Here is a 144,179-nt window from a genome sequence, read left to right on the forward strand (position 1 = left end):
ATTGGAAGGAATAATTATTTGAAAGGATAAAGTAAAATTGACATAATTTGGAAAGGAGTTTATTGCATGAGTTGAAGATCTGGAAGATTTTATAAACTCAGTTTAGTGGTCTGAATACAAGGGTAATATAAAAGCTTCTTATATATGCAACTCATAGGGCTTTATAAAATGAAACTTCCAAACATGATATTTAAAATATCTTGAAAGTATTAAATGCCTAAAAATAATATTTAGGAAAGTTTGGAAAGACTTCTGTATAATAAAGGTATCAAGAAAAATTTAAAGAAAACTAAATAAATGGAGGGATGAACCAAGTTCATAATTGAAAGGACTCAATATTGTAAAGATATCATTATTCTCCAGATTGATTGGCTGAGTCAATGCAATTGTTATCACAATCACAACTTTGTGGGGCAATTACAACTTATTAAATCATTCCTATGAGATCATTTTCAAAAAGCTTTGCTAAGACAAACTTTAAAACAAAGAGTGAAATGGGAATGTATATTCTACCTGTTTCTTTTTTAAGTCACTATAATGTTGTTTCATCATAAGGATAAAAAGGAAATAAAATGAACCAAATGACATATCTAGAAACAAATTGGTCACATGCAGATTCATCAATATCAGGAAAATTGTAATTCTAAATGTAAAACTAAAAACCTTAAAGAAACAAAAAGGAGAAGAATGTTTTCATTTTCAAAGGAGAAAATTTGTTTAGTAAGACAGGTATCATCATATATCATCAAACTTAAAGGAAAAGTTTAATGAATGTTAATTACATTAATACTGATATTTTCTGTTTGGCAATGAATGGTCAAGCCACAAGTGGAATAAATTATTTAACATAGATCTAGTCAATAGTGAATTACATCAAAATTATACAGGGACCATCTACAGAAACAAGCAGAAAATCCACTAGAAAAAGTATGATGTGTGGACAAGAAAAGAATGGAAGCTCAACAGTAAATAAATTACACTGTTATCAAATTGATGGACTGAATGTTTAAAAGAAAGCCAGAGGTCTAAGAGAAAGTTTAGGGAAGGAACAACAAGCACATTAAAGCACAGGGTTATTTAAAATCATCACAAGCTGGACAAATTTGGCTGAAATTGTCCAATGTTATTCTTTTGGGTCAAGTGAATAAGTGAGAATTACTGAACATGGGCTGATGACACTTTGCATTTCTCACCAGATGTAGAACACTGTGTGAAGTGTCCAGATCATCAGAATGCAAACAATGAGAGAACTCATTCTCTCCAAAAGACCCATTGGGGTTGACTCTGGTCTGCACAGCTCTTTGCCTCTCTTTCCTCACTACTGTTATTCTTGGGGTCTTTGTGAAGCACCAAGACACTCCCACCATCAAGGCCAATAAATGGATCCTCAGCTACATCCCGCTCATCTCCCTTACCCTGTGTTTCCTATGCTCCTTGCTCTTCATCATTTATCCCAACACAGCCATCTGCATCCTCTGACAAATCACATTTAGAATTTTTTTTGCAGTGGCTGTGCCCACTGTTTTGGCCAAAACAATCACTGTGGTTCTGGAATTCAAGGTCCCTGCTCTAGGGAGAAGGATGAGGCTGTGTTTGGAATCAGGGCCACCTAACTTTGCTATTTCCATTTGCTCCCTAATCCAGATGATACTCTCTGGAATCTGGTTCAGAACCTCTCCCCCATTCATTGATAAAGATGCACACAATGAGCCTGGTTATATTACCATTGAGTGTCTTAAGGGCTCAGCTACTGCCTTCTACTGTGTCCTGGGATACCTGGGCTGCTTGGCCCTCTGGAGCTTCAATGTAGCTTTCATGGCCAGGAACCTGCTTGACACCTTGCTGGTGTTCTGCAGGGTTTGGGTCAGTTTCCTCTCTGTCTACCACAGCACCAAGGGGAAGGTAATGGCAGCCATTGAAATCTTCTCCAGCTTGGCTTCTAGTGCTGGATTACTAGGCTACATCTTTGCTCCTAGGTGCTATATTATTTTATTAAGACCAGATAGGAACACTCACCATGGATTATGGTATAGAACATATTCTGTGGACAATAAGACTTCTTAAGTTGTAACTGAATATTGTCCTGCAATAAATAGAATGCCTGAAGAAAATCAACACCATGCTTGCATTTACCTTCACCAATTAAGAAGTGAATCACATTTTTTCTCTAATAATGTCAGGAGAATGACAGTCACATCATCCAACTTTTCAACATTAAATTACATTATTTTGTCCTTTTTCATTACATTAAATCTAATATTGAATACTCATATTCTAGTTAGTTTTGTATGTTTGGAATACATTTGAATAGACTTCCACTTTGGTTTTCAGTTTTTTGTTTATAAATTTCCTTTTTTCCTAATAATCCTGGAATGCATGATAAAGGTTTCCCTCCTTTCTTCTGTCTGTGGTTATTTTAAAGATCCAACAACATTTTGGGAATATTCCTTATTTTTCCACATATTTGAATTGCTATATATTGAGGATAATAAATACCTACATATAAGTTCTGTTTCTGGACACACTCTGTAGCAGTTTGATATTGATTATGAATTCCAAAAATAGATGTTAGATTTTGATTGTGAACTGGTCAGCTCCTCTGGGCATATTAGATTAAATTGATTCAGAGGTTTCACTTTTACTTGATTGAATAATAAGCAAAGCTTTGATCGGGCCACATCTGTAGCACACTGGGTGTCCATAACTTTGGTTTCTGAGATTCCAGCTTTTGGACTCAGAAACCAATAATTCCCCAACATCAGAATAGTTTGCAGTGCAAACAGTGCACAGATGAATACCCTGTTGCCCCTAGCCCTAGAGGTGCTCGCAGTCAAGACATGGAGACCAAGCTGATACGTAAACTTTAACTGACTTCTGTACCAAGAAACACAGCATTTTTCCATTACTAGAGGCTGCAGAAACAATGGCAGGCACAGACAAGTAGTTTATTGAGGAAATAGCATGGACCAGGTGTGAAAACCATGTGGTGTATGAATGGTGGAATGGACCATTGTATAGCTCTTGCCCAGTCATTTTAGGTATCATATTAAAACAATTTTTGTACCCCTCTTTCACATGAATGCATTAAAAATGAATATACTTGCTTACTGGAAGTACTAAAGTGGAAGATGGGATCAGATTTTTAATCACTCTACTTCTGAATCACATTCAACCTGGTATAATTTATAGTCACTAGTACTGAATTACTGGACCTGAATTTACCCTGACATTGAAATGACATTATGCGTTTTACTCTTTAAGCCTTCAGAGGAAATGTTTCCTGTGCACAACACCTTGTGCACACTAGACATCAATATGTTAATTGAATAAATTTTGTGAATGTATAAAAGTGTGATACTATGTGTGCATTTCATTTGTGTGTGTATGTTCATTCATTCAACATGTCTGCATTAATACACCTTAAGTATTTATTCCATGAAGATACAAAATTGAATACCATAGAGCCAGAAACTGTCCTCATTAGTCTAACTGAAAAGTTCAATTGTTGGCATTGGCCTTTGAAGGGCGATTCAGGATGCAATGAGAAAATAGAATGGGATGCCCTAATCTGGATATGGCAATAAGAAAAACCCTTCCATGGTAAGGAAATTAGAGAAGATACCTTGAGGAGGAGTAGGAATTGAGACTAGGTAGGGAAAGGGGACATAGATGTAGAAAATGATATTACAAGCATGGGGACAAGCTGAGCATAGATCCCAAGTTTGACAGGTGCATTGAAGAAGACAGAGGCTCTGGAATCCAATGAGGAGGGAGAAGTGAGAATAGATAGGCATGAGTCAGACTGTATGGTTTTTGTAGTTCATTTTAGGGGGAGTATGAACAATTTTATGCTACTTTTATGCTAAAAAAACTAGACAATGTAGATAAAATAGAAAACTTCCTAAGAATGTACAAACAACCTACACTGACGCTCAAAGAAATAGAAGACTCAACAAACCAATCACAAGTAAAGAGATTGAAACAGTCATTTAACAGTTCCCCAAAATGAAAAGCCCTTGACCAGACAGTTTCACAGGTGAGTACTACCAAGCATTCAAAGAAGATTTAATACCAATGTGACTCAAGTTCTTCCAAAAAATCGAACAAGAAGGAATGCTACAAAACTCATTCTATGAAACCAATATCACCCTAACACTAAAGCCAAATAAAGCTATTACAAAAAAATAAAGTTATAGGCCCATTTCTCTAATGAATATAGATGCAAAAATCCTCAATAAAATACTTGTTAATCAAATTGAACAACACATTAAAAGAATTATCCTTCTTTATCAAGTGGAGTATATACAAGGCACGTAAGGCTGGTTCAACACAAGAAAATCAATCAGTGTAATACACCACATTAATAAGTCAAAGAAGAAAAATCACATGATCTTATCAATTGACACAGAAAAGGCATCTGACAAAATACAGTATCCTTTCTTGAGAAAAATACGCAAAGAAATAGGAATTGAAGGAAACTTCTCAACATGATAAAAGCCAATTAAGAAAAACCCACAGCTAACATTGTATTCAATGGTGAAAGACTGAAAACTTTCTGATTGACATCAGGGAAAGGACAAGGATGCTCACTAACCACATTGTTCTTCAATGTAGTGGTAGAGTTTCTAGCTAAAGCAATTAGACAAGAAAAAGAAATAAAATGCATGCAAATTGGAAAAGAAGAATTAAAATTTTCACTATTCGCAGATGATGATTATATTACTAGAAAGTCCTGAAAAATCTACAACAAAGCTGCTAGAGCTAATAAATTATTTCAGTAGAGTGTCAGTATTCAAGATCAATAAGCAAAATTCAGTAGTGTTACTTTACATGAAAAATGCACAATCTGAGGAGGAAGTCAAGAAAAACACTTCATGTACAATAGCAACAAAAGAATCAAATATTTAGGAATAAACTTAACCTAGGATGCAAAACACTTGTATTCAGAAAACTATAATGCATTGCAAAAAGGAATTTAAAACACCTAAATAATTGGAATAACATTTCTTGCTCATGGATTGGAAGACTAAATATCATTAAGAAGTCAATTCTACCCAAATTGATATACAGATTCAATGCAATACAAATAAAAATTCCACCAGTATTTTTTTTTAGCAAATGGAAAACACAGTTATCAAGTCTATATGGAAGTGTAAGAGACCCTAAAAGGCCAAAAACATTTTCAAAAGGAAAAGTGAAGTTGGAGGACTCTCACTTACAGACTTTAAATCATATAATTAGCTACAGTGGTAAAAACAACATGGTATTGTCATAAACATAGACACATAGACCAATGGAACCAAATTGATGGTTCAGAAACAGACACTCACATCTATGGCCAAGTGATTTTTGACAATCCTGTCAAGCCCTCCCAGTTGGGGAAGAAAAGCTTATTCAAAAAATTTTGTTGGGAGAACTGGATATCCATAGCCAAAAGAAAGAAAGAAGACCCCTATCTCACATATTATACAAAAATAAACTCAAAGTCGACCAAAGACCTGAATATAAAAGGAAGTACAATAAAGCCTCTAGAGGAATATGTAGGAAAACATCTTCAAGACCTGGTGGTAGGTGAAGGATTCATAAACCTTACACCAAAAGCACAAGCAAAAAAAGAAAACATGGATAAATGGGACCTCCTCAAACTTAAACATTTCTATGATTCAAAGGGCTTCATCAAGAAGGTGAAAAGGCATCAAGACAATGGGAGAAAATATTTGGAAACCAATTATCTGATAAGGGTTTGATTTCCATGCTATATAAAGAGATCATACAACACAACAATAAAAAAGCAAGCAATAAATTTAAAAATGGACCAAAGATTTAAATAGACATTTCTCCAAAGAGGAAATACAAATGGCCAAAAAGCACATGAATAAATGTTTCATATCACTAGCTATTAGGGAAACGCAAATTAAAACAACAATAAGATATCATTTAACACCACATAGAACGGCCATTATGAAAAAAAAATAAACAGACAACAATATGTGCTGGAGAGGATGTGGAGAAACAGGAACACTCCTTCACTGTTGGTGGGAGTGTAAAATGGTGCAGCCTTCATGGAATACAGTTTGGAGGTTCCTGAGGAAGCTAAATATAGAACTGTCACATGATCCAGCAATTCCTCTACAAGGAATATATCCAGATGAACTAAAAACGAGGCCATAAACAGACATCTGCACACCAATGTTCATAACGAAGTTGTTCACAATTGTCAAAGATGGAAACAACTCAAGTGTCCCTTCATGATTGAATGTATAAACAAATTGGTCTATACAAAGGAATATTATGCTGCAGTAAGAAGAAATGAAATTGGGACATATGTGATAACATGGATGAGTCTTGAAGACATTATACTAAGTGAAGTAAGCCAGACACAAAAGGACAAATATTGCATGGTCTCATTAATATAAACTAAAAACAAATAATAAACACATGGAATTGTATATGTTATTAGGAGATAAAAGGATTTTTGAGAATAAAGATGCTTAATGTATGTAGAAGTTTTTTTCTTTATTTTCTTTTAAATGTTACATTAAAAAAATAACAGGCCCCTTTATACCTCCCACCACCCTCACCCCACTCCTCCCACAACAACAACCTCTTGCATCATCATGGCACATTCACTGTACCTGGTGAATACATTTTGGAGCACTGCAGTCCCGCATGTACAGTGGTCTATATAGTAATCTACACTCTTCTCCAGTCCACCCAGTGGGTCATGGCAGGAAACACAATGTCCGGCAGCTGTCCTGCATCATCACCCAGGACAACTCCAAATCCTGAAAATGCACCCACATCATATCTTTTCTCCCTTCTCCCTAACATCAGCAGCTACCGTGACCACTTTCTTCACATCACTACTACAATTTCTTCCCTTACTAATCACAATAGTTCCCCAGCAGAACACCAGTAAGTCAACTCTAATCTATATCCTATTCCTCCATCCTGTAGACCCTGGGATGGTTCTGACCAGTCCACCTCTACATCAAGAAGGGACTAACATTCCACATGGATGATGGATGCAATTCTCCTGCTTGCAGTTGTAGGCACTCTTGGCTCCCTGGTGTGGTGGTTGACCTTCTTCACCTCCCTGTTAGCTGGCCAGGATAAAAGCAATAAACCAGAGGGTAGGAGTTGCAAGCCTGCTGAGGCTCAGGGCCTGGCTGTCACATGGACAGTCCAGAGATTCAGGACTCCTGAGTATACCTGAAACTCAAAGCCAACTACAGGTCTGGTAAAAGTAACAGAAGAGGCATGTGTAGAAAGATCACATCTGAGTCTAACTCCATCTCACTCAGGAATGCAAACTCAAAGCAGGGCCAACTGACATGGCACTGAACTGCAGAGCTATCTGCCATGAATATAGGGTCTCTGCAGCCCTCAGGAGAACCAGTACCTGGGTTTCTATCTACTTTGGCTGTCTCTGGGACCCTGCTGAGATGTGCATAAATGTTACTCCATTGATGACCTCCCAACTGTTTTTGGAGAATCATAGCCAGACAAACTCATTTGTCCTTTCCATTTCCCCCTTTTGTCCAAGACAAAAAGCAGTTTTAAACACTTGATATTACATGTAGGCTGAGATATTCTGCTGGTCTGAGTTGGCCCTTTTATTCAAGGTCTTTTTCTAATTACATCATCAAATGGTGCTTGGTAGTAATGCCTTGGCACCAGGGAGGTTCATCCCCAGAAGTCATGTTCCATGCTGGGGGGAAGGTAATGCATTTACATGCTAAGTTTGGCTTAGTGACCACATTTGAGCAACATGGAGGTCCTCAGGAGGTAACTCTTCAGCACCTTGCAGCTCTACGCCTAGTTCATATTTCAGGCACACAAGCCCATAATCGTAGCCATCAGTATCAAGGGCTCATTGCTGGGCCGCCCATCTTTATTGGTTTTTGACATTGCACTTGGGGTATTGTTGCTGTTCATTTGGGAATGTGATAGAGCTCCCCTGGATTGGAACTCAGCACTCCCTCAGTTGTCATTTTTAACTGAAACCACTATGAAAATACCCAAACATTTTCATGTACCCTGTGTACACAACGTGGAGAACTCCCTCCCTATCACGTGCCCCCTTTCAATAACACACCACACCAGTATTCCTCCCCTGCCATAGTTGAACCCTTCTGTACTCCAAAACTTCTTTAGAAAGGAAGCCTAATATATTGCCAGATTCCATAAATAGCAAAATGGTGTATAATGATGGGTTTAAAGGTTAGATACAGAATATATACTAATTTAGAAAAATTTTAAAAAGGAAAAATAAATTGGAGTATCAAAAAGTGAAAAACTGAAAGTTTTGTTTTAACATTTTGCCTTTCATCACTGCTGTAGGTGTTGCCCTGCATATACCGTGGCAAGGCAATTTCTTCCATTTCTTCCTCAGTGTCTACATACTTTCTTTTTTTTTTTCTCTTCCAACTATTAACTTTATCTTCACATAAGTTTTAGATCACAATAATTCACATATACAATATATGGTACTCCCACATATCCAACATCAAACCCTTTGTCTGTTCACAAACATTGATCTTTCTACATGTTCGTATTCTATTTGCTGCAGTTCATGTACAGATATTGAAACAATAGCTTTCAAACATGATTCCATTTGAGTTTCCATTATGGTTTATATTTTAGACTATACAATTTTCTAAATTTTTAGTTATCTTATGTTTTACATTATCATTTATATTTTAGCCTATAGACTTTAATACATTTTTGGTGTAATTTAACATGTCCTATATCCATCATTGCATGATCTTATGGAATACTTCCATTGACCCACAGTTACACTGATTCCATCTATTCAACACATTTTTCCCCATCCTCTCAGGGCCCACTGTGACATTCAATCTTCATTACATGAAGGACCATATTCAGAGATACTTGCAACAATGTTGAGAGCTTGATGTACTCGACTGCCCTAACCCACTGGGAGCCACCAATTCTCTCAAGATGTAAAATTCCCTCTATTTGAGAACATCAGTTCTCCCCAGGATGTGGGTATACTTTCACCCTCATTGTATGGGTCTCCACCCAATACTATAACCCATTATGACACTCTCCCTAGAAGCTTTCCATGTGTCAGACCCCCCCCCCTTAAGCATCTTAAAACAGGTAACCTTCCATACTATATTTTCTAGAGTTTTCTCTAATTTATAATTTCAACCACATACCTGACAGTTTCCTATGTTCAAATATTCTGCCCACCGTCCCCCCAAAAATTGGGCCATCTGATCCATCCTTTCATCTCCAGCCCCCCTCATGCTCACAAAGCCCTGCCTCGAGGTATCTTTATGCCCCCATTTTATCCCTCCTCTGTACAAATACTTATATTCAGCTTATCATAGCTTTCACCCATGCAGGTGTCAGCTTGCACCCTTTCTCTACTCCCCAACTTCCTTTAAGCATATCATCCAGTCACTCTGAAGCTGTTTCTATCTCTCTGAAACAGCTTGGTTTACTTATTTCTTATCAGAGAGGTCATGTAGTATTTGTCCTTCAATGCCTGGGTTACTTCACTCAATATAAAGTTCTCAAGATTCATCCATGTTATCAAATGTGTTTGTAGTGTATTTGTTCTTATAGCTGAGTAGTATTCCATTGTATGTATACACATTTTATTTATCCATTCGTCTCTTGATGGCATTTGGATTGATTCCAACTTTTGCCAACAGTGTATAGTGCTGCTATGAACATTGGTGTGTGTATATCAGCTTGTGTCCTTGTTTTCAGATCTTCTGGGTATATACCCAGCAGTGGAATTGCTGGTTCATATGGTAAATCTGCACCTAGTTTTTTGAGAAACTACCAAACGGTCCTCCAGAATGACTGGGTCCTTCTGCATTCCAACCAGCAGTGGATGAGAGTTCTCATTCCTCCACATTCTCTCCAGCACCTGTAGATCTCTGATTTTTTGATAGCTGCCAGAATTATGGGAGTAATATGGTATCTCATTGTGTTTTGACTTGCATTTCCCTAGTAGCTAGTGATTTTGAGCTTTTTTTCATGTGCCTTTTAGCTATTTGTAAAATTTCTTTTGAGAAGCATCTGTTCAAATCTTTTTCCCATTTTTTAAATGGGTTGCTTGTCTTTTTATTTTCAAGATATAGGAATTCTTTATAAATGCAGGATATTTCTCCCATAAGATATATGGTTACCAAATATTTTCTCCCAATGTGTAGACTCTCTTTTCACTTTCTTGACAAAATCCTTTGAGGTGCAGAAGGCTTTAATTTTGAGGAAGCCCATTTATCTATTTGTTCTTTGGCTGTTCATGCTTTGGGTGTGAAGTTCATGAAGCCGTTTCCTATTACAAGGTCCTGTAGATGCTTCCCTACATTGCTTTCCAAAGTCTTTATGGTCTTGGCTCTTATATTTAGGTCTTTCATCCATCTTGAGTTGATTTTTGTAAAAGGTGTGAATTGGTAATCCTCTTTCATTCTTTTAAATATGGATATCCAGTTCTCCAGGCACCATTGGTTGAAGAGGCCATTCTCTCACAGTTGAGAGGTTTGGTGGCCTTGTTGAATACCATATGGCTGTTTATTTGAGGATCTATATCAGAACTCTCATTTCAAGTCCATTGGTCAGTATGTCTATCCTTCTGTCAATACGATGCCATTTTCACAACTGTAGCTTTGTAGTACGTTTTGGAGTCAGGTAGTGTGATTCCTCCAATTTCATTTTTCTTTTTCAATATGTCTTTGGCTATTTGGGACCACTTTCCTTTCCAAATAAATATCATAGTAAGTTTATCTAGTTCATTAAAGAATGCTGAGTGGATTTTTATTGGGATTGCATTGAATCCATAGATCAGTTTTGGTAGGATAGACATTTTAATGATATTTCGTCTTCCTATCCATGGGCAGGGAATATTCTTCCATTTATTTAGGTCTTCTTTGATTTCCTTGAGCAGTGTTTGTAGTTTTCTGTGTATAAGTCCTTTACATCATTATTTAAATTTTTCCTAGGTATTTTATTTTTTTTATTTACTGTTGGAAATGGTATTTGATTTCTGATTTCATCCTCAGATTGATCATTATTGGTATACAGAAATGGTATTGATTATTGCATATTGATTTTGTAACCTGTGACTTTACAGAACACATTTATGAGTTCTAGAAGATTTCTTGTAGACTTCCCAGGGTTTTCTATGAATAGGATCATATCATCTTCAAATAGTGAACTTTTCACTTCTTCCTTTCCAATTTGAATGGCTCTTATGTCTGGTTCTTCCCTCAGCGTTTGAGCAGGTATTTCTAAGACAAATAGAAGGGCTGATAGTGGGCATCCTTCTTTTTTTCTTCATCTTAGAGAGAAAGATTTTAGATTTTTAACATTGTAAATGATGTTAGCTGTGGGTTTTTCATACATGCTCTTTATCATGTTGAGAAAATTTCCCTCTATTCTGATCTTTTGCATTGTTTTTATTAGGAAAGTGTGCTGTATTTTGTCAAATGCTTTTTCTGCATCTATAGATATGATCATGTGATTCTTTTTCCTTCAGTCTGTTTATATGGTGTATTACATTAATTGATTTTCCTATGTTGACCCATCCTTGCATACCTGGAATGAATCTCACTTGGGCATGGTGTATAATTTATTTAGTGTATTGTTGAATATGATTAGCAAGTATTTCTTTGAGGATTTTCATGTCTAAGTTCATTAGAGGGATTGGTCTGTAATTTTCCCTTCTTGTGGTGTTTTTGTCTTTGGTATTAGAGTAATGTTGGCATCATAGAATGAGTTAGGCAATATTCCTTGTATTTTTATATTTTGGAAGAGTTTAAGCATGATTGGTGTTAGTTTTTTCTGGAATGCTTGGTAGAATTCACCTGTGAAGCTGTCTGGCCCAGGGCTCTACTTAGTTGAGAGGTTTTAATGACTGATTCTATCTCTTTACTTGTGATTGGTTTGTTGAGATCATCAGTTTCTTCTTTCATCAATGTAAGCTGCTTATGTGTTTCTAGGAATTTGTCCATTTCCTCTAAATTGTCCTTCTTCTTGGAATATAGTTTTTCAAAGTATCCTTTTATAATAGTCTTTATTTCTGTGGGGTCAATGTTGATATCTCCTTTCTCATTTCTTATTTTGCATATTTGCATCATATTCCTTCTTTTTTTCTTTGTTAGTCTAGGTAAAGGTTTGTCAATTTTATTGATCTCAAAAAACCAGCTCTTGGTTTTGCTCATTTTTTCAAGTGCTTTCTTTTTTTCTATTTCATTTAGTTCTTTGCTGATCTTTGTTATTTCTTTCTTTCTTCTTCCTTTGTATTTAGTTTGTTGTTTTTTTCACTAATTCCTCCAATTGTACAATTAGTTATTCAATTTTAGCTCTTTCTTCTTTTTTGATGTATGAATTTATGGCTATAAATTTCCCTATCGGTATTGCTTTTGCTGCATCCCATAAGTTTGAATATGTTGTGTTATAATTTTCATTAGTTTTAAGGTAGTTATTAATTTCTTTTGTCATTTCCTCCGTGACCCACTGTTTTTCTAAGAGTGCTGTTTAACTTCCAAATCTTGGTACCAAATCTTGGTCTCTGTCCCTTGAAGATTTCCAGCTTCATTCCACTGTGGTCAGAGAAATTATTTTGTATGATTTCAGTCTTTCTGAATTCATTGAGACTTTTTCTGTGGCCTAGCATGTAATTGTACAAGTATATGTCTTGGGTAGGCCTGTTGGAATTTATGCTGTTTGGAGTGCATTGTGCTTCCTGGACATGTACATCCATCTCCCTCAGTAGATTTGGGAAGTTTTCAGCCATTATTTCCTCCAACACCCCTTCTGTCCCTTTTCCCTTCTCTTCTCCTTCTGGGATGCCTGTAATGTATATGTTTGTGTGTTTTCCATTGTCATTCAGATCCCTAAATCCATGCTGGAATTTTTCTTTCTTTTTTATCGATCACTTCTACTATCTGTTTGATTTCAGATATACTGTCTTCCACACCACTAATTCTTTTCTGTGCCTCTTTGAGTCTGCTGTTATTTGCTGAGAGTGTATTTTTGATTTCTAGAATTGTGCTGTTCATCACCATCACATCTTTTATCTTTTTGTGTATGATTGCAATTTCTTCTGTATTCTCTCTAAGTGTTTTCTTCATATTCTTAATCTCTTCCTCCACCTCATCAAATTTGTCCCTAATATATGTTTTGAGAGCTTTAATTACTTGTTTGATGTTCTGTTACTCTTCCTGATTTTAGTTTGTTCATTGGATTGGAGCATGTTTTCCTGATTATTATTTTGGTTTGTAATTTTTGGTTGCTGTCTTGTCATCATTTTATATTGATGGTTTTAATCAGTTGCTTATCTTCTTTGTCTAGTTTGGTGTTTAATTAGTTGTTTTTGCATGTGTGTTAATTCTTCTCTTTGTCACTTTGTTCTTCTTATTCTATTTCCTTGTTGTTGGCTAAGTTCACTTGAAGGAAAATATTAAGGTCAGGGAAAGCCAAAAGAGTAAGAGAAGAAAAATGAACAATAGTAGCATTGATAATAAATATTAAGAGGAACCATGTGTGATCTAGGAGAATGGATATTTGGCTCATGTAAGGTATGTATACTTATAACAGTATGAAAAGTAGTGTATGTATAATGAGACAGTAAACTAAATATGGGGAGGAATATAGTGTGAATTAAAAGGCCAGTGTGTTCAGGAGAGAGGGAAAGAGTAAAAAAAGGACAATAATATAAAAAGTAAATATAAGACAGAAAACAGAGCAAAGGTATTAGAAATAAATTCAGAAAAATAGGGGGGCAAACAGAGATGTGTAATGTAAGAGAAACAATAAATGATGGAGGATAGAAAGATGTAGAGGAAAGGGGATAGTGTTGGTGACCAAAATCAATATACACACAAAAGTGGAATGGAGAATGAGGAAATACAGCAAATGTGAAGCACTCCATGCAGCACCTAATATTTTAAAAAATTTAAAAAAGGAGATGAAAGAAATAAAAGGAAAAAAGGGACAAAAAGGAGGGGGTAAGTAAGCAAGAAAAAGAAAAAGAGAAAAAAGAAAAAGAAAGAGAAAAAGGACCTTGGGGGATTAAGAGAAAGAAAACAAGAAGACAACCCAATAAAATGCCAGACAAAGTTTCAAGCAAGGTATCTCTTTGCAGTTAAATAAAATGCTTAGGGATCTGACATTCTCCCCTTTTCCCCTCCTTACTTCCCTGTCACCCAGGGCAGCAGGAAAGCTGCCTGAGAGGTCCAGTAGGAGATTCAAGTGGGTCCTTGTTGAACCAGCTCTGCACAGAAAACAGTGACTTTTGTTTTCCAGAGAGAGAGCACCCACAGCTCACCATGAACCCCAAGTATGCTATTGGAAGCTTGGAAAGCACCTCCTACAGTCCCTCTCCATTAGTTGTGCTATGAGAGGGCTAGTTGATTTTCTGATTCCACCTTCTCCCAGACCAAGTTTCATATCATAGGGTATTTAGGTGAATTGGGTTTTGTCAGCAGATTCACTACTCCTTTCTTACCAGGCTCTCCCCAAGCCAGCTGGTATGCTCCTCGAAGCACAGATACACAGAAAAAGGAGGGAGGGAGAACCAGAAAATTGAACCTTCACTCGCTTGGCCCCTTTGCTGCACCTTCTACTGAATCCCTCCCACTCATGGAGTCAGTCCAAAACTGGAGGGCTTGGGCAATCCCGGACCTCCAGAAGTTGCTGGACTTGGGAAACGGAAGCCCAGGACACTGCAGACTCAGAGTATGTAGGTGTGTGGAATGCAGGCTATGGAGCTTAGCGGACACAGACCTGGGGACCACGTATCTGGGGATCATGGTGCCCAGGGACACCACCACACAACTGACAGTTCTCAGGGAACATTGTGGCCACCAGCCATAAGTGGAAGGGTCCCGCCTCCCCACAGCTTTCAACCTCTGTGCTTTAACCTGCAATTCTTCCTTCAGCAAGCACTACTTCTGTCACTGTCTCTAAAAAACAGACGTCCATACACCACCTGCCTTGCAAGGTCCTGAAACAGCCTGCTCCTGCAAGACTCCAACACCACTTTGCTGCTTCTTTGCAGTTGCACTCACTCAGACACCACCTTGCCCTGCCTCCTCCTGTAGAAGTTTTAATTAACTGGACTTAAAAGTGTAGTGATGGATAGAGTTGATAATAACACATTATAGTGAGTAGTAACTGGATTATAAATGGGATTGTGGCTGAAAAAGTTAGTCTGGGGAAGTAAATGTCAATAGAAAGAAAGCTAAAGAATAACTGAGAGGGAAGCAGACTTGGCCCAGTGGATAGGGCATCCATCTACCACATATGAGGTCCGCAGTTCAAACCCCAGGCCTCCTTCACCCATGTGGAGCTGGCCCATGTGCAGTGCTGATGCACACAAGGAGTGCCCTGCCACGCAGGGGTGTCCCCGCATAAGGGAGCTCCATGCGCAAGGAGTGAGCCCCATAAGGAGAGCCGTCCAGTGCAAAAGAAATTTCAGCCTGCCCAGGAATGGCAGGCAGCACACAGCAAGATGACGCAACAAAAAGAAACACAGATTCCCGTGCCACTAACAACAACAGAAGCGGACAAAGAAGAGCACACAGGAGATAGACACAGAGAACAGACAACTGGGGCAGGGTGGGGGGGAGAAATAAATAAATCTTTAAAAAAAATAAAAGAATACCTGAAGGACTGAAATACACAGTAAACCCAGAGGCAGTTGAGAATTGTGGTTAAGGGTGCAAATACAAGCAAGTTCTTCTGTGAACTAGAGCAGATGTATATCACTATTGTATATACATGGAAAACTACAATTAGTGTGACCTGTAGACTGTGGTTAACAGCAATACTATAATATTCTTGCATAAATGTCAAGCTGTACTGTGTTGATAAAGGAGGTGTATGGAAAAAGTGTGCTAAATGTATGCTATGGGCAGAGGACGTGGCCCAGTGGTTAGGGCATCCATCTACCACATGGGAGGTCCGCAGTGCAAACCCTGGGCCTCGTTGACCCATGTGCAGCTGGCCCATGTGCAGTCCTGATGCACACAAGGAGTGCCCTGCCATGCAGGGGTGTCTCCTACATAGGGGAGCCCCATGCACAAGGAGAGCACCCCAGAAGGAGAGCTGCCCAGCGTGAAAGAAAGTGCAGCCTGCCCAGGAATAGTGCCACACACACAGAGAGCTGACACAATAAGATGACACAACAAAAAGAAACACAGATTTCTGTGCTGCTGACAATAACAGAAGCGGACAAAGAAGACACAGCAAATAGACACAGAGAACAGACAAATGGGGTCGGGCTGGGGAAGGGTAGAGAAATAAATAAATAAATAAATCTTAAAAAAAAAGAAAGATAAAGGTTTGCATGACTCTAAAAAAAAAGGATGCTAATCGACCATGATTGGTAGTAATAGTCTGGTCATATTGTCTCATAATCTGTAACAAATGTTCAACAAGGGTGTCTAATTGTATGGGAAATTTACACATCTGTATGATTGTTTTGCAAGTTCGCAATATTTGTAATAAAAATATATTTAAAAAATAATATGGGTTGGGGAAAAAATACACCAAATGTAAGATAGGAACTATTGTTGGTAGTAATATTGTGATGATGTTCATGCACAGTTTGTAACAAATGTTTCACAATGCAAAGAGTTGGTGAAAGGGTGATGTATGAGACACCTGTGTGATGTTATGTATGTATATTTTGTAAGATCACAATCTTTAGTGTGCATGTTAATGTATGAATGATATACTTCCATAAAATATAAAAAGTTTTTTAAGTATAGAGTGTTCAGAGATGATGAAGAAAGAGTTGGCCTTGCTGATTCTGAAACTTCAAGATTCAGAGAGCCACTTACGCACACATTGTTGTGACTGGCAATGGAAGAAATTGAGCACTGATGTGGAATAAGTGGCCACAGTAGTTGCTGAGGGCAGGGAGAGGGAAGAAAAGAGGTGATGTGGGGACAATTTTGGGACTTGGAGTTGTCCTAAATGATATTGCAAAGACAGATGCTGGACATTATATATCCTGCCATAACCTACTGAATGGACTGGGGGAGAGTATAAACTAAAATGTAAACTACAATCCACGTGGTGTAGCAGCGCTCCAAAATGTATTCACCAAATGCAACAAATGAACCACAATGATGAATGAGGTTGTTGATGTGGGAAGAGTGGGGTAGGGGTTTATGGGAACCTCTTATTTTTTTGATGTAATTTGTGATCTATGTATCAATACAATTAAAAATGATGCAATTGGGGGTGGGGAGTGGGGTGTAAAGGAACTTCTTATATTTTTTCAGTGTAACATTTTGGAAAAAAATCTACTCATTCCCTATAAATGTGTATTATTTTCATAATTAATTATCTTTAAAGACATTTTCAATGATATGTTTTAAACTTTAAAAAAAGAAGTAATATTGGATATGAATGGACTCTGTAAAATAAAGCCAAAAGAAACTATGAAAGTACAGTTCTATAATTAACAATGTACCAACCCACCATGTATGGATTAACAATTCTAATACTTCTATGCATTTGCACTGGAATCAAGTTTCATAGATAGTTGACAGATGAGGGAATATTTTTCACACTGTGAAATAGGTGATTATAGAGAAGCAAGGGAGGAGACTAGAATGTTCTATATGTTAATAGTTTAGATTTATTAACTCATGTATCAGTAAATATAGAGTGTTGTATGTAGGCATATTTATAAACATGTATATGCACACATATGTTTCCTCACACTCTCTTCAGAGAGGCATTAGAAGGCACAGTACCATGGCACTCAGAACATGAAATTTATCACCATTATCCAATAAGTGTCTTCTTGGAGAAATTGTTGACTCTAGGAGAGAAACATGCAAGACATGACTGGCACAATTTATAGTACCATAGAGTAAATATGTGCTAAAATAAAACTCTCAATGATGGGGTTATACTACAGATAAAGAGTACAGCTGACATTTTACCCCCATGGCCAAAAGTGGAACAAATTAAACAAGAAAAGTAATATTGTATCACTACTAAAAGTATCATATAAATTTCATGAGTTCATCCTGATATTAATAAATAATTGATTAAATAAATAAGAAGAGACAAATCTCTCTTGCAGGAAAAAAATCAATAATTTATGTAGATATTACTTTTTCAAGGCCATGGAGAAAAATCCCACTCTTGAAGTATGGGTTTCACTTAGTGACTTCTTCCCAAAGGTGATATAAGGAAGGTTAGAGAAATGAGGAACTTTATGCTGGGGAACCACAAAACACTGCTGAAAGAAGTCAATATCAACAATGATAAGTCATGTTGATAGGATGCACTCTGGTTATGATGGTATGAAAATGATACTTTATTTCTGGTGCATTCTTCCAAAAACCCATAAGCTCAGTCTAATCATGAGAAGAACATCAGAAAATTCAAACTGAGGGAAACTTTACAATATATCTTACCTACACTCCTCGAAAGTATCCAGGTTATCAAAACCAAGAAGAGTCTGAGAAGCTGCCACAATCACAAAGTGACTAAGAAGTTATGACAAATAAATAAAAGGTGTTATTTTGGATGGCAGATGGTACAAACAGGGGAAAGGGGGTAAGAGGTTCTTGGAAACTATCTATAACATCCTTACAGGATTTCTGCAACTCTAAAACTGTTCTAAATATTAAGTTTATTAAGAAGTAAAATTTTTAGTGAAATGCAAATTCCTGGGATCATAAAACTCCAAGGTTCAATACCGACACAATTATATGCATTGGAAAATTACTCCGATTTCACAGAGTAATTGGAATAACTAAATAAAATGATAAACATGAAATGACTGACATTATGCCAAGCATTAATAGTGAAAACTTTATGATTCAACCCCACATATGCTAACTCATCACACCTCCTTCCATGCATCCACTCTTCTATTTTCATCCCTCATCATCTTTCCAAAGTTTTTACAACAGATAGAGTCATATTAACCCAGAGAAATCTTTCTACTTGGCAAGGGTTTTCATGAACATCACTGTCTCTAAACCCTACACAGACTCCAATAACCTCAAACATAAAGATCCAATTTGTGGACAGAATACAAGACTCTCTTTTACAAGGCTCATTTTCAACTTTTCATGAATGCCCATCATTTTTCATCAGATATTCTGAATTATTTCTAAAACTGCACCACATCCTATGGTTATACTGAACTCACATTTGTGTCCCTCTTATCTCTTTTTGTTGTGCTTCTACCTCCACATCCTCATGGAATTATTCCAGTTCCTCCTTCAAGGCTCAGTTCAATCATGAGGTCCCATATGATGCCTTCATTAACTCGCACAACACAGGATGAGTCCAAAGTTCTAGACCCTCTTCACTAGGAATTCAGAGCCAGCTCAGGATATTGCATGTACTCATTTCTATGTCTCTTAAATTGTTTAGATATAATCTTTTATAAAAGAAACAATGTGTCGCTCAATTCTTCATTCCCAAATTCATATTTAGTTCTTCATATTGTTTGATGACTAAATGTCATGTGTTGAACCGGATTCTTCCCAAAATTTTAGAAAAAGAAAAAGCAGTGAAACAAAAATCTCTATCTATGAAATTATGTTCCACTGTGTGTCTTCTCCAGTGTATCTTCATGAGTGAGTGTTCATTTATATAGGACACCAAGGGGGCAGGGACTCAACCATGAGTACCGCCAGTGATATGATCAAATCAAAGCTCTAATCTTGATTTAATTAAGTAAATGTAAAAAAAATGAATTTAAATCAATCAAAGTGTATCATGTACAGAGGAACAGACCAGTTTACAAACATAATTGAAATCTCTTCTTGGAATTCATAAATAGTATCAACCTGCCACAGAGCCCTTTAGGGATTTCATTCCCATGAAACTCATGAATGAATTATTCTTTTGTCTCTCTTCTTGATAAGATACATACTTCTCTGGAGGTAAGAAAGAAAACCACAAAGCAAACTCATGCCAGTTTTGAACCTCAGAAGACAGATAAGGAGAATCATGTCCATCTCTTATCCCACTGAACACCTTCCTTCCCTGTAGGAAGTCACCTTTCTTTAGATGTGAACTCTAATATTACAAGGTTTCCCAAAATGGTTTCTCTATCACTGATAGTAAAAAAGATTCTGGGTACACTAAAATATCTTGTTTCCAATCTGTCTCCTTTGGAGTCACGGGACTTCCCTCTCTCAACAAGATTTCCTTTTCTCTCACTTCTTCTCCATTCTCCCCAAAACTTAGCAATATATGTGCAAATCACTCAATCATTTATTTCTTAATCATTTGAAAAATATTTATTCAACAATACTGTATGGTAAATAGTAAGGTATATTCTGGGAATGAATAGAAGAGTGAGATATTTTGCTTCTGCTCAAACAGCTCACAGACTTTAGAAGGCATGAGATAAGCAAATAAGTAAATGCAACATAATAAGATGGTACTGGAATCCTCCTGGAGTATATTTCCATATATCAGGATCAGCTTTTCCATTTCTGGTAAAAAGGCTCTTAGGACTTAGATGGGAATTACATCGAAGCTGTAGATAACTTTGGGTAGTACTGACATCTTAACAATATTAATTCTCCCTATTCATGAACACAGAATACCTTGCCATTTACTTAGTTCTTTTATTATTTCATTCAACTTTTTTTTTGAAGTTTTCATTGTGCGTCCTTTTTAGTTAAAGTTATTCCTATGCATTTTCTTCTTTTAGATGGTATGGTGAGTGGATTTTTTTATTGTCCATTTAAGAATGTTCTTTCTGTTGTATAATATAAAACTTTTTTTTTTCATGTAAACCTGATAGGTTTCATTTGGTTGAATTCATTTATGATCTCTAGTGTTTTCTTGGGGCAGCTTGTCATGATATAGATAAGGATCACCACATTTCTTAAAACAGATGATTTTACATTTTCTTTCTAAATTGGGTAGACTTTATTTAGTTTTATGGCCTAATTTCTTAACTTCCAGTATAATACTGAATAGCAATATTGAAAGCAGTCATCCTTGTTTTGTTCCAGATCTCAAAGCGATAACTTCCACTCTTTCAGGATTGAGGATAAGATTACCTGTGTTTTCTTACATATTTTGTTTATTCTGTTTAGGGAGTTATTTATATTCTTATTTTTCTAAGTATTTTTATCATGAAAAGGTGTTGGAATTTATCATTCACATTTTCTGCATCAATTTAGATTTTCATGTGATTTCCTTTTCATTAGGTTAATGGGTATATTACATTGATTTTCTTAAGTTGAACATTCATTTTGAATCCCATTTTGTCTTAGTGGGTAATTCTTGTAATATTCTCTTGGATTTGACATGCTAGTATTTGTTAAGTGCTTTGCATCTATATTTATGAGAGAAATTGCTCCTTGCTTTACTTTCTTTGATATGCTTTATGTAGTTTTGGCATCAAAATAACTTTAGTCTCATAGAATGAGTTTGGAAGCTCTATGTATCTTGACTTCAAGTTGGAAGGTTATGAAAAATATTGTCATTAATTCTTCTTTGAATATTTCATAGATTTCATTTTGGAAGATGTCTGATCCTAGACTTCTAGTTTTGAGAAGTTTTTGATAACTAATTGAATTTCTTTACTCATTATGTTTTTGTTGAGATCTATTTCTTTTCAGTCAATTTAGATAAATTGCATGTTTTTAGGAATTGATCCATTTCTTCTGTTTTCTAGATTTCGGTAGACAATTATTCATAGATTTAATTCATAATCCCTTTAATGTCAGCAATATTTAGCAACATCCCTGATTACATTTTTTATTTTGGTAATTTACATCCTCTTTCTTGTTTCCTTTTCAATCTAAATAAACCTTTTCTATTTTATTGATCTTTTCCAAGAAACAATTTCATTGGTTCACACAATTGTTTTTTCTATTTCTCTTCACTGAAATCTATATTGTTTTTCTCCTTCTTCTAGATTTAGGTACAGTTTGCCCTTCTTTTTCTATTTCCCACAAATCTGTAGTTAGGCTTTTTTAAAAAAATTTTCTCTCCCCTTCCTTCCTGCCCCCACCCCCCAGTTGTCTGTTCTCTGTGTCTATTTGCAGCATGTTCTTTGTCCGCTTCTGTTGTTGTCAGCAGCATGGGAATCTGTGTTTCTTTTTTGTTGTGTCATCTTGCTGCGTGAGCTCTCCGTGTGTGTGGTGCCATTCCTGGGCGGGCTGAACTTTCTTTCACACTGGGTGGCTCTCTTTATGGGGTGCACTCCTTGCGCATGGGGCTCCCCTATGCAGGGACACCCCTGCGTGGAATGGAACTCCTTGCATGCAATAGCACTGTGCGTGGCCAACTGGACACAGGTCAAGGAGGCCCTGATTTGAACCGCAGACCTCCCATGGGGACCTCCCATGTGGTAGACAGATGCCCTATCCACTGGGCCAAGTCTGCTTCCCTGTAGATAGGTTTTTGATGTGTTATTTTTTAAAATATGAGGATTCACACCTACAAATTTCCCTGAATATTTCAAATTCATCCCAAATCTGGCCTAACAGAATGAATTAGTTTAGCCACAAAATAAATAATAAAATGGACTGTGATGTGTAGTGGATTTCAAATGTCAGCTGCAGTTTTGAGAGACTGTCCACATTAAGGAATTTGAGATTCCATATTACTAAATAAGTTCTATATGAAAATGAATTAGAAAATTATCCTAAGTGGGAACTCTGGTAAGAGATTCCTGTATAAAAGATGGATCCTTAGAATTATAGTTGCAATGTAAAGGTTAAAAAGTATAAATACATTAATCTAGTATGTGTATGAAGAGACACACTTCTCCTGACCATGGTGCTACAAGTGCCAAAGCTCTCTGAATGAAGATCCAGCATGCAGTCTGAAATCACAGAAGCTTTGTGACCTTAAAGGCTCAAGGTGCACAACTTAACATTAAATTGTTTTAGCTTGCTAATTTCCAAATAATGTAAAACGTGAATCCTCTCTTTTTTACTGAGACCTCCAAGAATTCACACAAATATGTCCTCAAATTAAACAGCAGAATTTTAAAACTCAGTATATCAATGGATAAATTCTTACATTGCTAGAATCACAATAAGTCCATAGTAAGATACCTATAAGTCTACTTTAGTCCAAATTTCATTCCCCAAACCAGAGGATTCTGGGATGGTGATGTCTACTCCACATCTAATAGAGAGGGGCTGTGATCCTTTAGAGCTGATGGACGGGACTATGTTGCTTGTAGTTTTAGGCTTTCTCTGTTACTTGGTATGTAGTTGTCCATCATCACCCCCTTGCCTGTTGTCTTGGGTGAAAGCAATGAACAGGAGAGTAAGTGTTGCAAATCTATTGAGGTTCAGGGCCCAGCTGGCACATGGGCAGCCCCCAAACTTAAGTCACTTGTACATAAACCTACAAACTCTAGTACTAATTACAAGTACAAATGAAAGGACAGAAAAGCCACATGTAGGGAATCTGAAGGTAGTGGTCACTGGAGGTTCTGAGGGTAGGAAACAGTAAAAAGTGTTATAGGACAGGGGCATTTTTTGGAATTGGGAATTGTTCTAAAAGACATTGCAATAACAGATGCAAACCATTATATATCTTGCCATAACCTATGGAATTATGTCGAAGAGAGTGTAAACTACAATATAAACATTTGTCCATGCTTAGTGGCAATGCTCCACAGTTTGTTCATCAATTGCAATGAATGTACCTCACTAATGAAAGATGTTGTTCATGTGGGAAAATGTGGGAAGTGTGGGGAGTGGGGGATATTAGAATCCCCTATCTTTTTCATATGATATTTGTGTAATCTAAGTATCTTTTCAAAAATTAAAAATATCTATACAGACCCTAAGAAAGCAAGTTATCATGACTAAAAGACAGAAAAAAAGACAGACAATAGGAATAAAAGCTTTTAAGTTTTTCAGATTTTGAAAATATTCAGAGAATATGAAACAACACTTTTTAATGAGTTTTAGAAGATTAAAAAGAATATTGCAATTATATTAAATGGTATATTTCAATAATTAAATAAATAGAAACTCTGAAGCTAAAATGTACAATGATGAAAATGTAAAATTTCCAAGTAGGAATGGGAGACATTTATCTACCATGGGAATCAAAGACCCACTAATCATGAAACAGAAATGGAAAATAAACCAAATTTATATCTGTGGACCTACTACACTTGACATTTTATCCATGTCCCTCCATTTACTGCCAGTAAAACATTCCCTTTCATATTTTCTTTGCACAGTGAAACAGATCTACAGGTTGATTTCAGTGATTTATTGTTCCACTGATGTTTTCCTTCTTGGATAATAAATAAATACAAAATATTTTCATTCAGGAAATGAAAAAAATATATATATATAACCACACTTAGGATGATGTATCTCAGAGCTATTAAAATGCAGGTGCTTCCAATTCTTCTGAGAGGGATGATCTGGAAATGAGGAGAAATGGGAAGTGTGACATTGGAGAAAGATATTAGAATGTGAAATCCAGGACCTTCTCATTCAATACTGTTACTCTAGAATTTGCTTCTCTTGCAAACTCAGTTCTTGGCAGTGGAGGGAGGAGTAATTGCTCCTATGTTTGAAATATACTCACTTAGGCATGGGCTACCTTATTACAATGCATTATAATAGGTAAGCGTTCTGTTACAGTTTTCTACTTTCTCTTGGTTTAAATGATGTTCCTTGGACCTGGGTGTGTTTATTCTCACTTCCCCACTCTGGACAGTAAATCTTCAATTTGCAGTATTCATCTTTTCTAAATTTCTCATGTTAGGGTCCCAAAGTATTTATTCTACTCATAAAACATTCAATTAAACAGAACACAGATCACTCAAAATATATCTTGCCCTCCTTCTATGTAACATATATTTCATGGTTTTCAGACAGCAAATAAATCCCCCACTTATCCAGGAAAAAAAACAGTTTTTCCCTCTGTAACTTGGTGTTTATCTCTCACTGAAATTATGGAAGTGTCTTTCGATGAAATCTATATTTTAGTAACTCTCTGCAAGGTTTCCCTTTTTAAAAAAACCTAACTGTACTTAAGTTTCACTGATAAAGACAATATGATGCTTTTTTTCCTTTACAGCCATTTATAGACTCTTAAGGAATAAACTTTCTTTTACATGAGAACAAATTTTACCCTCAGTTTAGAGTGAATCATTGTTTTCACATATTTTAGGATCCTGGAGAAGAATAAAATTCTACTGACAAAACCAGGAATACTTTTTTATTTTAAAGGAAAAGAGAAGATGCAGGAATGGGGAAATAAGAAAAGATCTTTGTAATAACATAAGTTCGAGGAGAATATAATAGAGTTGAAAAGGTCTCCATCACTCACATATGATATTTGCTTAATAAAAATGTTACCTTATGAATCAGTGTACCAGCTAAATATTTAGAAAGGAAACAGGAAGTTTCTTAGGGGATTTTGAGAGATACCAATCACCCTCTCTTCATAAATACAATCAAAGTGTAAGTAAGTTTGGCATCCACAACTGAGTCTTCTTAGGGTGTGACTTCAGTAGGGTAGGTGATTCTTAGCAGTCTTTTCTCCCTCTTTCTGGCTTGTATTCCTGTCCTCCAGATGGGGAAACTGCAGGTGGTGGTGCCTATTTAATCAATACTGAAGACATGAGCCTCCTTCTCCCTGACTGCAGAAAGGGGGCATATTTGTGTGGTCAATAATTCCAGTGGAGTCTTCTTGATTATACAGTGTTCCTGATTATAACAGAAGTATCACCTTTCTTAGCTGGTCTGTTTTTCACTCTTTTCCATACTTCCAAATATTGAAAGACATAACTCTAGTTTCTTCAGTAACATGAGTGTTCATGACTACCACGTTTTTTCTCAAGATTCTTTTTCAAAATTTTCTTAATGTTTTTATTTTTAAAGAAGCTTTAGATTACATAAATGTTACATTAAAAACACAGGAGATTCCCATATGCTCCAGCCCCTCAAGATCCCACACTTTACCACATTAACAACTTGTTTCATTAGAGTTGTACATTTGTTAACATTGAAGGACACATATTGAAGCATTGCTACTAACCATGAACTACACTGTAGATTATAGTTTACCCTCAGTCTCAGACAATTTTATAGGCTGTGACAAAATGTATAATGGCCTTGTTTCCATCATTGAAAGGTCATGTAGGAGAATTCTTATGTCTCCAAAATGTCTCCATATTACTCCTTATTCTTCCCTTTCCTCCCCTCAGAACCTCTGGTGGCCAATGCCTTTATTTCAATGATAAAATTCTTTAATTACTATAATAACACCTCTATAATAGAATAATAATATCTAGTTATTATAATGTACAATGGACTAAAGTAAAAATTCTTAAAAGCTTTTATTTGGAAAGAGATTTCTGCTCAAAAATAAGCCTTTCATGTAAACTATTTTGTACCAGAACTGATTACAAAATAGCAGTCTTGCAGGGTAGCAATTGGGAACTGATACATCAAATTGTTGGGAGTGAGAAGACCACTGACACTATTTCCATGTGGTAAATGTACATAATTGCTCTTGTATAGCTTGGAAAAAATGATTCACAATATATTGTTTGCAGTAACATTTAAAGAAAGCACGTAGGAAAGGTATTGACAAACTGGTTTATGTGAAAAATGATTTTACTGAGAATCCTAATTCAAGTTAAAGTGGAATAAGGTGGGGCTCTTACTTGCACTGGAGAGAATTCCAGAAAAAAGTGACAAGGTGAGGATTTTTAATTTTCAGATTAAGGTGTAATCAAAACATAGACATTTTATAAAAATGCATGAATGAAATATCTTTTCCTGAAAATTTCAGTTCTGATAAGTGTATGACTCACATCAGAGACTGAACCTGTGTGTCAATAAATTACAAGTGAAAATGAATTCACAGCTTTGCCGAAGAATTTGAAGTGAATACAAATATGTAAGCAATTATTAACATCTTCAAATATGACCATTAGCTCAGAGAAATCATTACCTCCAAAATGCCACTCTGGTTTGCCATTTGTAGTGATGGCAAGGAAATCAGTTGATGAATGAAGCATTCACCTTAGTCTACCCAGAAGAAAAGAGTAAGCCTACATAAATGTCTGAAATTATGTCCTAATATCTGGGTTTAATATTAGAATAAGATATAGTAGGAAATGCAGAAAAACACATATTAGCTTTTTATGACCCATAAATGAGGACTATTGTCATATGGAGTGCTGAAAGAAATTTCCAGATAATATCCTTCAATATGGAAATATTTTTTAAAGGGCAAATTTATGTCCCTGAAGAATGATAGAAATTATTGGAACCAGCATTGTTTGAAGAATCAGGGATTGTGTTGTTGATTACAACCTCACTTGAATTATGATTTTGAAGGTGCAGGAGAAAGGCACATTTTGGAGATGGAATGTGGATTACTATAAAGCAGTCAGATGACATCGCCAGTTCAGGATGTGACCTTTCAGGAACTAATGAACAAGCTTTGGTAGCTGGTACAGAGCCTTTGCTAGGAGAGCTTATTTTTCACTAACACCATAAAACACAAGCAGTTTCTTTCATCTGGGAGTGACTGCAATACGCTTTCATCCCTCCAGCACCTGCTCTAATTTTATATATACAGAATAAACTGAATGAAATATTTTACTGCTGAAAATCCAGGCAGCAGTTTCGATCTTCAATCCTGATTTCAGGAATACAATGAGAGAACACATGATGTAAAATAATACAAAAGAAATAGGAATCCATGATATACAAATATGAAAAAAATATGTTTTTATTAGGCAAATGCTGGATTATCTCTCTATACACTTAAAAATACCTAGATTAAGATCTTCTCTAATCCATATTTTATTCCTCTACCTTGTGTACCCTGGGATGGTGATGTCCACTCCACCTCTAAATTGAGAGTTGGCTTAGATCTCACATGGCTGATGGGTGGAATTCTCCTGCTTGCACTTGTAGACTTTCTCGGTTCCCTGGTATGGTGGTTGACCATCCTCACCTCTCTGTTAGCTGACACTGGCAAATACAATGAATTGGAGAGCAGGTGTTGCAATTCTGCTGAGGCTCATTCAAGTCTCCTGACCATACAACAACCCCAGCACCAACAACAGGTCAAGTAAAAGTGACAGAGAGGTATGTGTAGAAAGATCACATCTGAGTCCAACTCCATCACACTTCAGAGTACAAATTCCAAAATAGGGCCTACTGGCAAGGCACAGAACTCCAGAGCCATCTGCCATGACCATAGGAATGAGGTGTCTCTGTAGTCCTCAGGAGAACCACTACCTGGGGTAGTATCTACTTAGGCTGTCTCTGAGATTCTGCTGAAAGATGCATAAGCCCAATTCATCTGATGACCTCCTGACTCATTTTGAAGTCTCTTAGCCATATGAACTCATTTGTCTTTCCCATTTCCCCTTTTTATTCAAGGTATTTTTCTAATTGTATCACCAGCTCGTGCTTGGTAGTAATTCCTCAGCATCAGGGATTCTCAACCCAGGGGATATGTCCCATGCTGGAGGGACGGTAATGTTGAGTTGACCTAAGGAGTGGTCACATTTGAGCAACATGGAGGCTCTCAGGAGGTTACTCTTAGGCACCTTGCAGCTCTAGATCTATTTGAAATTTCAAGCATACAGGCTCATAAGCATAGTCATCAGTATCAAGGGCCCATCATTGGACCATCCTTCTTCACTGGTCTTTGTTCTTGCACTTGGGGAATAGTTGCTCCTCAATTGGGGAGTGCAACAGTTTCCCAGAATAGGAACTCAGCACTTCCTCAGTTTTCATGTCATTCTCTACCTACTATGACAATTAATATCCAAAATATATTTATATACGCTGTATGAATGTCCTGAGGAAATACCTCCTACTCATGCATCCCCCATCAATGACATCCCACACCAGTGCTCCTGCCCTGCAATTGTTGAACCACTCTCTGATCCAAAACTTCTTCAAAACTGTATGCTAATATATTTCTTTTTTTAAAAAGATTTATTTATTTATTTAATTCCACCCTTCTGCCCCCATTGTCTGTTCTCTGTGTCTATTTGCTGCATCTTGTTTCTTTGTCCACTTCCGTTGTCATCAGTGGCACGGGAAGTGTAGGCGGCGCCATTCTTGGGCAGGCTGCACTTTCTTTTGTGCTGGGCGGCTCTCCTTATGAGGCACACTCCTTGCGTGTGGGGTTCCCCTATGTGGGGGACACCCCTGCATGGCAGGGCACTCCTTGCATGCATCAGCACTGCATGTGGGCCAGCTCCACACGGGTATATTTCTAATCAATTAATAGGAAAATGAAATAGTAGTGATAGGTTTAAAGATTAAAAATAGAATATTTTTATTCTATATATATTTAAGAAAAACTAAAATAAAGTAAAAAATAAATCAGGGTATTAAAATGCAAAATATCATAAAATATATTTGACATTTTGCTTTCCTTTTATCACTGTAATAGGTGTTGCTATGTATGTACAATAGAAAAGCTATCTCTCCCATTCTTTTCTCAGGGTCTTCATCCTTTGTTTAAAAAAATTATTATGTCTTCAAAAAAGTTTTAGATCACAATAAAGTCACATATACAATATAGGGGAATCTGATATGCCAACATCAAACACTTTTCTCTCTTCCCATGCAATTATCTTTTTAATGTGCATATATTTGCTATAGCTGATGCACAGATATTGAAACATAGATACAAACCATGGTTTCACTATGGTTTACATTATGGTTTATAATTTAGATTGTACAATTTTATAAAAATTTGGTTGTATTATGGTTTACATTATGGTTTACATTTAATTTTTTGGTGAAATTTAACAAGGCCTATATCCATCACTGCATGATCTTGTGCAACACTCCCACTGCCCCCAGTTGTCCCCTCTTCCATCTATTCTACTCCTCTCTCCCCCACCCCTTGGGACCCACAGTGACAACCAAGCTTCACTGCTTGGAGCATAAGATTCACAGATACTTGCAACAATGCTGAGGATTTGACACACTAGTCTGTCTGGAGACAGTGGCCATGGGAGTTGCTGAGTGCTGGGAGAGGGAAGATGTGTGATATGGAGGCATTTTCAGGACTTGAAGTTGCCCTGAATGATATAGTAGGGATAGATGAAGGACATTACATATCATGCCATAAGCCATTGAATGGACTGTGGGAAAGTGTAAACTACAATGCAAATGATAATCCACACAACCAGAAGTTGTTGGTGTAAGAGGAGTGGGGGTGGGGTGGGGAGTGGTATATATGGGAACCTCATATTTTTAATGTTACATTTTGCATTATCTATGTATCTTCAAAAAAAGACAACAAAATATTTCATTTTCAAAAAAAGAATCTTCTAGTGTTTGATCTCTGTTAATCATGAGCACTTTTGTAAACTTGAGACAAAGTATCCTTTTATAGACAGAATGTTTCCCAGCTTTTTAAAGGCCTGCTTTATGTCCTTGTTTCTAAGACTGTATATAAAGGGGTTCAACATGGGAGTGACTGCCGTGTACATCACTGAGGCTATTGCATTTGCCCTTGAGTTTTGGGTAGCAGCAGAGCTAAGATACACTCCAAGACCTATACCATAAAACAAGGTCACTACTGAGAGGTGAGACCCACAAGTAGAAAATGCTTTATATTTACCACGAGCTGTTGAGATTCTCAAAATTGAGGATATAATTTTATAGTAAGAGAAAAAGATCCCAGTGAGTGGTATAACCCCCAGAAGTCCACCTGCAAAATACACCACAAGCTCATTGAGGAAGGTGTCAGAACAAGCATATCTGACTACCTGATTAAGTTCACAGAAAAAGTGGGGCATTTCCATCTCTGTACAAAAAGACAATTGCAAAACCATTAAGTTATGCAAAAGAGAGTCCAAAACACTCAATAACCAGAATGCCAGCAGTAGGAGGCCACAGAGCTAGGGGTTCATGATGACTGTGTAGTGCAGGGGGTGACAGATGGCCACGAAACGGTCATAGGCCATTGCAGTCAAGAAGGAGTTATCTAATTGTCCAAAAAGCATGAAAAAATACATCTGGGTGAGACAGTTTTCAAAAGTTATGATCTTGTTGCCTGTGTGGATGTTCAGCAGCATCTTTGGTACTGTTGTGGAGGTGAAACAGATATCAGTAAAAGACAGGTTGGAGAGGAAGAAGTACATGGGTGTGTGGAGATGGGAGTCCAAGATGACAGCCAGGATGATGAGCAGGTTGCCAGTGAAGGTGACCAGGTACATGGACAGGAACATCCCAAAGAGGAGGGACTGCACCTCTGTATCTTCTGAGAGTCCCAGGAGGATGAATTTTAAAACATATGTTTGGTTTTCTGTTTCCATGTGGATGATAAATTTCCTGGAGGAGATATTCAAAACAATGCAATTTAGCCTCAAGCCGTAATCAGAAAAATATAATAAATGGTACTGTTTGTATTGTAATTACATTAAGTTAATATTTTTATGGATTTTATAGAGATCTAGTACCCTTTTCTGAAAATGTCAGGGAAAACATATGTTCCTGCTTCTCTTTGATAGTTGTGATGCCTAGAAACTCTTGGCCATAATGGAATACAGTTTGCTAAGGCAATAATTTCTATGATAAATTCTCTCAGACTTTATTTTAAGCAGCAAACATTATGACCAGTTTTCTTTGTACCCTGTGACAAAACAGAAAAGAAGAACAAAGTTGTAGGAACCATGTTATTTGGTTGTAACAGTTATTATAAAAACACAATAATTTAAAAAATTCCTTTTGGTGAAATGGACAAATGATCCCACACAAATGGGTTCCACTGATGTTTCAGAGAGGACTAGGGTAATTCAGTGTAGAAAGTACGATATTTTCAAGAAGTGGTGTTGGAACAGTAGTGAAGCAGGCTAGTAAGATAGGGAATAGATGGATCTGGAACCTGACAGAGGCCACATGGACATCAAAACCCCCTAATGATGGCTGCTGGAGGAATCTCACCCCTAGGATTCTGCTACCCAGAACAAAGACTCCTTCCTGAGAATATGGAAAAGCTCGGATGTTACCTGGGAACTTTATCATTGGGTCCTCACTAAAGAATTGATGGGCAGGGTAATCAATCCAAAGAGCAAACAACTGAAACCCCCTCCCCTGCCATTAGCAAAGCAGTGGAATAATTAGCAGTTTAAAAGCAAACCGTGAGGCTTGAGCTTGCTCTTGCCTAGCTTTTTGCCTAAGGTGTGTCTTGCCCTCTGCATGTCGCTTTCATCATTTTCCTCTGCCATGTGGCCATGCACGTTACCCTAGGGATTTATAATCTATAATGGGAAATTGTAGCTTGTAAATTAGCCCTCTTCATCCCTTTTCAGCCCCTTCCTCACTACCTGGGACCCTGCTCTGTTATTTTCTCCCAATTCTCTTCCCTCCTTACCTGAATAAATTACTGGCCTAACTCACCTGGCGTGCTCTAGAAATTCACCTCTGCAGCATAGCCAAGAACTTAGAATCTGGTAACAACAGGATGCACTCATGCCAAACAAAAAAGGTACTTAACACTGATTGAATTCATTTCACAAAAATTAAATCAAAATGAATCATACCACTTCAAAGTAAAATGCATTGCAAAAGTGCTAGAGTGAAATGTGAAGAAAATCAAAGGACCCATAGGATGGAAATGAGTTTTTAGATATAGCAATGGAAGCATGTTTCATGAGAGATTAAAATTTATAAGTCAGTTTTTATTCAAATGTAAAATATCTGCTCTGTGAAAGACATTGATAAGGGGTTGTAAGAAAACATACAGATTTGGAAAAACACAAAACATCTGATAAATGATTTGTATACAAATGTAGAAATTAATATTAACACTACAAAATAAGAAAGCAAATGCTGAATTTAAAAATCTGCAAAAGGTATGAACAGAATCCTAACCTAGGAAGAAATTCAAAATACAAGGACAAAACACAAAATATAAAAAGAAATTCAACTTCACTGGCACCTAGGTATTACTATGAATTGCCAACTAGCAATGCATCTGAAAAAGACCTTGACTAAAAAGGGGAAATATTCAGTGCAGATGAGATTTTATGACTAAGAGATTTCAAAGTGAGTTTGGAGGTCATTCCAGAAGTTATGCTTATGCTGGTCTCAGCAGAATCTCACTAACTGTTATAGTAAACAGTGCCTCATACAGCAGGGATCCTGATGGTTCTAGAGATATCTAAACACTACAAATAGTGCAGAGACTCTCAGGAATTTGGCACCCTGTCAGTAGGACTTACTTTTGAATTTATGTTCCCCAATATAAAAGAGTTAGACTCATTTGTAGATTCCCAACATGTGGCTCTTCTCTACATGTTATTTACATAAAGCCATGCATTGGTACTATCCTTGTTAAATACATGAGTCAGAGCCTTATATTTTTGGTCTGTTCATGTGCCAGTTGAACCTTTAATCTAAGCAGAGTTTCAACTCTTACTCTCCAGTTCATTGGACCTATGCAGCACAACAAATAAGGAGATGATAATGAACAACACCTATCCCAAGGAGCAAAGAATGTCTGCAACTCTAAACAACAGTTCCACCCAAATACCCCAAGGGATCTAAGCCTGCTCTCAATTAGAAACAGTGGGCATCACCGTCACAAAATCCTCAAGATTGGGGAATCAACAATGGACTAAAGTAGACATTATTTTTCTATTATAGATTTATTATTCTAGCAATTGAAGAATGTTTATCATTGATATAAAGGCCATGGCCACCAGAGATTCTGAGAGGAGGGAGCAGGCAGAATAGGTGTAATATCAGGGCATTTTCAGGACATTGGGATTGTTCTGCATGACCTTGCAATGATGGATACAGGCCGTATGTGTTTTGTCATTACCTAAATTTGTGCAGGAAAGGCTGTTAACTACAATATAAACTATAGTCCACGGTTAGTAGCATTGTTTCTTTATGTGTTCATCAATTGTAGCAAATGTACTATACTAATGAAAGATGTTGTTACTATGGGAAAGAGTGGGAGGGAGAAGAGGTGGGGCATATGTGGCCCCTCTATATGTTATGTAATCTACATGTTATGTAACATTTATGTAATCTAAATCTACTTTAAAATTTTGAAAATTTAAATAAATAAATGAATAAATAAATAAATTAAAATCTTTTAAAAATTAAACATCATTTGTCATTAGGGAATTGGAAGACTATGACCATAATGATATATGATCACATGCTTATTAGAAGAGATAAAAACTTAAAACTGCGAATACCAATTGCTGTTGAGTATGTGCAGCAATACATCTTTCATTCTCTGCTAGTGAGAATACAAAATGGTTCTGCCAGAAGACAGTTTAGCAGTTTCTTGTAAAACTAAACATTGTCTTACCATAAAATCCAGCAGTTTTGTTTTTAGGTATACATATATGTGATATGAAAATTGGAGTCCACACAAAAGTCCACACATGAATGTTTACAGCAGCTATATTTGTAATCTCCAAATCTGAAAGCAAACATAATTTTGGTCAACCACCACACCAGGGAACAGAGAGAGTCCACAACTGCAAGCAGAATTCCATTCATCAGATATGAGGGATCTAAGGCCCCTCTCAATTTAGAGGTGGAGTGGTCATCACCATCCCAAGATCCTCAGGATAGAGGAATAAAATAAGAATTAGAGTGGATTCAATGGTATTCTACTATAGACTTATTGTGACTCTAGCAATGGAAGAAATTGTGTCCCTGTTTAAGAGACAGTGACCATTGGAGTTGTTGAGTGCAGGGATAGGGAAGAAGAGGCTGTGATATGGTTGCTTTTTTGGGACTTGGAGTTGTCCTGAATGATATCACAGGAACAGATGCAGGATATTATATATCCTACCATAACACACTGGACGGACTGGGAGAGAGTGTAAACTACCATGTAAACTATAATCTAAGCTTCGTAGCAATGCTCCAAAATGTATTCATCAAATAAAAGGAATGTGCCAACTGATGAAAGAGGTTGTTAAAGTGTGAGGATTGGGTATTTGGGGAGTGGGGTATATGGGAACCTCATATTTTTTAATGTAAAATTTAGTGTGATCTATGTATCTTTAAAAAAGAAGACCATAAAAAATTTTGCTTAAAAAATCTTATAGCCCATTTATAAAAACATACAAGGAAAACCTTTACCTCTCAGTGAACATACTCTAATAATGACTGAAGTAATGAATGCACAATTATGTCATTATGGCAAATACAACGAATTTTACGCATCAGAGGAATTGTATGCTTTATTAATATGTACCAATAAAGTTTATTTCTTTTTAAAAAAGAACTATTTTTAAAACCTCACCACAACTTATGATTATATTGACTCCATATTTGTGTTCATGTCATTTCTTCTTGGTGTACTTCTATCCTTTTTTCCTCCTGAAATTACTCTAAATCCTCCTTCAAGTCTTATTACAATTAAAATCTCCCTTGTGATGCCTTCACTAACCTCCACAGGATGAGTCTTTAATTTTTGATCCACTTCACCAGAATTCCAGAGCCACATATATTGAATGACTAAAAGAAAAAAAAATAAATGAATGCAGTTAAACAGATGATTTCTAAAATTGTAGAGAAAGAAGAATGAGTGAAACAAGGAAACAATGCTTCTGAGAAAGGGAAGACCCACGAGTGAGAGATCAGAGGAGACAGATTGGAAAAAAATCTATCTTAGTTTATCTGCTATTTCCACTCAGGCTTTTTAATAAGACAGACTTTGTGTTTTAAGCTTTCTCTATAATCGTAATCTGTTGATTTCCTTAAAGCTTCTACCAATAAAAGGTGTCCATGGAGCCAAAAATATATTCCCCCAGTACCTGTGACGATTCTGTAACTCACTCTGAAGTTATCAAGTCAGGGTCTAAGTTCATCAATGCAGGTTCTTCCTTGAATGATGAAAGAAGTTGGAGGCTCTGCTCCCAAGAAGAGAAGTGAGATGGAATGAGTCATGAGATCTGTAGAAGACTTATTGTATTTCTTTGATATAGTGAAGGAGAAGCACATAGAGTATCTGAACAATTAGGGATTCCATTCCCATGAAACACATTAATGAAGTATTCTTTTGTCTCAATACTCCCTGAGATAATTATTTCTCTGGAGATAAGAAAGGAAAGCACAATGCAAGTTTGTTCCAGTTTAGTCCCTTGTGACAGCTTTGGAGCTCCATGTTCATCTCTTATGCCTGTGGACACCTACCTTTCAGGAGGAGGTCACCCCTATCAAGCAGTGGGCTCGAGTATTGTCAGGTTTCCCATAGTGATTTTCCTCTTGCTATTTTTGGAGAAAGATTCTGAATACACTAAACTATCTTATTTCCAATTTTTCTCCTCTGGAGTTGGCTGTCATGAATGGAGACACCCACTCACAAGAGAATTTCCTCTTGTCTCACTGCTTCTCCTTTCTCCCCCATAATTAGCAATATCTGTTCAACACACACAACCATTCGGTTTCTCAGTCATTCAACAATATTTATTCAGCAATACTATATGGCAAATCCTAAAATACATTCTGGGAATGAAGAGAAGACAAAGGTACTGTGTTTCCTCACAAACTGTTCACAGTTTTAAAAAGCTAAAAAATGAGCACTCACACACTCTTTAGAAGCCTGCCCCTGGTGCACCTTGTGCCAGATGTCCACCATCCAATATCCTAAACCAGTAACCCTTCCGTATTATATTGTCTAAAGTGTTTTCTCAATATTATTCTTTCAACCACGTACCCACCAATCCCCCGTGTTCACCTTTTCCACCCCCAACATACCCACAATTCCATGGACCGTCTGACCCAGGGTGTTATATTCATGGGTGTAGACCAATACAATGAGCAGGAATTGTACACCGATAATGGAGAGGACACATCAGTGTTCTCGAATAGAGGGGAGGGTGTCTCTCAAGAGCAAGGGTGCCTCCTAAAGGGAAAGGACAGACCAGTGTGTCAAACCCTCAGCATTGTTGCAAGTATCTATGAATCTTGTCCTTCAAACAGTGAAGCTTGGTTGCCAATGTGGGCCCCAAGGAGAGGGAGAGAGAAAGATAGAATAGATGGAAGAGGGGGTAATTGGTGGTCAATGGAAGTGTTCTGTATGATCTTGCAATGATGGATACAGGCCATGATAAATTTCAACAAAAATTTATAAAAGTGTATGGTCTAAAATGGTTGGTAGTTATGTTTTGATATTTGTACATCAGTTGTAGCAAATGTAACATTCACATGTAAAAACATCATTGGTGAGGAAAAGGGAGGATGTTGGGTACATGGGAGATACCTATATTCTGTGTACGACTTTACTGTGACCTTAAAATTTTGAAGACATAATGAAAAATAAAAAAGGTGAGACACTGAGGAAGAAATGGAAGAGATTGCCTTGCCACTATATATACAGGACAACACCTATTAGAGTGAAGAAAGGCAAAACCTTAAAAAAAATTTATAATAATTATCATTTTTTTCTTTTTTCTATTTTGTCTTAATTTTTAAAATTATACATTAGGGAAATGAGGTCCCCATATACCCCCCACTCCCCTCACCCCACTCCTCCCCCCATAACAACAATATCCTCCATCATCATGAGACATTCATTGCAATTGGTGAATGCATCTCTGAGCACTGCTGCACCTCATGGGCAATGGTCCACATCATAGACCACACTCTCCCACATTCCACCTAGTGGGCCATGGGAGGACATACAATGTCTGGTAACTGTCCCTGCAGCACCATCCAGGACAATTCCAAGTCCCAAAAATGCCCCCACATCTCATCTCCTTCCACTCCCTACCACCAGCTGCCATCAATGGCCACTTTCTCCACACCAATGCCACATTTTCTTTGATTACTAATCACAATAGTTCATGAATAGAATATCAGTAAGTACACTCTAATCCATACTCTATTCCTCCATCCTTTGTACCTTAGAATGATTGTGTCCACTGCACATCTATATCGAGAGGGCTTAGATTCCACATGGATGCTGGATGCAGTTCTCCTGCTTTCAGTTGTAGGCACTCTTGGCTCCCTGGTGTGGTGGTTGACCTTCTTCACCTCCATGTTACCTGAGTGGGGTAAGTCCAATAAACCAGAGTGTAGGGGTTGCAAGTCTGTTGAGGCTCAGGGCCTGGCTATCAGATGGTCAGTCCAGAGAGTCAGGTCCCCAGGTTATACACTAAAACCTAGCACCAACTACAGATCCAGTAAAAGCAACAGGAGAGGCTTGTAGACAAAGACCACATCTGAGTCCAGCTCCATCAAACAGAAACACAAATTCCAAAGTAGGGCCAACTGACATGGCACTGAACTCCATCTGCCATTACCATAGAACCTACGGATCTCTGTAGCCCTCAGAAGAACCAATACCTGGGGTTGTATCTACTTTATCTGTCTCTGGGACTCTGCTGAGGAGTGCATAAGGGCAACCCCTCTGATAACCTCCTGGCTCTTTTTGGAGACTCACAGCCATATAAAGTCTTTTGTCCTTTCCACTTCCCCCTTTTATTCATGTCAAAAGCATTTTTAACACCTGGTATTATATGTAGACTGAGATATTCTGTTGATCCGAGTTGACCCTTTTATTTAAGGTCATTTTCTTTTTACATCATTAGCTGGTACTTGGTAGTAATCCTTCGGTGCCAGGGAGGCTCATCCCCAGGAGTCTTGTCTCACGCTGGGGGGAAGGCAACACATTTACATTCTGAGTTTGGCTTTGAGACTGGCCACATTTGAGCAACACAGAGGCTCTCAGGAGGTAACTCCTAGGCACCATGGAGTTCTAGACCTTGTTCTTATTTCAGGTGCACAGGCTCACAAGCATAGTCATTAGTATCAAGGGCTTATTGTTGGACCTTCCTTCTTTTTTGGTCTTTGCTGTTGTACTTGGGGGATTGTTGCTGTTCCTTTAGGGACTGTGATAGGGCTCCCCTGGCTAGGAACTCAGCACTCCCTCAGTTGTTTTTAATTGTAACCACTATGAAAATATTCAAACATTTTTATGTACCCTGGATATATGCCCTGTAGAACTCCCTTCCAACCGTGTGTCCCCTGTCCATAACATCCCACACCAGTATTCCTCCCCTGCCATTGTTGAGCCTCTCTGTGATCCAAAACTTCTTCAAAAATGAAGCCCAATATATTGCCAGGTTCCATTAATAGTAAAATGGAATATAGTGATGAGTTTAAAGGTTAGATATAGAATACATGTTAATTTAGAAAAATTAAGGTAAAAATAAATTGGGGAATAAAAAAATTTAAAAATGCAAAAGCTTTTTTTTTTAATTAAAATTATTTATTTTTACGAATTACATTAAAAAAATACGAGGTCCCAATCAACCCCACCGCCCGCACCCCCACTCCCCCCACAGCAACACTCTCTCCCATCATCGTGAGACATCCATTGCACCCAGTAAGTACATCTCTGAACATCACTGCACCCCGTAGTCAATGGTCCACATCATAGCCCACACTCTCCCCCGCTCCATCCAGTGGGCCCTGGGGGGATCTACAATGTCCCGTAATTGTCCGTGAAGCACTATCCAGGACAACTCCACATCTCATCTCTTCCTCCCATTCCCCAAACAAAGCTAAAGCTTTGTTTTTGATGCTTTGTCTTCCATCACTGCAATAAGTGTTGCCTTGTATGCAAATTGTCAAGGCAACTTCTTCTGTCTTTTTCTCGTGTCTATGTTTTTTCTTTTTTTCCCTAATTATTAAGCTTGTCTTCACAAAAGTTTGAGAGTACAGTAATTCATATATACAATATACAGTACTCCAACATATCCAACAGAGAACCCTTTTCCCTTCCACAGCAATAATTTTTTTTTACATGTTCATACTATATTTACTGAAACTGATGTACAGATACTAAAACAATAGCTTTCAAACAAGGTAACATTTCGGTTCACATTGTGGTTTATATTTTAGACTATACAATTTTCTAAATTTTTAGTTATCTTATGTTTTACTTTACAATTTACATTTTAGCCTATCAGCCCCTATACATTTTTGGTGTAATTTAACAAGTCTTATACCCATCCTTGTGTAATCTAGTGGAACACTTCTATTGCCCACACAGTTACATTGATTCCATCTATTCAATATCTCTTTCCCCTCCCCTCAGGGTCCACAGTGACAGTCAACCTTCACTGCTTGCAGGACCATGTTCAGAAATACTTGCAATAGTGTGGAGGGCTTGACATGCTCAACTGCCCTAGTGCCCTGGGAAACACCATTTCTCTTGAGAGATACAATTCCCTCTATTTGAGGGCATCAGTCCCCCCAGGATGTGGGTATACCTTCTCTCTCATTATATGTGTCTCTATCCAATGATATAACCCACTATGGCAGAATGAGCACTCACACACTCCCTCAAAGCCTGTCCTGCATCAGATACTCCCCTTTAAGCATCTTAAAGAGGTAACCTTCCTTATTATATCTTGAAAAAGTTTTCTCAGCATTATACTCTCAACCAAAATAACTGACAATCTCCTATGTTCATGTGTTGTCCCACTCTCCCCCCAATTTCTTTCAAATACCTCCACCTTATCATAGATTTCACCCATGTAGGTGTCAGCTTACATCCTTCCTCTACCCCCCAATTTCCTTTAGGTCTATCATCCAGTCTCTAGCTCTCTGAGGCAGCTTGGTTTACTTATTTCATATCATTGAGGTCATGTAGTATTTGTCCTTCAATGCTTGGGTTGCTTCACTCAACATAAGATTCTCAAGATTCATCCATGTTATCACGTGTGTTTGTAGTGTATTTGTTCTTAAAGCTGTAGTATTCCATTGCATGTCTATACCACATTTTATTTATCCATTCATTTGTTGATGGGCATTTGAGTTGATTCCAACTTTTGGCAATAGTGAACAATGCTGCTATGAACATTGGTGTGCATATATCAGTTTGTGTCCTCATTTTCAGTTCTACTGGGTATATACCCAGCAGTGGAATTTCTGAGTCATATGGCAAAACTATAGCTAGTTTTTTGAGAAACCGCCAAACTGTCCTCCAGAATGGCTGGATCCTTCTGCATTTCCACCAGCAATGGCTGAGTGTTTCCATTTCTCCACATCCTCTCCCACACTTGTAGTCTTCTGTGTTTTTGATAGCTGCCAGTCTCATGGGAGTAAGATGGTATCTCACTGTAATTTTGATTTGCATTTCCCTAACATCTAGTGATTTTGAGTATTTTTCATGTGGTTTTTAGCCATTTGTATTTCTTATTTGGAGAAGTGTCTGTTTAAGTCTTGCCACTTTTTAAGATGGGTGGGTTGTCTTTTTATTTTTGAGATATAGGAGTTCTTTATATTTGAAGGATATTAGTCTCCTATCAGATATATGGTTACCAAATATTTTTTCCCATTGGGTAGGCTCTCTTTTCATTTTCTTGACAAAGTCCTTTGAGGTACAAAGGCTTAAATTTTGAAAAAGTCTCATTTATCTATTTGTTCTTTTGCTGCTCGTGTTTTGGGTGTGAAGTTCATGAATACATTTCCTATTACAAGATCCTGTAGATGTTTCTCTACATTGCTTTCTAAGGTCCTTATGGTCTTGGCTCTTATATTTAGGTCTTTGATCCATCTTGAGTTGATTTTTGTATAAGGCATGAGTTGGTAATCCTCTTTCAGTGGGTTTGGTGGCCTTGTGAATATCATATGACTGTATCTATAAGGCTCTATATGAGAACATTCAAATTGGTTCCATTGATCAGTGTGTCTCTCCTTGTGCCAATACCATGATGTTTTTACTAGTGTGTTATGTTTTGGAGTCAGGTAGTATGATTCCTCCAATTTCATTTTTCTTTTTCAATATGTCTTTGGATATTCGTGGCCTCTTTACTTTACAAATAAATTTCATAGCTAGTTTTTCTAGTTCATTAAAGAATGCTGTGTTGATGTTTATTGGGATTGCATTGAATGTGTAGATCAGTTTTGGTAGGATAGACATCATAATAATTAGCCTTCCTATCCATGAACAGGGAGTATTCTTCCATTTATTTAAGTCTTCTTTGATTTCCTTAAACAGTGTTGTGTAGTTTTCTACATATAAATTTTTTTATATCTTTAGATAAATTTATTCCTAGGTATTTGATTTTTTAATTTACGATTGTAAATGGTATTTTTTTTCTTGATTGCCTCCTCAGATTTTCCATTATTGGTGTACAGACATGCTACTGATTTTTGCGCATTGATCTTATAACCTGTAACATTATTGAACTCTTTTTTATGTTCTAGAAGCTTTGTTGTAGACTTCTTTGGATTTTTTATGTATAGGATCAGATCATCTGCAAATAGTGAAATTTTGACTTCTTTCTTTCCAATTTGAATGCCTTTTATGTCTGGTTCTTGCCTCAATGCTCAGGCAAGTACTTCTAACAAAATATTAAATAGAAGGGGTGATAATGGGCATCCTTGTCTTGTTCCTCATCATGGAGGAAAGATTTTCAGATTCCAAAATTGTAAATCATGTTAACTGGTGGTTTTTCATATATATCTTTTATCATGTTCAGAAAGCTTCCCTCTACTCCAATCTTTTGCAGTGTTTTTATTAAGAAATAGTGCAGTATTTTGTGAAATGCTTTTTCTGCATCTATAGATATGATCATGTGATTTTTTCCTTCAATCTGTTTATGTGGTTTTTACATTAATGTATTTTCTTATGTTGAACCATCCTTGCATACCATGAATGAATTCCACCTGGTCATGGTGTATAATTAATTTAATGTGCTGTTGAATATGATTAGTATTTTGTTGAGGATTTCCACATCTATGTTCATTAGAGAGATTGGTCTGTAATTTTCCTTTCCTGTGGTGTCTTTGTTTGGCTTTGGTATTAGGGTAATGTTGGCATCATAGTATGAGTTATGCAATGTTCTTTGGTTTCAATTTTTTGGAAGTTTCAGCAAGATTGGTGTTAGTTCTTTATGGAAAGTTTGGTAGAATTCACCTGTGAAATCATCTGGCCAAGGGCTACTCTTAGTTGGGAGGTTTTAAATGACTGATTCTATAATTTACTTGTGATTGGTTTGTTGAGATTTTTTATTTCCTCTTTCATCAATGTAGGTTGCTTATGTGTTTCTTGGAATTTGTCTATTTTCTCTAAATTGTCCCTCTTGTTGGAATATAGTTTTTCAAAGTATCCTCTTACGATAGTCTTTTTTTCTGTGGGTCGGTGGTGATATCCCCTTTCTCATTTCTTACTTTCTGTATTTGCCTCTTTTCTCTTTTTTTCTTTGTTAGTCCAGCTAAGGGTTTGTCAATTTTATTGACAATTTTATTGTCAATCTTATTGAACTGGCTCTTGGTTTTGTTTATTTTTTTCAAGTGCTTTCTTATTTTTTTTCATTTAGTTGTGCTCTTTGTTATTTCTTTCTTCTTTCTTTGGGTTTAGTTTGTTGTTGTTTTTTAATAATTCCTCTGACTGTGCAGTTAGTTCTTCAATTTTAGTTTTCTTTTATCATGTGTTAATTTATGACTATAAATTGCCTTCTCAGTACTACTTTTGCTGCATCCCATAAGTGTTGATATGTGTGTTATCATTTTCATTTGTTTCAAGGTAGTTATTGATTTCTCTTTGAGATTTCCTCCTTGACCCACTGTTTTTCTAAAACTGTGTTATTTAACTTCCATATCTTGTTGCCACATCTGGGTCTCTGACTATTGCAGATTTCCTGCTTCATTCCTCTGCAGTCAGAGAAATTATTTTGTATGATTTCAAACTTTCTGAATTCATTGAGACTTTCTTTGCAACCTAGCCTGTGGTCTGTCCTGGAGAATGATCCATGTGTGCTTGGGAAGAATGTATATTCTGCTTTATTTGGGTATAATGTTCTGTATATGTTTATTAGGTTCAGTTCCTCTAATATGTTGTTCAAAGTCTTTGTTTCTTTATTGATTCTCTTTGAGATGTTCTGTCCAAAGGTGATAGTGGCATATTAGTCCCCCACTATAATTGTAGAGACATCTATTCCTTCCCTTAGTTTCTCCAGTGTTTGCCTCACATATTCGGAGGCACCCTTGTTAGAAGCATAAATGTTTATAACTGTTCTTTCTTTTTGAATGATTATCCCTTTCACTAGTATGTAGTGTCCATATTTGTCTCTCATAATTGTTTTGCATTTAAAGTCTATTTTGTATGATATTAACATAGTTACTCCTGCCCTTTTCTTGGTTATTATTTGCCTGTAAGATTGTTTTCCAGCCATTCACTTTCAACCTCCTTGAATCCCTGGGTCTAAGATGTTTTTCATGTAGACAACATATATATGCATCATACTTTCTTATCCAATCTTCCAGTCTGAGTCTCTTGACAGGTGAGTTTAATCCATTGACATTCAGTGTTATCACTTTCAAGGAATTATTTATATTAGCCATATTTTCTTTGGATTTGTGTTTGTTATATTTTGTTTGGTTTTTACTTTTTTTGTCTTTTTAGCTGTTCTTACACTCTCCTCCAACTCTGTCTCTCCTGTGTTTTTCTTTCCTCCTATAGAACTCCCTTTAGTATTTCTTGAAGGGCAGGATTCTTGTTGGCATACTCTATTAATTTCTGTTTATCTGTGAATATTTGAACTTTCTACCATATTTTTTGTTAGTTTAGCTGTATAGAATATTCTTCTTAGGAATTTTTTTTTTCTTTTAGTATCTTGACTTTGTCATACCACTTCCTTCTTGCCTCCTTGGTTTCAGATGAGAAATCAGCACTTAACCTTATGAAGTCTACTTTGTATGTGATGGTTCTCTTTTCTCTTGCTGCCTTTAAAATTTTCTCTTTGTCTTGAGCATTGGATAATTTGACAAGTTTATGTCTTTGGGTAGGCCTGTTGGGATTTATGCTATTTAGGGTGCATTGTGCTTCCTGGATGTGGATGTTCATCTCCCTCACTAGGTGTGGGAAGTTTTTATCCATTATTTCCTCCAACACCCCTTCTGTTCCCTTTTCCTTCTCTTCTTTTTCTGGGATGCCTATAATGCATATGTTTTTGCATTTTGCATTGTCATTCAGGTCCCAAAGTCCCTGTTGAATTTTTTCTCTCTTTTTATCTATCAATTCTACTATCTGTTTGATTTCAGATGTACTGTCTTCCACATCACTAGTTCCTCTCCCTCTTCAAATCTGCTGTTATTTGCTGAGGGTGTATTTTTGATTTCTTGGATTGTGCTGTTCCTCTCCATCATATCCGTTGTCTTTTTTTGCATGATTGCAATTTCTTCTGTATGCTCTCCAAGTGTTTTCTTCATATTCTCTTCCCTCACCTCATTAAATTGGCCCCTATTAAATGTTTTGAGAGCTTTATTTACTTGTTTGATGTTCTGCTCTTTTTCCTAGTTTTTAGTTTGTTCTTTGGATTGGGTCATGTTTTCCTGATTATTGGTTTGGTTTGTAGGTTTTTGTTGCTGTCTGGTCATCATTTTATCTGGTTGGGTTGATTAACTTCTTTGTCTAGTCTCACGGTTTAATTAGTTGTTGTTTTTGCATGTGTGTTAAGTTTTCTCTTTGCCACTTTGTTCTTCTTATTCTATTTCCTTGTTGTTGGCTAAGTTCACTTGAAAGAAAATATTAGGGCAGGGGAAAGCAAAACAAGTAAGAAAAGAAAAAAGTATAATAGTAGTATTGACAGTAAATGTTAGCAGAAGAACCATGTGAGATCTAGGAGAATGGCTATTAGACTCATGTAAGCTGTGTAGAGTTATAACAGTAAGAAAAATGGAATATCTATAATCAGACAGTAAACTGAATATGGTGAGGAATATAGTATGAATTAAAAGACCAGTGTGGTCAGTAAAGTGGGAAAGAGAAAGGAAAGGACAATAATATAGAGAGTGAATAAAAGACAGAAAACAGTACAAAAGTATTAGAAATAAAAATTGGGGGCTAAATTAAGTGCAGTGGAATGTAAGAGAAACACGAAATGATGGAGGATAGAAAGATGTAGAGGAAAAGGGTTAGCATTGGTAGCCAAAATCAGTACACACAGGAAAGAGGAAATCGAGGATGTGGAAATACAGCAAATATGAATCACTCCCTGCCACACTTAATATAAAAAATATAAAAAAGAAGAGAAAGAAAAAAGGGAAAAAGGGGGTGGAAATGCAAGCAAAAGGGGGAAGAAGAAGAAGAAGAAGAAGAAGAAGAAGAAGAAGAAGAAGAAGAAGAAGAAGAAGAAGAAGAAGAAGTGGAGGAGGAGAAGGAGGAGGTGGAGGAGGAGAAGGAGGAGGTGGAGGAGGAGAAGGAGGAGGAAGAAAGGGCTATGGGGGGATAAAGAGGAAGGGTAAACCAGAAAATAATACAACAAAGAAGACCAAAGTTTCAAGCAAGGAATCCTCTTTGCATTTAAATAAAATGCTTAGGAGTCTGACCTTTCCCCTTTCTCCCTTTCTCACTTCCCTCTCTCCCAGGGCAGCAGGGAAGCTGTGTGAGGTGTCCAGTAGGAGATTCAACTTGGTCCTTGGTGAACCAAATCACCAGAGAAAACAATGTCTCTTAATTTCCAAAGAGAGTGCCCACACCTCACCAGGAACCCCAAATATCCTAATGGAAGTTTTCAAAACACATCTTAGAGTCTATCTCCCTTAGGTGTGCTACAGGAGGGCTAGTTGATTTTCTGACTCCACCTTCTCCCAGACCAAGTTTTCTATCTCAGCAGTTTTAGGTAAATTGGGCTTTCTAAGCAGATTCACCTCTTCTTTCTTCCCCAGCTTTCCCCAAGCCAGCTGGTATGCTCCTCCAAGCTCAAAAAAAAAAAAAAATGGGGGGCACGGGACCTGAAAATTGAACCCGCACTCACTTGGCCCCTCTGCACCTTCCAACAAACCCTCCAAGTCACAGAGTCAGTCCAAAACTGAAGGGCTAGTGTATTCCCTTACCACAGGGAGTGCTGGATTTGGGAGTGGGAAGTCTGGGAGATTGCAGACTTGGGGTATGTGGGTCTGTGGAACGTCAGCTGTGGTGGTTTAGGGGTCATGGATCTGTTGACCATGCTTCTGGGGAACACAGGGCTTGGGAATGCCACCACACTACTGACAGTTCAGGGAACGCCTTAGGGGGAAGAGTCCCACCTCTCCACTTCTGACCTCAGTGCTAGAAACCTACAATTCTACATTTAGCAAGCATGATTTCTGTTGCAGTCTCTCCAAATCGATGTCCAAACACCTCCTGCCTTGCAAGTCCCCAAAACAACCCACTGCAGCAAGATTCCAACCCTACTCAGCCGGTCTTTTGCAGGAGCAATTATGAAGTACATTCACTCAGATGCCATCTTGCCCCACCCAACACCTATCATCTTTTAATATCTCCATTTGTTCCTCCCAGCTTGTCCTTAAAGGGAGAGTACATCTGCCTCATTATCTAATAAAAGATGAAGAAATGCACATGCTAGTTGTTCTTTAATCCTCCCCTGGTTAGCCATGTATATCAATCTGACTGCTTAGATCCTCCCAACAGTGAACTCAGACACTTGGTCTTACTGGATTTGGGGAGTATCAGGTCTAGAACCTAATGCCAGGTTGCCTAAGTTTGTTTTTGCATTACTTTTTTCCTCTGGGTGGTAACACTAGGGAGCATTTCTACCAACAGCAAGGCACAAGACAGAAAGTACAGTGAAGAGAATGCAGCACATATACAGAGTATGATGGAAATCCCAGGAACCCCCAAGCTCACTGACTCCAGGAACTCAGACTGGATGAAAGCAGCTTCAATTGAGCCTCTACAAACCCTTCACACACCTTCCATCCTGTGCAAGACACCTGGTTATTCTGGGAGAGGTTTGAGGATAAGTCAGCCTGGTTGTTGTCCACAGCCACATTGCTAAGTCCAACAAGGCAATCCTTAATATTGTCTTAAAGTTCTTGAGAATTCCAGGGGTGCCATACTAAAGGAACTTGTCAAACAGCTGCTGGAAATCCTGGTGTGCCTGTGCTCCAAGTCACTTTACAGGATGGGAAGGACAGAAAACCCACAGCATGGGCTCAGGGCTCCTGCTCCCACACCATACTGGCCAGAACAAGCTCACCACACCTGAGCTTCCTCCCACTGTGGCCCTCAAGCTTGTCCACTTCTGGTGTGGGCACAGGGTGCCCTGGTCCACTGTGGCCTTCACTTCTGTGGAAAGTATCACCTCCAGTATGGCTCCTACACTCCTAGGTTAACAAGAAGCCCAAACCATGGCCAGTGATAAAGTTTTCAGGGTTTGGTACTGTGAAAATTGGATAGCTCTTTGGGTTAAAAATAAACTTGTATCTTCCCACTTCATTGTAGACAAAAGAAAATTCTGGATGGGTTTTAAAAGGTAAGTGAAAAAACAGCTCTAAGGGCTTTCTAATCATCAAAGCAATGGGGAGAAATCACAAAGAAAATAACAACCACTTTGACTATATGCATTAGTCAACAAAAGGGGTACTGACGCAAAGTAGCAGAAATATGTTGGCATTGACAAAGGGGGTTTATTTTGGGTAGAAGCTTACAGTCACAAGGCCATAAAGTGTAAGTTACTTTCCTCACCAAAGTCTGTTGCCACATGTTGGAGCAAGAAGGCTGCTGGTCTCTGTGAGGATTCAGCCTTCTTCAGACTCCATGGTCCCAGCTTCTTCTGGTCTCAGCTGTAGGCTGGCATAAAGCTTGTCTCTCTGTCTGGGGCTTGTTTCTTTATGGGCTTGGCTGCTCTGGTGTCTCCACAAGGTCAGCTGTAGACCATCAGGTTCTCTCCCCAGGCCTCTGCCAGGTCTATGGAGCCATCTCTATTCCTCTGTGTTCTTCTCCTGTGTGTTTACTTCCCCAGGTTCCAGCATCAAAACTCTAACTACTTCTTTGCCATGTCTTTTTCTCAGTGAGTACCTGCCCACCAAGGGAGTGAAGACTCAATGTCCTACTGATATGGGCCATTTGAACCTCTGATCATAATTTAATAAAGTAAAAGTGAAACCTCTGAAGTTAATATAATCTATTATGCCCACAGGAAGAGACCAGTTTACAAACATAATCCAATATCTATGTTTGGAATTCATAAACAATATCAATGGCTACACTATATAAAAATAAAAGATATTTGAATTAAATCAAATAAAATCCAACACTTTAAAATATATAATACACCATGGAGAGATCACATTATCTTTAACATACATAACATAGGATGTTGATTGGCCGAGAGTCACCTCTTGCTGGCAGTGTTATGTCCTCTTGAAGGAAACTTTGTAGGTAAGCCCCTAGACCAGAAGGCCCTTCAGGAACCCAAGGAAGCCCAAGCACCGCACCCACTCTCCTGGGATGATAGAAGGTCAATTCTCCAAAGGAGGAACTTTGTCTCCTGTCAGGGAAAGTTCTGGAATCCAGACCCTCCCCTCTGAGGTTCAGAGTTACTGCCCAGCCCACTTGAGGCCAGCTGGCAAGAAAGAAAGATAACATGCTCCCCATCACTCACACCACCTCCATATGCCCAGTAAATTAAGGACTTTGAAGGTAGCTGGGCTCCTGGTCATTCTGTGGCTTAAGTTCCTCCTGACCAGCCCACCAGTGAAACACATGTGTGGCTGGAGAAGAGCCACAGGGTCCAACACATAGACCAGGCCTCCAGACACCTGGTGGAGAGGTGGGAGGCACCTTCCTCTCTCACACCTGAAAGCCTGGTGCCAAAGTGGATAGGGCAGCAGGTAAGCCAGCAGAGGGCAGTGCTAAAAGCAGGGGAACAGGGAAAGGGAAGAGCCTCATGGAAAAGGCCCACTTGTGCTTTCCTCTGACCCTTGTGAACTGAGTAAGTCCCTAAGGATCTTATTCTGAGAGGAAGATCCTAAAGGGGAGGAATGAACTCAAGAACAGAACATGCAATCACCCTACACTGAATATGAGAGCAAATGGCACTTTATTTTGTTCCCTAAGTTGGAGAAAACCAGCATAATAGAGTTTGATGTGCAACATGACAGAAAAATGCCCATTTCTTCTCCTTCTAATCAGTCCTAAAACTCTCTTTAAAGTAAGGATGAGTAAGCAGCAATGTCTGCCTCCCAAGCCTATCATAGCTCAGAATAATCTTCCTTAGCAATGTTGGTGGATGTTATCAGAATCTTAGACAGCTTTTCTTTGTGGGGATTTCATATACTCAGAACTTTTGCAGAACAAAATGAATTTTTCAATCACCGAAAAATAAAGAAAATAATTACTCATCACCAGCCAACCTAGGTTAGTAACTTGGCTATCCATTTCCAACAACTAATCAAACTGAATAATCTGCTTTTCCTTGATTTGTTTCATCAATTTTTCTTCTTTCTTCTTTTTTTTTCTTTCACTACTTTATGGATTGAAGCAGAATGTCATTAATAAAACTGATCCAGATTTAGATGCTACCACACAATGGAGCTTCTGGGTTTATTGGTATTTCATTATTACCATTCTCAAGAGATTTCTTGTTTCACACAGGGTGTAGCTTTTAAAACACAAAGCAAAACAAACCCCATTTACCTTTCTCTCTGGATGTTCATTTGGCCCTTTTGTGTTTTGAGTATTGTTGAAATTCAGTGTTTCCTGATACTGGTTTGTCCCTTGCTGTCTACCATCAGTTTTCCCTCAGGAAACAGCTGAGGTGTGAACAAAGTGGAGGGCGACACAGAAGGAGGGTTGCTGAGGTCGGTGGGGCTGGGGGTAGGAAGGAGAGGTGACAGCAGAGGAGATCTTCCTCCTGCAGGTAGAGCTGCTGGCTGAGAAAGGGCACTTGGTAGGAGAAGCAAGGGTTTCCCAGCAGTGGAAAGTGGAGCCAGAGACCCAACCCCAGAGGGCTCTTCAGGATCAGCTGAGTAGTAGAGGGCACCAATAGTCAATTCTCCTCCACTCCTGGCTACCCACAGAAGTAACCATCCCTGCTCCTCTGTTAAGTGCTTGCATGTGACCAAGGAGCCATGTGCGACTCTTCAGGCAGAAGCATGTAAGCACCCATGGCCAGCAGCTCCAGAGACTTCACACTGAAAAGACAACAGCCTGAGTGGTGGCCCTCCCTCCAGCTGGGCTCCTGAGACTGGACTGAGAAGAGCCTACCTGCCACATAAACACACAGACAGACAGACACACACACACACACACAAACACCCCTTGGCATGGGAAGTCTATCTTTACTTTTAGCCACTGTCTCAGTTTGTCAGGGCTGGTCTAACAATGCCCCAGAACCACTCATTTAAGCCCCCAGGTTGAAGTTTCTAGCATGTGCATCTCTGACAATGACCAGATCAGGAAGGAAAGGCTTGGCCCTGTGGACGCAATCCTTAGCAAAGGGCACTGACCATCATTAGCCAAAACTAATTAGTCTATGGGGTGCAGCAGTGCTCCAAACTGTATTCACCAGATAGAAAGAATGTGCCACACTAATGAAAGAGGGCGTTGATGTGGGAGGTGTGGAGTGAGGCGGGTGGGGATATATGGGAACCTCGTATATTTTTTGAATGTAACATTTTTTGTGATCTATGTATCTTCAAAAATATAACTAAAAAATGATTGGGGTGGGTGGTGGGGAGTGGGGTATATGGGAACCTCTTATGTTTTTTAATGTAATGTTTTGTGTGATCTATTAACTTTAAAAAAAGATAATTAAAAATAAAAAAATAAAAACAAAACAATAATTAGAGCTCCACCGACCCAGGGCTTACTCTAAGCCACTGTATGCATGCTAATTACATTCATTCTCATAAGTGGTCCATGAGGTCAGTTCTGTTTGATCTGTCCTAGAATGGCAAAGTGAGACAGAGAGGCTGTGACTTGTGAAGGCTCCACCGCTAGTCACCATAGAGCTGATACTTCCACTTGGGGCTCCTCACCCAGGGCTGCTAACCAACACACTGACTACTGTTAACTGTGCTCCAAGGAAATTGACTTAGGAAGTAATCTGATCAGCTTTGGTAGGGCCTGAAATAACTTGCAGTGAATTTTGGGGCAGTTTGGTCCTTCAGCAAACCTGTAGTACAGAATTCACCCTCTTTATGACCAATGATCCCAAGGTCAGAGGAACTGCTCCTGGAGCCCTGGAGCTGATCAGACACGATAATCCCAATATTATGGTGTGAACATTGGTTCAAATAGACTTTGAAATGCCTTTTGCTGTTCTTGTTGCTTTTAAGGCTCTTTTCTTTAGATTTTAATTCATATTTATTTCGGTTGCATCATTTCCTTTTGGCATGTACAAAGCTCCAGGACTTGAATTTGCCTGTAACCTCAGCTAATCAAAACTGCCCTGAAATGCTTTAAATACAAAATCCCATTTGAATGAAAGTATTCTAAAGACAATTCCCATATTCTAGGGGGCAGTAAAGCATTCCAGCAGGAGTCAGCGACTTTGTCTGTGGAGGGCCAGGTGGGAACTCTCCCTGGCCCTGAGGGCTCTGTCGCTATCACTCAACCCCAACACCCTAGACAGAGATGATAGAGAAATGAATGGGTGTGGCTGTGTTCTAATAAAACTTTGTCAAAACAGACAGGGGCCAGGTCTTAGTTTGCCAACCCTGTCATATAGAAAGGCATGCTTATGTCTCATTCCTGATTTCCCTCCAAGGGGCAGAGCCCAGGTCACTTCCTACCTCAGGTCCCCTCTCCGGCCCTTGTTCAGTCAGCCCTGGAAGGTGGGGCCACTTATCAGACTGCCAAATTCAGGAAGGAGACACTGAGTCTTCAGGCTCACTCTGCCCTTCTCCCTCTTGGGCATGGCCCACAGGGTGCAGGGGTTCTGCTCTGCTCTTCCACCCCATTTGGGCTTCAGAAGCCACAAGCCCCACTGTGCAGTCCTCAGTGGTACCTTCCATCAGTGGCACCCCATCGAGAAGCAGTCTACAGTCCACCTTAGGGTGCTGTGGAAAGGGACTCCTCAAAGGTACAAACAAAATGGTGTAGCATGAACTCTCTTTGTTATTCTGAAAATCCAGATGAATTTTATATTCTCTCAATAAAGAAGCATTGAACAACTTCACACACAAAGAGTCCTGGCTTTTTTACTATTATCTCACGATGGCCATCAAGTCACTGGCAGTATCATAGGTACCATAGACTCAAAATGTAAACTCCACTTAATAAGTGAAACTATTTATATTTGTTCAAAAGCTATTGCTCACAGGAAGAAAACAGATGAGGTGTGTGTTGGGAGAAGGTCGGGATCCCTTCTGTTCCACCCCCCTCCTGTTTTAATGGCCAGCAGAGACAGGTACCTTGTCAGATGGCCCCGGAAGTCCCCTTCCTCCATCCAGTCCTTCCACACACTAGAAGCCAGGCAGAGGGGTACCTCAGATTCAAGAGACATCCCGGGGGGCAGGCTGAGGGCCATGGTTGCTTCAACTGGAAACTACGCTTCTGTGTGTGAAGTGAAACTCATGAGACTCAAGAGGCCTCCCACTAGTACTCCAGCGAGAGTTGACCAGAACTGGGGACTTACCTGGGCACCACTAATTGTGGGTGGCTAGGAAAAGAGGAAGGAGGCATTTTGTGGGATTATTTTATACATCATTAACTTCCTTTCCAAGGGAATCTGTGTTCCACGTTATGGGTTGAGCTGTGTACCCCAAAAAGATACCTTGAAGTCCTAATCCTGGGTACCTGGGAACACGAACTTTTTGCAAAAGCGTTATTGCAAGCAGAATCATTTAAATTGAATGAGGCTGACTGCAGTGGGTGGACCCTTAGTCCAGGATGGCTGGTGTCTTTAGAAGGGGGGGTGTGGGCACAGACAGAAGAGGGGGTGCCATGGGAAGAGAGACAGAGCAGGCCATAAGGTGCCTGAGGAGACAATGAAAACCCAAGGCTTGCTGGCTAAGGGAGAGGCGCCCCAGAGGCCAGGACTGACACACCAGCACGGCCCACGCACTTGCGGCTTCAGCCTGCAGGGCTGATAGAGCGGTTCCTGGTGTTTTTAGCCACCCAGTTCATGGCACTTGTGACAGCAGCCTGAAAAAAGTGAGGTGTCCCTCTTCTGGCACTATCATCCCTCCAAGAGGGCTGAGGGATAGCCCAGGTGCCCAGCTGTCCTCCAGGCTGAGGGTCCCCAACCAAGGCTTTTATCTAATCAGATGCCCTAAGGAACGCCCTGGGGACGGACAGAAACCATGTTGAAAAGAAAGGAATGTGTGACCTGGACAACTCTGAACACCCTTCTCTTCCTTCCTTCCGCCCTCTCTTGGGGGCTTCGGCTGCTCAGACCCTCGCGCTCTTCCCACCAAGCACATCTTCCCAGAGGGGCCGGCCCAGACGGTGCAGACCTATTCCTGGTTCTCCCTGGTGAGAAGGAAGGCGGCCTGAAGGTTCCCTGGGCCCAGGAACGTCCACCTGTCTACTTATTCACGGCCCTGGGAACCACCTCACATACTGCTCAGGGGGCTGCACCCTGCACACTGGATAGTCTCGGGGCGCCCTTTTTAGATTGTCCGCGGCCGCGAGGCCCCTCCAGCTCCAGCGGGGACTGGTGCATCTGTGTCTCTCAGTACTAGAAGCTCTGCTCTTTCGGGGTCCAGGTGACCGTCCCACAGAACCCGGAGAGCAGCCTCTGCCCTCTGCCCCCTCCAGCCCCGTGCGCTGTGCGCTCCCTGGAGTCTTCCTCCCTGGTGAGCACTCCCTCTCCCCCCGCCCCCCCCTCCCCCCCCCTGGAGTCTTCCTCCCTGGTGAGCACTCCCTCTCCCCCCGCTCCCCCCCTCTCCCCCCCACTCGACCTTCCCCGGTAGCCCTTTCCCACTATGATGTCCTGCTCCCACCCCCACAGAAGCATCCCCCACCCGGGCCCGCCCCCACGCCCTGCTTGGCTGCCAGACCCCTTTCACGCGGTGCCGCTGGGTCTCCAGTCCCCGCTCCGGGTGGCACAGCCCCGCCCCAGCCCCTCCCTGGCAGGGGACCCCTGTCCCCAGCCCCGCCTCACCCCCTCCGCGCGGTGCCGCCCATCCCGCCTCACCCGGGCCTGGCGGGAGAAGTAGCTGCGCTCCTTGGGGTCCAGGCGCCGCGGCGGGACGTAGCTGAAGGCGGACAGCGCCGAGATGGGCGGCGGCCGGGGCTTGCCCCGCAGCGTGGCGGAGGCCATCTCCTCGTCCCCCAGGCCGCCCGCGTCCACCTTCTCCGCCGAAGCCATGTCGGTCCCACCCGGCCGGGAACCCGCCCGAGTCCGCCTGCCTGGCTGCCCGGCGCCCGCGTTAGGCAGTTGCCGGGAAACCGCAGCCTCGCGTCACAAAGCTGGGCGGGGGGCACAGGGCTGGGGCGCAGGGCCAGGGGCGCAGGGCGGAGGGCGCAGCCGGGCTGGGGATGGGACCGTGCCCTCCCGTCTCCTTGCGGGTCCCTGGAGCGCCCACTTGGGACGCGAGGAGCCGCGTCCGCTGGACTGGGGGCCTGCGCCTGCTTGCCCTTGCGCTTGCCCTTGTGCTCGCGGAGGGATCCAAGCCGGCTGTCTGAGAGAAGTGCAGGCCACCCCAGCGCAGCATCTGAAACCCTCCAGGAGCCGCGGAACAGTAGTGGAAGACTCGGGTGGAATACGTTGCCATCGTAAATTAACTCAGTGTGTCCTCAGCAGCATCGGGTCATCGTGCAACGAGTCGATTTTCAGCGCCTCGGTCACCACGAGGGGCCACCGCTCACGGTACTGGCAGGTGCTGTTGTGCAGCGGCCGAATCGAATCCAGCCAAGTGGTATCTGGGAAAACTGAGCTGTTCCGCAGCGCTCTGCTGTTTCTTGAGTCAAATGCTGGTTCAAGAGGTGCGTTCCTTTTGTCGAAAATCCACTTAATTCTAAAGCCTGGGATGTGTGTGTGTATCAGTAAAAAGGAGAAGGGGAACTAAACAGGCCTTGGGAATACTTTAACCAGGGCGGTTCTAGGAAGGCTGGCTTGAAACATAAATGATAATGAGGAGCCAGACTGGTGAAATCTGGGGAACAGTTGGTCACTCCAGGCAGAGGGAAGAGCATCTGTGGTGACCCTGAGGCCGAGCCCATTGATGTGCAGGCAGCAGAAAGGGAGGACAAGGGTGGTGCAACTTTCAGAAGGGGAAGGCAGTAGGGAGTGCAGGTGGACAGGCAGGCAGGGGAGGGGGCGTTCTCAGGCCCGGACCAATGAGCACCCCTCTCAGGGGGCTTCTTGCCTGCAGGTCCTTGATTCAGGCAGAGGTTTTAGAGATTTTTCAGTACCATGTCCTTGATGTTAATTAACAAAAACAATAACCACACGTTTACAGTGGCACACCTAGAAGTAGAGCACCCTAGAAGTATGACACCCCTAGAAGTACAGCACACACCTAGCAGTAGGGAACCCTAGAATTATGGCATTCCTAGAAGTATGACCCCGCAAGCCAGTCTGTGCTCCTCCTACACCTCCTTACACAGGGACACAACCATTCTAAGGCCCACAGGACGGAGGAATAGAGTATGGATTGGACTGGACTTACTGATACTCTATTCATGAACTATTGTGATTAGTAATCAAAGAAAATGTGGCATTGGTGTGGAGAAAGTGGACATGGTGGCTGCTGGGGGTGGGAGTGGGAGGAACAGATGTAAATGTGGGGGCATTTTTGAGACTTGGAGTTGTCCTGCGTGTTGCTGCAGGGACAGTTACTGGATATTGTATGTCCTCCCATGACCCACTGGGTGGACTGTAGAAGAGTGTGGGCTATGGTGTGGACCATTGGCCATGAGGTGCAGTGGTGCACAGAGATGTATTCACCAAATGCAGTGAATGTCTCATAATGATGGAGGAGGTTGTTGTTATGGGGAGAGGAGTGGGGTGAGGGGGTTGGGGGGTATAGGGTGGGGTAGGGAGGGGCAAGAGAGCTCACAGAATGCAGAAGTGACACTGGGCTTGGTCTCAGTAGCGAAGAGGGACTGTGGAAGGGTTTCTGTGACATAGTATGATCCAGAATGGGGCTCAGGCCCAAAGTCATGAACCGCTCTAAGAATTGTGAGACCACTTCACAGGTTTCCAAGAGATGTGAGAATCCTTTTGGCCTGGCCCCCAGGTGAGCGGGAATTCACTTGGGTATATGAACACATCCGAGTCAATTGCAGCTCTCTCCTGGTCAATCTTTCATTTGCTTCTATTTATCTCATTCCTTCTCTGCAAAGAAGCATAAAATTTAAAAGTGAACTTGGAGCTCTAGAACTCATAGAGTTTCAATAACCTATGCTAAAGATTAAAAAACCTTAAAAAGTAAAGATAAAGAGATCTAAAAAGTTACAGCATGATAGGGTCATGTGATGGTTAATTACCGTCCAGTTGGTGCTGAGTCATTGAATGATGCAAGCCCTGGCCTGCCAGTGTGAGGGCATTCTGTAGGTAGCTTTAGACCATTAGGCAGTTGGTTGCAGCTATGGCTGATTACATCCACAAACAAGGGTGACTGCCTTCAGCAAGGAGGGGAGTCCCATCACCCCAGCAGCTGAAGGTCTTAAAGCAACACCGAGGCTCTCAGCAGTCGCACACACATAAGAATCGAAGCTCCTTGAGGGCAAAGTCACAGCTATCTTACTCAGGTGCTCCCAGAGCCCAGAACAATGCCAAGCACATAATAAGAGGTCAATAAATATTTGTTGGTTAAATAAGAGGGATATTTAAAGAATTATCAAACATGATTCCTGTCCTCAAACACACAATCAATACTAGAAGTACACAACAAGCCAGAGCAGAGTGTGTGAAGAAAATCAGTGTTCCAGCCCTCAGAGGGGGTCAGGGTTTTAGGTGATGGAGAAAGAAGAGACCTGGGTGGGGTGCTGCTGAATAGACAGAATTTAGTCACAGGGAGATGCTGTCTGGAGGGAGAAGAGACACCTGGGCAAAGGGAGCAAGGCAAGAGATAATGGAGTGGGTTAGGTGGGAGGGAAGAGACCACCAGCTTGGAGCCAGGTAACAAGGTGCAGCCTGCAGGGGTCCCAAATGTCAGAGCAGAGGAGGTTCTACAGTATCCTGTGAGTAGGAAAGAAATAAGGTTTCTGATCACAGGCTGGCATGCTGAGGGTTTTCAGAAGATTAGTCTGGGGTGTGCAATATGAACTGAACAAGAGTAAGCCAGAGAGGAAACCAGGGAGCAGACTAGCACCAAAGCTTAGAGAACTTGGGAAACTCATCTACATTCTAGTCACTCATCATCATAATGCCTTATTAAGTAACTTACAAAGGAAACAATAAGGTCTTAGGTATTAGGGAGTGATGAAGATAATGGTTTTAGGGAGTCATCTTGTCTATTCTTACACTTACATCAGGAGGAAATTAAAACAGATATTCCAATAATTTAATAACTATAAATCAGAGTTGAGCATAAATTATGAAGAATATAAGCATATTCTGCTTTTGGAAAACTGAAGGTCAGAAATTTCTGTATTTCAAGGGAAGCGGACTTGGTCCAGTGGTTAGGGTGTCCGTCTACCACATGGGAGGTGTGCAATTTGAACCCTCCGGCCTCCTTGACCCATGTGGATCTGGCCCATTTGCAGTGCTGATGCACAGAAGGAGTGCCCTGTCACGCAGGGCTGTTCCCCACGTAGGAGAGCCCCACATGAAAGGAGTGTGCTCCATAAGGAGAGCCGCCCAGTGCAAAAGAAAGTGCAGCCTGCCCAGGAATGGCGCTGCACACACAGAGAGCTGACACACAAGATGAAGCAACAAAAAGAAACACAGATTCCTGTGCTGCTGACAACAGAAGTGGACAAAGAAGATGCAGCAAATAGACACAGAGAACAGACAACTGGGGTTGGGGGTGGGAAGGGAAGAGAAATAAATAAAATAGATAAATCTTAAAAAAAAGAAAATTCTGTATTTCAAAATATAAGCCAAAGATTTATAAAAAATATCAAGTACACTGAAAAGCCTAATGAACAAAGTGGGTACTTCAATTAGAGATATAAGATTCTAAGTCCACTGGGCTAGCAGACTACTTAGGACCCTGGAAAAAGCAAGTATGAATTAGGGATTACTTTGGGGGGTGGAGGGAATGGAACCATACCTGGACAACTTGATAACCAAGTAAATGGAGTTGCCGTTGTTTAATAGCCTCTTTTCCTAGTAAATTTTTGCTGTTAAAACAAACTCTTTTGGGGCCATTAATGCATAGTGCTACTCTGAAAAAAAAATCAAAGAGAAATAAACTTACTTTTTATAACAATCCAAAATATTCTTATTATTCTTTTGGCCAAAGTATACTCAAGATTTGGCTTTTCCTAATGGCCAATACTCTCACATCAATCATGAATGTGTTACTTTTTAGTCTACTGAAAAAGTACTTGGCTTAATTAATGATGCTGTTAATAAAATCTTACAAGGAATTTCCAAAAAACATATCCGGAAATGTACTGTTAATTTCTGGAATCACCTATTTTTCTCACCTTTTTATGAAAATGATCCTTTCCTATTCACCTCAACAGGCCTTTTAACGTAAAAACTACAACAATTTCTTTATCATTTGTGTACATCTTCATCAACTGTAAAAGGTAATACAAATCCTTCTTTATCTAATTTAATTTCAATATTTGATGAGATAAGAAAAAAATCTTCATGTGATACCCTCACAAACACTATCTTCCTTTACTTCTTTGTAATATTTTTATTTCTTCCAAACTGTATTTGTCAATAGGACAGAGGGCTGCAAAGTAGTGAACACAACCAAATGAGGGTGAGGATGTTCACTCACTCAGCTTCAGGAACAAGCCTGTCAGCCTGAAATTAGGGAGGCTTCCTGGGCTAAAGCAAGGAGTAGGACCTCAAATTAACAGGGGAGCAGTAGGAACCACACACTCTCTCCTTCTCCTTACAAATGGCAGCACACTTTCAATTCAGACAGTGAAGAAAATGTTCTAAGTTCAGAAAAATTAGGCAACTAAGCAGCTCAACACATCCATCTCTTCCAGTGCCTCCTAAGAGCTAATGCACCCCATATCCATGGCACCCCATGACTACAACATGTGGCCAAGGGGCATGGCTAGAATTCCCTTCCCAGCCCTCTGGTGTATGCCATTCATTCTGTATAAAGGGCCATGAGAGCAGGAGAGGTGGTACATGTGACCATTTGAAGCCTATCAAAGATGGTTCTCTTTGAGATGACTTTTTAATTGATGAAAGGAAGGACGTGGACTCTAAGTCAGCATAGTCCAGCAGCTATTTCTGGAAGGATTTGTGTGCTTATATCTGTGCTAATGTGGTAGCCACCAGCTATGAGAGGCTTTGGAGCACTTGAAATGTGATATATGATTAGGGAAATGAATTATAAACTTTACTTATGTTTAATTTAAATTTAAGTAGCCATCTGCACTAGTGGCTACTATACTGGACAATGCAGGCCTAGACTATAAGAGCAGCTAAACAGACATGAGCACTTACTGTGTTATTCCCTCATTTATTCCTTCTTACCATAGGTGTTTGAGGTCAGTATTCTTCTTACTTACATTTTACAGATGAGGAAGCAAACAGAAAAAGGTTAAAAAGGGTAAATACACTGTGCAAAGACACTCTGCTAATCTGTGACAAGCTGGATTCAAATACGGCTGTATATTCTATTCTACCATCTACACTCTAGAGCCTCATGCAGGGCAGGGAAGATTCCATTTTGCATTCTGTGGCTACTAAGCTCCACCTGTCTCCCAAAGAGATAACAACCACTAAGGTTCTGTAAATAAATCCCCTGGTACTTACCTATTATATACCAATAGGGTATTAACATTTTGGAAGCAAAGTAGCATCTTGCTCCTCAAAGGTCGATCAATTACATTACCACAGATTTATGAAAGTGAAAATCCACAGGGGTCTCCAGGGAATGGTATGGAGTAAAAAATGATTTCATTTGATATTTAGGAAGGAGTTTGGGCTCCTAAAAATCATATATTCAAACATGAGAGAGAAAAATAAGCTACAAAACCAGAGAATAAAATGAAGGTAGTGAGTTACCTATGTATAAAAGTTTGATACAAAATTCCTTTAAAAAATGATATTTTTCTAGGACTTAGGACTGATATCATTCTTAACACAGCAATGAAAAATATTCTTGTTATAGTTAAAGTCTAATAGCTCAAAATATCTTTAAAATGTGTTTTAAAAGTAGTCACTGTAAAAAAGAACAATAAACATCATGACAATGCTGTCAAATTCAAGAATCATCTCTGAAACACTCAGAATTGCTTTAAGGACCTGAAGGACACTCAGCTAAAAATTTTAATCCAAGAAGAAATGATAAAACTGACATCTCAATTCAATAAATAAAGGATTGCAATGGAACAAATAGTGATGGAAAATTGCTTATCTATCTAGTAAAGAAGAGTTAAACTCCTACCAAACATCAGACTATGGGCATATCTCCTTTTACTGAGTTTTGCTTTATTGCATTTTGCAGATATTGTGGTGTGTTTTTTTTAAAATAAACTGAGGGTTTGTGGCAATCCTGTGTCAAGCAAGTCTATCAGTTCCAGTTTTCCAACAATGTGTGCTCGCTTCTTCTGTGTCACATTTTAATTGACGTATATACATTCACAAATAAAAATAATGCTTTTGCATGCTTAAAAGACTATAGTATATGTGCACTGGGAAACCAAAACATGCATGTAACTCACTTTATTATGGTGGTCTGGAACTGAACCTGCCAAATCTCTGAGGTATACCTACATAATAAATCCCAGGTGGATTAAAGATCCAATGGGGAAAAATTAGTAAATATTTGCACTAACACATATTTGGTGAAATAATCTTATGCATGATGGGTGAGTCAGGAACCATTAAAAGACAGGTAGATTCAGTCACACAAAACTTAAAAACACAAAGCAGTAGAAAGATGAATTAGGGAGCAGGAAGGCAATTCCTAGGAAATACAAATGGCCAATAAACATTTGACAAAATGCTCAACTTCATTATTGCTCACTCAAATTCAATTTAAATACATGACAAGACATCCTTTTCCACTGAACTGAGTGGCAGAAGCTAACAGGCCTAAAAAACTGTGCATTGGAGGTGGGGGTGACACAGCCACCTTCACTCACTGCTGGGGAGGTGTGACATCTACCATTCAGAGTCACTATCTACTGACATTACACCAGTGATCCCACTCTTAACATTCTAGTCTGCAGCTTAAAGGAGCATGGGCCCCAGTAGAATGACATGCAAGGGTGTTTATTACAGCACTGCGGATAGAGGCCAAAGGTGGAAAGAACCTGAAAGACCATAAGCTGGGGAACTAGTAAGTCCCATAAAATACTGCACCACTTTGAGAAAGAACGTATTTGATCCACACACATTGGCCTTAAGGAAGTTCTATATATACTGGACATAATGATAAATTGTATGATATAGTGAACATAAAGAGAAAGGAAATTGGTTTATATATTTGTGTATGTTAGGCTTAGAAAGCACAGAGTCAAATTTGCTATTTCAGGGAAGGGAGGTGGTTGGGGTTAACTAATTTTAGTGTTTATATGCCTTGGCATTGTTAAAAATTTTTTAAAAGAAAAGAGTAATGACTTTCCATTTCTTTACCTTATACCAAGAATATGATCCTGAGTCAAGTTTGAAGGACAAAGCAGAAGGTGATGAAGTCTGGTGAGACTATTTCCAATCACACAAAAAGGTGTGCTGTGAAGTTTATGAGAGTGAATCTTTATAGCACAGACACCACCTAAACCAAAGTCTACGAGAGAAGAGTGAAAATTCTGGCTTGGTTTAAAAATGCACTCAGAAATAATTAGGATTTGTAGAGTTCAGAGATTCAGATTTTTTAATCAAATGGCTATTGTGCATGGTAAACCCTTTAAAACCCTTGAAGTGAATCGAAGAATACTAAGACTCATACACTTCAACACTTAAAACCATTTAGAAATCTCATACAGCAGGAACTGGTCCTATAGGACAAGACAGAAATGGGGTCAATTTACCAAAGAAAAGGCTAGCTGTTGCACCTAGATCCAAGTAAATGAAAGTTTTCCCTTTTAATAAAGTTATTCAGACAGGTCAAAAGAGAAGTGACTTAGTGTTCAGAAGGGGCACAAGAAAACTGTTTGCCCTCAGTGAAATAATGCCATACACTTTTTGTTTTTACCATATAGAAAGGATATTCTAGGACTGAGGATAAGTACAGTTGTGTTAGTTGTGATAGACTAAATATGTCCAGATATGATTCTTCACCTGAAATGAAAAGCATCCCAATCAGTTACATTTGAATTTTAATACATGTAATGAAAAAAATCATAAACATACAGAACTAATTCATTCATTCCAAAAGTGTGATGGATTTTTAAGTGACATTAGGAAATGAACTTGGTAGAATTATGCTCTCATGCTTGCTTAACCAATGACATCTCATTTTGACTTCTATGAACCCAAGCTCCTAACTTCTGCCCCTTGGTGGGATTCAGGCAGCTACAGTGGCAGACCCCTGCTAATGGGAGCATCTTGATGATCCCCCACAGGAGCATGAATGGCCCGTTGATGTGCTGATGTCTTCCACCTCTGGGAAGCACATCCACCAGCCCATCAAGCCACTGAACCCTGACCACAGCTGTGGCAACCACGTGAGGGCTGACTTCTACAGGAAGAACGACATCCCCAGCATCAAGGCTCCTGGCTCTGGACACTTTTCTCCAGTCTGAGGTTCGCCCCAGGCCCCAAAGTCCCAGGGGCTCCTTTCACAGGAACCTGCGGACTTATATCCTGGTTGTATTGACTTCTAGAAACTGCAGGGATGCCCCCATCTGGCCTTATGGTGGGGACAATGAAAGACAAGCAGCTTTCCTAAGGGGCCTTCGTCAAGAGTCTGGCACACACCTTTAGGATGTAGGCACATCCAGCAGGTGGATTTTTACATGAGACTTTCAGATTACGTGATGCTGGTGACTCATTGACTGCAAGCACCTTCACAACATTAAAAATATCCCCCCACTTTAAGTGACTGGGATTTTTGTTCATGGATTCTCTGCATTTGTATTTGGGGAGGGGTGTGCAGTTATTTTCCTAACAGTCACAGAAGCCACTACTACCTGATATTATCTCTAGTGTACCTAAAACAATGCTTGCATATTACTTTCTTCAAGAGGAAATATCAGGAAAGTTACATTTTTAGCACAATTGAACTCTAGATATACTGCAATGCACTTTCTCCCCAATGATCTGAACTGCTAATAATAGAATTTTGTTCACTCGAGGACAAAAATGCCTAGGCAGGATGGATGGCCCTGGTGTCCAGCGTTTTCTGTTGTCACCCTGAAAGTGAGAAGCAGCTGAGGTCATGAAGAAAGCATGGGGCTTGGCATTCACCAGGGTTGGGTAAAATTCTGTCTCCTCCTTTTTCTAGCTCTGAGGTCTCTCTGAGCCTACATTCCCCCATCTTTACAGTGGGGGATGCTAACCTCGTCTGTCTGAGTCTGGCTGGTCAACTGTAACATATACCATAGGCAGCAGGAATTCAGTGTCTCAGGGTTTGGAGTCTAGACACCAAATCAAGGGATTAGCAGCCACACAGTCCTGCAGGGGGGCATCCTGCTGGTGTCTCAGCCTCTGCTCATCACATGGCCATCTGAATCCTGTGGTCTCCACTTCTGCACAGGAGTTCATCTGTCTAGATCCTCTCCTTTTGGGGTCTCCAGTCTTGTAGGATGAAGGCCCTCCTGGCTCAATTTGGTTTTATCTTAATAGGATCTTTGAGATTCTTCCAAATAGCTCCCACCCACAGCACCAGGGACCAGGATTTGAATGTGTCTTGGGGAATATGAGTCAGCCCCCATCACCAAGTCTGTGGGGGGCTTGGTGAGCTCCCAGATTTGGTCATAAAACAGGTGGCCCTGTGGTACACCAGCCTGATAATCAATCGTGGTGATGATCATCAAATTTGGGTGTTTTTTAAGCAGTCGCTTTTAACCTCACGTGGAAATGTTTACTTTGGATAGAATTTGAAAAATTGTTTGAGTGTTAAGATACCATCTATATTTTTAATGAAGTGATCCCTTGGAAGAGATAATCCCTCATCTTTTGTGATTAAATTCTCCAGTTTAGTAGTGCATGGGTAGGTGATTTAGTTGATTTCAACCCTGATTCCTCAATCATTGGTTTTATTGTTTTGAAGACCAAGTCATTCTCAAAGGACCCATGACATTGAATTACTGGTAATTTCAAGGCTGAGTGACTTTTAAATATATCTTTATTAATTAGAAACCAGCTTTTTTTCACAATATGTGCCTTTTATTTTTTTCAAACAATTAACAATATTTTATTCAGAATGCCTTTGGGTCCATTATATCATATTGGTAATACCATAAAAAATATGTAAATTTTGGGTTATAGACATTTTTATAAATAACTCTTTCTTCAGTCTAGATTACCAAGAAAAACAATGCATCTGTAGGAGATGCCTTCATCTGAAAGTGAAAGCAATAAATTAATTTCAAAGTTAAGTTATTTTCACTTAGTTTAAAATAGACCTTTAACCTTTTAGTGCTTACTTTTAATAAGCAGGGTTTGAAATGGGCAAGATTTCAAAAGCTCTCATATTTGTTAGACGGCTAGGGAAATTAAATGTATTTCTGTAGATGAGACATTTTCAACTTAAATATGTTAAGTATGCCCATTAAAGCCATATCAACAGAAACATATTCTAAGATTAAAATAATGTGCTTTACTTAATCAGATTTCCACCACTACTCAAAAATGATTTTTCTATTGTTGTACATATCTAGAGCAAGGGGAAGTGGAGTGGTTGCTGCCTTTAAGAATTGCACATTGAGTTTGGAAAAAGAATAATATAGAGGATTCAAGACAAAGCCTAGTAATTTCTAAACAGATGTTTTGAAATACTGGAATTTAAAGGGTGTGGGCTTAAAGTGTTTGTGTGTTTTCTAAAGATTTTATTATTTATTTATTTATTCATTCATTTATTTTATTTATTTATATATTTCTCACCCTCTCATTATTTGTACTCACTGCCTGCTCTCTATGTCTAGTTCTTTTTTTTTTAGGAGGCATCTGGAACAGAACCCAGGATCTCTCATATGGGTGGGAGGTGTTCAGCCACTTGAGCTACATCTGCTCCCTGCTTGCAGCATCTTTTGTAGTGTTTCCTCATTGTGTTGTCTCATTGTGTCATTTTGTTGTGTCAGCTTGCTGCACCAACCCTTTGCATCAGCTCTCTGTCTTGTTAGTTTTCTTAAAGAGACACTGGGAACCGAAGCTAGGACTTCCCAAGTGGTGCCCAACTGCTTGAGCCACATCTGCTTCCCCTAAAGCACTTTTAATGAAAGAATACTTCCTACAAAGCTTAAGGGTTTAGGAGAACTTTGAGTATGGGCATTTTTACTCACCTATGGATGTCAGTGTTCATTGGCTTGACAGAAGTGAACTCCAAGATTTCTGATTTGCATTTTTAGCTCACAGAGTTGTTTTCAGTTGCCTGAAGCTTTGGGTAGGTTTTACTCAGTCTTAGAATTCAGGGAAGAGGCAATTTTTCATTCCATTCTTGCCTCAGGCACTGGCCAACTGTGAAAATTTGGAGAAGTCCCTTATCCTCTCTGCAACTCAGTTTTGTTTTTTTAAAATACAGGGTCTGGTCTAGTGCCTGGACTCTCAGCCACAGGTTCTCAAGAGTGACCTTGAATCAGAGTCTCCTGGACAACTGTTAAATAAAACAGCCTGCCCCATCCCTGGAGTTTCTGATTCAGCAGGTCTGGATCTGGGTCTGAGAATTTACATTTCTAACAAATTCCCAGGTGATGCTGTGGCTGCTGGCAGGTGGGTTGGGGGAACCCCACTCAGCCAGACCCTTGTATGCACAGATTTTCATCAGGTAGACTCTGATCATAATGCTGATTGCTTTTAAGGCCTATTGGTTAGAAAGACAGCTGATAAAGCCTCAGGAAAGAAAAATCTTCCTTTTGTGCTCTTTTTGCCATAAACCCCAAATTGAGATAATCTCATGGTGGGACATGGGAGGGACCATATTTAAGAGAATTTAGCAATCACTGGCTGTGGATAACTGAAATTAAAGCTGGGTGAATTCAGTCTGAAAGTATTATTTAAGTGTAAATTCTAAACTAACCTTTCCTTTGTTTATGGTTACTTCAAGCCTAACCTCACCCCTTGCCTTTGCCTATGGTTATTTCATAATAGCTTCTGCCCCTACAGGCCAGAGAAGAGCTGGGACATCACTGTCTCCTGTCCTGGTATTAGTAACCCTTTCTCTCATGAATTCAAGTGTAAATTGAATAAATTACTGCCTAATGGCATAAGGTTAAATGACCACTGGAGTTTTATTATCTCCAAAATTAAAAAAAAGGTGGGGGGGAGGTGGCGAAGTCTCCTGTCCTGACTGTCAGTTTTCCTAGGAGTGGCAATTCATGAGAGAAACCAGTCTGTCTCCCTGAGGCTTCAAATAGCCTCAGTAAATATATATAAAATTAATCTTGTTGCTTATCCAAATTTCTGCTAAATTCAAAGTAAAATATAAAGTTCTGAATCAAAAAATGGTGCTAAAGCATTGAGAACATTTTGATTACAATCCATTAAATAAGAAGAAAATTCTTGTGTAAAACTGCAGTCATAGTGCAAAGTAAGAAAAGTTTCAGGAGTCTTTGAAATGTTTTGCAATCACACTTGTTTTGTAAAGATTAGAAGTTTAAAGTAACTAAAGTTATGTTTTTGTGTCAAATTATTTATGTCTGCCTATTTGCTCAAATTGTTGAGGTTAAATATGCAGTTATATAAGTAATATATATTTCTGGACCCCAAATTAAACTAAACAGTATATAAAATAATGCAAATTATAACATCAATGAGTTGTGTTTCTGTGTCTACCTCTGTGTCTGCCCATTTGCTCAGTGTATATCTTCATACATCAGGATAATAATATCAAATTAACAAATGAAAATTCTTAAAAGAGCTCTATTCAAATTGTTAAAATTAAATATGCAGTTATATATGTAAATAAATATTCTTAAAGCCCAAATTAAACTAAGCAGGATGAAAAAGTCGTATAGAAATCTGATTATAGAAACAATTGGGAAAAGGCCTCCTTTTGCAAGAGCTTTAAAGGCAGATTAAACCTATCTACTAGGCTAGGCAATTAAGAATCAGTTTGCCCTGTCATTTCCCAGTTTAAACCTTTTATCAGCCATAAAATGTAAAAAAAAAAAAAAAAAAAAAAAACAACAACAAAGATTAGGTTAGCTTTCACACAAGGGGAAAAAATGTTGATTGGTGTAACCTGGTGGCCTGCTGCCTCAGTCTCCCACTCCCGGGTTGGACAGCAGTGGAGGAGACCAGTTTAGGCCAGTCCTATGGGCAGTGGAAGGATGCCCAAAAAGGAGCTAGGTCGGTGCCATTTCAGCACTAAATTCTATTCCTTATCTGACAAAGGGGAGCAGGTAAAAACTAAAATGGTTAGAATGTGATAGAGGAAGCAGTTAAATCACAAACTTTTGTGTGGGAAGGTTAGATCTTCTCAAATAAACTGTAACTTTAGAAGTATCCAATCTATAGAGAAACAGGAAAAGCTTGTGTGCTAGGCTTAAGGATATAAATCATGTCATTTTTCTTTGTTCGGGGCAGCAGCCATATCTGGTTCTGCATCCCTTCTTGCAAAATTGAGAATAAATTCTTTTCTTCTCCACAATCTGGTAAGCCTTATTTTCTTCCAGAAGATTTCTTTCCAACAAAAAAAAGGCAATTAGTGGCTCTATTAACAAATTTCAGTCAGTAATAATGAAAAGTCCATAAAAACTATGGAAAGATCTTTCCTGGATTATGATTAAACAAATTAAGTAATTGTGTAATGTGTTTTAAAACCTGGTAGTCAGTATGCTTTTAAATTATTTATTTTCATAACTTAAACAAGAAAAGAAGTTTTTAGCTTCCTGTAAGGGAAAAAGAGAACATTCCTTGCATAAACTATAATGGTTTCAATTTTATTTAACTTGAGTATAATCTCCCATAGTCAATTTATAAACTAAATTAACATTATATGTACGAAATCTTTAGAGTAATGAAAATTGTAAGTTCACATTGGTGAGGCTAAAGGAAAAAGATTGTAGATAAGCTCTCTTAAATAAATTGAGTCAATTTCTTTAGTTGGTAATTATAATTTTAAAAGTTTATTTAAACATGAGGTGGCTAGTCAATGTGGTTATAGTCAATTATAAAGAGTTTGTAAAACATCTTCCAAACTGAAAATGTTTAAATTGTTCTAGTTCTAAAAGTCATTGTTAACTAAAAACTTAGATTGGTATTGGTTGCAAAAATAACTCCGTGATAATAAAACCTGTCTGAGGACCACCGCAAGGTACATATTTAAGTAAATGATAATAAAAAGTTATCTTGATTCTATTGGAAATCTTCTGTTTTCATTTTAACAATGAAAAATATTTTTTTTCCTTTATCACTGAAGTAAAGTACCTATTGTTATCTTCATAGTAAAATTGTGTAAGTAAACAGTCATTTGATATGTGTTGCATTAAATTGTTTAAAATATATATAAAAACAAGGAATAAACATTAACATTGTCAAACTCTTTTGTGCATTCAAACCAGGCCTTGAATACATGACAGGTTGCCTCTCCATGTGAGTTATTGGCTAGGCTGGTCACTGACCCCTCAATTAAAAATATTTGCTATATCAGCCTCTGGTTCTGCTCCTGAAGTCGATGGAAACTACGTTGCAGTTTCAAGCTCCTGCAGCAATCAATGATGACTCGGTACAGCCAAGTGTACAATGGATATTGCCTCCAGACTAGCACTGTTCCATAGTGTCAGAGAGCACTATGCACCAGGCTAGTAGAATACTAGAAAATCTCTCTAAGATCAAGGATGCTGCAACTTGCTCACTGTATGAAGAACATGCTAAGTGGAGCCATGATACCAGGATACTGTAAGTAAAACTTAAACACAATTGGAATTATGGCCTGCTCTCATGGAGAGATAACATGTAAAGTATTACAAACCTGAAACTTAAAACTATTAATTGCAACTCTAAATCCTTTGCATTAGGTAATAATACATTAATTAATATCAAGTGCTGTACTCTTATCCTGTACTAAATATATGCCTAATAATTATAACAATATCTTTTCTATTTTGGATCAAGTGCGAGAGTATATTGGACATGTTAAACTCCTAGTGAATTCATTTTCTAAACAGTTAATAAACATGTCTGTAGAATGGGGTGTCAGTCTCAGCCAGTCTCAGTCAACTTACTATATTCTACTGTACTCTACTGTGTAGCAAGAGTGAGGCTTGCTTGCTGATGGTGAGTCACCTATTTCACAAGTCAAAATTACTAGAAATTGTACAATTAAAACCAAGGTGTAGAAAACCTTTATTCTGTAGTTCTGATCACTCCCACAGCTGAAAACTAAGGGAATTTCCAACTTGGTGCTGTAATCCTGAATGAAGCCAGTTGCCCAGGGAGTGCCAGTTCACCAGGAGCATCTGACAGAGTGAATGAGTGCCAATCATTGAACAGGTTAGAATGTGTCTTCAGACAAAGCTAAGTGTCTGTTGCAATTTCTCTCTAAAGATAAATAACTTTAAAATGTATATATATATATATATATAGTTCCAACCAGTTTTTTAAAAAGGAGTGCCATCTTTATAAACACCTAACCTTGTCTACCTCTGTAATCCAATGACCTTTTTAAAAATGGGTATTCCAAATTTTTAATTAAGTTTGTTTCTTTCAGAATGAACATCTTATTAACCATATGAAAACTTCATCCAACTTCATACAGAATGCAGATCCATCTTTCTCCAGTTAAAATAAAATAAGAGTTTTGCACCTTGTTAGGCAATGACTACAGCCCATGGCCAACAGGAAGCAGTTACAGAAAAGAGATCATCTCCCTTCAGCACCCATTTTAGATTAAAGGTGTAAACTCTTTAAGGGTAAAATAAAATTAATAGATGGACCTGGAACCTGACTGGAAATCTGCATGAGCGCCGGTGGCCCCAGGATGACTACAGGGGCCCACGCCCCAGGATTCTGCTCTCCAGAATAAAAACTTCTAACTCCTAAAAACAGTCCTGGATGCTACACTGAAGATTGATAAATAATCAATTAAAACAACAAACAGCCATCCACCTCATAGCTCCAACAATATAATGCCAAAGCTTAGCAAGTTAAACTTTAGCAAAAGGGGGAAATGATGTGGGCTATGGGTGGGAGGCTCTTTGTCTCTTTAGAGATAACCTAAGCTGTCTGACTTGTGGGTGTGAAATGGTAAGAGCCTGCAGTCCTGCCCTTGGTAACAATGGCAATGACTCCAGTCCCAGGAAACAGTTTAACAATGCAAGGTCTGTAAACTTTAAGCATTTAGGGGAAATGCAAACCAAATATGCTAAAAGCTTATCTAGAATATATGAATCCATGATAAAAACTTACCTAGGATGTGGAAGATATATGCTAATTCAAGCCTATTGAGAACTGAAACAAAGGGACCATTTAACGTTTCCTCTCTGTATAAAAGGGATTCAAAAATCTTGTTTGGGGCTCAGGATTGAAACAGAAAGCTCCTGAGTAGTCCGTCAATAAACCATTTTTCCTTCTCAAAATCATTCCTGAGTCCTGGCCTGTCTATACACAAATAATTGAACCTCTCTCAAATTCTACAACAGTATCATACTATTTTCTGTATTTTTACCACTTATTTTACCATTTGTAATAATCTTCATTTCGACACTATTCTCCAAGTCTCTCTTTTCTTCCCTTTCAGGATGCAGTAGTTCCTTTTGTATCTCTTGTAAGTCTTTTGGTAACATATTCTATTAGGGTTTGTTTTTTTTTCCTATGAAAACTTTGGACTCACCCTCATTTTTGAAGTTCAGCTTTGCCAGATACAGAATTCTTGGCTGATGGTTTTTCTTTTTAAGTACATTAAGAACTTCATACCACTTTCTTCTCTCCCCATGGTTTCAGATGTGAGGTCAGCACTTAATCTTACTGAGGTTCTATTGTATGTGATGCTTTTCTTTTGCTGCTTTCAGAATTCTTTTTATCTCTTATGTTTGTCATTCTGAATAGCAGGTGTCTCAGGGTAGGTCTATTTGGATTTACTCTACTTCTGTTGCATTGTCCTTCTTGGATTTTGATATTTATAACCTTCATTGGATATTAGGATCCTATCAGATAAATGGTTACTAAATATTTTCTTCCATTGGGTAAGCTGTCTTTTTACTTTCTTGATAATCTCCTTTGAGGTGCAAAATGTTTTAATTTTGAGGAGGTCCCTATTTTTTTCTTTTGTTTTGTGTTTTGGGTGTGAAGTTCATGTAGCGATTTCCTATTACAAGTTCCTGTAGATGCTTCCCTACATTGTCTTCCAAGGTCTTTATGGTCTTGGCTCTTATATTTAGATCTCTGATCTATTTGAGTTGATGTTTGTATAAGGCATGAGTTGGTAATCCTCTCGTTCTTTTGCATATGGATATCCAGTTCTCCAAGGACCATTTGTTTAAGAGGCCATTCTTCCCAGTTTAGTGGGCTTTGTACTTTCTTGAATATCAGATGACTGTATATGAGAGGATATATGTCTGAACTCTCAATTCAGTTTCATTGGTCAGTGTGTCTATCCTGCCAATACAAAGCTGTTTTGACCACTGTAGCTTTATTGTATGATTTAACATCAGGTAATATGGTTCCTCATATTTCATTTTTCTTTTTCAAAAGTCTTTGACTGTTTGGGGCCTCTTTCCCCTTCAAATAAATTTCATAGTTAGACTTTCCAATTCATTAAAAAATGCTGTGTTGATTTTTATTGTGTTTGCATTAACTGTGTAGATGAGTTTGGATAGGATAGTCATCTTAATGATGTTTATTCTTCCTATTCATGAACGTGGAGTATTCTTCCATTTATTTAAGTGTTCTTTGATTTCTTTTAAGAATATTGTGTAGTTTTCTGTAATATAAGTCCTTTACATGTTTAGTTAAATTTATTCCTAGGTATTTGATTTTTTAATTGGTATTGCAAATGGTATTTTTTTCTTGATTTCCTCCTCAGATTGTTTAATATTGCTGTAAAGAAATCCTACTGATTTTTACACATTGATATTATACCCTGTGACTTTACTGAACACATTTATAAGTTCTAGAAGCTTTGTTTTAGATTTCTCATGGCTTTCTATGTAGAGAATCATGTCATCTGCAAACAGTGACATTTTACCTCTTCCTTTCCCAATTTGGATGCCTTTTGTATCTTTTTCTTGCCTCATGCCCTACAAGGTAATTCTAACACAATTTTAAATGGGAGAGGTGACAGCGGGTATTCTTGTCTTGTTCCTAATCTTAGAGGGAAAGATTTTACAATTTCAGCATGTATACGATGTTAGTTGTGTGTTTTTCATATATATCCTTTATCCTGTTCAGAAAGTTTCCTTCTATTCTTATCTTTTGCAGTATTTTTATTAGGAAAGGGTGGGAATTTTGTGAAATGCTTTTTCTACATCTATAGATATGATCATGTGATTTTTATTTGACCTGATTATATGGTGTATTACTCTGATTGATTTTCTTATTTTTAGGTTTCCTTGCATACCAGGGAAGAAACCCACTTGGTCATGGTGTATAATTCATTTGATGTGTTGCTGAATATAATTAGCAAGTATTTTGTTAAGGATTTTAGTATCTAGGTTCATTTGAGAGTTTGGTCTGTTAATTTCCTTTCTTGTGGTGTCTTTGTTTGGCTTTGGTATTATGGTAATGTTGACATCATAGAATGAGTTACACAATGTTTCTTTTATTTCAATGTTTTGTAAGAGTTTAAGAAGAATTGGAGTTAGTTCCTTCCAGATGTTTGGTAGAAGTCACCTGTAAGGCTGTCTGACCCCGGGCTCTCCATAGTTGGGAGGATTTAATGACAGATTCTTTCTCTTTACTTGTGATTGGTTTGTTGAGATCATCAATTTCTTCTTTTGTGAATGTCAACTGCTTATGTGTTCTTGTTGGTATATAGTTTTTCAAAATATCCTCCTATGATTCTTTTTATTTCTGTGGGTTTAGTGGTGATAGCCCCTTTCTCATTTCTTATTTTGTCCATTCACATCTTTGCTCTTTTTTCTGTGTTTAAAAAAACACTGGAAAAAGCTAAGGGTTTGTAAATTTTATTGGTTTTCTCAAAGAACTAGCTCTGTTTTGTTTATTTTTTCTAGTGCTTTCTTATTTTCTTTTTCATTTAGTTCTGCTCTGATCTTTGTTATTTCTTTCTTTCTTCTTCCTTTGGGGTTATTTATTCCTTCAATAATTCCCCTAAATGTGCAGCTATTTGTTTGATTTTAGCTATTTTTTTCTTTTGATATATGAATTTATGGCTATGAATTTCCCTCTCAGTACAGCTTTTGCTGCATCCCATGTTTTAATATGTTGTGTTATCATTTTCACTTATTTCAAAGTAGTTGCTTATTTCTTTTGAGATTTCCTCCTGGGCCCACTCTTTGTCTAAGAGTGTGTTGCTTGACTTCCATATCCTTGTGCCTAATCTGGTTCTCCAGCCCTTGCAGACTTTCAGTTTCATCCCACTGTGGTCAGAGAAATTATTTTGTATGATTCCAAACTTTCTGAATTCATTGAGACTTTCTCTGTGGCCTAGCCTGTGGTCTGTCTTGGAGAATGATCCATATGCACTTTAGAAGAATGTATTTATGCTGTATTTTGTTGTAGTGTTCTGCATATATCTTTTAGGTTCAGATCCTCTAATATATTATTCAAATCTTTGTTTCTTTATTGATTCTCTGTCAAGATGTTCTGTCTAGTGATGATAATGGTATATTAAAGTCTCCCACAATAATTTTGGAGTCATCTATTCCTCCATTTGGTTTATCCAGTGTTTGCCTCATGTATTTTGAGGCACTCTGATTAGGTGCATAAATATTTATGATTGTCCTTTCTTGATAAATTACCACTTTTACTAATATGTACTGCCCATTTTTGTCTCTCACAATAGTTTTGTTTTTAAAGTCTGTTTTGTCTGATATTACTATAGCTATTTTTGCCTTTTTTTGGTTTTTAGTTACTTGTAAAATTATTTTTCAGCTATTCACTTTCAACCTTCTTGAATCACTGGGTCTACAGTGAATTTCATATAGACAGCATATAGATGGGTCACATTTCCTTATCCATTCTGCCAATCTGTGTCTCTTTACAGGTGAGTTTAATCCATTAACATTCAGTGTTATTACCCACAAGAAATTACTTCATTAGCCATATTTTCTTTGAATTTGTGTGTGTCATATGTTGTTTTTATTTCTTTTTTGTCTTTTTTGTTGGTCTTAAAGTGTTCTCCAACTCCGACTTCTGTTTTTTTTCTTTCAAGCTACAGAATTCCCCTTAGTATTTCTTGAAGAACACATTTATTATTGGCATACGCTGTTTGTTCCTGTTTATCTGTGAATATTTTGAGCTCTCCATCAATTTTGAATGCCAGTTCTACTCAATAGAGTATTCTTGGATGGAAACTTTTTTCTTTTAGTATCTTGACTATGTCATACCACTGTCTTCTTGCCTCCATGGTTTCAGATGAGAAATCAGCACTTAATCTAATTGAGCTTCCCTTGTGTTGAATGGTTCTCTTTTCTCTTGCTGTTTTCAATATTTTCTCTTTGTCTTGAGCATCGGATATTTCACAAGTATGTTTTGGACTAGGCCTTTTGGGATTTATATTGTTTGGGTTGTGCTGTGATTCCTGGACATGTACCATCCATCTCCCTCAGTAAGCTTGGGAAATTTTCAGCCATTATTTCCTCCAAAAAACCTTCTGTCCCCTTTCCCTTATCTTCTCCTCTGGGATGTTTGTGCATTTTGTGTTGTCATTCAGATCCCTAAGTCTCTATTGGATTTCTTCTATCTTTTTATATAATAATTCTACTCTTTTTTTGATTTCAGATGTATTGTTTTCCACCTCAATAATTCTTTCCTCTGCGTATTCAATTCTGCTGTTATTTGCTTAGAGTGTTTTGTGATTTTTTTTATTTCTTGGATTGTGCCATTCATTACCCACAAATCTGTTATCTTTTTCCATATATTTACAATTTCTTCAGTATGCTCTGCAAGTGTTTTCTTAATATCATTAATCTCTTCTTTCACTTCTTTATACTGATCCATGATATTAGTTTGGACATCTTTGTTTAGTGCTCAATGTTCTGCTTCTCTTCCTCGTTTTAAGTTTGTTCATTGGTGTGGGCCATGTCTTCCTGATTATTGGTATGTTTTGTAATTTTTTGTTGCTCTCTGCTCATCATTTTATCTAGATGGGTTTCTTCAGTTGTTTATCTCCTCCATGTAGTCTCAGGTTTTATTTAGTTGCTGTTTTTGTGCGTGTATTAAGTTTTCTATTTTACACTTTGTTCTTCTTATTCTATTTCCTTGCTGTTGTCTAAGTTCCCTTGAATGAAAAAGTTTACATCCAGGGGAAGCAAAAGAAGTAAAAAAAAAAAAAAAAAGATTTAATAGTAATATTGATAGTAAATGTTAGCAGAAGAATCATATAAGTCCTAAGAGATTGAATATTAAACTCATGTAACAGTGTAGAAATACAGGAATAAAAAAGTGGTGCACCTACAAGGAAATGGGAAACTGAATATCAAAAAGAATATAGTGTGAGTTAACAGGTCAGTGTGATGAAGAGAGAGGGAAAGAGAAAAGAAAGGATAAAAATAGAAAGTTAATAAAGGATAGAAAACAGAATGGTTAGAAATAAAAAGTCAGTAAAATTGGGGACTAAACAAAGGTAATTGGAATGTAAGAACAACAACAGAAGTGGGAAGTTAGAAAGATGCAGGAGGGAAAAGAGACAGCATTGATTGCCAAAATAAGTACACAGAGAAATGAGAAAATCAAGGAAGTGGAAACACAGCAATCAAGAAACAAGCTGGCAGCATCAACTTTTAAAAGGGAGGGATAAAAAGGAAAGGTAAAAAAGAAAAAAAAAACAGACAAACCCACAAGCAAACACTAAGAACAAACAGACTTCCCTCTTAAGCCTCTGTGGAACTTGTCAGGCTACAGGTGTTTATCAATCAATTACTCTGCATTTTTCTCCCTGCAGATTTTGAAGTGAGTTTTAGTGAGTGTACTAAATTAAATTATATAACAAAAGTAACCTTTTTTTTAGGAAAAATAAGAGACCCAAGGGAAGCTAACACAAGGGTACTCTCTCTGCTTTCCCTGTCCTAAATTATCAGCTAGATGTTTCATATCCCATTGAGTCGCTACTCTAAGAGGAGCCAGGAATTGAAATACAGACCTTGTATATTCAAGACTGAAACTCCTACATGGAGACAAACTTTCCTGCTGGGCTGATTAGCTCTTCAATATTGGGGAAGGATTGACTCTTTGAAATTGGATAAATTGAAAATTAGGAATCTGTCCTTGTCCACCTTTTTTTTTCTAACTACTTTCTCTCCCAGGGCAGCATTAAGCAAAAGCCTGTGTGAGAGTTCCCTTCTGAAATTCAAATGGGACCCTGTTGACTTATCTCACCATAGGCAAAAAAAAAAATGACTCAGTCTCTTTGAAAGAGAGTACCCACACCTTCCTGGGATCCCTAAATATGCTCATGGAAGCTTATTAAGCACTTCCTACTGTCCCCCTCCCTTAGATGAGTTGCACAGGACTAATTAATTGCCTGGCTCCTCCTTCCCCCAGACCAATTTTCCCTATCCCAGGGAGGCTAGGTAAATCAGACTGCCTCAGCAGATTTACCTCTCCCTTCTTCCTGATTTCTCCAGAGGCCAGCGGGTATGGTTCTGAAAGCAAAAAAAAGGGGGGTCCTGACCATAGAACCCACACTCAGGGGATTCCTCTCCACCTTTCACCAGAACCCTCCCACTCTCAGAATTTGTCTCTTCTAGCTGACTGACAAGGGTCAGGGAATGCTGTGGCTTCCTGCCCTGAGGGAGGGGCTCAGCTGTCCAATAGCTCCTGCCTGAAGCATCAGAAACTCATGGTTTGACCTTGCACAATCACGCTTTTTGTTATGCTCTCTGCAGATGGATGCCCTTAAGCCTCCTGCTTTTTGGGTTCCCAAAACAGCTCAATCAGGAAGGATTTTGCTGCACTCAGTTGTTTTATTTAGGAGAGATGATGTAGGTGCACTTAATCTGTCACCATCTTGCCCCTCTCCATTTTTTGTTTTCTTGATTGAATTCTTTATACAAAGGCTTTGTTAATTTCAGAAGAAAATAAGTTAATATATGAAGGAAGAGAAGGTGGGAAGAGTGCTGGTGAAGGAAGGGATGGGTCTGTGTGAAAGGATCTTTGTGCAGGAATGCCAGACCCAGCAGGTAGACAGGGTGAAGGACATGTCACTGCTATTTGATAGGATTTGTCACCTTGTTGGTGAATGAACTGCAATTGCTTACAGAACTTTATCATATCACCATTTACATAATGATTTCAAGTACTTTTCACAAGATCAATTTTCTCAGTTTATTCAACTATTTTAAAAGCAGAAAGCTGGGAATGATACTTAACCTTTTCCCCCACATACCATCTAACTCTGTAGGGCACAGCTTTCTACTGGGATTCCCTCATTTTTGCCTGGAGCCAGAACCCTCAGACCAGATGAGAAGTGGCTCTTCTCATTCAAGACCCCCAGCCCTTGCCCTCTAAATTTGAGTCATTTTCTGGTTGCATAGCAAACAGGAAACCTGCTTCTCCTCCCTTGGGTCTGACCAATGCCACCAGACATTGAGCAGAGGGGCCACGGCTGATGAGACCACAGTAAGGAGTAACCATGTTTAAGGGTAAAGAACACATGTTGAGTCTGGACCTCAGAAATTCAGGGTCACCCCATTCCTCTCTGCACCCCACATTGGTCTGTAGGCAACATCTTCAGACTATCACACATAGCTTCAGAGAGAGGGAACCCACCCCATTCCCCACAGACAAAGCACAAAAGTTCTGCCAGAGTAGGGGTCCTGAATGTGAAAGAGAGCCCAGTGCTGACCCTGGTTCTTCCTTGCCCCTTCAGGTTTATGGGACTTGTTCTGTCCCTTTCCTTCACATGGCCTCAGTGTCCCCATCCCTAAATGAGGGCCTAGGGCACACATGTCAATTGTAGAATTGGAATAGAGCCTGAGGGAACTTTTGTTGATTCACTATCTTTTACCTAATCTATCCTTGAATAAGCCAGGATATGCAAACTATGTCTAGAATTAAATTCATGATCATCTTTGGGAATGGTTATTATGAAAAGGAAAATAACATTTTAATCACAGATATTTCTTTGTTTAAAAATTATTTCTAAACTGTTTTGACTCTTGACCCCTAACTGAAATCCTAAAATGACTGGGTATAAATAAGACATTAACAGAGTAAGGGATTTATTGTTCTTTTATTATTCTCCCAATTACTATGAACAATTAAAAGAATCAGGGAGTTATTGTTAAGTAAATACAGTTCAGGAGAGTGGCTGTGGCTCATGTGTTGAGTGCCTGCCTCCCACATGCGAGATCCTGGGTTTGGTTCCTGGTGTCTTCTAAAAAAACACAACAAAAAAGAAACACCAAGGAAACAAATGCAAAAAAAACCTCAGTGGTTAAGTGATGGTTTCTCACTTAAAAGGTCCCAGGTTCAATCCCTGGCCCTGGAACCTCAAAAAAACCACCACATCACAAAAATTCAAAGCCATTTACCTGGTAGATCCAGTCACAGAAATTCCTCTATTGTTTTATTTTTCCGTGAATAATATAACACCAGTTTGTTATTTCATTTATATACCAAACTCTCCTAACTGGCTCTCCTGTTCATAGAATTCCTTTAAATAAAATACATACCAAGAACTAAAAGCATCTGTAAGTAGTTAAGATTTCTACTTTCAAATCTTCATCAGGACTAACAGGGATGCCTAGGCCCACCATGACCCTGGACCACCACATGGCATTAATCTGCATCTTCTGCCCACAGGATCAGAGCTGTGAAAGGGGGGCTGTGTATCTGTGGGTCTTGGGCCCAGGAGGAACAGGACTCAGAGAAGGTGACCACTCAGGGGATGGCTGGTGGGGAAAGACAGAGAATGAGAAGGATTCTGCTGACCAAAAATAGCATTTGTCCTGAGCTTATGGAGGGATGGGAGGGCTAGGGAATATATAAAAAGGACAGAGAGGGGGAAAGGAGTTGTCTTAAATTGTCATGTTTCCATGCAAATAAAATCATGTACAATTGTGTCAAAGCACCCGTAAACAGAATGATACAGAGGCTATATTGTGTACTTTTAAGTTAATATGCATAGACATATCTAAATAGGTAGACATTAATACTGGTGTGAATGTGTCTGTAGGTAAATATAGCCACAGTTAGTTTGGCCTCACTGGGCCCAGGGCCTATAGTCAGCCTTATTTAGGCAACTGTCTGGACATAGGAAACAGGGTTGTGGTCTGTAGATCAGGACAGAAAGTGGTCATAAGAGACCCAGGTGGGACTTTGCCTTGATTTAGGAGTCCCCACGAGAGTTTACGTTAAGAAAGTCAGTTGACTTTAAAAAAAGAATCAGGAAGCCATTATAAATGGCTTGGCCTGGAATTGTCTCTTAATAAACAAACATCTATCTACTGTTATAGGTTAGTGATATTGACCAGACTCAGACTTCGAATAAAGTTCCAATTGAGAGCTTTTTTAGCTGTGTTGCGACTGTCTCATCCTACATGGAGGAGAGAGCAGCCCTGAGTTAAGGGAAGAGGTGTTTTTATAGCCTTTCAGGAGCGGGGGTTACTAGCAAGCAAGCAGGCATAGAAGCGGAACACTGTGGTTAGCTGAAGATAGCATATCTATTTTTTCTTTTTAAAAAGCCCTTTCTTGTGAGGAGTCCCATGTTATTTATTGGTCCTTTTCTTGGGGACAGCCCTAAGTTATTTATTGGCAGTCTCCTTGGAGACAGCCTAAGTTATTTATTTATCTGAAGGCACTTGCAATTCCTATTTCCTAATGTGGTTCTATTCCTATTTTCCCAATGTGGACTTACCCTTACACTACCAAGAAATGAAAGGCCTTCCAAATGGTGTGTTTAACTCTCATGATGATTGTCGTCCTGTGCAGCAGCCCTTGGGGATGCATCCCTAGGAGGAGGTTTCCCTAGGAATCCCTCCACATTGAAAGCTCTCAGCACAGGGTCAGGGACAAATCATTTGTGGGAGGGGCTTAGCAGTGTTGGGAATGCTGATGAGTCATTTCAGATATAGTAGCTTTAAAACTCTCATGACTGGCTTGCCTCACTGTCACTTTTGCAGAAAATCCTCTTGAGAAATACCTGTGAAGAAATAAATTTATTTTGAGATCTTTAGGGCACAGCTAAACTAAAATAATTACACTTGCAATTGTCTTAAAATTAGCCCAATAAACATGTTTTAGCAATTTAGCATTAACTGGCTTTGCATACCCCAGGAAACTAGCCCAACATAGGCTCTCAATTTGTAGGTAGGCAGGGATGTTTATATAGTCCCAAGCTGCCTTGGCACTCTTTGCCCTGCTTCCCCTTCAGGGAACTCCTTCCCACCTGTGGCATTTGGAAGCTTTTCTGTAGGGGTCAGTCCTACAAAACAGTCAATACCATGCCTGATGAATAGATTGTCACTGCCATTTGGTGGTTATGTCTTCTGGGTCAACAACAAAATCCTCCATTTAAATTCCCCACAGTTGCACATCCTGCTAAAGTGCTTCTTGTATTCCCTGAGCATGTGAATTGTGGAATTTCCTTTCTGACCCCCGAAGGGTCTTCACCTGGTGTTCCACTGCTTTTTCCTTAGCTGCCCCAAGGGTAGAGAGGGGAGCTGTGGAAGGGGAGCAGATACTTGGATCCTGGCCCCAGATTTGGACAGGAGGTACGTCCCAACTGGGAAACATGTCATGGGGAGTCAAGAAGGAGGAACAGGTGCCAGAGAGCATCCTCCCTTCACTCAGACCCTTCTGTCCATATTTTATCCCAGCTCCAGCTGTCACGGCCAGGCTCCGATTGTAGCACTGGGGACATCTTGATCAGATATATGTGATGTTACACTGGGGCACCACTTCACATCACCCTCCTTCCCCCAGGTGCTTGGCTCCCTCCATGGAGTCCCCACCCTCTCAGAGCCCTCCCTCTCTTATGCCCATCAACTCTCTGCTGTGTCCTTTTAGGAAACATCCACAGAGATCTAGAAAGTTCATCTGGGTAGAAGCTAAATGTCTGCCTCCCTGCCAGTGATTCTCTAATATGGCTAGGAAAAGTGAGGGATGGGATTTGCCCCAGACTGGGGAGTTTCCCAGAGGCCCTCTAATTTTTAAACTGCCCCCTGGTGGGGGGTAGTTGAAAGAAGCCTGTGGCTATATCCCATATTGCATTTACACTGATGCTTCTAGCTTTCAGAATGTCTGCATTTGAAAGAAGTGATTGAAATCTGCTATGGGTTTGGGAGCAAATGTAAGGGATTGTATCTTTTTTTTTCTATCTGGTGGCACCATCCTCTTTTTGGTGCTTCATTTTGCATGTGGGGGCAGGGGCTGCACCTCACTGCACAGGTCTGGGATGCCTTTATTTTTTAACAGGAGGTTCCAGGAATTGAACCTGAGTCCTACATATGGTAAATGGAAGCTCAATTGCTTGAGCCACAGCTGCTTCCTTAGGGTTGCATCTTAAATGATCAACCAAGCCTGAAGCCATCTATAGGAAATTATTCTCAGATAACTAAAAGAACTTCATTAATGCCACATTTGGGAACCTGCACTAAATTCCTGTGACAGGTGACATCCTTCCATCTAAGCTCAGAAGCTTCCTGTGGAATAACAGTTTGAGAACTGGTCTCTAAAGGCAAGTTAATTCTTCAGCTGAAATTCAATGGGTGTTTTAGGCAAAGTCCCCATGGTGGTGACACATTTGGGGATGAGACCTTTATCCCGGGACTGCCCTTCATATATCTCTGCTTTGGGATCTGGCTTTGGCTGAGAAAATCCTGGGGAGGCCTGTGGAAGGAGGTTGGTAGGGGAAGACCATAAGATGGCCAGCCAATGGCCACTATATGGGGCTGATGCCACCCTTGACCTGAGAACACAGAGACTGCTGATCCCCAGATCTTGGGGAAGGGCAAATGGGAACCATCTGTTATCTTATGTATGCAATTGCCAGGGTTTCTGTTTATTCCAGGCAAGGTATTAAAACATCAATAACAATACTCAACAGACTTCAGCTCCTACACTTTGATTTATTGGACTTACCCCACTCAGCTAACAAGGAGTTGAAGAATGTCAACCAACACAACATGGAGCCTAGAGTGCCTACAACTGAAAGCAGGAGGATTGCATCCAGTACCCATGTGGAATCTAATCCCCTTCTTGGCATAGATGTGGAATGGACACAACCAAGCTAAGGTCCACAGGAAGGAGGAATACAGTAAGGATTACAGTAGACTTAATGATATTCTATTCATGAACTTTTGTGGTTAACAATCGAGAAAGTGTGGCATTGGTGTGGAAAAAGTGGCCATGGTGGCTGCTGGGTGCGGGGAATGGGAGGAGGAGGTGAGCTGTGGAGGCATTTTGGGACTTGGAGTTTTCCTGAGTGGTGCTCCACGGACAATTGCCGGACATTCTATGTCCTCCCATGACCCACTAGATGGAATGTGGGAGAGTGTGGGCTATGGTGTGGACCATAGGCCATAGGGTGCAGCGATGCCCAGAGATGTATTCACCAGATGCAATGGATGTGTCATGATGATGGGAGAGAGTGTTGCTGTGGGGGGAGTGGTGGGGTGGGGGCAGTGGGGGTGAATGGGGACCTCATATTTTTTGAATGTAATATTTTTAAAAAATGAGTAAAAAAAACACAATACTATGGGAAGTAAGAGCAATAGAAGTGACTACTAGTCACTGCTGTTGGATAAGAATTGTTCCAATAGTCACAATTCCTCAAGGGGGCAGGGACTGGGCTTTTGTATGCAGGAGGAGGAGGCAGGGACACTTCTGTAAAGGGGTGTGTGGGCCTATGTAGAGTGGTTGCCTGGGTTTGATCTGTGACTGATGTGTGACCCTCCCTCCTGCTGATAGCTCACCTGGCCCAAGGCTTGCTGGCAGTAGGAGCCTTGGTTGATCCAGGCTGCCTGGTAACATGGGCAGAGGGATTTCCTCACAAAAAATGTTCCATGACTGTGTCAAAGGGGCCTCCCCAAGGCTGGAGATATACTCAGGGTATCTTCTATCACAAGGCTCAAAGAAAAGTTCTGTCCATACCATCATCTCCATCTTTTTATGTAAAAACCTGGCCTTATGAATTGTTGGTGGGAATCTGCCTTGTCTATCAGCCAGCTCTGCAGAGAACTGTCTCTCTCCTTTTGTAGGTAAATAGAGGAGGGCCTCAGAGTCTTTAGTGTTAGGACTCAATTACCTCCGTCTCTTTTTTTCAGGGATGAGAGGGGCCACTCACACGCCCAATTACACTTACCAGGCTGCCCTTTCTCCTCATTCCCCTCTTTTTCCACCTCTTGATGATCATATTTATTTTTTTGAGGTTTTGTGACCAAGAAAACAGCTGCTTAAAGATTTGTGTACAAGATTGTATGTGGAAATATTTTCCATTCTCTTGAGTAAATATGTACAAGTGGGGCTAAAGGACTATTTGTTAAGTGTATGATTTACTTTAGAAGAAACTAATATTATATTACAAAATGGCTGCTTTTTTTGTTTTGTATTCATATGAGTAAAACATATGAGTTCCTGTTGTTCTGCATTCATGCCACTATTTGATATTCTCATTTTTTTCAAACTAGTGGTAGTGGTATCTCACGAGGTTCTAATTTGCATTTCCCTCATGGCTAATACGTAGAACATTTTTTCATATATTGTTTCCCATTTATATATATTTTTAAAAAGGTACTATTAAGATCACTTAGCCATTTCTAAAATTAGGATGTTTGTATTCTTATGGTTGAGGTTTTCTTTTATGGTCAAAGAAGAAGCTTCCTTCCTTCATTTTTCTCCCCACTGAAAACAACTGTGACATTCAGAACATAGCCTGCTGCAAACACACAATAAGACATTTAATCATGAGCTATACTAGGTTAGACATGCTTATGATTAACCAGGAAAATAGATTCATGAGTTATGATTCATTGTTATTTCTCCATCAAGGCTAGAAACAGGAGAATATGTATGGTTGAGTTTTGAGTATTCTTTGTGTATGTCTCTAAGGAAGAAATACAAATGGCCTAAAAGCACATGAAAAGATACACAGTTCTGTGGTAACCACTCTGGTCAAGGGCAGTCTGGGGCACCTCCCTGAAAAAAGACCCTCTTCCAAATCCTAAGCTTATACCGACGTGCTTAGGCTAAGAGACACCGTGTGTTCCCATGAGAGACACAGCTGGAGATGGATGAAACAAAAGGCTGAGTGAGTGTTGTGCAGTGTCAACACACAGAGGAAACATGGGAAGTGCACAAAGTAGGACCCCATTATATTGTATGCTGGAAAAACTTTGCCTGACCTTTCCATGAAGATGTGGCATAAAGTTCTAGCCAGGAAATGTTAGAATGCTTTTTGAACTAGAATGGCTGACTTTTGGCATGGACTGGCCCCAGGAAGGCACCTTTGACACTCAATCATCCGTAAAGTCCATGACATGTTAGCCAGAAAACCAGGGTGCTCTGACCAGTTCCCCTATATTGATGCATGGCAGGACACTGTGAGTCAAAGTCCGCCCTGGTTAAGGAAATGTATTACGAAGGAAGCCAGGATTTGCCTGATACAAAAGCCCACAGGTGCTGTCTCAGGAACCAGGCCAAACATGTGCTTGCAAAGAGTCCAGAGAAAGTAAGCCCCAAATCTAGTGCCAACCCACCCATTCTAGAGGGGCCAGATGAAGATGACCTCCCACCACCTTATGTGATTGTTCCTACAGTGCCAGTGCCGAGGAGTGGGGATGAGCCAATTTTCCCAAGCAATGTAACCTCGCTGCCCCCACAGTCATCTCCACTGCCGTCCTCCCTGGGCAGCATGACCTCGCTACCCTGACAGCTGTCTCCACTGCCATCCTTCCTGAACAGCGTGACCTCACTGCCCCCACACCCACCGTCCTCCCTGAGCAGCACTTCCTCGCAGCCATTCCTGCAGCCGCTTCCACAGCCATTCCCACAGCTGATTCTGCAGCTGCTTTCTCCAAGCAACACAGCCCAGCTGCTCCTACAGCCACCCCCACAGTCCTTTCCACAGCCGGTTCAGTTCCACGGCCGCTTTCTCCAAGAAACAGGAGTCAGCTGCTCCTGCAGCTGCTTCCACAGCCGGTTTCGCAGCTGCTTTCTCCAAGCAACACAGCGCAGCCACTCCCACAGGATGTTCTGCAGGCAATTTCTCCAAGCAACATGGCCCAGCCACTCCCGCAGGTGCTCGCACAGCCGGTTTCTCCGAACAGTGCAGCCTCTGCACCTCTGCAATGGCTGTCTCCACCAATCTTGACCTCTGGCAGCATAGTGCTGGCCATCACTCAGGGGGAGTCCCTGAAAGATAACAACTCAGACCACGAGGACCCCCAGGGACAGGTGGAGCAGGGAGAAGGGCCACCCTGCATCTCCCTCTCTCTGAAGCCTGGGCTCCAATTTATTATGATGCTGATGGCCATATACAAGGAGAAAACTAAACGTTCGTTTACCAACCCTTCATTACCACTGACCTCTTTATCTGGAAAAGTCACACCCCATCATACTCAGAGAAGCCTCAGGTCATGATGGACCTCTTCCAGTCCATCATTCAAACCCACAACCCCACCTGGGCTGACTGTGAACAGCTCCTCATGACCTTACTCAATTTCAAGGAGAGAACATGAGTCACAAAAGGAGCTTTCACCTGGCTCAAGGAGCACCCATCTGGGGGAATCCTGGACAGTGATCAATATGCCCACGCACAGTTGGGAGACAAGGACCCCCAATCGGATCCCAATGACATGATGAGGTTCAACTCATTAGAAACTTTCCTTAGGGCCTTAGTTGAAGGGTTCAGAGCTGGGAGCCGAAAGGCAGTAAACATGGCAATGACCACCCACCCAAGTCCTACAGACTCTCGAGGGAAGTTGGCTCAGATCTAACAGGATTGAGTCCTGCCATTTATTTCAAACTTTGGGGTGTGATACGATACTACTTTTGTTGTTGATTTTCAATGTGTTCTACCTTTTAGCCATGGTAGCTCTTTCCAGTGCACCCTATTGCTCTTTACTATAACCCCATCATTGAGGGGTTTATTTTATACATATTTACTTTTTGGTACTACAAAATATTCCAGGTCCTTCTTGCATATTTCTTTCCTAGAAAGAGCAATTTCTCTAAGAAGACATTTATTGGAGAATGGTTTTAAAACCTAGAGCCTGGGCATTATCTCTGCTCATTGTTACTGCAGCCTCGAGGGCCTCTCTGCAGAGAGTGTAAGGAAATATATGTGTATATACTAAGATGTGTACATGCACATATCTAGAAATATGTGTACATACAATCTTCTGCATATTTATTCACCTACACATGAGTTCATACTGATTTGTCTAACTCTAAACCATTATCACATAGAACTTCCTAGCCTCCTCCCCTTGCTTATCTGTAAGCTCTCACTTCATAGTGAGAAAAATATTGCTTTAACTGCCATCTATCAATGGATTTCTTGATTCTAGTGGACAATTTCAGGATTGTTAATCCATACATGGTGAAATGGTATTTTATCAACTAGAATACAGTATTTATACCCAATTTCTTTTGACTTAATTTTACAGGCTCTATTCATATCCAGTACTACTCTCCAGCACCTTTGCCTTCAGCCCCTCCTGTCAGGGCAACTTATACATTTTTTATAAAGTTAGATTTGCAACACGTTTATTCTATCTGAGATTCCCTTGACCTTGTAATTGATTTTTAATTAGCATAATTAAGGTTCTTTGTGTTGACAAGTTAATTGTGTTTTAACAAATGTACAATAACACATATCTATAATTACAGTAATACAGGATAAATTCAGTGCTCTAAAAAGCCCCCTGTGCTCCACCTATTCAACCTTACTCTTTACTTAGGCAACTAGTGACTATTCTATTGTCTGATTGTTTTGCCATATCCAGAAAGTGATATAATTGATATCAACATATGCAGCAATTTAAAATTGGTTTCTTTTAGTTAGCAATAACCATTTAAGACACATCAATACCTTTTATGACTGGATGGGATATTTCATTTTTCTCAGTAATGTTCCATTTTATAGATATAGCACAGTGAATTTAACTTTTATCCTTTAGAACATCTTCATTGCTTTCAGATTTTAAAATTACAAATACAGGTGCTATAGACATTCATGTGTGTGTTTTTGTATGAGCTTAAATTTTCATATCTATGCCTAGAAATTTCATATCTATGCTTAGAAGCACAATTGCTGGATTGTATGGTGTGTTAGTCAACCAAAGTGGTGCTCATGCAAAGTACCAGCACTCTGTTGGCTTTTATAAAGAGTATTTGGGTATAAGCTATCAGTTACAGGCTCTAAACAGTCCAATTCAATGTACCATAAAAGGTACTTTCTCACCCAAAGTCTGTTGCCACATGTTGATGCAACATGGCGGGCACTTTCTGCAAGGGCTCAACCTTCCTCCCTCTTCTTAAAGCTCCAAGGCTCCAGCTTCTTCTGATGTAAGCTGTAAACTGGCAAAAGGTCTTTCTCTCTTCATGGGGCTCATTCCTTTCTGGTCTCAGCTGCTCTGGTCTCTTCACAAGGTCAGCTGCAGACTATCAGACTCATCTTTCTTCAGGGACTCACAAGATCCTGTCTGAAGACCTGTTTCTCTTCTGTGTTCTTCTCTGTTTTCTCCTTCACTGTATGTTTACTACAGTGTGAGAGTCTGTTTTACCCCCGCCAAAGAGTTGGTGACTGAATCATGTATGCCCTAATGACTTGGTCAAATAAAACCCCTGATCTTGATTTAATAAATTAAAAGTGAAACCTCTGAATCGAATGCAATCTAATATGCCCAGAGGAATAGAGCTTACAAACACAATTCAATATGTATTTTGGAATTCATTAATAATATGTAAAAATTCTACATACTGTAATACTATGTTCATTTGTATAAGAAACAGCTAAAGTGTATTCTGGCTGCACAATTTTGTGTTCTCACTAGCACTGAATGCAAGTTTTATTGCTCTAAATTCCTAATAACAATTGGTGGTGTAAGATTTTAGGTTTTTGTCTATTTTAATAAGTGGATGAAGATATATTATTGTGGGATTTTTAAATTACATGGAATTTTTAAGTTATGATTTAAATATAAAAATATCAAATTTAATTAATTTACAGTTATGTAAATTCAATTTAACTTTTGTGGTGCTATATTCTGGGAATTCTTCACATAGTATGAAAACATTAGGGGGAAATGGAAAGGACAAATGATTTTATATGGCTATGAGTTTCCATAAAAGAGTCAGTAGGTTATCAGAAGAGTATTGCTTATGCATGCCTTGGCAGGGTCCCAGAAACAGCAAAGTAGATACAACCCCAGATACTGGTTCTCATGAGGGCTACAGAGACCCACAGGTTCTATGGTCATGGCAGATGGCTCTGGAGTTCAGAGCCATGTCAACTGGCCCTACTTTGGAGTTTGTATTCCTGAGTGTGATGGAGTTGAACTCAGATGTGACCTTTCTACACAAGCTTCTTCTGTCACTTTTTCTGAACCTGTGGTTGGCACTGGGGTTGTTGTATACTCAGGAGACCTGAATCTCTGGATCTTCCATGTGACAGCCATGCCCTGAGCCTCAGCAGACTTGCAACTCCTACCCTCTGGTTTATTGGACTTACCCTGGCCAGCTAACAGGGAGGTGAAGGTCAACCACCACACCAGGAAGCCAGGAGTGCCTACAACTGCAAGCAGGAGAACTGCATCTATCATCCATGTGGAATCTAAGTCCCCTCTTGATACAGATTTGGAGTGGACATAACCATCCCAAGGTCCACAGGATGGAGGAATAGAGTATGGTTTATTGTGGACTTAGTGATAATCTACTATGGAACTATTGTGATTAGTAATGGAAGAAATTGTAGCACTGATGTGGAGAAAGTGGCCATGGTAACAACTGAGGGTAAGGAGAGGGAAGAGAAGATATGATGTGGCGGCATTTTTAGGACTTGGAATTTTCCTGGGTGGTACTGCAGGGTTAGTTGCTGGACATTGTATAATCTGCCATGGCCCACTGGTGGACTGGGGAAGAGTTTAAACTACCATGTAAACCATTACCCATGTGGTGCAGCAGTGCTCCAAAATGTATTCACCAAATGCAATGAATGTGCCATGATGAAAGAGGTTGTTGATGTGGGAGGAGTGGGATGAGGGCGTGGGGGATATATTGGGTCCTCTTATATATTTTTTAATGTAATATTTTAAAAAAATAAAGAGAGAAAAAAAGTATGAGGGATTCCAATGCAAGCTCTCCATCCCCCATACCACCTCCCTTTTTCAAGGTAGCTGTAATATTTATGATGTTGTATTTGTAAAAGCCATTCATTAAAAAAATGCACATTTGAAAAAAATGACTCTCTTGTGGTACAGACTAACCTACTTAAAGCAGTAATCTAAAAAATGAAAGCATCATTGTGACATTTATCACCACTTCACACATCTAACAAATACTGAAAGAGGCAACTGCCATTGTTATAACCATTTTAAAACCAAAAACTTAAGCGCAAATCAGAATTAAGGGAAACTACAGAATTTTCACATTTGCATGTAATTTTAGCTGAACTTTCAAAAATTCCACATATAATAAAACCACAACATTGAATCAAAACATTTAAGACTTGTGACAAAATTACTCTATAGAAGCAAGGAATAGAGAGTGGAAATTTAACAGCAGTATATTTCTAGGATAAAATTCAATCAATTATTTCCTTTATCATAAAACAAAAGTCAGTGAGTCAACATTTTAATAACAGTAATCAAGTTATTTACTATTCAAGAATTTGCATTTCAATTTGTACCTTTAATAGGTATCCACCCATATACTTAGATTAAATTAAATTTGGCCATCAAAAACACTTCACTCAGAATTCTAATTTTAAGCATAAACCATAACTTTTCAAAGCATAGTCAAAAACTATACAATAATGCTACCATTTAGATTTATATGCTTCATCTGAAAGTCTTATCTTACAAACAGCAGTTTTGCCCTGTTTCTCTAGAATAAATATCCCTATGTCTAAACCTTTAAATGATAATAAAAAAGACAGATTCAAATAATTCATGCTATGCATTTTCCTTCATCGGAGTTTAATAAAAACAGAACCATCTGGTGGTGGAGCATCACCTTCCTTCCCAGTTAGTCTCTACCATCCCAGAAGCAGATGAGAGCTCTTTATTATATTTTTGGAAAAAAATAATACTTTAGAAAATATCACCCCATACATTTTTATAATGTGTGATTTCACATTAATTTAGCTCATTGTTAACATCTGCCTTTATTTATAAGAATAGTATTTCATTGTGTTTTACACTTGTGAATTTTATTTGCATGAGGCAGCATGGTTTATCAATTTTTGCTATTTCTTTGGCATAAACCTGTGATGCTCAGGACAGCTTTGGTCATCTTTTCTTAGGACTTCTTATTAATGTGTTGCTCTGTTGTCAGTCTTTCTGATAATCCGTTCTTCTGACTGCAAGATTTAGCACCGTACGTAATAGTCTTTCAGATGAATAGTTGCATTTCCATTTGTTTTTGGAGTTCTTGTGATTTCTTGGAAATCTTGTAGAATTCAGGGCAGAGTGGTGAATGTGATTTCTCAGCCATAGAAATTCCCAATTTAAATGGACAAGCACTGGCTTAGCTCTGCTAAACTACCCAGTGACCAGGTTTTTCCATGAAAGAACCAGCGTTGGTGCCAGATTGAATGTGTTTGGATGCCAGTGCCTCTCCTTTGAACCACCAGGCTGTTTCTTGTTTCTATTTCTAAAGCAGATCTTGCTACAACTAAAAATTACCAGTCCTGGGAAAACAGTATTTTTATGTCTAAAATGTAGCTTTTGCCAATATATGCTGAGGTCTCATTGAGGTAAACAAAACAAGCTTAGCCGAAGGGTGACTTCTACTTGTAAAAGCCGAACTTGGTATGAGTGAGAATAACATATTGCACTGTTAAAGCAATATCTGTTATATTTTAAATATAGCATTTGCCATAGACACTGACACCTAGGGAAATAGAATTGGTAAAATAAAGTGGGATTTTATTGTGAAAGTGCAACGTCACATGATTCAAAATATGCAGGAACCTTTAAACCAGAAGTGCCAATGCCTAAAATATCACATTCTAGCTGTATCTGGAGTTTGCTATATCCCAGCATTGCTCAGATAAATGAACAAAGTCTAGGCAAATCAGGATTTGTGCTTATTATCCCAAACTACTTAAGAAATACTGAGCTTGGCTAACCCAATGTTTTTTAGCGTTTATTTTTTATTGTGTTATTTGAAGATACATGGATCACAAAAAATGTTACATTAAAAATTATGAGGTTCCCACATAACCCACCCCCCACCCCTCCGCTCCTCCCACAGAATGCTTACTTGGAAGGGTATATATCCTTAGCTTAGGATTCTGTTAAGATCTTCTGACCATTTTTTAAATCAGCATTTGCTTTCTTATTTTGGGGTGTTAAGGTTTCTTTGTAAATTTGGATGTAAATCATTTAACAGGTGTGTTTTGTTAATATTTTTTCCAAATCTGTAGATTTTCTCTTCAATCCTTTATCAATGTTCTGCATAGAGCAGAAATTTACATTGAATAGAAACAACTTATAAATTTTCATTTCTCATAGATCATGCTTAGGGTGCTTTATCTAAAAATGCATTTCTACACCCTGGGCCCCTATATTTCCTATATGTTTATTCTAGAAGTGTTATGCTGCATTTTACTTTTAAGTGATATGATTCATTTTTATTTAATTTTTATAAAATATTTACAATCTGTGCTTCAGTTCCTTTTTGTTTGGCCTGAATATAACTTATTGTTCCAATACCATTTGTCGAGAAGACCAAACTGTCTACATTAAATTGCCTCTGTGAAACACCCATTAAACACATTTGCAGGGTGTTTTATTCTATTTGTTTATTTGTCAACAGGATACTGTTTAATTATTGTGTTTTTATATTGTGTTGCAATTAGGTAATGTATTTCCTACAACTTTGTTCTTCTTCTTCTTCACTATTTTGTCTCAGGTACAAAAAGACTGGTCATTAGGTTTGTTGATTAAAATAAAGTCTGAGATAATTTGTAGTGGCATAGTGTTTTTCATTTTGGATAAGTATGGCTAGTCAGAAATTATAAAGGAGAAACAGGAGCATTTGATTTCCCTGACATTTTTAGATAAGGGAGTTAAATCTATATAAAATCTATAAAAATATAAATTTAATGTGCTTTTAAAACTAATCACACCATGTATTATATTTTTTATGATTACTGTGTGTGGCTAAATTTGCATTGCTCTGTTATCTCTTCTAGGAATTTCATCCTCTACATGGAAACAGAAAACCAAACATGTGTCTAAGATTTTGCCCTCCTGGGTCTCTCAGATGATACGGGAGTGCAGCCTCTCCTCTTTGGGCTGTTCCTGTTGATATAACTGGTCACCTTCCTGGGAATCTGCTCATCATCCTGGCCATCATCTTGGACTCCCACCTCCACACATCTATATACTCCTTCCTCTCCAACTTGTCTTTTAAAGATATCTGTTTCACCTCCACCACAGTCCCAAAGATGCTGCTGAACATCTAGACAGAAAGGAAAATCATAACTTTTGAAAGTTGCTTCAGACAGATATATTTTTTCATACTTTCTGGACAATTAGATAACTCCCTCTTGACTGTGATGCCCTAAGACCACTTTGTGGCCATCTGTGACTCCCTGCACTACACGGTCATCATGAACCCCCGGCTCTGTGTCCTCCTGCTGCTGACATCCTGGTTATTGAGTGTTTATACTCCCTTTTATAATGCTTAATGGTTTAGCAATTACTTTTTTGTTCAGAGTTGGAATTGCCCTACTTTTTCTGTGAACTTAATCAGGTAGTCGACTTGCTTGTTCTAGACACCTTTCTCAATGACGTTGTGATGTATTTTGCATCTAGACTTCTGGGTTTTATTCCACTCAGTGGGATCCTTTTCTTTTTCTCCAAGTTTGTAGCCTCCATTTTCAGAATTTCATGAACTTAGGGCAAGTATAAATCATTTTTTACTTGTTGGTCTCACATCTCAGTTGTCACCCTGTTTTATGGTACAAGTCTCAGAGTGCATCTTAGCTCTACTGCTCCTGAAAACTCAAGGACAAGTGCATTAGTCTCAGTGATGTACATGGTGGTCATTCTTATGCTGACTTCATTTATCTATAGTCTTAGAAACAAGGACACAAAGCAGGCCTTTAAAACACTGAGACACATTCTCTCTATAAAAGGATTCCTGTCTCAAGTTTAGAAAATTGCTCATGACTAATAGAGATCAAACACTGGGAAATCTAAATTTAAATTCTTTATAAGTATATAGAAAGATAAGCTGTTATTTGTCTAATATCAGAACTCTATTTCTTTAATTTTTTTTTATATCAAGGATACCTGTTTCTTTTGTATTATTTTACATCTTGTGGTCTTTCTTATTGTATTCCCTGAAATCAGTATTGAAGGTAGAAACTGCTGCCAGGATTTTCAATAGTGAAATATTTCACACAGGTAATTCTGTATATATAAAATTAAAGCAGGTGCTGGAGTGATGAAGGTGTACTGCAGTCACTGCCAGCACTTGTGTTTAATGGCTTTGGTGAAAATAATCTCTCTTAGCAAAGGCTGTGTACCAGCTACCAGGGTTTTTATTCATTGACTCCAGAAAGATGTCACATCCTGATCTGGAGACATCATCTAATTGGTTTACAATAATTCAAATTCCATCTCTGATATAATCCCTTCTCCTGCACATTCTAAATCATAAGTTAAGTGAGGTTGTAATCAACAGCACAATCTTTGATCCTTCAAACACTGATGGTCTCAATAATTTCTGTATTTCTCCCCAGTGATGTAAGGTTACCCCTTAAAACTTATTTTCATAGTTAAGGACTTTTTTTCTGGAAATTTCACTAAGCCCTTCCTACAATAATAATTCATATTTACAGATCACAAAAATAAGGTGCATGTTTTCCCTATTTGCTATGATACTTTTTCTCAAATATTAAACCCAGATATTAGAACACAATTTTAGGTTTTTATGGAGACTTACTGTGGTTGCATAAAAATTTTTAAAAATTAGATTTTTTAAAGTACACCATTAGTGAAATATAAAGAGGATTTCAACTCTGTTATCTTTTCCTAGAATGTACCTACTTACCTAGACCTTTACTCACTCCCCTATTCCTGCATCTTCAATTTTTCTCTCAAAAAAATATATTCCTGGTTTTATCAGTAGATTTTTAGCCTTATCCAGGACACTAAAATATGTGGAAACAATGATTCACTCTAAACTAGGACATAAATTTGCTCTCATGGAAAACTAAATTTATTCCTTAAGAATCTGTACCAAAAAAATACAAACATCAAGATACAAGAAAAAAAATCATATTGTGTGTTATTGATGAAACTAAACTGCATTTTAGGGTTTTTAAAAAATGGGAAACCTTGAAGAACAGCCTTAAAATTTGGCTTTCAACTAAAGAAACTTCAATAAATTGAGTGAGAGATAAACACCAGGTTACAGAGGGAAACAATATTTTTTCCTGGAGAAGTGGGAGACTTGGTTGCTGCCTGTAAACCATGAAGTGTTTTTTAGACAGAAGTAGGTGAAGACTCATTGTGAGTGAGCTCTGTTCTCTTCAATTGTATTATGTTGTGTGTGTAAAATAATTATCTACTGGGACCGTACCATGAGAAATTGAGAGAAGATGAACACTGTCAATTGAAGATTAACTGTCCAGAGTGGGGGAAGTTGAATGAACACCCTCAGGTCCAGGGAACATCATTTAAACTAAGACACAGTAGAAAACTATAATGGAGTCTTTGCCTCTTATAATTTACTGTAATAATGTAGCCAGTGTCTAAGTGACAATATTTCAAACATGGCAACAATGATTCCTTCCTCCACTGCCAGGAGCTGAGTTTCCAATAGAAGCAAATTCTAGGGTAACAGTACTGAATAAGAAGGTCCTGCATTTCACCTCCTAGTGTCTTTCACCAATGCCACTCTTTCCATTTCTCCTCAATACCAGATCACCCTTCTCAGAAGAACTGGAAGCACCCACATATTAAGAGCTCTGAGATACATCATCCTAAGTGTGGTTCATATATTTCATCTCCTGGAGTTTCCAGAATAAAGACATTTTGTATTTATTCATTATCCAAGGATGAAATCACCAGTGGAACAAAAAAATCACTGGAATGAGGCACAGAATTTCTGTTTTGCTGTGGGAAGATAATATCATGGGAGGGAATGCTTTACTGGCAGTAACTGCAGGGATACAGAAAAAGCCTCAGGTGTAAAAGTTCACAGATATAAATTTGTTTTTTTCTCCTGATTCCTCTCTGAGGTTGCAAGGGACTTTGGTTTTCATGGTAGCTAAATTTCTCACAGTTGAACTGCATAGAAATTTTAAATTTTCAGCATTGTATATTTCAGCTTTAGAGGTTCTATTTATTTCATTATTGAAATGTTTATGCCATTTTATATATTTGCAATACTCTTTTTAATTTTATAAAACTCATTAAAAAGTGTTGTTTCATATACTGTGTCTGAACAATTTCAAACTCTGAAACAGTTAAAGGCTTTTTCCCACTGTTTGCTTTTCTTCTGGCTCTTAGTCATGGTAACTTGTTTTCTTAGTGTTTATCTGTATTTAAGATTGTGTTAAGTTAATTTGTTGGGCCCATATTTGTGTGAATTCTTGGAGGTCTTGATGGAAAAGAGAGGATTTACATTTGAAATTGTTTTACCCTTCGGAAGTCAGAATCACTTAATGCTAATTTTTCCACCTACAGCTTTTCAGGCCACAAAAGGGTTTTGATTTCAAAGGGCACACTGGCTCATCATCCAAAGGGCTTTCCCAACAGGTAGCACCAGTGTCAGTGCAAGTGTTTATCTTGATATCCATATTGCATTAGTGTGTATATACATTCTTAACCTTTAAAATTCTGCTATAATTCCAAAAATATTACTTTTATACCATAATATATACTGTATAAAACTCTTACCTGAGTTTTGACTTATGAGAATTTTGGACTTCATTTTCACGTGAAACCTATTCACTAATACAGAATCTCAAATTCTTCAGTGGGGACTATCTTCTAAAATGACAGCTGTCATTTGAAATCTACTATCCATCATGGTCCATTTTGTTATTTATTTTGTGGCTAAATTAATTTCTTTTGTTAGGCTAGTTTAGGGAGGAATTTAAAAGATTCAGGAAAACTTACAGGTGTGAACCCTCATATTTTAAAACATCGCAAATCAATAGCCTAACTACAGATTTGCAGTAACTAAAAATGAAGGGCAAACTGAACCTAAATATAGTAGAAGGATTTAAATAATAAATATTTACATGGAAAGAAATGAAATAGAATAAAATAATTGAAAGAAGCAATGGAATTGATTCTTGGAATATTTCAATAAAATAGACAATGTTTATTTAGAATGGGAAAGAAAAAACAGAGAGGAATGAAATCACTAAAATCCAGAATGAAACCAGGGATCTTGCTAGATATTGGTGATATTAAAGGGATTATGAATGACTATTATGGACAATTGTCTGCCAATATCTAGAAAACCTGGAAGAAATGGACCAATTCTTAGAAACACACAATTTACCTAAATTGGCTGAAAAGAAATAGATCTCACCAAAAGTGTAACAAGAAAAGAGATTCAATAATTCATCAAAAACCTCCCCAAAATATGTGTAGAATCAGACAGTTTCCATAATGAAATCTATGAAATACTCAAGGATGAAATACTTATAATACTCAAAATCTTCCAACTTGAAGTCAGGGTATCTCTCCAAACTCATTCTACGATCCTAAAATTATTTTGATACCAAAGCTACATAAAGACATAAGGAAAGAAAACCAAGGAATAAATTTCTCTAAAAAAATATGGATCCAAAATCACTCAGCAAAAATTGGCATACCAAATCCAACAGAATATTAGATGTATCCATGTCCTAGTGAGATTTATCTCAGTACTCAAGAGTGTTCAAAATAAGGAAATCAGTGTAATATACCACATTAACACAACGAAGAGAAAAATCACATGAAAATCTCAATTAGTGCAAAAATGTGAGTGATAAGTTCCAACACTGTTTCATGATAAAAACACTCAGGATAATAAAAATAGAAAGTACCTTCCTCAACATGATTAACAGCATATATGTGAGAGCACAAGTAATCTTGTCCTCAATGCTGAAAGAATGAAAGCCATCCTCTTAAGCTCTGGAACAAGACAAGAATGGCTTCTTTCTCTATTGCTGTTCAGTAATGTACTGGGAGTTAGGAAATTAGGCCATAAAAATAAATAAAATGAATCCAAATTAGAAAGGAAGAAGTAAAACTATCTATGTTCATGATGTCACATTCCTTTATAGGGAATATGACAAAGTATCCACAAGAAACCTCTAGATCTCATAAATGAATGCAGCCAAATACAAGGTATGAGATTTTTTTTTAGTTTCTGGGGGTCAAGCATTGAACAATGAAGGTGTTCTAGCACCTGAGCCATACCCACTCCAAGCTGTGAAAGTAACATGCAAAAATTTGTCCTGTTTTATACACCTGCAAAGAACATTCTTAATTGTACATTTTAAAAATCCATATACCATAGCATCTAAAACAACAAATTACTTAGGAGTAATTTTAACTGAATAGGTGAAGGACTTACACAACAAAAACTAGAAAATACTGTTGCAAGAAATTAGAGAGGGAGTAAGGAATTGGAAAAAATAATCTGTGTTCATGGATAGGAAGAATTCCTATTATTAAGTTACCAGTACTACCCAGCAATCCATTGCTTCATTTTTATCCCTGTCAAAGTCCCAGGAGACTTTTTAAGCAGAAACAGAAAGGGAAATCTTTATTCAGATGGAATTATATTTTATCAGGACTGAGTATACTATGTTAAGAAGATCTATTTATTTTCATGTCTTTGGCCTTTTTAGACTTGGAGATGTTTGCGATCAAGCACAATATCTTATACCTTTCATCATCCCCAGGATATAGTTTAGTGCTTACCTTACAGTATTCTGAAAAAATATTTATTTAATGACTGAGAAAACAAACAGTTGAGTGAGTTGAACAGATACTGTTAACTATGCTGGAGAAAACAGAAGCAGTGAGACATGAGGAAATCTTGTTTAGAGAGGATGGCCTCATGAATGAGAGCCAATGCCAGAAGACACAGGTAAGATTCAGAAGAGATTTTAGTGTATCCAGAATCTCTCTCCGGACTGAGCAATAGGGAAATCATTCAGGGGAATCTTGCAGTCCAAGAGCCCACACCTAAAGAGAGGTGACCTACTCCTGGGAGGAAGGAGTGCACTGGGAAAATAAATGAACGTGGAGCTCCAAAGCTGTCTCCCAAAGGTCAAAATTGGCACAAGATTTTATTGTGTTTTTCTTTCTTTCCTCTGGAAAATTAAATATCTCATGGAGGAGAAAAGCAAAAGAATACTTCATTAATGATGCTCACGGGAAAGACATCCTTCAAGGTACAGAAACCCTAAATGCTTCCCTAAACTACTGCAAGTCTACGTTTCTCTGATGATGAGGAAACACAATTGTATTTTCTAGAGACCTTGTGAGTGGGAGCATCTCTCTGACCTTCCTGGGAGCAGTGCTTCCACCTTCATCTTCATTCAAGAAAGAATTGGTGAGCTTAGACCCTTCCTTGGTAACTTCAGAGATTCCTCACAGGTACTGCGGGAATGTGTTATGGCTAAAAGTAACCCTGTTATTAGTGGTAACTTGAGACCTAACGGTACATACATAAAGGAAGCAAAATATTTCAAAGTTCTGCCTATCTAAAAAGCCTGAGTGCAAGTAGATACTGGATACCTAAAATATCTTCCTTCTACAGTCTGTCTTTTCTGGCCTTAGCTCTCACTTATGGGGCTTCCCTTTCTTAGCAAGATTTTTTCTTGTTTCACTGCTTCTTCTTTCTCCACATTTCTTAGATGTGTCTGTTTCTTCACTTTCCTCTTTTAGATATTACCAGTAGAGAAGTTGTGAGCTTAAAAAACAATCATCAAAATGGACACGATGCCCTCACAACACTGCTCTGAGACCACCTTACTTTGTTGTGGAATATTTGCTACAGATTGAGTTAATAAGAGGTGTATGCATTGGTGATGTGTCATTTTTTACTTTTCCGCTTAGGCTCACTGTATTGTATTAACTAACCCCCAAATCACTGACCTGCTCTTAAAAAAAAAACAACAAGAAAAGAGGAAGGAAGGAAAGAAGGAAGGTAGGAAGGAAGGATGGAAAAGGAAAAAAGCTTTATATTGTGTTAATACTTTTTGTTGATCAAATCACAGGGAAACATGTACAGTAACTGAATAAAACATGTATCAAATTGTTGGTGTAAGTATTACTAATGGGTAGAATTACACAGCAAATATCAGATCATTCCTTGTATAGGACAATATGCCACTTAAAATAAATTCGAGATGAAAAGAAAAACATAATTTCCAAGCAATAACAGTACTTTATTATTTTAGGAAATGTGGTAGTATCTTCTACCACATGAACACACAGTTTGACAATTAGAAGGTGCAAAAGCTTTTTGAATACTTTTAAGAATTTGGTGTGGAAAGTTGACAAATGAGATGGTTTTTTCACTAAATAGTAACTAGGCCCATCATACCTTTTATTTATTTGGGGTGGTCTTTTTATTATATCTGACAGTTGAAGGTATTTCTGTCATAGCTGTAAACAAACTTATCATAAATATGTTAAAACATACTCTGCATACTATGATTTGCATATCTTTTTGACCTGAAAATCTGAAGGCTAATTCAAACTGGCAGGTTTTAGACATTTCAAGAAAATCAAAACCTATTTTAATACCAAATCTTTAGATTTCCTGAAGAATTTAGTGAGAAATGATAGAACATACATTAAAATTGACAAAATTTTGGAAGTTCAATTCAATAAAATATAATATAACCTTCAAAAACCTTTCAGATATTCTGTTTGAGGTTTTGTAATGTTTAAGTGATTTATGTTAAGCATAGTGCAATATCGTGAATTCATTTTTACCAGTAAACTATGAAATGCAAATTTTTGAGTTGCATTTATGTTACTATAATAAAAAATTAAAATATACAAATAATTTTCTTTTTAGTCTTTACTAAAATAAATTACACTTGATCTATTAACTAAATAATTTGAGCATTTTTAAAGTATATGGAGGAAATTAACTGAGACATTCACTATAAGATACATGGTATCTAAAAATCTCTCAATATAGTTCTCATAATCAGCAATCATTTTATAGATGAGGGGCTACATTATAGGTCTTAACATGTTACAAACATAATATTCCTAATAGATTTGGAATAACATGATCAATTAAAGGGTTTTAGCAGTTATGATTTTATGTCAGATGAACACAGATCTCTACTTTCTTGAAGAGAATGGCAATTTTCTGATAGTAACTCCTAGAGTACACTGTACCCAGAAACCATGCCAGTGATTTGTAAAATCAAGAGACCTAGGGCACATGGGCCCCTCAGTGTTAACTTTTGGAGTAAATTTTAAGTCAATGTTGGAGGTAAGTTACTACCGGGTTAGAGGTGTGGAAGAGAGGAAAGTTCTTGGAAGAGGAATAGTAAACTCTTGACTTCCCTGACTCATAACCCGGTGTTTGGAGAAGAGAAAATCAAGAAAAACAGTCTCCCTACCCAGAACAATGTCAAAGAAGGAAATGATCAACAAAAAGGCAGATGCTCCCTAATGAGCAAATATCTCCTCTGCTGCACTCAGTTATCTTATGTACACTCAGGCTGGATGGCTTATGGGTGTTTCTTTGGGGTCCCAAGTCTGGTTTAAGGACTGATGCCCGACTCTCTTCTGCTGTCTTTTGTGGGGGTACAGCCTCAGTCTCCTTTACAAACCAAGGACTTTGGACTTCTACAGAAATACCATCTTACCAATTCCATCCAAGTGAGTCAGAGGGCTCAGCAGAACATGCAGGGAAGATTCCGGTTGGATGGAATTTGGGAGTTTTGACTTGAGCTCATCTGGGATCTACTCCAGCCTGACCCAGAGCTGCATGATCATTGTACTAGTTCTCAGGCCTGCTAAGATAATGGATTTTTTTTTATGTTAAAAATGATTGTCCATTTGAGTCAGTAATACAGGATACATTACAGATGACTAAGAAAGGAGAAAGGAAACCCATTTAGAAGGGGGAAAAGCAGGGATAAAGCAGTTCCAGGAAAAGGGAAATACCTGTTCAAGGAGTTTTGTAGTTAGGTGGGAATAGGGGAATGGGCTAGTAGCAGTGGCAGAATGTTCAGTGAATTGAGGCATTACTTTTTTTTGTTTTACATTTAGGATGAGGTATATTTAAGCAAATGTCTCTTTGATAGGAAATATCTAATATAGTGGAGGTAGATATTTCCTTTCAGTAGCATTTCATGAGGCATATACTCACACATTGGACAGTCACATAAAAAAAGTTGTTTTTATATAATGGGTGGAATTTATATACTACAACATTTACTCAGTGACCTTTTTTTTTTTTTTAGAAAGATCAGGTCTTTACTGCAAAATTATTCAAAAATATCACAGCAGCACGCCCTTTAAGGTATTACAAAGCACTCTTCAAGACCAGAGGCTCACAGTTTATTTCATAAAAGCACAATTTATTAAGTGTGTGGGCTCCTGCACACTCAGGGACCTGGGACAATTATGGCTCTGTACAAGCCGAGTTTGTGGTTTGGCCTGAATGTTGCTATTGGGGGCTGGAGAAAAGGACCTATTTTATTGTTTAAGAGACTCTGGTTTTCTGGTCACAGGCTTCCAGCTTGGGGATAGAGAAGCTGTGTGGCAGCCTCCTCCCCCTGCACCTCAGCAATTATGCCTATCGGGCAAGTGACATATGTTGTCCGTTGGTCATTTACATTCCCCATTGCAGCTTATTTTTGCAACTCTCTACCTTTATATATTAGGGTGTATGTCCTTCTTCTTTATAAGTAAACTTTCAATAAAAAAACTGCAAGTTTTTCCCTTCAACTTTGCTCTTTGCCATTTAGTTCTTCTATGTCTTTATAAACACTTTTGGAGGAATGTGTTAATGTCTATCATTATATATGATGTTCACCTCATTATTTTTCAAACTTAGAAAGTTCTGCTTCCATTATATTAATAGATCAATTTTTAATTGCATTACCAACTGTTTTTCCTCATCGTGCCTTTTGGGGTTAGATCTACTTCTGAAATTGCATCACTTTCTGCCATCCTTTGGAAGGCATTTTACTTTGCAGTGGACCACAGGTTGCTTTTATTCTTTACATAATCTGGAACAATTTTCAGTCTGCTCTTGCTGGAAAAGCAACAATGGAACTGAAATAAGGCTGTTGAATAGGCTCTGAGAGATGCAGAAAGAATGACAATTGAGAGTCTAAGATTCAAAATAAGACATATCTGATTCCAAAAATTTTGCCTTTAATAAAATTTAAAAAGACATCAAATGCACCATATAAAAATTCCCAACATTGTTGTACTAGTTACATATTTTCAGTTGTGAAACATTTGTTTATTCCCATAGGTCATTTTATGCTTGAAGCGACCATTCTATTAAGTGTCTTGTCATTGTAAAAAGATATCACTGCCTTTGTCTTTTTTGTTAATTTCTTTTTGTTCTTTTTTTAGTTTTTCTTGGCTTCAAGGGTGATAAAACTGGAATTGGATTGCCATCAGAAGCAAGAAAGGATTTCTTCATCACAATTTCTCATGTGATGCTTGAGTTTTTATCTTTCAAGTCTATTTAATTCCTTCCTGTCTTATTACTGAGCAGATATTTTATGTTCCTTTATTTTTATTTATTTACTTATTTATTTTATTGACTTTGTAATAATATTACATTAAAAATATATATGTGAGGTCCCATTCAACCCCACCTTCCCACCCCACCTCTCCCCCCCAAGCATATGTTCCTTTAAATAAAGGGAATAAAGTGATCATAACAAAAGGGAGCTCTGTGTTTACATGAGCATGGGAGGCTTGTCAGCTAGAATTTCAGAGCACCATTTCTAAATACTTGGAGAATGGAAAAACTGATGTTGTCAGCTTGCATTTTATTTACTCCTGGATTATCTGTGTGGCTGAGTATGAGAAGAGCATGATGTTAACTCCCGCCCAATGATGCTAAGGTGTGCATTATGTGTGTGTGTGTGTGTGTGTGTGAAGTGTGTATGGGATGTGATGTGTGATGTGAGCAGTCCTCAGAGCAGTGGTATCTAAGCTCATATATTACAATAGGTGTCTTCTATAGTACAGAGCCTGGAGGCTATTCTAAAAATGCCAATAGGACCAGTTCCATTCCATTTGGTGGGATAGCTTTGCATCCAAATTAATGAATAGTGAGAGGTTCAGAATATGGATGAAGACCTCCCTGAATTTGAAGATTCAGCAGCAACAAGGCTGCCTTGTTCTTAAACTTCTCTGAAATCATCTCTATTCACTATCCTCTTAATCATTTCCCTGCCACACTGACCTCCTTGTTCACTCTGAACATTGGAAAAAAGTCATTTTTAGGGTCTTTTTCCTAGAAGTTATCCCACTGGGCACAAATTTCCCCTTACATCCTCATGGCTACTGCCTTCTTTTCCTTTAGGTGCCTCTTTGAATTTCACATCATATATGGGACTTTTCTGAACACCAAGTGAAAAACAGCTCCATCATTTCACTTTTTTACCTGCTTTCTTTTCCTTAAAGCATGTGAAATCATCCCCTTTGTAATATGATTGTGTTTTAATTGCATGTATTCTATATGTGCTGAAGGTTGGGACTTTTGAGTTACAGCATTGTAAACTCATTGCCACAACTCTACTTGCCTCTTAGTCACAACTCAATACATATTCCACAAATGAATGAATATCTCATGAAATCCATAGTGTTCATGAATTCTTGGTAAAGGGCTGAGTTTGGGGGATGGAATTCCTAGTCAGAGGTGGCACTACAAATACCCTAAAGGGATAAGATCTATATAAATAATATAATATTAAATTTATCACTGAAATAGGCAATGTAACATTTCTGTTTGGATAGTGCTACTTGCTTTGTGAAACTATCCATGTTCCTTTTTGTTTCTTCTTAGTCTCATCAGGCACATGGGACCAGGAAATGAAACGCAAATTTCAGAATTTCTTCTCCTGGGATTTGCAGAAGTTCCAGAAGTGCAACCCCTCCTCTTTGGGTTGTTCCTGTCCATGTACCTGGTCACCATTTTTGGGAACCTGCTCATCATCCTGGCCATCATCATTGACTGTCACCTCCACACACCCATGTAATTCTTCCTCTCAATCTTGTCCCTCTGTGATATTGGTTTATCCTCCAGTACTGTCCCAAAGATGCTGGTGAACATCCAGGCACAGAGTAGAGTCATAACCTATGCAGGCTGCCTCACCCAGATGTATTTTTTCTTGCTCTTTGGAGGGTTGGATGACTGCCTCCTGGCCGTGATGGCCTATGACAGCTTTGTGGCCATCTGCCACCCCCTTCACTATACAGTCTCTATGAAACCCCAGATCTGTGTCCTGATGGCTCTGGGGTCCTGGACCATGAGTGTTATGGAATCCTGTTTACAGAGTTTATTGGTGTCACAACTGTCCTTTTGTTCAAGTGTAGAAATCCCAAACTTTTTCTGTGAACTTCATCAGATGGTCCAACTTGCCTGTTCTGACACTTTTCTCAATTACTTAGTAATGTATTTAATAGCTGGAGTGCTGGCCGGGGGTCCCCTTGCTGGAATCCTTTTCTCCTACTATAAGATTGTTTCCTCTGTATTTGCAATCTCGTCAGCTCAGGGGAAATATAAAGCATTTTCAACCTGTGCATCTCACCTCTCAATAGTCTCCTTATTTTATTTCACGACCATAGGGGTGTACCTCAGTCCTGCTGCTTCACACAACACACATTCAGGTGCACTGGCCACGGTCATGTACACCATGGTCACACCCATGCTGAACCCCTTCATCTATAGTCTGAGGAATAAAGATATAAAGAAGGCTCTGAAAAAATGCTTTGGGAGGAAAGTCTGCAAAGTGTCATTTGTCTTGCAGCAGCTGAAAGGCCAGTTTTAGCAGCTCCTAAACCTTCAGAGCTACATATTTCCTTTCTTTGTTCAGTAGGTGCATATAGACCTGCCTAGAGTCAAGATGACCTCAAAAATGAAGAAGTAAAATTTTAAAGCACACATTGTGTTATAGAGCAAGATTTTATTTTTGATGATGAAAGAGTTCTCCTTGAAGTATGCATGATTCATGTACATGTTTAAGGAGTTTTTCAGTGTTGTTCAGGAATGGATTGCATTTTCTGAATAATTTCATTGGATCACCTCTTGTTCCTGCTTGAATTCTACCAATGCTGCCTATGAATATCACTTCTTGATTTCCTCTGAATAGAATATCTGCTTTTGTTCAAAACTGTCATAAAATTTAAAGAGGTGACAAAATACAACCTAGGTATTTCCTCTATCAGTCAGTAATTTATCTCTTGTATGTTCAAATCTCTAATCTATATTCTTTTCTTAAAAAAATCAAATTTATTGATACAGCTTAATAAAGCATACAATCCAAATCCTCACAGGGCCTACATGATGGAATAGAGGAGAGTATGGGCCATGATGTGAACCAATGTATATGAGGTGCAGAGGTGCCCAAAGATGTACTTACCAAATCCAATGGATGTGTCATGATGATGGGAACGAGTGTTGTTGGGGGGGGGAGAGGGGGGGTGGGGGGGTGGGGTTGAATGGGACCTCACATATATATTTTTAATGTAATATTATTACAAAGTCAATAAAAAATAAAAAAATTAAAAAAATAAATAAATAAAAATAAAGCATACAATCCACCCAGAGTGTTCAATTAATGGTATTTGGTTAATCACATAGACCTGTATTCATTAATTTCTAATAAATATTCTTGATCAGATATGACTAAACACAGGAGGTTGACATTTTGGCTATCATACCTCTTTTAATGGAGTGTTCTGATTTGCAGCCATAAATTGCTACTGCACAAACCTCCATGCCATTGCAAGTACTTATGGCTACCTAGATGGTGACATTCATTGTATGATATTTTAAAAAACAATTTTATTAAATAATAATAACACACTGTACAATACATACAAAGTGTACATTCAGTTGCCTTTGGTATAATTAAAGGCTTCTTCATCACTGAAATCAACTTTATTTACTTTTACAATTTATTTTTTTATTTTTATTTATTTATTTATTTTTAATTTTCTTAAATTTTTTATTTTTTTATTCATTTTTTAAAAATATTACATTTAAAAAATATGAGGTCCACATTCACTCTCACCACCCCCACCCCACCATTCCCTCCACAGCCACACTCTCCCCCATCATCACGACACATCCATTGCATTTGGTGAGTACATCTCTGGGCATTGCTGCACATCATGGTCAATGGTCCACATCATAGCCCATACTCTCCCATGTTCCATCCAGTGGACTGTGGGAGGATCTACAATGTCCGGTAATTGTCCCTGCAACACCACCCAGGACAACTTCAAGTCCCAAAAATGCCTCCACATTTCATCTCTTCCTCCCATTCCCTGCACCCAGCAACCACCATGGCCACTTTTTCCACAAGAATGCCACATTTTCTCAATTACTAACCACAATAGTTCATGAATAGAATATCAGTAAGTCCACTCTGATCCTTACTGTATTCCTCTTTCCTGTGGACCTTGGCTTGTTTGTGTCCATTCCACATCTATGTCAAGAGGGGGCTTAGAGTCCATATGGATACTGGATGTAATCCTCCTGCTTTCAGTTGTAGGCACTCTTGGCTCTGTGGTGTGGTGGCTGACATTCTTCAACTCCATGTTAGCTGAGTGGGATAAGTCCAATAAACCAGAGTGTAGGAGCTTGAAGTCTGTTGAGGCTCAGGGCCTGGCTATCATATTGTCAGTCCAGGGACTCAGATCCCCTAGATCGATCTTAAACCCCAGCATCAACTACAATTCCAGTAAAGTAACAGGGAAGGCTTGTGAAAAGAGATCACATCTGAGTCCAGCTCCATCACGCAGAGAAACCAACTCCAAAGAAGGGCCAACTGACATGGCAGTGAACTCCATCTGCCATGACCATAAAACCTGTGGGTCTCTTTAGCCCTCAAAAGAACCAATAACTGGGGTTGTATCTACTTTATCTGTCACTGAGACTTTGCTCAGGTGTGCATAAAGGCAATCCTTCTGACAAACTCCAGACTCTTTTTTAGAGACTCATAGCCATATAAACTCATTTGTCCTTTCCATTTCCCCCTTAATTTAGGTCAAACAGCATTTTTAACTCCTGTTATTATATGTAGACAGGGATATTCTGCTGGTCCACGTTGAACCTTTAATTAAAGGTCATTTTCTAGTTACATGTTCAGCTGGTACTTGGTAGTGATCCCTCTGTGCCAGGCAGGCTCATCCCCGGGTGTCATGTCCCATGCTGGGGGAAAGGCAGTGCATTTATATGCTGAGTTTGGCTTTGAGACTGGCCACATTTGAGTAACACGGAGGCTGTCAGGAGGGAACCCTTAGGCACAGTGCTGCTCTAGGCCATGTTCTTATTTCAGGTGTGCAGGCTCACAAGCATAGTCATTAGTATCAGGGACTCGCTGTTGGACCCTCATTCCTTCCTGGTCTTTGTTGTTGCACCCAGGGGACTGCTGCTGCTCCCCTAGGGACCAAGGAAGAGCCCCCCCCCCCACCGGCCAGGAACACAGCACTCCCCCAGTTGTTGTTTTTAATTGTTTCCACTATGAGTATATCCAAACATTTCCATGCACTCCAGACACATGCCCTGTATAACTCCCTGTCAACCCTATGTTCCCTGTCAATAACATCCCATACCAGTATTCCTCTGCTGCCATTGTTGAACCACTCTGTGATCCAAAACTTCCTGAAAAGTGAAACCCAATATAATGCCAGGTTCCCCTAATAATAAAATGGAATATAGCGATGAGTTTAAAGGTTAGATACAGGATACATATTGATTTGGAAAAATTCTACAGCCTATCTTTTTCTTTTTCTTTTTCCTAATTATTGTGCTTCTCTTCACAAGAGCCCTAGATCACAGTAATTCATATATACAATATACAGTACTCCCACATATCCAATATAAAATCTTTTCCCTTCCACAGCAATAATCTTTTAACATATTCATACCATATTTACTGAAACTGATATACAAATATTGAGACAATAGCTTTCAAACAAGGTAACATTTTTGTTTACATTGTGGTTTATACTTTAGGCTATACAATTTTTAAAATGTTTAATATCCTATGTTTTACATTATGATTTACATTATTAGTCTGTCAGCCCCTATATGTTTTTTGGTATCATATTACATGTTTTATATCCATCCTCGTGTACGCTTGTGAAACACTTCTATTGCCCTCACTGTTATGTTGGTTCCATCTATTCAATATCTATTGCCCCCCCTCCTTGGGGCCCACAATGACAGTCAATCTTCATTTCTTGAGGGCCATGTTCAGAGATACTTGCACCAGTGTTGAGGGCTTGACATGCTCAACTGCCCTAATGCCCTGGGAGCCACCATTTCTCTTGAGAGATACAGTTCCCTCTATTTGATGGCATTAGTCCTCCCCAGGATGTGGGTATACCTTCACTCTCATTATATGGGTCTCTACCTGATGGTATAACCCACTCTGGCAAAATGAGCATTCACATATTCCCTAGAAGTCTGCTTTAAATCAGATTATCCCCTTTAAGTATCTTAAACAGGTAACTTTCCTTATTATATTTTAAAAGGTTTCCTCAGCATTATACTCTCAACCAACACCTGATATTCTCCTATGTTCATATTCCCCCAATTTCTTGGGCAATATTACCCATCTGTCCATCCCTAGCCCCCCTCAAGGCCACAAAGGCCCACCCAAAGGTAACACTATGCCCCCATTTTATCCCTTCCTTGTACACATACTTACTGCCAGCTTATCATAGATTTCCCCTATGTAGATGTCAGCTTATATCCTTCCTCTACCCCCCGATTTCCTGTAAGCCTATCTTCCAGTCTCTAGCTCTCTGAGGCAGCTTGGTTTACTTATTTCATATCATTGAGGTCATGTAGTATTTGTCCTTCAATGCTTGGGTTGCTTCAATCAACATAAGGTTCTCAAGATTTATCCATGTTATCATGTATGTTTGTAGTGTATTTGTTCTGAAAGCCGAGTAGTATTCCATTGTATGTATATATCACATTTTATTGATCCACTCATCTGTTCAAGGGCATTTGGGCTGATTCCAACTTTTGGCAATACTGAACAATGCTGCTATGAACATTGGTGTGCATATATTGGTTTGTGTCCTTTTTTTCAGCTCTGCTGGGTATATACCCAGCAGTGGAATTGCTGGGTCATATGGCAAATCTATGGTTAGTTTTTTGAGAAACCGCCATACTGTCCTCCAGAATGGTTGGATCCTTCTGCATGCACACCAGCAGTGGATGACTGTTCCCATTTCTTCACATTCTCTCCAGCATTTGGATTCTTCTTTTTTCAAAGCTGCCAATCTTATGGGAGTAAGATGGTATCTCATTGTAGTTTTGATTTGCATTTCCCTGATAGCTAAAGATTTGGAGCATTTTTCATGTGCTTTTTAGCCATTTGTATTTCTTCTTTGGAGAAGTGTCTGTTTAGATCTTTTTCCCATTTTTTAAATGGGTTGTTTATCTTTTAATTTCAAGATATAGGAGTCCTTTATATTTGCAAATTATAAGTCTCTTATCGGATATACGCTTGCCAAATATTTTCTCCCATTGTGTAGGCACCCTTTTTACTTTCTTGACAAACTCCTTTGAGGAGCAGAAGGCTTTAATTTTGAGGAAGTCCCATTTATCTATTTGTTCTTTTGCTGCTCGTTCTTTTCGTGTGATGTTCATGAAGACGTTTCCAATTACAAGGTCTTGTAGATGTTTCCTTACACTGCTTTCCAAAGTCTTTATGGTCTTGGCTCTTATATTTAGGTCTTTGATTCATCTAGAGTTGATCTTTGTATAAGGTGTGAGATGGTAATCCTCTTTCATTCTTCTACATATGGATATCCAGTTCTCCAGGCACCATTTGTTAAATAAGCCATTCTCTCCCAGTTGAGAGGGTTTGGTGGCTTTAGCGAACATTATACGGCTATATATATGAGGTTCTACATCAGAACATTCGATTCAATTCCAGTGGTCTGTGTGTCTCTCCTTATGCCAATACCATGCTGTTTTCACTACTGTAGATTTGTGGTATGTGTTGAAGTCAGGTAGTGTGATTCCTCCGATTTCATTTTTCTTTCTCAAAATGTCTTTGGCTATTCGGGGCCTCTTTCCTTTCCAAATAAATTTCATAGTTAGTTTTTCCAGTTCCTTAAGGAAGGCTGTATTGATTTTTATTGGGATTGCATTGAATGTGTAGATCAGTTTTGGTAGGATAGACATCTTAATAATATTTAGCCTTCCTATCCATGAACAGGGAATATTCTTCCATTTATTTAGGTCTTCTTTGATTTCCTTGAACAGTCTTGTGTAGTTTATAGTGTATAAGTTTTTTACATCTTTAGTTAAATTTATTCCTAAATATTTGATTTTTTAATTTACTATTGTAAAAGGTATTTGTTTCTTGATTTCCTCCTGAGCTTGCTCATTATTGGTGTACAGAAATGCTACTGATTTTTGCGCATTGATCTTATAACCTGTGACTTTACTGAACTCATTTATGAGTTCTAGAAGCTTTGTTGTAGACCTCTCAGGGTTTTCTATGTATATGATCATGTCATCTGCAAATAATGAAATTTTGACTTCTTCCTTTACAATTTGAATGCCTTTTATATCTGGTTCTTACCTCAGGGCTCGAGCAAGTACTTCTAAGACAATGTTAAATAGAAGAGGAGACAGTGGGCATCCTTGTCTTGTTCCTGACTTTAGAGGGAAGGATTTTAGGATTCTCCATTGTAAACAATGTTGGCTGTAGGTTTTTCATATATACTCTTTATCATGTTAAAAAAATTTCCTTCTATTCCGATCTTTTGGAGTGTCTTTATAAAGAAAGGGTGCTGTATTTTGTCTAAAGCTTTTTCTGCATCTATAGATATAATCATGTGATTTTTGTCCTTCAATCAGTTTATATGGTGTATTACATTGATTGATTTTCTTATGTTGAACCATCCTTGCATACCTGGAATGAATCCCACTTGGTCGTCATGTATAATTTGTTCAATGTGTTGTTGAATACGATTAGCAAGTATTTTGTTAAGCATTTTTGTGTCTAGGTTCAAAAGAGATATTGCCCTGTAATTTTCCTTTTTTGTGGTGTCTTTGTTTGGCTTTGGTACTAGGGTAATGTTGGCATCATAGAATGAGTTAGGCAATGTTCCTTCTTTTCGAATTTCTGGAAGAGTTTCAGCATGATTGGTGTTAGTCCTTTCCGGAATGTTTTGTAGAATTCACCTGTGAAGCCATCTGGCCCTGGGCTCTTCTTAGTTGGGAGGATTTTAATGACTGATTCTATCTCTTTACTTGTGATTGGTTTGTTGAGATCATCAATTTCTTCTTTCGTCAATGTTGGCTGCTTATGTGTTTCTATGAAATTGTCCATTTCCTCTGAATTGTCATTTTTGTTGGAATATAGTTTTTCAAAGTATCCTGTTATGATAGTCTTTATTTCTGTGTGGTCAGTGGTGATATCTCCTTTCTCATTTCTTATTTTGTGTATTTGCATCTTCTCTCTTTTTTTCTTTGTTAGTCTCACTAAAAGTTTGTCAATTTTATTGATCTTCTCAAAAAAGCAGCTCTTGGTCTTGTTTATCTTTTCAAGTGCGTTCTTATTTTCTATTTCCTTTAGTTCTGCTCTTATCTTTGTTATTTCTTTCTTTCTTCTTCCTGTGATATTACTTTGTTGTTTTTTTTTAATAATTCCTCCAAATATGCAGTTAGTTCTTCAATTTTTGCTCTTTCTTCTTTTTTGATGTATGAATTTATGGCTATAAATGTCCCTCTCAGTACTGCTTTTGCTGCGTCCCATAAATTTTGGTATGTTGTGTTATCATTATCATTTGTTTCATGGTAGTTATTGATTTCTTTTGAGATTTCCTCTTTGACCTGCTGTTTTTCTAAGAGTGTGCTGTTTAATTTCCATATCTTGGTGTGAAATCGGGGCCTCTGGCCCTAGCAGATTTCCAGCTTCACTCCACTGTGGTCAGAGATATTATTTTGTATGATTTTGATTTTTCTGAATTCATTAAGCCTTTCTTTGTGGCCTAGCATATGGTCTATCTTCGAGAATGGTCTATGTGCACTTGAAAAAAATATATATCCTGCTGTACTTGGGTGTAATGATCCTTATATGTCTATTAGATGCAACTTCTCTAATACACTGTTCAAATATTTTGCTTCTTTAGTGATTCTCTTTTGAGATGTTCTGTCCAGAATTGATAGTGGTGTATTAAAATCTCCCACTCTAATTGTAGATGCGTGTATTCTTTCACTTAGTTTTTCCAGTATTTGTCTCAAATATTTAGAGGCACCCTTGTTAGGAGCATAAATATTTATTATTGTTCGTTCTTCTTGAGACATTGTCCCTTTCACTAATATGTAGTCTCCTTCTTTGTCTCTCACAATTGTTTCACATTTAAAGTCTATTTTGACTGATATTAATATACTACTCCTGACTTTTTTTGGTTATTGTTTGCTGGTAAGATTGTTTTTCAACAATTCACTTTCAGCCTTCATGAATCTCTGGGTCTAAGATTTGTCTCTTGTAGACAGCATGTAGGTGGGTCATATTTCCTTATCCAATGTCTCAGTCTGAATCTTTTTTATAGGTGAGTTTAATCCTTTGACATTCAGTGTTATTCCTTTCATGGAATTATTTATGTTCGCCATATTTTGATTGGACTTGTGTTTGTCATATTTTGTTTGTTTTTTCTTTCTTCTCTTTTTTCTTATTTTATTGCTCTTGAACTCTCCCCCAACTCTGCCTGTCCTGTTTTTTCCTTTCTTCTTGCAGAACTCCCTTTAATATTTCTTAAAGGGGAGGTTTCCTGTTGACATACTCTTTCAATTTCTGTTTATCTGTGAATATTTTGAACTCTCCATCATTTTTGAATGCTAGTTTAGTTGGGTAGAGTATTCAAGGTTGGAATTTTTTTCCTTTTAGTACCTTAACCATATCGTACCACTGCCTTCTTGCCTACATGGTTTCAGATGAGAAATCAGCACTTAATCTTATGGAGCCTCCCTTGTATGTGATGGTTTTCTTTTCTCTTGCTGCTTTTAGAATTTTCTCTTTGTCTTGAACATCAGATAATTTGACAAGTATATGTCTTGGGGTGGGCCTGTTGGGGTTTATGATGTTTATGGTACGTTGTGCTTCTTGGCTATGTATATCTGTCTCTCGCAGTAGATTTGGTAATTTTTCAGCCTTTATTTCCTGCAACACCCCTTCTGGCCCCTTTCCCTTCTCTTCTCCTTCTTGGATGCCTATAATATGTATGTTTGTGCGTTTTGCATTGTCATTCCTGTCACTAAGTCTTAGCTGGATTTTTTCTGTCTTTTTATCAATCAATTCTATTATCTGTTTGATTTCCGATGTACTGTCTTCCACAACACTAATTCTCTCCTCTGCCTCTTCTAATCTGCTGCTATTTGCTGCAAGTTTATTTTTGATTTCTTGAACTGTGTTGTTCATTCCCATCATATCTGTTATCTTTTTGCATATGTCTGCAATTTCCTCTCCAAATGTTTTCTTCATATTGTTAAACTCTTCCCTTACTTCATTAATTTTGTCATTGATATATGTCCTGAGATCTTTAATTACTTGTCTGAAATTCTGCTCCCCGTCTCATTTTTTAGTTTATTCATTGGATTCAGCCATGTTTTCCTGATTACTGGTTTGGTTTATAGATTTTTGTTGCTGTTTGTTCATCATTTTATCTTGACAGATTTAACCAGTCCTTAGTTTCTTTGTCTAGTCTTGGGGATTAATTAGCTCTTGTTCTTGCGTAAGTGTTATATCTTCTCTTTGTCACTTTGTTCTTCTTATTCTAATTTCTTGTTGCTTGCTGAGTTCACTTTGAAGGAAAATATTAGGGACAGGGAAAGGCAATTGTGCAAAAAAGGAAAATGTGTAAAGTAGTATTGGTAATAAATGTTACCAGAGCAACAATATGAGATATGGGAGGATTGGTATTAGACTCATGTAAGTTGTGTAGAGTTATAGCAGTAAGTAGAGTACATATAATTAGGTGGTCAACTGAATATGAGAGGAATATAGTATGAATTAAAAAGCCAGTGTTTTCATGTGGGAGGGAAAGAGAAAAGAAAGACAATAGTATCAACAGTGGATAAAAGACAGAAAAGAAAACAAAGGTATTAGAAATTAAATGTGTAGACAATTTGGGGACCAAAGAAAGGGAGGTGGAATATAGGAAAGACAGTAGATGATGCAGGATATCAAGGTGTGGGTGAAAAGGGATAGTGTAGGTGGCCAAAATCAATTCACACAGAAATGAGGCAGTGGAGGATGAGGAAACCCAGCAAATGTGAGGTATTCACTGCACCACTTAATGTATAATTAAGATAACATAAAATAAGAAGAAAAAGAGGGAAAAGAAAAAAAAAAGATAAGAAAAGACTAGGAGATAATGCAATATTAGCAACCAGGACACTTACGTGAACCTTCTCTGTCACCATCCCACCAGATCGATGTCCACACACCTCCTGCCCTGTAAAATCCCAAAACAGCCTGGTCCTGAAGAATTTCCAATGCTGCCCAGCCACTTCTTTGCAGGAGAGACAATAAGGTACACTCACTCAGACACCATCTTGCCCCACCTCTGACAATCTATCTTTTATATGGTTTTTAATGATTGTAATGTCTAAGAACTTTTGTCCACTTTCAAAACTTCTTCTCACTTCTAAACTCTTTTACCTCTGACCAATTTTGGCCTTATTTACTCCTTGGTCCATTAGACCACTGACTCCTAAGCTTTACTGTGCAAACAAATCATACAATCCTGTAAAACATAGATTTCAAATCAAAAGGTGTGGGATGGGGTCCTAAAGTCTGAATTTCTGAAGAGGTCCTAGGTGAGGCTGATCCTGTTGGTTCTTGGACTCCACTTGTGATGCATCAGAAGGTTGTGGGCTGTATTTCCACCACATTAATAGGTTAATGAAGGAGAACTTTTCCTGGTGGTATGTGCTACTTTGTGAACAAATCTCTTAGTCTTAGACTGATGTCCATCAGGCAAGAAGACCCCACCCCATTATTCATCACATACACAGATTTTGTTATTATAAAGATGATCCTCTTGGTGGAAATCGGCTCTTGTCACTGATCACATTCCTACTCAATCTATTTACACAGGGCTTTGCAAGTGAAAAAGATTTCCACCTCATAGTCCTCAGTTATGCCTATAAACATATCTCAGTTCAGTTTCTGACTCCAATATACCATGTTTTTGGATGTTTTCTTATTTTTGTAGCTCTTCTCTGGATGATTTCTACTGATGAGGAGTGAATATTATGTAACTCATTGTATGAGAATTCCCAATACCATCCATTCTGCAAAAGGTACATGGCACACACAAATGGACTGTTTGGTGATGTTTTCATAGAAAGGGAGTATATAGCCTTGAAAAGATTAAAGTTTGCAGTAGACCTTTACAATTTAACTAGAGACTGCACAGGTTATGCCAGGCAGCTATGTGCTTCAGGCTGTGTTTCATTTAAGTGGATACATCCTGATCTCCTAGCTCCCACACCCCTAAATATGAGAAAAGATATTCAAGCTCATTCCTCTTAAAGGAAATTCACATTAAACTGCACTAATATGACACATTTCACTTATTACTAAAATAATCCAAGGGAGTACTCTGCAGTACATATTTTCTGTGCCTGACTGACTTCTATTCAGTTTCAGCATCTTCCCTCCATTTCTAAGGAGACCTACCTTTTAGGCAAAATTACCAACACAATCCCTTTCTTAGCATAAATCACAAATTGTAATTATGTGTCTGGAACAATATTGTGGGTGCCCAAACACTCACATCTCACAAGACCACAGGGGTAATTTGAATTATTAGGCATCTGGAAAATTATCCAAGGCATAGGAGTTGGGACTGCTGAGGGAGCTTTGGAGAAAAAATATAGGAATGTCTACTTCAAAACTCCAAACAATCCAAAATAATTTACAAGCCACTTAGGTGTATTTTATTATTGTTCTTTTCCATGCCCATTACAAATAATTCTGATGGTATAAAACTTTCTTCAAATTTACAGTCTCTTGAAAAAGTATCTTCACCAAGTTACGAACAAAGAGGATTGATTTTAAGAATGGAAAGTTGAAGAGAGTTAAGAGTGAGAGTTGTTTTTCAAGAGTAGAGGTGATTTGACCTAAAGAAATGAAAAGAAAAATTCTCCCCATATTCCTTTTCAAACTACTATTGTATCAAGTATCTCAAAATCACATAGGATCATGTTTTCTATCCTTCTTCCCCCTCAAAAAGTTGATGATCCAATGGATGGAATAATAGTAGCACAGTTAGTTGCCTTTGAAAGTCTTCCGCATTTCTCCACAAGGCCTTATGTCATCTCTGTAGTCTAGACCTTAGAGAAGACATAGTCTCTTTTTTATATCAAATGAAAAGTGAAACCATTCACCAGAACTAGTGGGGAAGACAATTCTTAATATTATGTTGGTGGAGTTTTCTGTGCCTGTTTTTGACTATTGGAGATTAGACTAAGACTACGATTCTCAATCTCTGGGTATATCAGCATATCCTGGAAGAGTTTCTACAGATTACAGCCCAAACTGGAATTTTTTTTAGGTCTGAGGTGGTGCTTGATTGCGGCGGCTTGCTCGGTCGGTAGAGGTGGGGTCTGGCTGCGGACGAGGGGTTGGTCCAGCTCTGGACGAGGGGTCGGTCCCTCTTGGGATGAGGGGTCGGTCCCACTTGGGACGAGGGGTCGGTCCGGCAGCAGACGAGGGATCGGTCTCACAAGGGGTTGCGCGGTTCGGCTGACGGGGTCGCCCGGCGAAGCCGGCGATGAAGGGGTCACCCGGAGAAGCAGGTGGCGAACTGGGGACAAGGGAGGCCAGGCCCTTGTCGGGGGCTCTCAGGACTGGAGGGCGCATGGCAGAAGAACTACCGCGGAGACAAGGTAAACACGCAAGTCCACTTTATTGAGGGAGAAGCAACAGTTTTATAGGGGCTGGGGAAGGCTGATTGGTTGAAGCCACGCCCTGTTCTGATTGGTTGCTGGTGAAAGGTCAGTGGGCGGTACCGGACGGGGGAGGGGTGGTGGTTAGGGATTGGCTGTCACTGTTGCTGGGGGAAGGGGCAGGGTTTAGGGATTGGTGGCTGCTGTTGCTGGGGTGGAGGGCAGACTGGAGTTTCCTGCCCACGCCTGGCTGTTGCTGCTGTCGGGGGGAGGGAAAAGGGCAGACTGGTTTTTTCCGCCCACACCTGGCTGTTGCTGCTGTCGGGGGAGGGGAAAAGGGTAGACTGGATTTCTCCACCCACGCCTGGCTGTTGCTGCTGTCGGGGGAGGGGAAAAGGGCAGACTGGAATTTTCTGCCCTGCGCCTGCACAGGGAGAAGGAAGAAGAAGGGTGCCGCCCCACAAGGCATCGGGTGGCGCCATCTGGGAGGAGGGGCAGCCGCGGAAGCATGGCTGCCGAGAAGGGCAGACCCGAGGGCACTCTGCGCCCATGCCGAGCTTCCTTCAGGGGTGGCGGTGGGCCCGACCAACCACCCTATTATGGGGGCAGCAGAATTAGGCCTACCGCGGCCGCTCCCCTGCCAGGCCAGCAAACCACACTTCAGCCCGAGGGGTGATCGCATTTCCCCCTTCTTTTCAAATAAGGGCCAGGATGACAGCAGCAACAAGTAGCCGAGGCCCAAGAGGCAAAAAGCAATGAGGGAAGCGGGGCTGAAGAGGGAGGTGAGTATGATGGGGATACAAATGTACAATTTGGGGGCGGTATCTTGCCATTGCAAGCAAGCGTGGCCAATGTCCAATTCTCGTTGATCTCGGTGGCTATAAGGTCCATCTCCTTGTTAAAAGTCCAGGATGACAGCGCGTAACAGGTAGTTGATCTTTTCTTGGCGGCGAAGAGCGGTAGAGGCAGACTGTGTGATGGTCTGGAGGATCGCAGCGCTGAGGACAAGTCACGTCAGGGCACCAGTGACGGTGGTTTCGGCAGCGTCGGGAGTGGTGGAGACATAGGCAAGGACAATAAGAAGGCCAAAGTCTTCACGGGCGTGAGAGAGGCCGATGTTAATGGGGCGGGCCGACATGGGGCGGCCCAATCTGCAACGCAATAGGGGTTCAAGCGAAAAAAGGAGGGGGGCGGGGGACGAGAAAGGACGCTTTGGATGACTGAGAAGAGGAGTGAGGTCGAGACAGGAGGAAGCTCCGCAAGCTGCGGGCCAGGGAAAGTGGGTTGCAGGCCGTTTAGCGGGGCTGGTGAGAGGGGTTAGCTTGGCCAGAGGTGGCGAGGGAGAGCATAAGGAGAAGGAGAGAGACTATGTTAATTGGCTCGGCAGCATGGCGAGGGTTGTGGCATCTGCACTGACGGTAGAGTGCGAGCAGTGAACGGACTTCAGGGTTGGATGGTTGCCTCTCGGGGTGGAGGGTGAGCTGGCTCAGTTGGTGCTGGATCACTCGCATCTGGCGCTGTGCCCTGCGGGACATCTGCTGCTGAGGTGGCGGGTTTGACGTATCTCCTGGGGACCCAGATTGGCTGAGCGGCATCCTTGAGAGCGCGGCGATGGGAACCGAGGTGCGTGGTGAGACGAGGGGTCGGAGCCGGTGGGGCTCCGACAGTGGTCGCGGGCCAAAAGAAGGCCCTGACGAGGGGAGGGCGGGACAACGAGCAGTGGAGCAAGGCAAAGGGGAGCAAGCACGGAGGGGAGGAGGCAGAGGTGAAGGCAGGGGTGGAGGTGCTCAGGCACATGCTCCTGAGAGTTTTATTGGCGCCTCTTAATCATAGCGGGTTGGTATAAGCCCCCGACATGGAAGGAGAAAGCCATCCAGCGATTCTCCCAGACCGCCGTGATCGTATGAGGTCACCAAGGTTCAGGAGCAGCAATGCAGAGCGAAAAGATAGGGGTGAGAAGAGAGGAGATTGTAGGGCTATGGTAGGGTTATTTCAGACGTGCAAGCTCGTGCTCCCGAGAAATCCAAGGCTCCTCTTAATCATAGCGGGTCAGTATAAGCCCCCGACATGGAAGGAGAAAGCCATCCAGCGATTCTCCCAGACCGCCGTGGATCGTATGAGGTAGCCAAGGCTCAGGTAGCAGCAATGTTGCACGAGGGAAGTCCCAAGGTGAGAAGAGAGGAGGGGGTAGGGCTGTGGTAGGATTACTTCAGACGTGCAAGCACGCGCTCCCGAGAAATCCAAGGCTCCTCATAATCATAGCGGGTCGGTATAAGCCCCCGACATGGAAGGAGAAAGCCATCCAGAGATTCTCCCAGACCGCCGTGGATCATATGAGGTAGCCAAGGCTCAGGTAGCAGCAATGTTGCACGAGAGAAGTCCCACGGTGAAAAGAGAGGAGGAGGGGGCCGCCAGGTTATGGAGTGAGGACGTGGTGGGGTTGCCTTGCCCCACGTTGGGTGCCAACTGCGGCGGCTTGCTCGGTTGGTAGAGGTGGGGTCTGGCTGCGGATGAGGGGTCGGTCCAGCTCTGGACGAGGGGTCGGTCCCGCTTGGGACGAGGGGTCGGTCCCACTTGGGACGAGGGGTCGGTCCGGCAGCAGACGAGGGATCGGTCTCACAAGGGGTTGCGCGGTTCGGCTGACGGGGTCACCCGGCGAAGCCGGCGACGAAGGGGTCGCCCAGAGAAGCAGGCGATGAAGGGGTCGCCCAGAGAAGCAGGCAACGAACTGGGGACAAGGGAGGCCAGGCCCTTGTCGGGGGCTCTCAGGACTGGAGGGCGCACGGCAGAAGAACTACCGCGGAGACAAGGTAAACACGCAAGTCCACTTTATTGAGGGAGAGGCAACAGTTTTATAGGGGCTGGGGAAGGCTGATTGGTCGAAGCCACGCCCTGTTCTGATTGGTTGCCGGTGAAAGGTCAGTGGGCGGTACTGGACGGGGGAGGGGTGGTGGTTAGGGATTGGCTGTCGCTGTTGCTGCGGGAAGGGGCAGGGTTTAGGGATTGGTGGCTGCTGTTGCTGGGGTGGAGGGCAGACTTGAGTTTCCCGCCCACGCCTGGCTTTTGCTGCTGTTGGGGGAAGGGAAAAGGGCAGACTGGATTTCTCCACCCACGCCTGGCTGTTGCTGCTGTCGGGGGAGGGGAAAAAGGCAGACTGGAATTTCCCGCCCTGTGCCTGCACAGGGAGAAAGAAGAAGAAGGGTGCCGCCCCACAGGCATCGTGTGCGCCATCCGGGAGGAGGGGCGGCCGCGGAAGCATGGCTGCCGAGAAGGGGAGACCCGAGGGCACTCTGCGCCCATGCCGAGCTCCCTTCAGGGGTGGCGGTGAGTCCGACCAGCCACCCTATTATGGGGGCAGTGGCTTGGCCTGCCGCGGCTGCTCCCCCGCCAGGCCAGCAAACCACACTTCAGCCCGAGGGGTGACCGCAACACACCATGTGAGTTCATTCATCATATATTTTTTGGGGGTCTGTCAGTAAGGATGGCTAGGCTAAGAAGATAAGAAGTTTCCTAAGTTACTAAGGGCTAGAGAAAAAATCACAGGTGTTTTCTCTTAGAAGTAAAAGTGGGATTAGTGTTACACTGATAACTCCCAAGATTTCTCACACTGTCAGATAAGAAGAGAAAACCACACCATTAATACACTGGTAAACCTTGGTGACAGAATGTGGAAAAGTAGAGAAAATTCAGCATCTAGCTATATGATTCACATATATTCCTAGCCTTTGCTTTTGATAATAATGCATGAAGGATGTTCTCTTTGCTTAGAAACATTTCTAAGTGTGAATTAGCAGTAATGATTAAAATCATAAAATGCAGTATGATCTTAACATTCACTGTCATTATTAGAAGATTTAAATAAAAGAGTGAAGTCAGATGTATGCATTCAAATTACAGTTCTATTCCTGTTCTTTTCCTGGTATCTTTGTGTACCTATTACCTTTTTTTAGAATCTCATGTCTCTTTCTATAGAACTAGTTCAGTTTTGGTGCCCCTAACTCCATTCTTATTTTCTTCAAGAAAATGCTCAATTTTGCTCACCAATACATTACTCTGTATTGTTCATAAAATACCATCTTCCATAACTTGATATAAATCCTATACTAAAAGAAAAGTGCTATTGCAAGTTGAATTTAGGGGACAAGGAGTGGAGACAATTCCACAGGTGGCAGGAACTGTTGAAATCAGAAAAAGAATAAGAACTTAGTTCAGCATGTGGCATTGCTATGTTCACTTTCTGCCCTTTCAGAATTTGTGATATGAGTGTTCTTATGAGTCAGTTTCCTACAAAGCTGAACATGGCACTGTGTGTGTGTGTGTGTTTGTCACCACATAAATATATGTTAAAAAGATGAGCAATAAACCTGAGTGACACTGCCAGTTCATGTTCATAGGAAAGAAAAGGAATTTGCTTCAGTAGGACTTAATAAACACCTTTTAGGAGAGATGTAGGTGCAGTCCTCTTAAACATAAGGGTGAATAAATACTTCCTCCATGGCTTTCCCCAGGGGACATAGCTGATTAATAATTCTACTGTACATTCCATGTAATTTTCTGATCTTATAAAATGATTTTCTGCCCTCTTGTTTTCTCTGAACAAATTTTAATCCAAATCATTCTTGAATTTAAACCTGTTGCAAATCTTCAAAATTTCCATTTTGACCTGTTCTGTAAAACCCATTCAAAATGTTTACTATATTTACTTTCCAAAGAAAATCTATACATACTCATTTGATTGATATGCTTTGTGGACAAGAAAGAAGTGTATTCAACTAAAAAAATAGTCATATATTTTAAAAATACTGCATGATTTTAGCTTTTTAATTCACAGGAAGCTGTTTATGGCCACAGGAATTAAATAAAAAATGGAATTATTATATCATTTGTCAAATGGAATGAGTATTCAAAACATATATTATTCCTTAAAAATATGGAAGTAATATACAAGTCAATGTAGTTTTATATTATTTTGGTAAGGAGGTGGGATGATATAAAGAAGTCAAGTGTTCTGCCTTCTCAACCCATTGAACAATTCACAATGTACTTCAATGAAGTTATGATTAAAACAATGGCAACATTAATGAGCATTTCTCAGATAACATGCACCATAAAATATCATCATCAGATGATGACATTATTTTCTTGTGTTTCCTTATAATAGGTATACAGTATAAATACTATTATTCCAATTAAAAATTGAAAATAAAACAACTGAAAGTGGTTCTGAAATAACCCAAATTCATCTTCTGGAAACTGTGGGAGAAGAGATTCAAAGACAATTTTTCTGATTCCAAATAAAATATCTTTGGCTGTTCTGCACATAATAGGAGAAGCTCCATTTCTATCTCTTTTTTCCCCTTTCTCTATCCAAACATGTTAACAAATATCTTTGCCTTTCTTACCACGAAATGATTGTAAACCTGTGTTGAAAATACTCTGTCATAGAAGTGCAAGGTATACCAATTACTTCAGGTAAGTAAATGAAGTAATGCCACTGGCATGACTGTAAGATGTTGTTTCTATCCAATGGCCTTTGAAATATCTTTGGTGGAGAGATCATTTTAAAAGTGTGAAATTACAACTGGGGATCACAATTGAGGTGATGAAGAGGCTGTTGGCAGAAGTGAAAGTTCTCACACTCTAAAACCTTTAAAATGTGGTAGGAAACTCATAATACACTAGTCAATTATCTCAGCAATATTTAATTGGAATTGCCACCAGTGCCACACTTTAATTATAAAATATTTTAAATTTAATGTCAAATTAGAGATGAAAGGCTAGTATGTGTCAAGCTTTGATTTTCTGATTTTATCTTGTAATTATTACTTTGACCCTTTAACCCCCTCACCCTCTACCCCACAACAACCAACATGCACTCACCGCTACTAACAAAAACCAAAAACAAGTTGTCAGGAATATGCAGTTGGCTATAGCTATGCCAAAATTTAGGAGACCAAAGAAGAGGAAGACTTTAGTAGTAATATGAAGAGAGATCTCTTAAGTGAGGCTCAACAAGTCATCTGAATGCTTGACTACATAAAATACTTTTTTTTGTATCTGGCAGGAAAATAAGCTTTTTGAACATACCCCAGAAAATCAAGACCCAACTTGTTGCCACTGTTTTAAAAGATGTTTCCTGCCAGAATTCAAGGACTTGTAGAGTCACTTGTCTTCCCTCACATATTTCAGAAAGCTTGGAGATTTGATCTAGTTATAAAAATCAGTGTAAATTGTCCTTATTACAAATATCATATTATTTTACTAGGAAAGCAAGTAAACAAAGAAAATAACTAAAATTAAATCAACTGTAAGTTGATAATTTGATATTCTCTAAATGTTTGCGTGCATATTTTCCTAGATATTTACTTAAGAAGCTCTGAAAATTTTAATACACTAATAAAGCTAGATTTCTATTAACCTAATTTTAGAAGTTTAATCTTTGCACTTAGTTCCCTGAAGGATATTTACCAGACCTTCTCAGTGTGCTTACAGGAATAAGATAAAGTTTAAAAGCAAAAGGAGACAGAATGGTGTCAGGAGCACCTTACGAACCAGTAAATCTGAATTTTCTCAGAGACACAAAGCTTGATATCCTTAAGCATTTGGCACAACTATATCTAAAGAATGGTTTACTAGCCGCTGAAGTCAAGGACAGGTTGAAGTTGCTGAAACAATGCAGGACTGCAAAATTGCACATGTCCTCACCTCAAGACCCCGGCATCATTTGCTTTTTTTTTACTTGTTTTTCTTCTTACTTACCCCTCTCCTCTCCTCTCCTCTCCTCTCCTCTCCTCTCCTCCCTTCCCTTCCCCCTCCCCTCCCCTCTCCTCTCCTCTCCTCTCCTTCCCTTTTCCCTTTTCCCTTTTCTCTTTTCTCTTTTCTCTTTTTTTTCCTCTTTTCTCTCCTTTTCTCTTTTTTCTCCTTTCCTCTTTTCCTTTTTTTTTGCCTATAAAAATCCTAGCTCTCAATTTCATTCTCAACTATTTAGGTAAGTTTGACCCAATTATTTCCTGGCACACCTGTAATAAATCACATTCTCACTTAGAGACCTGTTTCTCCTTTGTGGTGCCAGATGGGGCAGTTGCCTCTATTATTTTGTATCTGCACTTAGGGTAACAATTTTGGAGATCAGAGTCTAGAGTCATGTTTTTCTTGGATGCAGTCCCTGTAGCATTCCTGTGCAATTTTTTGACAACCGCAGGGTTTCTCTGGAACCCTTAGTTCTATATCTAGCAGCTGCCCAGGGATTTCCCTTGAGGTCAGAAACTGGAGGATCTGATTGGGCTTTCTGCTGTTCATTGGCACTGGGTGCTTTGAGTGAAGGTGATTTTGATGCTGAATTTTCTCTGTGTTAGATAAGATTGTGAAATACATTCTTCTCCCTGATTTGTACTTACTTGACTTTCTCATTCTGCTCCTGCCAAGAAGAGTGTAGGATTGGTTTTGATGGTCTGCTCATACTGAAGGGACCATTGGATTGCCACTGTGGGTCTGCTCTTGATAAGGGGACTGTTGAATTTTTAGTTGATCTGAACTGATTTATATGGACTTGGTGGGTTTCCATCCCATTACCCATGATCTCAGATTTGGGGTCCAAGTGTTGATTTTGTCATTGCATTTTTGCTTTGATGTGAGAAACTGTTGACTTTGAGAAAATGTTTTTCTCTTTCAACATTGCCTGGCCACAGTATAAATGATGGTGTAAAGTAACATTTAAATGAGCTTTTAAATTTCAATACTTTCTTGCAATTAAATTCGTTTTGTAAAAGAAATCACCAGTGGAATTGGTTTAACTGCTGGAGAAGCAGAAAGACTTAGCAAAATTAATGTTCTCAGTTTTGTTTCCATTTTAATTCTAATGGAATCTGTATAGCCACATTAATAACATTTGCTTTGTTAAAGTTCAGTAACTTTTGAACTAGACAACTCTATGAAAGTAACAGAGGGAGGAAAAAATAGAAAAAATGTTAGCCGCTTTTCTAAGCCTACAATTTTACCATGACTTAGCATCGACAATGTGGCTATAGAACATTGTTCAGAAATGTGTCCTTGTAAGTTTTCTCAATACAGCTCTCTACAATACTGATAAAACAGTAAACTACCCATGAGCTATCAATGTTCTAGTAGTATTGGAAATGAAGTTATGTTTCCATATTACCAAATTGAATCATTATTCTGGCAAATTTACTTAGTGTTAATAGTAACTGTTTGTTATAAGAGCTTGCTTGGAGACAGTTTCCAAAGACATTACAGTAGTTTAAGTAACTATTGTATATAGAAAGTCATTTTTTTAATTAAAGAAAAAGAAATTAATTTTCTTCTAAGAAAATGAAATGACTAGTAATAAAGAAAGAAGAAAATGTGGTACAAAATCTAAATGATACAGAAAATTCAGAATACAGAAACATTTTTTTTATCATCAAACTTAGGTAAAGATATGATGGGTCTATTTATAGTATTAAAAAGCCTTACCATCAAATAGTATACTCAAGCAAAATTAAAATTTGTTTTTTCTCTGTTATCATGACAAAGTTGCTTAAATCATTAGTATGGTTCAATAAAATTTCATTGATTTTTTCCTCCTGAATAAGCAGTAAACAAAGCAGAAAGTCTGTTTTGTCAAAATAGCTTTTTGTGCTTTAACTCATTGTGTCCTTGGTTTAAGGGAAAACAGTTCTCTCACTTTAAACCCATAATGTCCAAGTAACAACTTTAAACATTTTGCTTTCTCAAAGGCAAATTCTGAAAATTATCTTTTTATTTCAAATGATTTCAAAATATTTGTTCTTTCACCTTATAAAAAGTAAAGTACAAAAAATAGTTAAGTTCATTTGATATACCACAAATTACATTGGTAGTGATTAGAAAGTGTATAACAATTTTTAAAGTTTGACTGACTTCAGTGTCATAAGATTCTCTTGTGCATTTAAACCGGGCCCCTAGTGCTGTGCATGGTACCTCCCAATTTCAGTTATTAGCTCGATTGGTCTCTATGACCCCTAAAACAATAAAGGTATCTACCACATCTCCTGGTCATGCTCTTGAAATAGATGGAAATATGTTGGTCCATTATATTACTTTGGCTCTGCCAACTGCAGATTCTTTGGCATTACCTCCATACTCACTCTGTTTCATTTACCAGAGATGCTATGCACCAAGCTTGTGAAATTTAAATGTATGTGTATTTTAAGATTCCTGAAAAATATTTCCAACTTATCTTCCAAAATTGTTACTCTATTTATATACTATTATGAATGAACTATAGTAACTATTTCCACATCATTTCTCTATGAGAGATTATTATTGTTTTCACTATTGCAAAATGGTTGAGGAGTGCATTGATTCAAGGCTGGATGTGTTTTTATATAGGCAAGTATTGGGTATTGAATCATGACCCCAAAAAAGGCATGTACTGGTCCCAAACCCTGGTCCTGGGTGTGTGAACCCATTTGAAAACAGAGCCTTTGAAGAAGCTATTAGTTAAGCTGAGCCCAATTTGAGTGAGAAGAGGCCTTAATCCAATATGGCTGGTGGCCTTAGATGTAAAACTAATTGGAAGTCATTGGGAGCAATCAGATAAAGGAAATCAACAGAACACAGGGGAGGAAGGAAAATATATTGTTATGTGCATTTCCATATCACAGAAAAGCCAGAAACTGCAAATGTTGCCAGCCTGTAAACCAAATGATACTGATCTTTGGATTAAGCAGTCCTTAACCTCTGAAATCATGAGCCGATAAATTTCTTCTTAACCCATGCCATTATATTATATCTGTTTTTAAACCTAGTAACCCAATACAAACCAGTTATATTCCTCTTTTTCTAATTGCTACTGGAGTATTTAACTTGTTCTTATTGATTTATAAGAGTTTATAAAAAACATAAAGTCTATCATAGTTTACCTTTAATATTAGACATTTTATTTTTTTTATCAAGATGCAAATTATTTATTCTTTTATCAAGGGCATTTCTGGCAAAGTAAATCTTTAATATTTATGGGGAATCAATTTCACTTATTTTGACCTATATGTCTTTTGGGTTTCATGCCATGCTTAGAAAGATCTTACAAAATCCATGGTAATTCTCCTGCATGACATTGCAATGAAGGATACAGACCATTATATATTTTTCATAACTTACAAAATTATGCAGGGTGGTGTAAACTATAATATAAACCATAGTCCATGGTTTGTAGCAATGCTTCAAAATGTGTTCATCAATTGTAACAAATGTACCATACTAATGAAAAATGTTAATATGGGAAGATGGGGGGGGGAAGGAGGTATTTTTCTGTAAAATTTAGGCAATCTAAAGCTTCTTTAAAAATAAAAAAGCAGTGTCCACATAGAAGAGGTGGCATTGGATTGGGAAAAGTGGACATAATGGACAAAGGGTATGGGGAAAGGCAGGAAGAGATGAGAGGTGGAGGCATCTTCGGGACATGGAGCTGCCCTGGATGGTGCTTCAGAGGTAATCACCGGACATTGTAAACCCTCACAGGGCCTACATGATGGAATAGAGGAGAGTATGGGCCATGATGTGAACCAATGTATATGAGGTGCAGAGGTGCCCAAAGATGTACTTACCAAATCCAATGGATGTGTCATGATGATGGGAACGAGTGTTATTGGGGGGGGGGAGAGGGGGGGGTGGGGGGGTGGGGTTGAATGGGACCTCACATATATATTTTTAATGTAATATTATTACAAAGTCAATAAAAAATAAAAAAATTAAAAAAAATAAAAATAAAAATAAAAAAGTATTAAAAATGAATTAAAAATAAAATCCATGCCTATGTAGGTAGTTTCCTTTTCTTTAGAAATTTTGCAACTTTGTCTAAAATGAATTGTCTACAGAAGCATGGGTTAATTTCTGAAATCTCAATCCTATTGCATTGGTTTAAATATCTATCCCTCTAACAGTCCAAAATTTTTATATGATTGTATATTTGTAAAGTTTGGAAATTAGTAACTGTCAGTCTTCCAAACTAGTTCTTATTTTTCAAGAGTATTTTGACAAACTTGGGACATTTTGTAACTCTAATTTGATTTTCACCTTTTCTATTTCTGAAAAATAAAAAATATTGATGGGATTACATTAAATCAGCAGATTTCTTTGGACTTTAGTGATGTCTTAACTATATTCTCTTCAAAATCTTAAGGTTGGGAGGTTAAATAATAATTTCCTGAAAAGAAAATAACAATAGTTAACTATTCTTTTAATGGAATCAGATAAAGACTCTGGAAAATTTAAGCTGAGCTGGAAAGGATGAACATGAATTACCTAGGTGAAAAGGTAAAAAATACGTGAGGCTGATGGAAAGCTTATGCAAAAGGTCCTGCTAAGAAATAACTTGGAGTGGATGGAAAACTGAAATAAGACCCATCCATTTGAAGTGCAGGAATGAAGTGGGAGAAGGATGGACAAGATTGCAGAAAGGAAAGGGTGTTATTGGTTAGGTTAACTATTAAATTTATACCCAAAGAAAGGGAGAGGCACTAAATTGTTTTTAGCAGGGTGATATTGTGAGGCAATTTACATTTCTGAAAGATTATCATAGCTGCTGTGTGAAAAAAGAATGAGGAAGAAGCAAGAGTAGTTGAAGAGAAATGCAGAAAGAACACAAGATGGTGAATTAGGCTTTGGAAAGTACTGTATCATGCATGATGAATCAATAATAGATTAGATGACTGAGATTTTATGACTGAATTAAGGATGACTCTCCAAGGATTTATATAACATGGGTCATGAAGACATTTTTATTAACCCTTGAGACCCATGCAAAGGAAAAGAGGGGCTTGGTTGGGTCAGAACTTGAAGGAGTTTTTTTTTTTTTTTTTTTTTTTTTTTTTGCATCAATCCTTGTAACTACAGGAAATATTTCTTCCTGATCTTTAATTTTTTTTCTTTTTTTTAATTGATTTTGTAAAAATATTACATTAAAAAAATATGAGTTCCCATTCGACCCCACCATCCCCACCGCACCCCTCCCCCCCAGCAACACTCACTCCCATCATCATGACACATCCATTGCATTTGGTAAGTACATCTCTGGGTATCTCTGCACCTCATGGTCATTGGTCCACATCATGGCCCACACTCTCCCCCATTCCATCCAGTGGGCCCTGGGAGGATTTACAATGTCCGGTGATTGCCCCTGCAGCACCATCCAGGGCAACTCCAAGTCCCAAAGGCGCCTCCACATCTCATCTCTTCCTGCCATTCCCCATACCCATCAGCCACCATGTTCACTTTTCCCACTCCAATGCCACCTTTTCTCTATGGACCTTGGATTGGTTGTGTCCGTTGCACCTCTATGTCAAGAGGAGGCTCAGATTCCACATGGTTACTGGATGCAATCCTCCTGCTTTCAGTTGTAGGCACTCTAGGCTCCATGGTGTGGTGGTTGTCCTTCTTCAACTCCATCTTAGCTGAGTGAGGTGAGTCCAATAATTCAGATTGTAGGAGCTGGAGTCTGTTGAGGCTCAGGGCCTGGCTATCATATTGTCAGTAAAAAGATTCAATCCCCTAAATATATCTTAAACCCCAATACCAACTACAATTCCAGTAAAGTAGCATGATAGTCTTATGAAAAGAGATCCTCTCTGGGTCCAGTTTCATCATGCAGAAACACCAGCTCCAAAGAAGGGCCATCTGACATGGCAGTGAACCCTATCTGCCATGACCGTAGAACCCGTGGGTCCCTTTAGCCCTCAAAGGAACCAATACCTGGGGATTGTATCTACTTTATCTGTCTCTTAGACTCTGCTCAGTTGTGCATAAGGGCAATCCTTCTGACAGCCTCCAGACTCTTTTTTTTTTTTTAGAGACTCATAGCCATATAAACTCATTTCTCCTTTCTATTTCCCCCTTACATTAGATCAAACAGCATTTTAAAGTCATATTATTCTATGTAGACAGGGATATTCTACTGATCGACATCGAACCTTCAATTCAAGGTCATTTTCCAGTTGCATTATCAGTTGTTAGTTGATAGTGATACCTCGGTGCCAGGGAGGCTTATTCCCAGGTGTCATGTCCCATGCTGGGGGGAAGGCATTGCATTTAGATGCTGAGTTAGGCTTCGAGACTGGCCACATTTGAGTAACATGAAGGCTGTCAGGAGGAAATTCCCAGGCACAGTGCTGCTCTAGGCCTTGTTCTTATTTCAGGCATATAGGCTCACAAGCATAGTCATTAGTATCAGGGGCTCACTGTTGGACCTTCATTCCTTCTCAGTCCTTGCCGCTGCACTTGGGGGACTGCTGCTGCTCCCCTAGGGACCACGGCACAGCACCCCCAGCCAGGGACCCAGTACCCCCCCAGCTTTAGTGTTTAATTGTTGCCACTATGAGTATATCCAAACATTACCATGCACCCTGGACATATGCCCCGTATAGTTCCCTGTCAGCCATATATCCCCTGTCAATAGTATCCTATACCAGTATTCCTCTGTTGCCATTGTTGGACCACTCTGGGATCCAGAACTTCCTGAATATTGAAGCCCCAATATAATGTCAGGATCTCTTACTAGCAAAATGGGATATAGCGATGGGTTTAAAGGTTAGATATAGAATATGTGTTGACTTGGAAAAATTCTACATCCTATCTTTTTCTTTTCCTTTTTTTCCCCCTAATTATTGAACTTCTCTTCACAAGAGCCCTAGACCATAGCAATTCATGTATACAATATACAGCACTCCCACACATCCACCACAAAACCTTTTCCCTTCCACAGTGATACTCTTACAACCTATTCACAACATATTTACTTAAAGTGATGTACAGAGTCTGAGACAATAGCTTTCAAACCAGGTGACATCTGTGCTTACATTGTGGTGCATACTTTAGGACACCTAAAAACAGTAGGTTTTTGATGTTATCTTTCAATCAACTCCTGGTCATTAGACTATTTCATATTTTTGTAGTACTTTTGAAAGCAATGAGTACCCATTTTGCTGGCCCTTTATTCAATATGATTGTCCTCTGGAAGAACATAAAGAAGTGAATAAGAAAAATTATCTTTATCTTACCAATATTATGCATAATTGAAAAAAGTTTCATTTAGAAACCAAGTTCAGAATCTGTCCTCATTTACAAATGACCTCTGAAGTAAATTGTCTGACCGGAAAATGTATTTCAAACACTGTATCTGTTTGAAGCATGACCTCTTTATTTCCCAACATAGTAGGTTCCTTGCTGGGATTTAGTGTATCTGCATGTCATTGATGATTTCAATTAGTTTTATAATGATTAAAAAACATCTCTTTTGAATAAATGAGAAATGGGCATCATAATGCTTACTGATGTGTTCAACCCCTTTGTTACACTGTACGGTCAATATGTAACTGGGACACAGTGAAGTGACCCCTACATTATATTACTGTTAGTGATGATTGGCTTTTGAAGTAAGTTGATATTGGAAGGCTTTGATATTCAGATTGATGTGGAACAAGTTTTATTCCCACTCTGTGGGTAGAATTTTATAACCTACTTTGCTATTTTTACAAACATTTTATAAGAGTACATCTTTTTCTTTGGAAGTAACCATCCATCTACAAATATCACAACTACTGGTTTGTTATATATGAAATACTTACCTTGAATCCCATGGTATAAAGAGCATTTTTGGAGGAAAATTTTGTCAATGTTATTTTTATCATGGAAGACTTGGAATCAGCTTATACCATAGGTTTTTTCACAAAAGACTGTTGTTACTGGTCAGAATGATGTTTGGTGCTGGAAACTTATTCATAACTTATTGAAACTATGTAAATATTTGGATTTTTCTCATTTTAAGCTTCTCTGGCTAAATATTTTCATTTGCTCTGTGCCTTCTTTGAATTATTTCAGGATCTTTCACAGGTGTTTAGTTAATGATGTGTCTATTAGTCAGGGTTCTCTAGGGAATCAGAATCAACAAGAGATATTTGCTGAATGTAAGAGATTCTATAAGGGTCTTTCACATGACTATAGGGATGCACAAGTCCAGATTCCACAGGCAGGCTGCAGCCAGGGGCTCCAATGAAAGTCCAGAGACTGAAGTCCATGTAGCAGTTTGACAAAGTTATGAATTCCAAACATAGATATTGGATTATGTTTACAATCTGGTCTGTACCTAGACATGATTAAGTTATGATTAAGACTTTGGGATTTGACATTCAGGTATTGAGTCCCCACCCCTTGGTGGATGGGGACTCACAGATAAAAGGCATGACAAAGGACTGAGTTGGGAGTTTTCAATGTTGGAGTTTTGATGTTGGAGTTTAATACTGAAGCCTTACACTGGAGCCCTGGATATAAGCTCACAGAGGAAACAGAAGCAAACCCCAAGAAGAGAGGAACCCTGAGCCTAGAGAGAAGCTAGTCCTAGGAAGTGAGGAACCCAGGAAGCCTGAACCCTCACAGACATTGGAAGTCATCTTGCTCCAACACATGAAAATAGCCTTGTTGAGGGAAGTAATTTATGCTTATGACCTGGTATCTGTAAGCCAATACCCCCAAATAAATACCCTTTATAAAAGCCAACCAATTTCTACTATTTTGCTTCAGCACACCTTTGGCTGACTAATACAATCCATAAATGCCCTTGTATTACAATTTGTCCAGTGCTTGCTTGACCACACAACCTGGCACATTTATCTGGCTGAGTTGACACATTAGCCTAACCATCACAATTTGATAACCATTCTGGATGGAAACAGAAGTCATCCTTTCCATTAAAAAAATCCTGTCCTTAATCATAACAAATTCAGGAAACCTCAAGAGTTAATTTGCATCACAAGTTCTGAGACTTATCCCCTCTCAGACCAAATGAGTTGCTCCACAAGCATACAATATTTTACAGACACATGCCAATGCATGGAGTTTCAATCCCTCATCCCACAAGCTTCCACGTACTCCTACCTTAGGTGGAAAATAGAATAATCAAAATTTCAGTGATCAATCCAAAAATTAAAAGGAAACAAATTCAGTTTCATAGATGGCCATCTTTGTTTCATCATGAATTATATAAAGAGACGTTGATCCTTGAAATATAACAAAGGGTGGGCCAGTTGGGCATGACTAGTTACATTTAAAAAAATTTTTTTATTTTTTCAAAATATTTTAGATTACATACGTGTTCCATGAAAAATATAGGGGATTCCCATATGTCACACTCCCTCCCCCTCCCACACTTTCCCACATTAACAACATTCTTTGTTAGTATGGTAGTTTTGTTACAATTGATGAACACATATTGAAGCATTACCATTAAGTGTGGATTATACTTTAAATTGTAGCTTACACTCTGTCCCACACAATTTAGTAAGTTATGACAAAATATATAATGGCTTGTATCCAGCACTGCAATGTCATTCAGGACAATTCCAATGTCCACAAAATGCTCCATCTTATACCTGTTTTTCCCTTTCCCTACCCTCAGAGCCTCTGATGACTATTGTCTCCACCTCAATGATAAAAGATCTTACATTGCTATAATAACAATAAATATATAGCGGAATAACCATAAATCTTCTATAGTCCATCTTCATTCCCCAATCCTGAGGATACTCTGATGGTGATGCTAACCTCACCTCTAATTGAAAGGGTCTTAGATCCCATGGAGCTGATGGATAGGACTAGCAGTTTCAAATACTCTCTGTTCCCTGAGATGGATGTGGTCCATCATCATCTCCTTGATACTCGTCCTGGGTGAGTCCAATGAGCTGGAGAGTAGGTGCTGGAACTCAGTTGAGATTTAAGGACAACTGACACATGGACAGCCCAAAGATTTAAGTCTCTTGGACATACACCTATCAAGTCTAGTACTAACTATAGGTTCAAATAGGAAAGGACGAAGAGCTATGTGTAGGGAAACCACAAATGAGTCTAACTCTGTCTCACTGGGGAGCATAAATTCCAAAGTATGGCCCATTGGCAGGGTGCGAAATACAGTTACATTTTGAGAACTCTTTCTGCCAATTCCATTCACTTGGATCACATACATCCCAATAAACTTCAGCATAATATTCATCTCCCCCACAATTGTCTCAATATCCTCAAATATTGTAATGAACTTACCAGTACCTATGAGTGCAATAAAACCACAATGGAACATGCGTTATGTATGAACCTCACTACTACCAGGGAGGGAGAGATAAAGCCCCTTGTCTGTCCATGTTTTCTGATTTCTATAGTGTTATAGGACCCATCCATCAACAGCCTGAAGGATCATTAAGTGGCCACAGTCAGAGGAGGTACATTTGATGTGGTATTTCCAAAGCATAGAACTTCCTGCCTTGACAATTGAATAACTTGTAAGTGTATGTGCCTGTGAGATGGACACAACTTTAAATTGCCTTCCAAGTTAGTGGCCATAAGCACTTCATTTTTCACTCCAGGGTAATAAAAAGTTATAGGTGTTGCCTGTGTCTTTGATGTTTGATATGGTAAAGAGTTTATGGGGTACTACTGTTCCCTGCTTTGGGGTGACAAAATTAAGTTTTTCTGACATAACCCTATGTTCCCATACAAGTGCAAATATTAGGGAAAACTATCTGTATGTGTAGAAATGAATCAGCATTACTTGCTGATCTGTGGTTTTAACATAGTTTACAGGGGCTAAGGAGTAGATAAGGGTGTCAAATTTTAGGAATTAAAAATGTAATTTCATTTTTGCATTTACCTTAAGCTACCAATTTTAATTTTTGAATTTCACAAGACTGCTGCTTCCCAGGCAGAGAGATATTGGATCGTTGGTGTTTCCGATCACAGGAATGGTATGCAGATCTCTATTTACCTTATGAGGCATGTTGTTTGCCTAACCTGAACCATAGTTGTGTGAGGCTGTCCATCCCTCTGTTGGGCCATGGAGTGCATGATTCCAGGATGTCCTTAGCTAAAACCTGACTGACATAAGCCCTTTTTGACAGAACACCCTTCTGATGCAATGAGCACCAGTTTATTGATTGGGCCTGGTTGATTGAAAAGGGATAGCACTAAATCTTTCTGGAGAGAAGGTGGTCCCTGGGGCCTCACTATCCATGGCCTTGGGTGAAATCATAGCACATAAGTATAAGGAGGATAATCCAAAACATATTTTCCAACTCTTGTTTTTCACCTTGGCACAGAACCTCAGATGCAGAACCCCAAGGCAAAAAGTTTTAGAGATCCCCCTGACATGTACCCATTGATTTTCATTTCCTGCTCCTGCAACTTCCCTTTCTGCATGGAGATTAACAGATCCTACCTGTTTCCAGAGAAAGAAACCCAGTGTATTTAGGGATAAAGATCTGACTATTGTGGGTTTTCTTTTCCCCCTTCATACATTTCTAACATACATTAGATTGGCTGAGCCTATCAAGGAAGTCTATTTGCAACAGTAAGTGCCTTTTTCATTATTTTCTGCATCATTGTTATGATGAGCAATGCCTAGTCAATTTACAGATGGCTGGATCAACTGCTCCACATTATTGTCCATGCCTTCCTACCTGCTCACCCACATCCCAGCTAGTCCTTAAACTTATGACTGATTTTTCCTTTCAAAGGAAAGTGAGACTATTCTATTTTTCTTCATTTTAGCCCTCATGACTTTCTCTTTTCCAATTCTGGAACATAAGGGATATATCCTTCTCCACCAAACTCCCCTCTCCTTACCTCTCCTCTGGCCTTACCTGCCACCAGCAGTGGATGAATTTATATTTCTTAGAAACACAATCCACTGACATTAGGGCTTTGCTAGGAGGTTATAGAAAAATGCACCTCTTCTGCTAATGATTCTTTCCCCTAGATATAATTGCTAATATTCCTACAAAGATGACACAGATATCTGGGGTTCACTTGCATGGACAGATTTCTTACTTTTGACAGCTGGTTATACTTTGAAATATCTTTATATCATAACCTGCTTGTTATCCTCTCTGCCTCCTTGAGCTGCCAGACAGGCCAAGTTTAAAAGATGAAGGATCTGTGTGACATTTTCCACTCCAGCATGATTCTGATTCATTTAGGTATTTAAGCTAACTAGGTTTTTAGATTTATGTGAATGCCATTTCTTTAGCCAATGGTCTAATTAATGAACTGATAAATTAAAACCGCAGGGGAACAGGTTTCAAAATTTTAAAAAGTTTTTGATGCGATTCCAAAGGGTACAATCAATGATATTTGTATAATCACATGGTTGTGTGTTTATCACTTCAATAATTATTAGAGCATTTTCATTATTCCAGAAATTGTAATAATAATAATAAAAGGAAATAATGGGAAAACTCATTACCTCTCAGTCTTTCTATGCTTCCCATGCCATACCTAGGTGCTCTTCTATTTCTGTCTATACAGTTTATTTATATTTACATTTTGTAAAAAATGGTCTTATACATGCAATATTACCCATATTCATATTTCACATGAGGTTTTACTATGTTTTATAACCCAATGTTAAATTTTTTTAGCTATCCTCTAGTATTATACATTTTCCTATATTTTACTTTTTGTCCTTTATCTTATCCATATAACTTTGCTAGTTACTAACACTATGATGTGCATTCTCCATTTCTATTCATTTCCAAAAACTTACAAGCACCATTTTTACAATTCTGCAAAGATTAACCATCAACTATTCATTCTGTACTGTCACTCCATTTTCTAATTATTAACTCCATGAATTTGCACAACATAATAGCACAATCATACAATATTTCTCCTGTGTTAACTTCTATAGAAATTTTATAAATTTGTTCTATCTTTGCAATACTGTTTTTAAGACTTTTGCATTCATTGATAGAGATTTATCAACATATTCACAGGAGACACAACAAATTTTAAATCTATTGCTATCATACATATTTTCCCAAAAAGCTTTTATAAGCTATTTCTGTAATATTGAAAAGCCATTGACTGTTGTATTTATTTGTTTGATAACTGCCTTATCAATTAAATTTCCTATTCACATTTTCTCTTGGATTTCCCATTTGAACCATCTTATCCTCAGCAAAATACTGTGCTCATTGCTCTTTCCATTTTTTATTACCTGTTATTTTATTGCTTTATCTAATAATGAGCAGTTTCCTTCCATTCTTTCAAAGATGTTGCAAGATGCTCCACAGGTCTCCAGGGATCCCCAAACAGAAGCTTTAGATAGTTCTGCGTTATTACTAACTGTTCTGTAGGACAAGCTGACACTTGGAGCTCCTTATTTTGCCACCATATTGCCCTATCTATCCTCCATTCACTTTTATTTCTTTATTTAAAAAGAATTGGATGCTAATAATAAAATCGTGTTATGAAGCAGGGTTCACATAGGTTCATGGATGCTCCCTAATTTGGATATTCTGTCTTTAATCTTTGGACAAACTTCCTCACAAAATGATGTCTCTTTCAGCTGCACCCATTTCTAAAGAACATGCAATTTAAAAATCCTGCTGGTGAGCAAATGAATTTGAATGAGGCAAGGAAATTGGATGCCTGGTTTGACATTATTAACTTTTGGAAATTTCCAGAAGGTTTTGGTCTTAAAGCTAAAGTAGGACAATTTGCCTTAGATGTGTCACAAAATCAACAATATTTTGTATCTGAGGAGATGATAGAGTGGAACGCAGGATTTTCAGAGGTGAGTATGACCAAATCATCATAGTTTATGCATAAAGAAAATCTCTTCATGGGGGGTTACTTCCTCCTTACTGCTCAGTAAATGGCCACATCTGGGTATTCAACAACTTACCTTTCAATTTGAAAATTTTTCTTACCCATTGTCAAATGGATGGAAAAAAACACATTTATTCAAAAATATATTTATGAAATATTATTTATTTCACATGTACAATGAAAATGGTATCCTATCAAATAAACTGATTTATGTATTTAAAATTTAAATTTGTGAATAATTCAATACCCCTAACACTGTAGTTATTGGAGAGTTAAAGTCACAGTTACTAAGACGTATTTGATTTTCTCCCTGGACTCCCCACTCAGAATGCAGTGAGAAGTGTGTTTCTGGATTCATGAAAACCTCTCAGGAGGGAAAGCCTGCCTCCTGCTCTTCGTACTGTGTGCCCAGAGAATGAGATTTCCAATGAGACAGATAAGTTCATGCCCAGAAGAAAGTCCCCACTTCTCCTTTATATCTCCCACTCATACAAGATATTTAAAATTATTTAGGAAACTGCAGAGTCAAAATTCATCCTTCCTTTATTTAGCGATTTAATTTTATAATCAATAGTATTTTCCATTGATATGATACCCCTTCTCTGCACTTATCTAGCTTATTTGATAAGCTTTATACCCATTGCTGGCAAAGTCATCTCTAAGAAACACTTTTCTTGACTCCATAATAGTAAACTATGTTTCATCCTTATATTGTAACTAATACATTGTATTATAAGTACCTGCTTTTCATCCTGTTTGAAAGGATATTTAAATTTTATCAAAAGCTTGGATCTTAACAATTTTCATGACTTACACTGAGATGAAGAACAGATGCTCAGAAAGTTTGTGATGATTTTTAGAAATGTGTATTTCTAAAGTGTGCCACATGAGGACAATATAATGCACCCACAATGAATGGGTTTCAGTTTCTGTTCTCTCATATTTTACAACTGATTGAGGAGACAAAACATAGGGACACTTTGTATCCATCCTTAAAACTGTAATTTGTGCATGTACAGAAACTTATGGGGCAGCAAATTCATAGGTTTGAGTGGTTCCACAGAGCTTTTCATAGAGACAGTAGCATTAGTATTATGTAAGATGAATGAAAGGCAATAAATTCTTGGCAGAATTATTAATGACAAAAAGTAAATCACCACTGAATGTAGTATTCAGAGATTCAGAGAACTGGAAAACAAAGGTTCACTGTGACTAGCTCACAGAGAATATTGGGAATGGAGACTGAGACATGATATAGAAATGGAAGAGAAAATCTTATGCCATGTTTCTTTCATAATATAATTTATGAAATTCAACATATTCCTAATACTACATGCATATTCATGATATTACATACTGGAATAACATCTATTGTGGGAAATTTCTTATTTTCATTTCTTGATTAATATGTGGTTTAATTTTCTAAAATACTATTATTTCATTTTTTAAAGATGTGTTGAGATTAATGATATAACCTTGCAGTGAATCAATTTGGGAAAATGATCCATGTACACATCAGTACAAGATAAGTTCAAGTATATGTTCTACATGTGCATATAAAGAATACTGTAACCATGAACTGCAGCTCCCACATGCTTGGAGATTAAGAAATATAATTTTCAACAACTTATTGTTTAATTTAGATAATATAAAAGTTTTTATAAAAATGTTTTGAAATTGAAAATGCTACATTTAAAGTCTTATTATGGGATAGAGTTAAGGCTGTCTTTGGAGAAAATATGTATAATCCTAGAATATATAATTTTTAAATTATTTAGTACATATATTTAAATGAAAAAGCTGAACTAACTATTCATTGAAAAATTAATAAGAGCAAATAAAACCTAAAGAAAAGAGAAGATAGAAAGTAATAAATATAAGAAAGAAATTTAATAAAGGTCAATACAGGTAGGATAAAAATGTCAAAGTGAACAGCAGATTTAGAAAAAAATATTAATAATCCCTAGAATGGTACATTAAGAATAAACAAAAAATTGCAAAATAAATAATACCAGGACTTAAGAATGTGCCCTCTGTGCAGAATTTTGCACCATAAAACTTGGCATAAATAATTACAGGCCCAAACATTTGAAATTATGAATGATATTCACCTATTCCTAGAAAAATAAAAGTTGCCAAAAAATATGACCCCAAAATTACAAATCTGAAAAGTTTCGTATCTTATTTAGTTATTAAATCCATAGCTTAAAACATTCTCATAAATTTTCAAATTGACCAATGGCCTTACTGGGGAATTCCACCAAACTTTCAAGGAAAAAATAATACTTATTTACTCAAACTCTTCCAAGGAATAGGACAAAAATGGGAAAACATCTCTATTCATTTATGATTACGGCTTAACATTTGTATCAAAATCTTATAAGGCCATAAAAAAATAAGAAATTTCAGGTTTCTAGCTTTTTAAACATAAGCTCATATATAATAAAAAAATAATCTGCACTCTAATTCCAGCAATATTTTATAAAGAGGATTTATCATGACAAAGCAAAGTAATTCAGTATATGTGCCCCCTGAAAAGTAGAAACCATCATCTCAGTGAATGAAGGAAAATATTTAATAAAATTCAATGCCCACCAGTGATTTTAGAACAAACAACAAAAGCATACCTTATCAAGTAGAAATAGAAGAGAACCATCTTCATCTCTTAAAAGATACTTCCTGAAAACTAACATAAATTTCACACCATATTGAAGTATTTCATGACTGGGAGATCAATAATGAAACAAAAATCTTCAATATTAACACATCTAACAATGCACTGGAGATCCTTCCCAATGCAATATTGGAAGGAAAAAGATTGGAAGGAATAATTATTTGGAAGGATAAAGTAAAATTGACATAATTTGGAAAGGATTTTATTGCATAAGTTGAAGATCTGGAAGATTTTATAAACTCAGTTTAATGGTCTGAATACAGGGGTAATATAAAAGCTTCTTAAATATGCAAGTCATAGGGCTTTCTAAAATGAATCTTACAAAGATGATATTTGCAATATCTTGAAAGTATTAAATGCCTGAAAATAATATTTAGAAAAGTTTGGAAAGACTTCTGTATAATAAAGTTATCGAGAAAAATTTAAAGAAAACTAAATAAATGGAGGGATGAACCATGTTCATAGTTGAAAGGACTCAATATTGTAATGATATCATTATTCTCCAAATTGATTGACTGAGTCAATGCAATTGTTATCACAATCACAACTTTATGGGGCTATGACAACTTATTAAATCATTCCTATGAAATCAAATGCAAAATCTTTGCTAAGACAAACTTCAAGACAGAGAGTGAAATGGGAGTGCATATTCTACTTGTTTCTTTTTTTAAGTCACAATAATGTTGTTTCATCATAAGGATAGAAAATGAAATAAAATGAACCAAATGACATATCTAGAAACAAATTGGTCACATACAAATTCATCAATATCAGGAAAATTGTAATTCTAAATGTAAAAATAAAAACCTTAAAGAAACAAAAAGGAGAAGAATGTTTTCATTATCAAAGGAGAAAATTTCTTAAATAAGACATATATCATCATATATCATCAACCTTAAAGGAAAAGTTTAATGAATGTTAATTACACTAATACAGCTATTTTCTGTTAGGCAATGAATGGTCAAGCCACATCTGGAAGAAATTATTTAACAAAGATCTAGTCAATAATGAATTACATCAAGAGTATACAGGGACTGTCTACAGAAACAAGATAAGCAGAAAATCCACTAGAAAAAATACGATGTGTGGACAAGAAAAGATTGGAAGCTCAACAGTAAATAAATTACACTGTTATCAAATTGATGGACTGAATGTTTAAAAGAAAGCCAGAGGTCTAAGAGAAAGTTTAGGGAAAGAAAAACAAGCACATTAAAGCACATGGTTATTTAAAATCATCACAAGCTGGACAAATTTGGCTGAAATTGTCCAATGTTATTCTTTTGGGTCCAGTGAATAAGTGAGAATTACTGAACATGGGCTGATGACACTTTGCATTTCTCACCAGATATAGAACACTGTGTGAAGTGTCCAGATCATCAGAATGAAAACAATGAGAGACCTCATTCCCTCCAAAAGACCCTTTGGGATAGACTCTGCTCTGCACAGCTCTTTGCTTCTCTTTCCTTGCTACTGTTATTCTTGGGGTCTTTGTGAAGCACCAAGACACTCCCATTGTCAAGGCCAATAACAGGATCCTCAGCTACATCCTGCTCATCTCCCTTACCCTGTGTTTCCTATGCTCCTTGCTCTTCATCAGTTATCCCAACACAGCCATCTGCATCTTCTGACAAATCACATTTGGAATTGTTTTTGCAGTGGCTGTGCCCACTGTTTTGGCCAAAACAATCACTGTGGTTCTGGAATTCAAGGTCCTTGCTCTAGGGAGAAGGATGTGGCAGTGTTTGGTATCAGGGGCACCTAACTTTGCTATTTCCATTTGCTCCCTAATCCAGATGATACTCTGTGGAATCTGGTACAGAACCTCTCCCCCATTCATTGATAAAGATGCACACAATGAGCATGGTTATATTACCATTGAGTGTCTTAAGGACTCAGCTACTGCCTTCTACTGTGTCCTGGGATTCCTGGGCTGCTTGGCCCTCTGCAGCTTCAATGTAGCTTTCATGGCCAGGAACCTGCCTGGCACCTTTGTTGGTGTTCTGCAGGGTTTGGGTCAGTTTCCTCTCTGTCTACCACAGCACCAAGGGGAAGGTCATGACAGCCATTGAAATCTTCTCCAGCTTGGCTTCCAGTGCTGCATTACTAGGCTACATCTTTGCTCCAAGGTGCTATATTATTTTATTAAGACCAGATAGGAACACTCACCATGGATTATGGTATAGAACATATTCTGTGGACATTAAGACTTCTTAAGTTGTAACTGAATATTGTCCTGCAGTAAATAGAAGGCCTGAAGAAAATTAACACCACGCTTGCATTTTCCTTCACCAATTAAGAAGTGGGGTGGGGCGGTGGGGTTGAATGGGACCTCATATATATATTTTTAATGTAATATTATTACAAAGTCAATAAAAAAAAGAAGTGAATCACATTTTTTCTCTAATAATGGCAGGAGAATGACAGTCACATTATCCAACTTTTCAACATTAAATTACATTTTTTTGTCCTTTTTCATTACATTAAATATAACATTGAATACTCATATTGTAGTTAATTTTATATGTTTGAAATACATTTGAATAGACTTCCACTTTGGTTTTCAGTTTTTTGTTTATAAATTTCCTTTTCCTAATTATCCTGGAAGGCATGATAAAAGTTTCCCTCCTTTCTTCT

At 38.7% G+C, this 144,179-nt stretch overlaps 2 long non-coding RNA genes across 3 annotated transcripts; one reads left to right on the forward strand and one right to left on the reverse strand.

Annotated features, from left to right (window-relative positions):
* Nucleotides 1-30,996: 30,996 nt before the first annotated feature.
* Nucleotides 30,997-54,855, reverse strand: LOC131275209 (uncharacterized). 2 transcript variants are annotated; one of them, XR_009182616.2, is made up of 6 exons: nucleotides 54,833-54,855; nucleotides 37,852-37,993; nucleotides 35,762-35,899; nucleotides 35,395-35,462; nucleotides 34,300-34,413; nucleotides 30,997-31,304 (listed from the first exon to the last, which is right to left on the reverse strand). It is a non-coding gene; the product is annotated as an uncharacterized lncRNA (long non-coding RNA). The 2 variants fall into 2 exon arrangements; XR_009182615.2 differs by lacking the exon at nucleotides 54,833-54,855 and adding an exon at nucleotides 53,106-53,444.
* A 325-nt stretch (nucleotides 54,856-55,180) lies between these two features.
* Nucleotides 55,181-63,772, forward strand: LOC131275210 (uncharacterized). Its single transcript, XR_009182618.2, has 3 exons — nucleotides 55,181-55,623; nucleotides 63,298-63,478; nucleotides 63,559-63,772. It is a non-coding gene; the product is annotated as an uncharacterized lncRNA (long non-coding RNA).
* The last annotated feature ends 80,407 nt before the right edge of the window (nucleotides 63,773-144,179 follow it).

This window comes from Dasypus novemcinctus, chromosome 22, assembly GCF_030445035.2.
Source record: "Dasypus novemcinctus isolate mDasNov1 chromosome 22, mDasNov1.1.hap2, whole genome shotgun sequence".
NCBI classification, from domain to species: Eukaryota; Metazoa; Chordata; class Mammalia; order Cingulata; family Dasypodidae; genus Dasypus; species Dasypus novemcinctus.